Raw genomic sequence first — 110,488 nt, 5'->3', positions numbered from 1 at the left:
AGCTGGACTGGAAGAGGAGCAACCGGGACAGAATCTAGCGCCCCGACCAGGACTAGAACCCCGGGTGCTGGCACCACAGGCAGAGGATTAGCCTATTGAGCCACGGTGCCGGCCAATGTCATACATTTCTAATAATATCTAAGGAAACATGTTTGTGAGGGACCAAAGTTAATATCAAAAGTGAAGTTTGGATCCTAGTCTTCAGCAATTTTCAGCAAAATTAGTGACTAAAGAATGGAATGAATGAATGAAGAGTAAACTCCTAAGTCCCTTGTTCTCATTTGCTTCCCAGGGAGACCCTAAGAATGACTCCTGGATCTTTGCCCTGGCCGTGCTTCTGAGCAGCACCTTGGTCTACAACAGCCTGGGCACCATCAACAACCAGGCTCTGGAGCAGCTGCAGTATCCTTCCAGAAACTGCTTCCATGTTTCACTGAGTTTAGTGGAATGATAGCTGAGAACATTTTTTCTTCCTAGTGACACAATTGTCCCAGTTGAGGAAGTGGGACACAGGACAAAAATAAATGCTGATAATCTGGTTTGTAAGTGAGATGTGAAAATCATGCTACGGAGTAATTCTTTTTCCTTAGCTAAGATCTCAGCTATGTGGCTGAACTAACAGAGATAATTAGGACAAAATCCACTTTGAGAGCTGATGAAATAGACGACTCGGATGAATTTGTGAGTTTCTTCCCAGACTTTGTTTGGTGTGTGCGGGATTTCATACTGGAGCTGAAGTTAGATGGATGTCCCATCACAGAAGACGAGTACCTGGAGAATGCCTTGAAGCTGATTCCAGGTATCTCAACATGGCTTGGAGACTGGATGTTTCAGGAAGAGGTTGGATAAACCAAATCCTGGCATTTGTCCTCTGACACATGTATTTATTTGATATTGGATTGATGTCTATGCTAATGGTAACTGGTAATTATTGCAAGGTGATTGGTTTTCACTATAGCTTATAAATCCCAAGCTCCTCGTTCAGGAAAACAGCATCACAATATCAGGCCAAATAATTTTAGACCAATTAATACTGCAAAAATTATCCAGAGTAGAATATGTGCAATGATATCCTAAGTCCCACACATTGTGTTATATATTAAGTACTTCTCCTTTGCTGTATGGAAACAAACAGCTTAGCAAAATCAAAGTTGATTATCAAGGAATTGTATGAAATGAGGGGATCTATTTTTCAAAGTGTGTTTTACACACTATAATCCTCTAGTACTTGGCTAGTTATATCCTTCAGAGAAAGGAATCTTATACAGTCAATAGTTAAGAAAAAACTTTGACATATTTTTCCAGCATAACTGTCGCATCTTCCATTTTTCCTTTCTCGGGACATCACTCTCTTCATCTGCAGCCTTACACAATAAGTTGTCATTTTATTATTGTAAATTTGCTAAATGGATTACATATTGCAAAGTCACTAATTAGAGAGAATATAATTTTTTTATTTATTTGGTTATTTATTATATTAAAAAACACTTATTTAACACCTATTGTGTGCTATCAGATCATGCTATAAGTCTCTGTGAAGTCTGATGTATTAATAAGATAGGGAAGTGTTTTCACTTCACTTCTCTTTCAAAGCATGAGTTACCATGTCTCTTTAGTGTCATGTAAAAGATTCTCTGGCATCGTCTGTCCTTCAGACAATTTTTCAGCAACATCTTGTCTTTTACTGGAGTCACTTTAATGGGAGGCCACTTTGTGGTTTCTGACAGAGACACAGTAAGATCAGAAAACTGCTTCTCATCCTTTTGTTCCACTAACTGACCATTCAGTAAACATTTGGTGAGTCCATGGGAGTCTATGCAAGCATTAAGGAAAACAAATAGAACGTCTACCCCTCTCCACTCTTGCTCTCTAGAATCATACCCTTGCCTTTGACCTCTGAGTGGAAATGGAATTTTCTGTGCCTTAAAAAACTGGCACAAGGTTGAACTGCAATGTGGTATTAGACAATCAAATTTAAAAAGTACAGATAAAGGGCAAAGAGTATCAGCCCCTCCTGAAGATTGTAGACTCCATGAATGGTTTTTGTTTTTCACTTTTACAGGCAGGAATCCTAAAATCCAAAACTCCAACTTGGCTAGGGAGTGTATTAGACATTTCTTCCCAAAGCGGAAGTGTTTTACCTTTGACCGACCTACAAAAGAAAAAGAACTCTTGGTCCATATTGAGGATGTGGCAGAAGACCAGCTGGACCCTAACTTCCAGGTGCAATCTGAAAACTTCTGTTCCTATATCTTCACCTGTGCTAACCCCAAGATTCTGAAAGATGGAATCCATGTCACCGGCAAGCGTGAGTCATCTTTGCTCCAAAGCACTGCTCTGTTTTATTCATGCAGCTGTGAGGTGAAGATTTGATTATTCTCTGGGTTGGTCAGTAACATATTTTGCAGTTAATATGAATATTAGCAAATAATTGTTCATGCTATTTGTAAAAAATTATTTTCCTAACTGTTGTCTCTATACCTGAGGGTTTATTGAGACTGAATATAACTTAAGAAACTACCTCCACTTACCATATAAACACAAAGTATTGTTAAAAAGAGAGTATCTATGTTTGAGGTGAAGTCTTGTGGTATAAATCCTTCTCCAAATGCATAGAAAAGATTATTTTGTGAATTTATATTACTTGTAAAATAAATAGCAGGTGCAGAGTTCTTGAAAGGTAATTAAGACGTTGAGGTCAAAATTCAATAGTGTTTTAGGTACAGAGATGGTTTCATTATTTTCCCACACAGGTAGTATCCTGCTACTGTGAAGAGCTGCACATCTTGGTATCATGTTCTGGTCACTTTTTTGAAATTTTTTATTGTTTTTCTATATGGAAATTTTCGGAAATTTTACTTTGCTTTTCTATTCTACCCCTTTTTAAGTTTATACCAAAAGTTGCATATGAGAAATGCCTGAACATATTTGTGGTTATAAGTACTCAAACTGAATAATTAAAAGCACAGAACAAATAATGACTGTGAAAAATAATAATGTTACTAGAAGGGGCAGAAATTTTCTTAAAAGAACAGCAAATTTGATGTTGAATAGAGTTTTGATGATTTTCAGAGATCTCATTTATAAATCCTGGTAGCTTGGTATTTATTCTTGGTATTACTTGGCTCATTCAGGGTTGGGGACACTGGTGGAGACCTATGTGGATGCCATCAGTAGTGGAGCAGTTCCTTGTTTGGAAAATGCGGTAACAACTCTGGCCCAGCTTGAGAATTCTGCAGCCGTGCAGAAGGCAACTGACCACTACAGTGCACAGATGGCCCAGCGACTGGTGCTCCCCACAGACACGCTCCAGGAGCTGCTGGACCTGCACACAGCCTGTGAGAGGGAAGCCGTTGCAGTTTTCATGGAGCACTCCTTCAAGGATGTCAGTCGGGAATTCCAGAAGCAGCTTATGGTATTGTTTCTTAACCTTTTTTCTTCTGATTCCAGTCCTTCTGAAATGATGCTTAAAGCCTACTCTTTGACCCTCTATTTCATCTCCTGTTTGTAATACAAGTAGCCTAGATTTTTGTGAATGACAGAGTTCCACGGCTTGCTACTACAGCATTTATCTGAAAGATGACCACTGAATTAATTTTCTATTGCTGCAAAAGAAATTATAAATGTAGCAGTTTACAAAAGCCAGCACGCGTTAGCTCATGGTACTCTAGGTCAGAGGTCCAGAACCAGGAAGCTGGACATCATGAAGCTGAAAGCAAGAAGTCAGCCCAGCTGTGTTCTCATCTGCAGGCTCTGGGGACCCTCAGAACTCCATCAGGTTGTTGGCAGAATCCAGTCCCTACCATTGTCACTTACAAGTGCAATCAAACATTTCCTTTTCTATATCTTCATAATCTCAAATGATCATTGGAAGAACTAATGAGAGACCCCAAACACTACATGGAGAAGACATAAGTCATTATTGGGTGGTTTGCTTTTTCATGTGTATATTTTAATCCAACTCTACACAAATCTTCTGAGGAAATCCTACTCTTGGTCACAGTCAATTCTCTTGATGATTTGAATGTTGGATCACTGATAAGGAGAATACTACTGAAGAACCATAGAGGTCATGAATCTAACTCCATCATTTTACAGAGAGTGAGCCTGCCACATAAGAGAGTGAGAGGCTTCCCCAGGTTACCAGAACATTGGCCAGAAGTACATCTGAAACAAATCTCCTGACTTCTTGTTCTTTCTGTGTCCCAGTCCACTCTGAGGCCACTAGAGTGATTCTTCCAAGAGTGTCTAACGATGTCTTCCTTCTCTGTTTCTATGCTTTTCCTGGCAGGAAACCATAGAGAAGAAGAAGGGAGAATTCTTGCTTCAGAATGAAGAGGCATCTGATAAATACTGCCAGGCTGAGCTTAAGCAGCTCTCAGAGTCCCTGATGGAAAGTATTTCTAGAGGGGCTTTCTCTGTTTCTGGAGGACACAGTCTCTATCTAGAAGCAAAGAGAAAGCTTGAACAGAACTATAAGCTGGTGCCCAGGAAAGGTGTCAAGGTGAGCAATGAATGGAAGCAGAGGGTTACAGAGCATAGTAAAGTTATGGGGACTTTGCTGTCCTTCTAAATATCCAACCACAGTATTTTTGTGTGTATGTGTGAGAGTGTAGAGTAAGTGATCCCAGGGCTTTTTAAGCTTTTATATCGACCATTAGCTTCTTTAAAAAACAAGAAATATTTCTCCAAAAAAGAGCACAGAATCAGGAATCCCGCCTAGAGAACATTCTTTCATGGACCAAACACGGGATGTGTTAGAGCTAACTACAGTGGATTAAAAACTAAAGATACACCTTTGTTCTCAAAAGGTGCTGATGATTTTGCCCAAGATACAGACAAAATTGATAGTTGGATACAGAGCAATAAAATTATGACTCTAGCATAAGCAGACATTAAAAATAATGTGAACAATTATGATAATAACTGCAGTAATAAGTAATAATAAAAATAAATAATATAATAATAGCAATCATGATAATTGTCCTGACGTATATTCAGTAATATCTTTCTATGCCATGTATATGGTGAGTAACCTATAGTTAGATGCTTCTTTTGAAGTTACTATTTTATCCTAAGAGTATTATCCATGTTGTCCACATTTTAAAGTTGACACATTTCATGCACAGAGAAGCTCATGAGTTGACAAGATCACAGAGCCTGTAATTGGGAGAGTTGATAGGATAACTCGGTGTCCACGGAAGCCATTTCAAAGTCAGATGGCAACTCAGGAAAGCTTCCTACAAGAGGCAATTGTAGCTAACATGGATTATCAATGGCTGTAACCTGCCTTAACAAAGAGTAAACACAGCATCATGGCAGATGAAAAGAATGTGCAAATATATAAAGCAACAGCAGTTGTGGTTTTTGAGATGCACATAAATCTGGGGGCTGTAACCTAGAGAGGGTAGTGGAACAATTTTCTCAAAAGGGCACTGGAGACCCGGAAAGGAGGAGACTGTGCAAGGTTTGCACATCCCACAGAAGACTTTGGAATTTATACTGTGGTTGTAGAAGAAATGGAAGCATTGAGGACCTTAAAGAGAAGCTAAAAGAGCAGACTTCGTAGGGCCAGATTTGTGGCTTTATGCAACTGGGTCTTTGAGGCCATTATTTTTGTGCTCCCTCTTGTTTCCTCAGGCAAACGAGGTGCTTCAGAGCTTCCTGCAGTCGCAGGTGGTAGTGGAGAAGTCCATCCTGCAGGCAGACACAGCCCTTAGCACCGGGGAGAAGGCCTTAGCAGGTACGGGGACAGGGCTCAGCTCTCAGAAGTGGGGAGGGGCCTGCTAAGCCTTCCTACAGAGCTGGCAGGAAACCTTCCCAGAACCTGCAGCTCCTCTTCTTCAATCGATGGAAATTCTGTTAAATCTGACAACAGCAAAGGGAGGAGTGGATGTACATCGGGCACTCAGATGACCTTGTGAAAGGTGCTCTGAATGCTGTGATGACCAGGTGAACGCAGACACTGCCCACCGCTTCTCAAAACCAGTCTTGCTCTGAGCTCAGGAAGGAAGAAATCAGGAGTGACTTTTCTTTCTTCCCTCTCTGAAACCTTTGTGGAACAGCTGAGCAGGCCAAGAGGGAGGCAGCTGAGAAGGAACAGGAACTGCTAAGACAGAGGGCGAAGGAGCAGCAGCAAAAATTGGACGCTCAAGAGAGAAGCTTCCAGGAGAACATCACCCAGCTGAAGGAGAAGATGGAGCGGGAAAGGGAGGACCTCGTCAGAGAGCAGGAGAGGATGCTGGAGCACAAGCTGAAGGTGAGTCTGGGGGTGCCAGAGACATGTCCTGGGAACCATTCTCCAGCCTGGCTTCCCCGAGCACCAGCCACTCTCCTGAGATCACAGGAAGCTGTGAACCCTGTACACTCTCGCTCCCCACACTCAATACTTGTCCTCAATACTTCCTCCTCTAGATCCAAGAAGACCTGCTTAATGAAGGGTTTAAAAGGAAATCTGAGGAGTTGAACACAGAGATAACACAACTAAAAGAGAAGATAGCTACAACTAAAAGAGATGGAGATCGCTCGTGGGCTGCACGGCTCGTTGATGGCGTTGGCAATGTGTTAGTCTCTGAGGCGCCAGGTCCTGCTAAGCTCTTTGGTGTGTGGATGAAAACGTTGAGCACACAAATGAAATAGGCTGAGAATTCCTGTTAGGAAACTGGGAGTGAGTCTTCTTTTATTATTCTGTGACCCGGAAGTTGTTTTTTAAAGAAGTTCTCAAATAAGAGTGATTACCTGATATATCATGGTCTGCCATACAAAAGACAAACTTAACAATGACCAAATTAAGTGATGGGAAATGAGTTTAAATATATAATGAAATTAAAGACTGAATTTGTAATACAATTAAAACTTATAAATGTTGTCAATGAGGCTGGCGCCGTGGCTCACTAGGCTAATCCTCCGCCTTGCGGCGCCGGCACACCAGGTTCTAGTCCCGGTTGGGGCACCGGATTCTATCCCGGTTGCCCCTCTTCCAGGCCAGCTCTCTGCTGTGGCCCGGGAGTGCAGTGGAGGATGGCCCAAGTGCTTGGGCCCTGCACCCCATGGGAGACCAGGAGAAGCACCTGGCTCCTGCCATCAGAACAGCGCGGTGCGCCAGCCGCAGTGCGCCTACCGCGGTGGCCATTGGAGGGTGAACCAGCGGCAAAAAGGAAGACCTTTCTCTCTGTCTCTCTCTACTGTCCACTCTGCCTGTAAAAAAAAAAAATGTTGTCAATGAGAAGTATGAGTATGTAAAATGCAAAATCAAGTATGTAAAATTAAAATTTTAAATATTACTGTTGTTAAAAATATTTTTGTTGAAGAATTGCTACAATTTTTAATGGACAGAAATAAAAATGTTCATTCTCCTGAAATCAATATATACATTTAATGTATCTCAAATAAATATGTGAATGGTTAGAAGAAGATAGATTTACTCTGATGTTTTTATGGCAAAGCCACAGGAAAGTAGCCAGTGGAATTCTGAAAAAAAAAAAAAAAAAAAAAGATGATCACAGAGAGGAGACTGGCCCTAAGCAGATACTAAATCATCGTGGCATATACCATAGTGACACCTGAATATTGAAATGGCAATAATACAGACTTGGAAAGGTCGATGGTGATACAAAGTCATGAAGAAACTCCAAACATGATAAATTTCACATTTCACATTAGTACAGTAATTTGAACCATTCAGCAGGTATGAAAGAAACAAAGCTGGAGTCCTTCTTATACAGTGCACCAAAGAAATATCAGATGAATGAAAGTACACACATGAAAAATTACAATACAAAAATAATAATTTGGGAAGAGGCCCATTCTAACTGTCTCATAAAGGAAATGCATAGATGAATGTAATGATAAATTCAACCACTAGACATTCTCCATAGAAAAACATAAGCAAAAAGACGAATGGCAATGTAAGGAAGAGATTTTATGTCACAAAATCAAAGTAAACCATAACAATTCTTCAAGTCAGTGACACAAAGAAAGACTCCAGTGGGGCAGCTGTTGTGGTGCAGAGGTCGCCACATCCTTTATCAGAGTGCCTGAGATCAAATCCTGCCTCTGCTTCTGATTCAGCTTCTGTTAATACATCTGTGAGGCACCAGATGATGGCCCAGGTACATAGGTCCCTGCAGTCTTCATGAGGGACTGAGATGAAGTTGCTGGCTCTTGGCTTCAACCTGGGTCCAAGTGACTATTGTAGCCATTTGAGGCCTCTCTCTCTCTCTCTTTCTTTCTCCCACCCACCATCCCTATCTGCTTCTCAAATAAATTAATAGATGTTTAAGAAAAAAAGGAGGGCCAGTGCCGTGGCTCACTTGGTTAATCCTCCACCTGTGGTGCCAGCATCCCATATGGGTGCCAGGTTCCAGTCCTGGTTGCTCCTCTTCCAGGCCAGCTCTCTGCTGTGGTCCGGGACAGCAGTGGAGGATGGCCCAAGTGCTTGGGCCACTGCACCCGCATGGAAGACCAGGAAGAAGCACCTGGCTCCTTGCTTCAGATCGGTATAGTGCCGGCCGTGGCGGCCATTTGAGGAGTGAACCAATGGAAGGAAGACCTTTCTCTGTCTCTCTCTCTCTCACTGTCTATAACTCTACCTGTCAAATAAATAAAAATTTAAAAAAGGAAAATACCACTCAAAAGTTAGACAAATATGTATGAATTTAAAGGTGTTCAACTCCAATAATAGTAAGAGACACACAAAATAAAGCTGAGAGGTACTTTATTTACTGGAAATCATTAAGGAAGAAGATATTATGGTTGCTGGTGAGAGTTGTTTTTTTTTTATCCTAGGTTAGCATGAATTTGGGGCAACAAGAAATCTCTTATATTTGGTATTGAGAGTGAGACTTGGTACAATTATATATCAAAGTGTGAGACATATGTGTCTTTGACCCACTTGGAAGTTGTGTCATAGATTTAATTGCTCATGTGTCAAATAACACATCCATGAGGCTATATGTTACAACATTGTAAAGTGGCAGAAAATTGGAAACAGTTATCTATCCAGAAGGTATTGGCAATGTAAATCATGGGACATGCAGACAGAGGAATACTCTATAATCGCTAAAATGAAAGGAGAAACTTCATTTGCAGTAATATAAGAAAGTATCCTAGATTTTTTACAAAGGAAAAAAAGAGGAAAATATCCAGGCAATGAGTATTGTTGCTAATTTAGAAAATATAAATATATACAGATATTATTATGCAACTCAGGAAAGAAGCACAATAAATGAATAACTATGGTCAAAATGGAAGTTGGGCTTGGACAGTGAGGTGAGACAAGGTATGATGAAGGCCCCACATGTCACATGTTCTTATCACTTTCCACATTGGCTACAGGATACATTTATTACTGATTTAATAATAAGGCTGGGACTGTGGCATTGCAGGTTGAGCCGCCATCTGAAGTGCCAGCATCCCATATGGGTGCCAGTTTGAGTCCCTGCTGGTACACTTCATATTCAGATGCCTGCTAATGCACCTGGGAAAAGCAGTAAATGTTGGCCCAAGTTCTGGAGCCCCTATACCCATGTGGGAGACCCAGAGGAAGCTCCTGGCTACTGATTTCAGCCTGGCCTAGCCCCAGCCATTGTGGGCATTTGGGGAGTGAACTAGTAGATGGACAATTGCTCTGTGTCTTTCTCTCTCTCTCTGTAACTCTGCCTGTCAAATAAATAAAAAATAAACTCTAAAAATAAATAAATAAAAAATAATAAATACCATACTGAAACTGAAAATGATGCAGGAAATGAAACAGGTCCACTACAGGATGCGACGGTTTAATGCTGTCAGAGACATTGGAAGTTTTCACAGAGGAAGAGTGTGGTGGCTGTGACAGCTAGCTGTGAAGCATGAAACATGCATCTTCATTTGTTTCCATTGTGGTTTCTCAACAAGGTCCGGGGTGATGGCTGCAATGATGTATAAGTTGCAGCCTCACATTTATACTGTTTATGAAATAGAAGGAAAAGTTTTCTCCAGGAGGAACTCAGTATTTTCAGAATTCCTTTCCAGCTGACTATAAGCAAGGACTCTGTTGGGTGGCACAAGCTTCTTGCCCTTCTGCCACTTGGACGGGTTATCTCTTGACTTTGCACATGGTCCAGACGTCTTCGAACACCATCACTTCTACACTCTATTTGGGTTACTTGCTTGTCTCTGTTCCTCTTAAAGTTCTCCTGTGTTCCCACTTTGGTGACCTAATGTGGTGTTCTTTCTCTGTGCTGCCATTGTGCCATGTTGTCTCTCCTATCACAGAACATTTCATATAATTGTGAAAATTCAGATAATCTATTTGCACTATCACCCCTACAATCTCTGCGTTTCAGGGACTTGGATTTTCTCATTGTTTACGCTTGAGTGCCAGTGTAGTCTACCATGTGAACACCAGGTGCTCACAAAATGTATGCTGAATATATTCTTGGGTCATCATTCAATAATGCTCCAGTTTAGCATATCTGCACGACATTAGCTGTGATAAGGGGTTCTTAAAATAAAGGATGGAATTCTAGGAACTCGTGAAGAAGGTACTCACAGAGGCAGAAAGGACAAGCACATGTAACCGAACGTGCTGCCTTGTCCTGTCTGAAAAACGGGATGCCCGTTGTGCTCTGTGTTCCTTGGACTTGACGTTCATGATGACTGCTCAGCAATGAGACGCTATCTTTGGCTCACAGCTCAGTTATTATGCTTATATTGCTTCCACTTATTATGCTTCCACTGTTGTTCTTATTTCAGTTCAGGTGTGCTCCTACTGAAATTAAAGCATGCTTTGTGGGAATGGGTATTTGCATAAGATTGGGGTGTCATCTGGCATATATGGATGACATAAAAGAGTGCCTGGGCTCAAATTCTGGGTCTGCTTCTAATTTCTGTCTTCCTGTTAATGTGTAACCTTAGAGGCATCAACTGATGGCTCAGTTATTTAGATCCCTGCCACCCAGTTATTTCTGCCTGGCCCAGCCCCAGCTGTTGCAGGTATTTGGGGAGTGAATCAGTGGATGGGAACTCTCTGCCTCTCTCTCTCCCCACCTCTCCCTTTCAAATTTGAAATTAAAAAGTGGGTGGCCATCCTTCCAGATTATTCTACCACATTATCATTGTTTTCAATAAGCAAAACAAGGCAGGGTTTTTATGTGAGCATCAATTTCTTACTGAAAATTGTTGGGGCTAAAAGGACAGTAGAATATATACATTGTGTACAGATACATCAAATAGCAATGCTGTTATTCCTTGTTATTTCTCCCTTTCCTCTACAGCCTTAAGGGCTCAGCCTTACTTGAGGGTTGTGAGCTAGTGCACAGTTGCCTTCCAAAAGCTCCTGGAATGACAAGTCCTACATCAGAGTTAGTTCTAGTCGCCCACTGGTTCCCCTCAGAGAACTGCACCTCAAACTACATACTAAGATGATCTGGTAAAAGGGGATGAATGCCCCTCCCCATCACACTTCCCCAACAAACATGACCAGCGCAGGCAGTATCTTGAACTCTGGTATAACAAATATCCAGGCGTAACACAGATATGCTCTTCTGGGACATGTTCACATCAAGTTACTACTGACATGTAATTAAGTGACAGTTATGGAGGTCAAAGAAATAAGAAATTGTTGGGAAAGAAGTGTTTACATGTTTAGAAATCAAGAAAAGTTTAAAAGTGAGGCACAGCGAGCTATAAGAAGAGTACAAGAGGGACTGCAGTATGATGTAGCAGGTAAAGCCACCGCCTGCAGTGCCAGCATCCCATATCGGCGCCAGTTCAAGTCCTGGTACTCCACTTCCAATTGAGCTCTCTGCTATGGTCTGGGAAAGCAGTAGAAGATGGCCTAAGTGCTTGGGCCCCTGCACCTGCATGGGAGACCCAGAAGAAGCTCCTGGATCCTGGCTTCAGATGGGCACAACTCCAGCTGATGCGGCCATCTGGGGAGTGAACCAGTGAATGGAAGACCTCTCTCTCTCTCTCTCTGTCTCTCTCTGTTTCTCTCTCTCTCTCTCTCTCTGCCTCTGCCTATCTGAAACTCTGCCTTTCAAATAAATAAATAAATCTTAAAAAAAGAAAGAAGAATACAAGAATGCTCACAGACTTTGAGGATCAGGTATCAATTGCCATCTGTTGTAAAAGCTTAGATACAACCCACTATTAGGTTCCTGGAAAGAGACCTCTCACATACATGAAAATTAAGAGATATTTGCTGAGTCATTGAAGTGGATAAAGATGTACTTCAAGTGCATTTTCTACCATTTGATAAGAAGGCGGACCTATGACCATGCATGCTTGTCATTTTGGTACAATAGTAAGCCAGCTGCTTGAACACTTGCACATTTGTTTCTTCATTTTATAGGACTTCATGTGGAGACTCCTCTCTGATGTGAATGTCTCACCTGTAGGTTGGGCATAAATACCCTCACAGGGTTCATTTCCTAAGGACACTTTGCTGTGCACTGGTGGACTAGGGCAGACACTTGTTACAAATCCAAATAGAGTAGACCTCTCTCCAAGAGAACTGGGAAGAGCTGAGGGAGGGAAGTTGGTAGGGAGATGCCACAGGGTTTTCTTTGTTCCTCCCCCATCTGTGCGGGAAGTAGCCAGGGGATAACAGAACCATTGAGGGAGCTTTTACTGCATTTGGCTGATGTCGAACAGCAGTCCCATCCAAGCCATGCAAGGATATTTGGTGCTCAAAACAGAATCCACAAAATCTCAGGACGTAAATGCTGCCTCCAGATTTCCGGTGTTGCTTATAAAAGCATGCCCCCATTTTTTCGATTTCACAAAGTCTTATTTTGTAGATATTTATTTTATTCCACAATGTATCCTCAAGAATCCCTCCTTGTATTCATAAACAGGGCAGTGGGCCAGGAGTAGAGTCTCAGGATCTATGCACATGAGCTGAACCTGTCAAGATAAACACTAGGAGACGGACCTGATTTGACTTATTTGTCCAATGCTTGCCTGAGTGCACAGCAGTGTGTCTCAGACTTCACCCTTGTTTCAGAATCCTTTTGAGGAAAGTTGTCTAACACTCCACATCCTTACAGGATTATAATCCGGACTTTTTCAAGGTGAATGTGGGTGAATCAGATGAAATCACCCTTGGGTTAAGCCCTGTTCACACTAACTGGGCTCTCTGATGCTGTGGGACCATTGAGGATTTCTTGTTTTACACTGTCTATGATATGCACAGGGTTTTCTCCAACTTCACCTTGGTCCTTGGCATCCACTTGAGTTCAATAAGCAACGTGACCATTGGCAGATGTCAGGTTCTTTTGGAAATGTTAGTAGCACTATGGTTTAAAAATAAGGAAGACTAAATTCTCACCTGAGTTTTTATAGTACATTGAAACAAAATTTCCATATTAAATTCTGTCATGTGTGTGCATTGACTAAAGCAAGGAGATAAGAACTTTCAAGCAAGCTCAGCCTGCTTCACTCAGCTATCATGAAATCCACGTCCTTTGGTGCATCCCTCCCCCTCTTTTCATTCTTGTCTCTTGTCATCCTCCTCTTCTCCTCTGTAGGCCTCCTATTCTACCTGAAACTGCACCACACTATGGTTTGGACATGTTTTGTACCCCAAGGCTGCTCAGTTCTCAGTGCGACCTGTAAAAGGTATGATCTAGAGGGAGATCCTTAGGTCACTGGGGCTGTGCCCTCTGAAGGGCTTAAGGCAGTTTTCATGCGACTCTCAGTTCTCAGGAAAGAGATGTTATAAAACAAACAGGCCTGACCCCTTCCAGTTCTTCCTTCCACTTGTAATCTCTCCATTGTTATTTTCTATGAAAGGATGCAGCTGAGAAAACCCTACCCACAGGGCTGAGCCAATGCAGATTCCACGCCCTTGAACTTCCAAAACTGTGAGCACCCAAACTGTGACCCTCCAAAACTGTCTGCTTCTGAAAATGTAAGCCAAATAGAACTCTTTTCTTCATTAATATCTTGCTCAGGTATTTTGTTATGGGGATGAAAAGCTGAATAATACAGGGTGTTTACAGAGTAGGTTGAACCAGAATTCTCCATGTATAACAAAGATTATTCTACATGCTATTTTGCTGATTTTTATATGTGCGTCATTTTCAGAAATTATATAGGCTAATTGTGAGTTGCTTGAATCATTAAAAATACAGTTTTTTCAGACAAGTAAAATTATTTCTCCTAAAATTACTTCTCTCTCGGATTCTATCACAAGTATGAAGGATTTAAAGTGCACTTTGTTTTGTCTTACCTACCAAGATGAACAAATCTACTTTTTAATATAGCCCTTTGATTCCGAAGAATCTCTGACCAAATGTATCTGTAGGCACATCCCAAACATCGTACATGCCTTAGCAGGAATGTACAAATTAGCTCCAAACTGCAAATAGTCCAAGTGACCATCCATTGTGAGTAGGGGAACAAGACAACATTGATAGCAATGAAAATTGCCAGCTTCTCTCGTTGTATCAAATACCACAGAAGACTATCACAGCCATAGACTGAGCAAAAGAACAGGACACACACAATGAACAGTGCCTGCCCCCTTTCATAGAAAGTTGCATACAGGCAACCTTCATGTCTGAAATTAAAAGGCAGAACAGTTCCCTCTTTTGTGGCATACTTGTCTAGAAGTGTCTGCTTTTTCTATGGACTCATTGGATAATTTTAAACCTGATGAAAATGAGACTGTTACACAGGTTACCATGGATACAGACTCAGATCCCCAAATTGCCAGGCAATGTGTCAATATAGTTTGGATTTGATTTAGCCCTAATCTGAGAAAACTGGACAAGGATTCACTTCTGTCAGACCTTTTTCTTGCCTTCCCTCATTTTCTCAGCCTGTCAGCTGAATATTTTTTAAATGCTAAGAACAATGTCATCTGCAGGTTTTCCACGAAAGTGAACTTTATCATCCATTTCAGGACACATATTTGAACATATTTCCTCTTACAAATGAGATTGAAAGTGGAAGTAAGGCAAAGTTTCTTTGAAATAGGATTAATTCTAAGAAATGAACTGTTTTCTTTTGATCCATAAAACAGAACATTGTTCCAGGGACAATTAAATGTTTCTGTGAATGTTTATGTAATAATGGAACTTCCTACCTGTCAACAAACTCTTTTCCAGATTAAATAAATCTGTTGTCTATAGATAGATTTGGAAACATCGATTAATATGGGTGTAATTTTAGGTATATTTAATATGATTCCATTTTGGAATATGTTTATAAATGTATTATATATATTCCAAAATTAATGGTATTGTTATTGAATGGTTTAATTTTTTTCATTACTTTCTGTGAAGCAGGAACTTCTGTTCAATGAATGTAAAATATTTTTATAATCATAAAACATACACAGATAACAGTGGTGAAATTTCTAATTTAAGAAGAAAAATATTTATTTCAATAAATAATTCCTAGTTAACTTATTTATTGGATGCTTCATCTTCATTTCAACGGGTAAATGCTTCATTGGCACCAGCTGTGGGCAAGTCACTGCCATATTAGGGTTCAATGGGCACAGAGGAATGATTCATACAGATGGTTCAAATTAAAAGGGCTTCCTGGAATGAGGGATCATACTAATCCTAGGCTTGGACAGAAACGAGGTGGTGACAATTGCAGGAGACAAAGTATTTTCTTTTTTCAAAATTGTTTATTTGAAAATCAGAATTACAGAGAGAGGGAGAGACAGAGAGAAATTGTCCATCTGCTTGTTCACTCCTCAAATGGCCAAAAAGGCTGGAGCTACTCTGGTCTGATGCCAGGAGCTAGGAGTTTTTTCTGGGTCTCTCACATGGGTGCAGGGGCCCAAGCACTTGGGCCAATTTCTGCTGTTTTCCCAGGTGAATTAGCAGGGAACTGGATAGGAAGTGAAACAGCTAGGACTTGAACTGGTACCTATATGGGATGTAGGTGGCGCAGGTGGTGGCTTTACCTATTATGCCATAGTGCTGGACCCCAACATAAGCACTTTCTCCTGCTAATGTATTAGAGGGACATAACTAAATGACAAGAGCAGACTAGAAGTGGGATAAATTATTATTGCATTTGTGCCTGATCTTCCAGGTGCTGATTTACTCTCCAAATAGCCACACATTCAGATCAGGGATAAAGCCGAAGCCATGAGCCAGGAACTCTATCCTGATCTCTTGCAAGATTACCAGGGGTGCAAGCACTTGGACCATCATCCCCTGCCCACTCAAGTGCATTAGTGGGGAACTGGATCAGAAATAGTGTAACTGGGACTCAACATAGCCACATCACAATGAGCATATCACAGTAGCAGCTTAACCTCCTGGTACCTTATGCAATATTTTAATAACTTCATGTATGAAACAAAGTTTCCTGATATGGAACATTCCACTTGTGGCATAATGAAGGTGTTCAAATAGCTTCAGTGTTCTAGCTCTTCAGATTTTCAGATTAGGGATTCTAAATCTGTATTGGTCAAATGATCAAAAAAGACAAAGAATGTTTCAGGCTCTTCCCCTCCTTTGGGGGCAGAGGTGAGCATCATGCCACGGTCCTATCAGCCTATGATGAGAAGGACATTTGCAGAGCTAACAGCTCAGTGGCCACATGCACATATTGTCCTCCAAAAGTTGGCTGCACTACAAATAGAGTTTTTCCTACATTTCTACCATTTTGATGATGATGGTCTAGGCTGAAGGAGCACAATAAGAGCCAATGTCAGTCGTGTCATTTGAAATAAAAGAAGACTTAAAAGAAAAGAGACTTAGAAAAAAATTAAAAGGTGCAGGATGTGAGAATTCAATATGAGGCAGCAAATCTGCGTGAGCTGATGTCAGGCGAGAGCTGTGCAGGTTTAAGTCTTTAACACACGGGTAAAAACAGGAAATAGAGAGAGGACAAGGGGATCCTCTTGGCAGACATCAGAGACATTTCCAATTGTTGGGACACATAGGCTGTGTTGTCATGACTAAGTGTAACAACCGCATAGCTCCATTTGTGCCCTGTTTATTGATTCCTGTGTTCTGAAGGGCAGTGAGGGTGAGCAAGAGGCAGACGCTGCTGATGTAGTGTCCAGATCAAGAGATTCAAAATAACCAGAGGCAGAGGGAGAAGATGCCTGGAATTTCCTTACAGTGTCAGCTCTTCCAGAGGACCCGTGGGCTCAGCCGGATGCTGAGGACGGATGCTGCCGTCCCCTGTGATGCAGCTTCTATGGACAGCTCCCCTCTGCCCATCTCAAACACCTGTCAGCTTTGCTTTTGTGAGCACGGTGGCATCCAAGGAATGGAAAGGAGGAATTCTCCAGCCAAAAATCGCTGACTGTCCTTTTCCATGGGAACTTAGAGGGTCTCGAGTGGGCACTCACAGTGACACCTGAGACACATTTGTTGTGTCCGGTATAGAGACCCTCCCCAAAACAACTCACAAAAGGCAGGCTGGATGCAACAGCAAGAGGATTTTATTACCCACTAGCTGGGGCTCTTACCTGCACCTACGACACAGCGCAGTGATCAGGCAAGAAGCCCTGTCCCTTCCCCTCCCAGCATTTTTATGCCCTCGAGTAAACAAGCACATACGCCATTACAACCATAGGCAAGTTTCTTATTCCTTATATGGTAATTACCTAAATGTATGCATTTTATTGGTGCATTTTTTTCTTTTTTTTATTAAACTTTTATTTTATGAATATAAATTTCCAAAGTACAGCTTATGGGTTACAATTGCTTCCCCCTCCCAAAACTTCCCTCCCACCCACAACCCTCCCCTTTCCCGCTTCCTTTCCCCTTCCAATCACATCATGATTCATTTTCATTTCTCTTTATATACAGAAGATCAGTTTAGTATTTATTGGTGCATTTGAGCAACTTAGGGGTTAGGTGTCACACAGGAAGACAGAAGAATCTAAATTCCAGGAATAGTTTCACTCCCGTACCCTTAGGCCTGTCTTTTCTGGCTTAAAATAAGGCCTGTCATGGAGGAACGGCGGTTCTCACAACAGGTCCTAAAAGCTCCCAAGACCAAAATTTAGCTTGACTTTAATATGTTGCCCCATAGTTCATATCACTTAATCTTAATATACTATATTAAATCTTAATTCCAAATGTACTTAATTTAAGCTAATTTAGGGATTGAATTAATTACTTATAACTGAACTCCACACGTTCTTCAGCTTACCGAGCCACCCACACAGGGGGTGCCGCAGGTGTGAAAGGGCCCTTTCTGAGCTCTGCCTGGAGCCCAGGGTGCTTGCCTGTGTCTCCTCACCAATCCCCAGCAGCCGCCAGAGCAGGCGCCTGCACGAGGGCTCCATGCCAGGTGCTTCCTGTTTGGATCTCGGGAGGATAAACTACTTTTCCTTGCCAGGCCCCTGTGCAAGCCCCTGACCTGCAGGGAGGTCAGCTCGCCCAGGAGTGTGCGTGTAACCCAGGCAGCTGTTACTTGATTGAAGTGAGGCTGAGTGGTACAGGGACAGGGGCTCCATCTGTGAGGAGAGGGGTGCAGCGGTTCAGAAACCGACTGGAAGCCAAAGACTTTGTGTCTTTTCCCAGAAACCTCCATTTCCTGTCAACCTGCAAACATCTCAACAGTTACCAAGAAATGCGTGTGGTTTAGATTTCGGTTGTGAGATCCGCTGTGGTTTTCAGCTTAACAGTATGTGTCAAAGGATTCGATTCAGGAGGGGAGAGCAAGAGGTGAACACAGGCGGCAGAGAACTTGGCCCTGACTGCGGCGCCCTGGCCAGGTGAGTGCGGAGCTGCGCTTAGTTGTCCTGGCACTTCCTTCCTTCACTGCGACCATCAGGGATTAGCTCAGCCTCGGCGTGGGCTGAGGACGTGGGAGCTTTCTCCAGGGAGCTCAGCGTCGCAGCGGGGTCCCTGGGCGGCCCCAAGCGCCCAGTGTACCCAGGATGTTTTGCTTCTCTCAGGGTTTGCACCTGGGGCTGAAACTCTGAGTTCTGCTGGGGACCGGGAGGGGCGCCTCCTACCTTCGTCCAAGCAAAGCGGCTGAATCTGTTCTGGGAGGGAGCTGCCCAAATCCAGCTCCTGGCAGAGGCGCTGCTGTGGGGTCACTTTTTCCTCTCTCTCTTGTCCTGTCCTCAGACCTTTCCTGGCTGTTCTTTGCAGGACATAAGAGAAACAGAGAAAAGATTTCTACCTTAGACAATTTAAATCCTCAAAGTTTGATTTGATTGCCTTTGGAGTAATTATTTAATATTCCAAAGGTGCCACAAAATTGCATTTCATGGAGTTTCAATCTCACTTTCACTAATCATGTTGGCAACAACTGTAAAGTCTAATCACATGTGTTTTCCGTGCACTTTCTGAGTGCATGGTCCTTGCATGAACCCTAACAGAATAACTGTTGGTGCGTGTGGGAAGCACCAGATGGGAGGCATGTGTAGCCCTCAGCCCACCTGACTGCTGCACGGGAGCCTTTGGAAGCCCCTGGTGGTCCACCCCCAGCTAATAGAGCTGTTTTCTCTACCAGTTTACTTGGTGTTGCAACTTTCCTGGTTTTGTGTCCCATTCAATGGATGTGCCAGATTTTCTTTACCCATCGATCAGTGGGTGAACTCAGGTTGTTTCTACATCTTGGTTGCAATAAAGCTACAAGTATACACAGGACTCCCCCAAGACTAACTTCATTTCCCTGGCATGTATACCCAACTGTAGAACTGCTGCCTCACCTGGAAGTTCTATTTTTAGTTTCTTGAGAAACTTAGAAAATTTTCCATAATGGATGTCCCAATTTACGTTCACATCAACAGTTTTTAAGGATTCCACATTCGTCACATCTTGGTCAGCATTTGTTATCTTTTGTCTTTTTGATAATTAGCCCCCATCTCATTGGTGTGAGGTGATGGCTCACCATTGTTTTGATTAGCATTTCACTGATTATTAGTGAGGTTGAACATTTCTTCATGAACCTGTCAGCACAAGGGACTACTATTCCTTCATTTTTTTTTTAAAAAAGGATGAAATATTGTCATTTGCAACAAAGTGGATGGAACTGGAGGACATTAAGTGAAACTGGAGGACTAAGTGAAATAAGCCAAGCACAGAAAAACAATTAGATCATGAGCTCACTGATATGAGGGATCTTAAAGAATTCATCTTATATAATTTAAGAGCTTTATGGTAATTTCCCGATGCTGAGAAGAGCAACTAGGAAGGCATGGGGAATGGTAATTTATATATTTTTATTTATTTATTTTTAAGATTTATTTTATTTATTTGAAAGACAGAGGTACAGAGAGAGGTAGAGACAGAGAGAAAGGTCTTCCATCCACTGGTTCACTCCCCAGTTGGCTGCAACAGCCAGAGCTCCACCAATCTAAAGCCAGGAACCAGGAGCTTCTTCAGGGTCTCCCACGTGGGTGCAGAGGCCCAAGGACTTGGGCCATCTTCTACTGCTTTCCCAGGCCACAGCAGAGAGCTGGATCAGAATAGGAGCTGCTGGGACTCGAACTGGTGCCCATATGGGATGCTGGTGCAGCAGGCCAGGGCTTTAACACACTGCATGCCACAGGGCTGGCCCTGGGGAATGCTAATTTAACAGGGAACAAGTTACAATTAGCTAGAAGTAAGAAATTCTAGTATTCCGTTGCACATAGGCTGACTACAGACAATGATAATTTACTAAATCTTTTTCTCTTAAAAATCTAGAAGGAAGGATCTTGAATATTTTCACCATACAGAAATGATGAATGTTTGAGTTGGTATATATGCTTAACGTGATTGGAAATTACACAATTCAAACATATATCAACACATTGCATGATATTCCAAAATATGTATAATTTTTAAAAGATATGTATTTATTTGAAAGGCAGAATGACGGAGAGGAAGAGAGAGAGAAAGAGACAGAGACAGAGACAGAGATTCCCAGTTTCTAGTTCATCCCCCAAGTACCTGCAACAGCCTGCTTAACTCATTGCACCACAATGTTTGTCCTAAATGTGTACAATATTTATATGTTAATTGAAAGTTTTTAAAAAGTAAAAGCAAACTCTTTGTTTATATGCCTCAGCATGCTTTGCATTAAAAAAACAAAACAATACATTAATCTAGTTAATCTATTCCTACCCAAACCTCAAAATACTTACTCTGAATAAAATATTTTACAGTTTCTCTTGTTTATTACGCAGCAATGAGCAGCTCATATTTCATTGACCTTGTTCTGCTCTCAATTACCTTTGCAAAAAACTGAGAAATTGTGCAGAGAAAATTATTTAATATCAACTGAAACTTTTTTCTATCAGAGATTCTGGATATTTATTATTTCTTAATTTTCATCTTAGAGAACATATAGATACATACTAATACATTTTCTAATTTGCTCATTTTAGGAAAAATACTTTAATTATAGAGATTTTAAAATTTTCACTGTTTTCCCCAGCCCCATTCTCCCTCTGTCAGCCCTTCCCACTGGTCAGCTCTTGCCTGCTCCTCCATGATATGGGGTGTGCCCTCTGCTTGCTTGCACCCTGGTAAGCAGTGTCACTTTACCTATCAGAAACCAATCCTTTACCTACCTCCCTTTAGGGTTTATCTCTCATCCTCTCTTTTTTATATAGGATTGACTATTTCCTAGATGTGATTTTAAGAGCATTGTAAATATTTTCAGATGTTGAATGACCACCAGATTTTTACTTATTACTGTTTCCATTTTATAGAAGAAGAAACCAAGGCTCAGAGAAGTTAATAATCTTTCTGGTGGTTAGTAATCTTTCTAGTACAATTAGATGAACATGTGAATGCTGCTTAGCATTTGGTATTTTTTTAGAAAAAAAAGTGACAGCCAAATCTCTTGGACTTCTGTCTGTCTCTGGTTTTCCTGACATGACCCACTTATTGCAGGGTAGCACTCAAAGGTGAACTTCACCCCGCTGTGGGATTCTGTCAGATCTGGGAGGATCCTAGATCCCCTGGATTCCAGATCTCTTCTGCGTCATCTGTAAATGTCACCTGTTTCTGGCAGTTGAGTAAGTTCCTGATGCCTATATGTGTCTAGTTACTCTAAGCCACTGTCATGTCCTGTTTTGAGAAGAGCTGCAGTCTTTGTCTGCCTTCTTTCTTTCTTGGTCCTCCTTCCGGTCTGCTCCAGCTCCCACCAGTTGCTCAGTCTTCCCTCATCAAGTTCCGTGATCCAGCTCATTCTGCCTCGTTCTCAGGGAGGTCTTCCCTACTACCCTTTCGATAAATTCAGTTCCCTAACCTCTCCGTTCCTGTTCTCTGCTTAGTTGCTTCTGAGAACTTATCACTATTTAACATACTTTCTTTTTTCTTACTTGCTCGCTTCTCTAATTGACCATGCAACAGGAATTTGAGTCCTTTTTTTTTTTTTTTCTGCTTAATACCAAGCACTTAGAACAAGGCCTGGAACATAGTAGGTGCTCATGAAACATTTGTTGAATTAATGAAAGACACAATTTTTCTGGAATGCCTAGATTCTTTTCTGACCACTCTTCATCTTTTTCATATCATATTCTACCTCTACTTACCTCAAAAGTTAGTGTTCTTAGTTTTCTGACATTAGTGGTTTATCTTTCACATTCTATTCTAAACAAGCCTGGATAAAACTTTTTTAGAGTTCTTGTAGAAATCATAAAGTAAGATAAATAAAGCATCTCTACTGGGCCTTGGCATACTAGATGAAGTGTTTTTCCTTTAAGACATACAAAATGCAGGAAATTGACACACACATTCCACAGGCAGAAAGTTCATACACATTTGCCCCAAATAACCACTAGAGATGACTTCAGGATCCTGTATTCTACTGAATTCTACTTCTCTGGGTTACAGGTTAGCATGGCAACCGACTTCATGACAACCCCCATCTGTCTAGTAGAAAATTGGGAAGGGCAGCTGACAGTGAATCCAAAAGCACTAGAGATTCTTCTCAACATCTCTCAGCCTGTGGTGGTGGTGGCCATTGTGGGATTGTATCGTACAGGAAAATCCTACCTCATGAATCGCCTGGCAGGACGGAGCAGTGGTGAGTGTGGGCCTGGGGCAGGGGTCATTAGAGTGGGACCCTTGACAGCATAGGCTGTATAGGCTGACCACTCCTTGTCTAAGGCCACCATAAAGAAGAGAACTTCAAAAGAAGAAAAACTTCCAAAGAAGAAAACTTCTCATTCCACCTCCAAATTTATAACATTAACCTCACATGTCCAGAAAATCTCACTTTACTCCATTGATATAGAGTTCCCTAAGTCTTTCAAAAGTTCTACTCCAATAGTCTTCCTTTTCTTTACATTGTAAAATTTTACATTTATTTACTTGAAAGACAGAGATAGAGAGATGACAGACAGAGCTCTTCTGTCTACTGGTTCACTTCCCACATGCCCATAACAGCCAGGATATAAGTGGGTCTATGATGTCGATTGTAGCATTTCCAGTACTTGGTTGACCATTTGCTGCATCTCACAGTGAGTACTAGCAGGAAGCTGGATTGGAAGAGAGTTGGAACTCAAACCCAGACAGTCTGATATGTGATGTAGGTGTCCCAGATGGCATCTTAACAATGCGTCAATCACCAGCTAGTATTGTTGGCCCATACACTCTCACATGCTTGAGAGCTGGGCTCCAGTGATTACTCCCTTTCTTCTTCCTACATCGGTTTTGCGCAGGCTACATATTCATTTCAAGTAGCGCATAGGTTTAATTTAATATGTCTTTTTTTCCACTACTTCTCATTGAACAAATGCCAAACTATTCAGAATTTCTAGTTTACAACACACCCTTCCACACTCTTCTTTTCCAAGCTGCTTCTATATTTCTCAGTCCAGAAGACAGGCCCTGGACATATCTGCACACGTCCAGAGCTTCCTGTTGGCAGTAAGGTCCTTTTTGTAAGCAGGATCATGAAACACTTACATCACGCTTCCTATATCAGTTTTGCCCCAGCTACATAGTCTTTCCAAATAGTACATAGTTTTAATTTAATATGCCTTTTTTTAAGAAATGGATACTCAGAAGCATGAAAAGTAGAATTCCTGTATATCTAATATCTAAATTGGGCTGCTATGTATTTTATGTTGCATCACTTCATATTAAATTTTTGATAAATTACATCCCTTTCTCTTTCTCTACTTATCATTTTTCAATATGCAAATTATAACATACACAGAAGAATACATAACATACATGTGAATGAAGTTAGTAGATATAAAGTGAATGCCTGTGTAATCAAGGTAAAAATTAAAACTTCAACAATACCAAAAAATCCATATCACAATCTCTAACACTCTCACTAGAGATCATCAATATATTGGTTTTCAGGGCACACGTCTTCCACTCTTGCTTTTTAAAAATTCTTCTAATGGGTTGGGAGTGTGAGTAGGAGAGGGGTTTGAGGGGGAAGAACCACTAAAGTTCTCCAGCACTTCTTGTGTATCATAATCCTTTCAATGGTGCTACAAAGCAGGTATTTTTAGCCCCAACTGGGAAGGAAACAGTGATTAAAATGATTTAAATAAATCATTTTATTTAAATACTCCTAAATATTATACTCCTAAAGTTGTACCTATGAAATTTGCATTCATTAAGTAAAAGCTTTAAAAAATTAAGGCCAGCGCCGCGGCTCACGAGGCTAATCCTCCGCCTTGCGGTGCTGGCACACTGGGTTCTAGTCCCGGTCAGGGCACCGATCCTGTCCCGGTTGCCCCTCTTCCAGGCCAGCTCTCTGCTGTGGCCAGGGAGTGCAGTGGAGGACGGCCCAAGTGCTTGGGCCCTGCACCCCATGGGAGACCAGGAGAAGCACCTGGCTCCTGCCATCGGATCAGCGCGGTGTGCCGGCCGCAGCGCGCCTACCGCGGCGGCCATTGGAGGGTGAACCAACGGCAAAAGGAAGACCTTTCTCTCTGTCTCTCTCTCACTGTCCACTCTGCCTGTCAAAAATTTAAAAAAAAAAATTAAAAAGAATTGTGACATTGGGAATTCAGCAAGCAAATATTTGCCAGAGGTCATAAGGTCAGGAAAATCCTGAGGATGCTTCCAGAGGCAGGTGGGGGACTGCTCAGACAGTAAACACTGATTCAATTTGGAAAGCTGAAAATGTTTAAACAAGATCTATGTGTTGTAAAAATCTTCCTTACCTACCTAAACTAAGATCTCCATCTCTTGTAAAAGTTTTACCATAAAGAAAATGACTGATTTGTCCATTTTCATATAGTGGTACAAAAACAAAAACGCAGGAATGTCTTAAAAGTTTAAAGTGAGATGACAAAGAATCAAAAGTAATAAAAAATATTTTTGAATGTCATGAACTGCATCTCTGTAGCATTCACTGTATGAATCTAAATACTTAGTAGTCATGAAGACATCTCTGAGTCTTTATATTCAACAGATCAATAAGGTAATTAAAAATAAATTTGTTCATAATTGCATAATATTTAAATACTCATTGCTGTGAACTGAAGGCTTATGTCACTTCACAGTTCATATGTTGAAATCCTAACTGCCAAAATGGTGACATTAGGAGGTGAGGGTTTGGGGAAGTGATTAGGTGTTGGGGCAGAGCCCTCACGACTGGGATCCACATCCTTTTAAGAGAGCTCCAAGGGAGCTCATTGGCCCCGACACCATATGAGGAAACAGGGAGAAGACACCTACTTCGGACTGGAAAGTGGGCACCGCCCAACACTGAACCTGCCTGCAGCCTGATCTTGGATTTCCAGCCTCCAGCATGTGAGAAACAATAAATCCCCAGCTGGTGGTAGTTTGCCGTTGCAGCCTGAATCAACCCAGACACAGACTCAGGTTTGCAAGACATGTTTTATCTCGGACAAATTGTTTAAATCATTTTAATCACTGTTTCCTTCCCAGATGGGGCTAAAAATACCTGCTTCATAACACCATTGAAAGGATTATATGATGTGCATAAAGTGCTGGGCATAGGCTCTCAGAATTCAATAAATCTTAATCATTTTAGAAGCTTAACAAGGGCAGGGGCATTTTGGTTTGCCAATAACAGCTGTCTGTACAACACACAGAAAATTATAATACATAGTTGGTGAGTAAATGAATCAATAGTGAATAACTATGGTTGCTATTGATAACTATTTTAATAACTTTTCATAAACTTAAATAACAGCCTAAATAGTATATAATTGATTCTTAATCTTTGCCATTGGTATATTGTATGAAGTTAGTTATGTTGTATAAATTAGTGAATACTGAGCCACTGCTCTTAGAAAAATAAGGAATTAAGCTCCTGTAAGCCTCTGGTGACATCATTTCTGCTTTGGTACCGTTCAAAGATATCTTATTTAATGTACATTGTTGGGGCAGGTGCTGGGGCACACAGGTAAAATCACCTCTTGGGACATGTGCATCCCATATCAGAGTGCCTAGTTTGAATTGTCGCTTCTCTGCACTTCCAATCTGGCTTTATGCTGTTGCACCTGGGATGCAACAGATGATGGCCCAAGGACTTACATTTTTTCTCTTCCCCTCACAATAGCTTAAAGTAGCAATAATAAAATTTCCTGTGATTGTTAACAGGGCCTCATAATACTCTCAGCATATAAGCTATTACTTCATTTCCATATCCTAGGAAAAGCAGAAAGAAAAAGATTCACTCCCTATCCAGGTTCATAAGCAAGATCAGATCACTGCTTTCTCTTTGGGACTGGCCCACTCACTTTGTTTCATGAGGAAACTTCAGAAAGTTTGCAAGACAGAAAACTAAAAGACAAGGCGATTTTTAAAAGGTCCATGAAAATACATCCTATGAAAAAATATGTATGAATTTCAAATAATTTTGTGCTGAAGTAAACTTACCATTTAATTTCATCTTCTGTGAACTTTTTGATGTACTCTCATGCCTCTGCAGACCTAGAGCGATCATGTCCAATCACAGCTTGTCCTTTCTCCAACTGGAAGCACTGAGCATTAAGTTGACTGCTTCTTTGTAGAAATGAAACTCTGTGAAATTTACTCATGTATAGATATTGACAATTATGTGTTCATCTATAAATTTTCAACATTTTTTCTTCTGTATGTGTTTATTGGTTCTTCATTATTTGAAACAGTTGTGCCATCTTGCTAGATTCTTAATTAGCTAAATTAAATCTTTGGCATATTAAAATAAGTGAACAGTAAGATATTACAATATAAAAAAGAGCAGAACATCTCGGGCTTTCTCTTCTCCTTGTGAGAACACACATGGAGTAGAAACGGAATGGTCTGAGCCACGCAGACCATGAACTTCTAGCTACTCAATCGCATCAATTTCTTTTCTCAGTGGAAGGAAGCATTGTCAAATGGAAGATGATCAAAATGTTGAACTGCTGAACAGGAAATATCATCCACTGGTTCCTGGACATCATCTACAAATTATCTGCCTGTGGCTTTTAGACTTTGGAAAGGAAGATCAACTGGTCTCATAGTCCTTTTCAGCTTTTCCTTCTCTTATATTTCCCTCCTGAGGCGAATAATGCTGGACTCATAATTAGCTTGAAAAATAGAAAGCAAAAGAATAAAATGGCAGGGAGGTGATGGGTAAAATTACAAATGCTAATATATTGGCTGAAGTCCTGGCCCGACACACATTGCTCACTCAAAGATAATTGAGGAGAGTTCAATAAAGGGACTACTTACAAGGGTATAGGTGAGGTACAGGGAACCAGTAAGAGAGACAAAGCACCCATACAAGGACAATACAATGGTCAAGTGGACATTACCATTCCTTTATCCAAGCAGACAAGTAACGAGTAGATGCCGGAATGTGGCCAAGACCAGAACTATACAATGGAACTACATAAAAGCACCGTGACCTGAGAGAGAGGAGCAAGCCACTGGCACACTGTGGTCCAGCAAGGTAGAAACTAAAGGAAAAAATACCTACCTTCCTGTCTCCAGCTGATTCCCCTGATTTAACTCTGAGAAGTTAATAGACAGGAGAGCTCTCTAGTGTCAGATAAAATGACATAGTCTTGACTTATATTAATTGTATCATGTGACATAATTTGGTTATCTGAAAGAATAAGGTGAATATGCAAAAAAAAGTATTTCTTGAGAAAACTATATATATAATTGGTTTTACTTCTGAAAATTTAAGTGGTCTATTTCCTGACTATCACTATTATCCCTGGCCATCTTGGTCAGTCTGCTATCAGGGTTTACTATTTCTCCTCTTCCCTTCAGGCTTCCCTCTGGGCTCCACTGTGCAATCTGAAACCAAGGGCATCTGGATGTGGTGTGTGCCCCACCCCTCCAAGCCAAACCACACCCTGGTCCTCCTGGACACTGAGGGCCTGGGCGATGTGGAAAAGGTAAGGCCCAGAATGTTCTCTATTCCCAATTTCCTCTTACATGTTAATTTGCCACATCACTTCACCTTCTCTAAACTGTAAATCATGAAACTAAATTCTGTTTCATCAAGATTCCTTTGTAACCCCAAATACTTTGATATAAAATGGAGAGATATTCTTCTTATTGTTAATGTTGGAGGGAATGATTTAAAAGAAATATGAATGAGCAAGTGGAATTCAGGGCTCTGCACTAAGTATGACAGATATAATTGTAAATAAGATAAAGGACATAGCCTAGTTGTTGTGTTTTTTTTTTTTTTTTTTTTTTTGACAGGCAGAGTGGATAGTGAGAGAGACAGAGAGAAAGGTCTTCCTTTTTGCCGTTGGTTCACCCTCCAATGGCCGCTGCAGACGGCGCATCTCGCTGATCCGAAGCCAGGAGCCAGGCGCTTCTCCTGGTCTCCCATGCAGGTGCAGGGCCCAAGGACTTGGGCCATCCTCCACTGCCTTCCCGGGGCACAGCAGAGAGCTGGCCTGGAAGAGGGGCAACCGGGATAGAATCCGGTGCCCCAACCGGGACTAGAACCCGGTGTGCCGGCGCCGCAAGGTGGAGGATTAGCTTGTTAAGCCACGGCGCCGGCTAGTTGTTGTTTTAAGAAATATGGAGTGTAATCAGTACAGGTTACCACACATACAAAATGTGGAAAAATTCCAATCATTTGAGCATTTAGGGAAATGGCAGCTGAGATTGCTGTTTCTTTCCTGAAACACAATTTTTCTGGCTGAAGAACAGTGAACACTGGGGAAAAGGGAGTGTTTTTTAAACTTGTTTGTAAATGAGATCTAGAATTTTTGCTGTAGTTTGAGCATATGGGCACTGGTGCTAGTCCTGGTTGCTCCTCTTCCAGTCCAGCTCTCTGCTGTGGTCCGGGAAGGCAGTGGAGGATGGCCCAAGTGCTTGGGCCCTGCACCCGTGTGGGAGACCAGGAGAAGCACCTGGCTCCTGGCTTCGGATTGGCGCAGCGCCGGCCGTGGCAGCCATTTGGGGAGTGAACCAATGGAAGGAAGACCTTTCTTTCTGTCTCTCTCTCTCTCCCCCTCTCACTGACTAACTATATCTGTCAAATAAAAAAAAAAAAAAGAAATTCTTAAATAAAAAGTTTGGTTTTAAAGCTCTTGATTATCAACTCATACTTGACATGGTATCAGCAATAAGGATTGATTTAATAAATTACAGTTTACATGAATCTTCTATCCCTCTAATTGCATTTCCCAAGGAATCAAAGCATACTAAAATACGCTGATCTTTTGACTTGTACTGTATTAGAGCCAAACCTTTCTTGTCATGACACAAATGTCATTTGCAGCCTCCTCTTCCACTTCAGCATGTTCACTCACTGCTTCCATCAAGGAGGATACCTCTTTAACACCTTTATACGACTGTGAACAAACAATTCTAACTTGAACTCTGTTGGTTCTTTGCCTACTTGATCTCTTCTTTTCCACAAGTTCATTTTCTATCAACTCTAAAGCTCAGCTATTTTCTACTTCCTGCCATCATGTGCCAGTTATAGAGAATCCCTTTTGCTCTGAATTCAGCGTAATTATTCACACACACAGGCCTCCACATCAACTCATTTTTCTGTTTCTCTGTTTGATTTCACTTTGTAATTTTGGGTTCCACTCTGGGCAGGCATTATCTATTGGTTATATATATGTATGTATATATATATATATATATATATATATATATATGTATATATATGTATATATATGATTTATTTTATGTATTTGAAAGACAGAGTTACAGAGAGAGGTAGAGACAGAGAGAGAGAGAGAGAGAGAGAGAGAGAGAGAGAGAGAGGTCTTCCACCCGCTGGTTTACCACAATGGTGACCACAATGGCCGGAGCTGAGCCAATCTGAAGCCAGGAGCCAGGAGCTTCTTCCAGGTCTCCCACACAGGTGCAGGGGCCCAAAGACTTGAGCCGTCTTCTACTGTTTTCCCAGGCTATAGCAGAGAGCTGGATTGGAAATGGAGCAGCCCATATGTGATGCTGGAGCTTCAGGCCAGGGCGTTAACCCACTGTGCCACAGCGCCGGCCCCTATTGGTTATATTTATATACTGACTTGTTTGTTGCTCTAAAAAACCATCTTCTTGAGGGTGAGGATTGTCATAAGGAAATTAATAAGCAGAAAACAAATGCAGGGCCCAGGGCAGTGAAGCATTGTTGAACTTCATTGCACAGCATTTGTGTCCTTAGTGTAGTCATGACTGAGAATAACTTTGCAGTAGGATTCTTGTGCACTTATTAGTGAATAGCTACATTCTAAGCATTTTATTAAATATTTTATGCACAATGACAGTGTCATTATTTGTTTCATAGCTAAACAAACTGATACCTTGAATGATATCAATATGCATATCAAAATAAGATTTCTTTTTCAAGACAATCTCCAAAGGTTAATATTTACCCTACTGTACAACTGAGACAGGGCCAAAAGAATGAATGGACATCCAAATGGATGAATGGGCTAATGAGTAGTAGATGTCCAATTCCCTTGTTCTAATGGACTTCCCAGGGAGACCCTGAGAATGACTCCTGGATCTTTGCCCTGGCCGTGCTTCTGAGCAGCACCTTTGTCTACAACAGCCTGGGCACCATCAACCACCAGGCCCTGGAGCAGCTGCAGTATCCTTCCAAAAACAGAGCCTCCGTGTTTCTCTGTTTAGGGGAATGGCAGCTGAGATTACTGTTTCTTTCCTGAAACACAATTTTTCTGGCTGAAGAACAGTGAACACAGGGGAAAAGGGAGTGTTTTTTAAACTTGTTTGTAAACGAGATCTAGAATTTTTGCTGTAGTTTGAATCTCCTTAACTAATGTCCTAGCTACGTGGCTGAGCTATCACAGTTCATCAGGGCAAAATCTTGCCTCATATCTGAAGAAGTAGAGGACTCCACAGAGTTTGTGAGTTTCTTTCCAGACTTTATTTGGGCTGTACGGGATTTCGCCCTGGAGCTGAAGTCACATGAATGCCCCATCACAGAAGATGATTACCTGGAGAATGCCTTGAAACTGAATCCAGGTATCGGAGTGTGGTCTGTGGTTTGTGGTTCAATAGCAATGTGCTATTAAGCAAGTTATGTACTATAGCACATGAAATAATTGTGTATTTGAGACTGGGTTGAGGCCCATGCTAATGGGGACTGGTGAATGCCAAGTGGCAATGATTTTAACAATTATTATTAAAAATTTTCAGTGAGGAAATTTAGAGCTTAAAGTTGAATCAAACAATTTTAGGCCTATCAGCACCATGAAAAAAAGTGAGGATCACAATCAATGTTATCAATCCCTAAGAAGTAGCATATATTTGTGTTACTTAATAAATTTAAGTGTTCCTATTACACTATTTTGAGAAAAATATCTCATCAGTTTAGAAGTTGATAAACAGTTGCAAGGTGTCCAGTGCATGACAAATCTCCCCAGTCAGATGAATCAATTAATTCACAAGCTTTTATTGGAATTCTGCTCCCAGGTGAGGTTCTCTGGTCCCAACAGAGGGGGGGCTGGGGAAGTCCCAAGTCAGAGGTTGGGAGGGCTCCTTTTATAGATACAGGGCATGGGGGTTAAAGGTTGAGGCAGGTCTGATTCTCATTGGTTGACCTTTAGGCACCTGTGGGGACCTTGACAAGGACTTTTCGTTCCCGGAGTGTGGGTAGGGACTCTCCATTCCCGGAAGTGTAGGCTTTCTCTCTTTGAGGATCCCAAAGCCACCATCCCGAACTTTTGATGATAGGAAAAGAGGTGATGATGAATCTCTGGCTACTTCCTGCTGACTGGGGACATCGTCTACAGGGGCCCACTGAGGGTATCTTGGGGCTCCGCAGGGACAGGCATATATAGGTGGAGAAGCATCTGGTTGACCACTACTCTGGAGGCTTCCTGGATTCGATCTTTTATGAGCCTGAGAGCACAAGGAGCGATCATTGCAATTGTCCCTACAGTTATTATGGGTCCTAGGGTTGGGAGTACCCAAGGGAGAAAACAGGAAAACAGATCCCATCCTTGTTGTCCCTGGTACTCCTGTTGTCGTTTGGCAATGCGTTCCTTAAGTTGTTGTGCCGTGTTTTTGACCACTCCAGATTTGTTAGTAAAAAAGCAGCACTGTCCCCCCAGAAATATGCATGTTCCCCCTTTTTCTGCTAGTAAGAGGTCTAATGCCCTTCTGTTTTGAAGGGCTACATCAGTCAGGGAGTCAATCTGGTCTTGCAGTTTTTTAATGGAGGCTGCAACATTTTGTAGCTCCGAATTTAAGGTGTTTGCCAGTTGCTATATCTGGGTAGTACCATACACCAGGCTAGCTATTCCTGTACCCACTCCTGTTAGAACACCTAGTGCTGCTAGAAAGGGAAGGATAATTATGTCCCTTTTAGCACGGGCATTTTGCAGCACTGGTATCAGGAGATACTGGTTTTGGGGCACCACAGAGACCTCTGGGAGGGCAATTACAGGATTACAGATATCAGCTGCATTAGGCGGTAGACAGTGGAATAGGGAGCTCCTGCACTGGAGGAAGTGACCTCCAGTTAAGCAATCTCCCGGCTTTAGGGGTCATGGAGTTACAGAGAGTGGAGTTGAAAAAAGGGTTGGGGGATAGTGGGTCAGGAGATAATGATGAGGTTAGGTTGAAGCACTGATGTAGGTTTTTTGGGTGAGGGAAATTAGTAAGTAAGGGAAAAGTTGTCTCATCAGTGGGTCTAGGAGTAGAATTTGTCGGGACTTTGATAGTTGTAAAGGAAGGCAACAGGTTAGAACAAATCCAGCTACCATCAGCCAGAGAGCTATCAGAAGAGTTGAGGAGCAGGTAGACAGAAGAGATATATGGAAGCCAGTCAGGGCGTGAGAGGCCAGGTGGGTTGGGTCTCCGTGGGAGAGGTGGCAAGGGTCGCCACTGAGTGGTTATTGGTGACAAGTTTTCTCCCAGGTCCTTGAGCACCTCCTTAACCCTAGCAACCTCCTGTCATCGATTAAAGTCCTGGTGCCCTCCCCCGTCACTATAGCCCCAGTGAGTGGTCGGTGTCATACAGACCTTTGTTCCGGGGGATTTGCCAAAGCAGTCACATCTGTGAACTCCACCACGGCGGACAGTTACCTGGATTGCTGGTAATCAGTGAAGGAACATCAGAATGATGTTGTGTCCCAGACCGCCCAGATAGAAAGAACCAGCAAGACTCACCGAAATGCAAAGAAACAAAGGGACTTTATTTGTAGATCCAGCATGCTGGGGCCTTGGCCTCCTGTGCATTGCAGTACTGGGATACCAAGACCCCCTTTCTTAGTTCCTGGGCAAACAAGTATTATGTCCGCATTCCTTCTTTCCTCATATGGCCATCAACTCCACCCCCCCCAACATTGGTTGCCCCCATCTGGCCCTGCTGGACCAAGAACTGCCCGGTGTCAGGTTTTGCCTTCTTATACCAGGCACATCCTGGGCCGAGCCAGTTCCTTTGTCTTGTGAGAAGCCTGTCATGGCATGGCTCTGGCCTCTCACAGTGATGTTCTCTCATAACACGTGGCTGGAAAGTAAGACAGGCAGGAGGAGCACGAACATGTGGGCAGGGACTGAGCCGAGACCAGTATCTTAGGAATCAGGGGTAGGACCAGGAGAACTAGGATTACAGACCAACTTAAGCTTGGTAGGCCCCAGAGCAGTGGCTGTCCAGGATGATGGCGGCCCTGGGGGAGGGGAAGGTGCCCTCTTGAGATGAGACATATGATACCAGTTTTCATGACCCAGTAGTTTGGCTGCAGTTGGAGTGGTAAGAATTATGACATGGGGTCCCGTCCAATGGGGATGGAGTGGCTGGTGCTAGGAGGATCAGAGTACGATGGAGTCCCCCGGCTGGAGAGGCAGGACCTCTGGACCGTCTGGGTGATGAGCAGAAGTGTGGGTAGGGACTCTCCATAGTGGTTTTGATGTAGGCAGGCATACAGGTTAAAATTAATTAGATTTGTTAGCTGGAAGACCATGCCTTCACCACACCCCTGCGTGACCTCATGACCATACCTGGCCACACCTGAGCACCCACTGGCCAATCAGGTTAATTAACCACTCCCCTTTGGAAATGGATTAAAAGCCTGGGACACAGTATGCTTGCCCTTCCTTTCTTTGGCCTTTTGTCAGTGTGAGCCTGTGTGGCCCTGCACCTCCGGGGCGCTTGGGCTTTGGGCCACCCACTCCATGCTTCCTGGCCTAGATGTTCCTCCACGTGGCTGGTTCCTAGTGCTCAGTATGAACCCAGATTTACCTCCTCCTGTAGATAGGGCCCTCACTCTCATATGCATTTCTCTCACTAAATAAAAGCTTAAAAATGTACCATGCTGCATCATTCATTTATGCTGATATTCAGAATTCTTCTATGAATATTAGGCAAGAACCCACACGGGCTTATTAATATTAAGCACATGGTAATATCATATGGTACCCCAAATGCTGATTTTAATTTTCCTGTGAGATATGCAATACCCATGAATAAAGCTATGTCCTCATTTTAACAAGCACGATGACCACCTCTATAAAATTTGATGTCAGTAGTAAAACTTTCTCTCCCTTCCTTTGCTCTGAAAGGGATATTTTGCCTGTTAACTGTGCTCATGGCAAAGTAAATCTAGCCATGAAATCATAATTTAAGCTCTCATTTTGGCTATGCTATTATTACAGAAGAATGTTAGCCATCGCTTTTATAAGGTTTAAAGTTCAAACTGTACATCCTGGAGAGTCCTTCAGAATAGAATCAGTTTCCTATCTTGAAGAGAATAGAGAAATGAGGGAACAAGTCAGGCTTCCCAGATCATTTACAATAATAATATCAAATGAAAAGTTAGCAGACAATTTTAACTGTTAAACAACAACTATGAAAACATTTACGAAAAGGTTCAATGCCTTCTATAAATTTCAAGAGTACATGTATTTGGAAACATCACTTAAATGTCTAATACAAATGTAACTCGTTTGACCAGCAAACCCAAGTACAAACATGCCAACAAATTTAAAACATCTGGTACAGAGATTTAGGTCATATGAATCAAAAAGGCATCTTTGATTGACTTAGCAGTTTAAATTGATGAGCAATATTTTATCTATAAGCCAATTAAAATGGAGCTCTTAATAAATAAATTTTCCCATATATGTGCAAATACAATATATGCACATGCAGACACTTATTTTGAACATGATATATGCCACAGAATAATCTGCAGGACAATGCCAAATCCAATATAATCTGATCTATAGAAGTAGGGAGGGTCTCATTGATATCAGAGATGACCCCCTAAAATCTATATAAGAATGTGGCCCCTTAAAGTTCCCCAGAAGTGCCATCTGGGGTGCCACATATACTACCGGAATTTGGGGTGCCATACAATATCACCGTATGCTTATTAATAAATCCCCAAAATGAATAAGCCTGAGAGGGTTCTTGCCTAATATTTAAAGAAGAATTCTAAATACCGGCATCCATAAACGAGGCAGCATGGTACATTTTAAGCTTTTATTTAGTGAGAGAAATCATGGGAGAGTGAGAGCTTTATCTAAGAGAGAGGTAAATCTGGGTTCATATCAAGCACCAGGAACCAGCCACATGGAGGAGCATCTAGGCCAGGAAGCCTAGGGCACATGGCCTGAAGGCCACGAGCCCTGGAAGTACAGGGCTACAGCCAGCCCCCTCCTGGCAAGAGGCCAGGGCAAAGAAGAGAGGCCCAGGGCACACCCTGTCCTAGGCTTCTAACCCACTTCTAAAGGGGAGTGGTTAATTAAACTGATTGGCTGGTGGGCACCCAGGTGTGGCCAGGTAGGGGCATGAGGTCACAAGGGGTGTGGCGAAGGTATAGGGTAGGACGTGAGGTCACACAGGGGCGTGGCAAAAGCATGATCTTCCAGCTCACAAACCTAATCAATTTTAACCTGTATGCCTGCCTACTTCACCATATTTCAGTTAGACTAACTTCACTTTGGAGATTTCCACTGAACTAACCTGTAAACATAATAATGGTGTGTGTGTATGTGTGTGTGTTTGACTTTGATTTTGATTCATTTTCTTTACTGTATCATCTGCTTAACTTTTGACATGGTACTGCAATATTAGAAATGTTTTTCTGCAAATACATAATTGATTGAATATTAAAAAACAATTAAAATAGTCAATTTACCTCCCATAAAACAAGGACCAAGGACCCATGATAAGTTTCTTCAGTTGTAATGGGTTCCTCCAGTTCCACTCAAGAGTACTTTCTTACTCTCAGCTCTGTACACAAATGGATTCCCTGTGCTTTGGGTAGATTACCCTAAGGCTGCTTTGTAGGATTGAATAAAGAAAAACTTACAGACACAAAGGTTGAAATAACACAAAGATTCCTTGAAAAGTCTTCAGCTCCTTTGCCTTCGAGCTGTCTCTTCAATGAATGTTCTTTTTTTTAATTCTACAGAAAAGAATTCCAGAATCAAAAAGTCCAACATGTCTAGAACCTGCATCAGGTATTTCTTTCCAAAGAGGAAGTGCTTTGTCTTTCACCGACCTACAAGTGACAAAAATTTACTCGTGCATTTAGACAAAGTGCCAGCAAACCAATTGGAAAGGGATTTCCAGGAGCAAACAGAAAAGTTCTGCTCCTATATTTTCACCCATGCAAAGACGAAGACCCTGAGAGAGGGAATCATTGTCACTGGAAATTGTGAGTTTCTTTTGCCTCAAAGCATGTCTTTCTGTGGTTTAATGTGTGTGATAAAGCTATGGTTTTTCTGTACATTTGCTAGTAATTTGTTTTTCATTTGTAAAGGAATATACAGAAGGAGATGCTCCTACCAAGCTAAGAAATGCATGTTTCTTAAAGTTTCCCTGTATGAGTGTTTATTGAGTCCTGATTTATCTCATGAAAAATTGATGCAAGCACAAAATGCTGTTAGAAGAATTTGCAAGTGGGAAATCTTATAGAAGTGTTTCTTATGGAGGATACATAAAACATTCTGTGAATTTGTCAGCCAAAACATAAACAGTAGGCCATAATCCAGTGCACACTCATGAGAGTGTGAGAAAAAAGGTTAAAACCAATCTTACATGTAGTGCTGGCTTCCTGGACATGTGAATATGTCAGTCACACAGTCCCTATGCAGAGATCAGCTCATGTTTGGTTCAATATGCTATCTGGCTAGCTTCAAACTCCTAAAGATATTTTTAACAAAGGGACTAGCACTTTATTTGTAACTAAGACTCAAAAATTATGTCATTTCCTTTCCTTGTCTAATAAACTTTTCGTTTATTTATTCATTTTTCTTATCAGTAATTTAATTTGATTATTTGGTGAATTTGAAAATCATAATAAGTATGACAAGAAAAGACAGTCATGTTATTATACAGAGATGGATTCACAGAAGATGGGAAATGAACAGAAGGAAAGGCAGGTCACATAGAGAGAAATAGTACAGCAGAGAAGGAGAAGGATGGGAGGAGCTGTAGGAGAAGAGAAGTTGGTGGAGAAGGAGGAAAAGAAACAGAAGAAGTGGAGGAAGAAGAGAGAGGTGGGTAGGAGAAAAACCAAAAGAGTAAGAATTTTTGGAATGCTGATTCTTAAAAGCTTGTGAAAACAATAAGCAAGAACTATCTACTCCCTAAACTATTGACTCCCTAAATATCTCCTGACATTCAGGGCTTGGAAGTCTGTTGGAGACCTACCTGGATGCCATCAACAGGGGCACAGTTCCTTGCTTGGAAAATGCAGTTACAGCTCTGGCTAAGCGTGAAAACGCAGCAGCTCTCCAGAAAGCAGCTGATCACTACAGCAGGCAGATGACCCAGCAAGTGAGGTTCCCCACAGCCACGCTCCAGGAGCTGCTGGACGTGCACGCAGCCTGTGAGAGGGAAGCCACTGCAATCTTCATGGAGCACTCCTTCAAGGATGAAAAGCTGGAATTCCGAAAGAAACTTTCCGTAGGCATCTTAGCATTTCTCCTTCCTGATTCCTGCCTTTCTGGAATGATGCCTCAAGTCCGCCTTTTGACCCCATAGCCATCTCCCTACCATTGTAGAAGGCATCTGGATTCTTGAGAATGAAAGGGCTCTCAGGGCTACCTTTCACCCTTTTTCTAAATGATGGGCACTTTATTTTTAAGGACTGCAAAATAAATTCCCATGAGTTTAGCACCTTAAACAACACATGTTACTATCACACAGTTCTGTAGGTCAGTCTTCCATATGAAGGTGTCTGGGTCCTCTGCTAGTGGAGATGGACTGAAGGGTGTTGAATGGGTTTGGTCTACAAATGAAGGCTTGTTGGGGGGAACCCCTTCATCTTTAAACTAGGAATGTTACATCTTTCGTTACAAGTTTCTTTGGCTTCCTTTTTTGACACTAGCTAGGGAAGCTACTTTTTAAGTGCTCAGGTGATTGGGTATTGACTGATAGGGTATTCTCCATTGTAAAGTCAACTTGTACAGATGAACATGACCTAATTACAGTAATACACATCATATTCACTAGCCCCGTTACTGTGCAGTGTATGGACACCAAGAAGAAAGAAGTCTTAGGAGAAATCTGAATTTTGCCCCCTCCAGGCACCTACATTGAAAGTTTGTCTTTCAGTCTGTCTAGATGTAATTTAAATAAACCTCAAAAATCTCTCAATTTGTATTGAGGAAACCCAGCTGGGTAGTACCTTTCATGTACAAACAAAAAGCTCTGTTCATATATGTTCACAAATTCAAGCCACCATCAAAAGAATTCATGAAGAGTTCAAAAATCTGTTCAAAATACATTTAACCAATTCCTGGAGATTTATGTGCCTCTTCTATGCTAATATTTCTGTCCATAGCACCCCATATGCTCTTAGGAAATTTTGATTCTAGCCAAAATACAAGTTTATATTATTTGATCTTGGTGGCTGGGTCCTTGTTAATCATACTGTATTTTCAAGAGCCACAGAACTCAAATCTTTCAACCCATCCTTTTACAGATATTGATTGATCCTGTTCCCAGGAGAATTAAGGGGCTTTGCAAAGCTTAAAGAGATAATTGATCACAAGTGAGACTAAAACAAGTTTCCTGACTCCTGGTCCATGCTAGGTTCTGGTCCACTCTGAGGCCATCCATGTGCTTCTCCCAAGTGCATCACAGGCGGGCCTTCCCTTCTAATAGCTATCATCTAATGTGTGTCTCTATGTTTCCCTGGCAGGACACCATAGAGAAGAAGAAGAAAGATTTCCTGCTGCAGAATGAAGAGGCCTCTGTCGAATACTGCCAGGCTGAGCTTAGGCGGCTTTCAGAGTCCCTGATGGAAAGTATTTCAAGAGGAACTTTCTCTGTTCCTGGAGGACATCATTCTTACTTGGAAGCAAGGAAAAGGGTTGAACAGAACTATGAGCTGGTGCCCAATAAAGGAGTTAAGGTGAGGAATATGGTGATATGCAGTGACACGCTGCTCCTTCTGAAAGTGAGGACCACAAATTCATTTGAGGACAGAGAGCGGAGAATGTCGGTAGCCGTGGTTTGGATGTGCTTTGTCCCTTAGTGGTTCTCGGTGTGACCATGTGAGTGGTGACGAGGCCTTTGGGAGATGGGGTCTAGTGGGAGGTTCTTAGGTCATTGGGAGCTGTCTTCAGAGGAGATTAGTTAAGGAAGTACTTAATTGGAATTAGTTAGTAGTTATTGGAATCCTGAATTAGTTCTTGTGAGCTCAAGGTCTTATAAGTCCTGTGCTGACCCTGGAATCACCCTGTAGCTTCCTGTCTGGTAATATGATCTCTCTGTTCTACATGCTCCATTGCAATTCCACCCTCTGTGAAAGCCTGAGCCATCCTGGCCAGAGCCATGCTCAAGCAGGTGCTGGGCCCTTGAACCTCCGGACTATGAGCGAAATAAACCTCTTCTAAAACAGCCTGCCTCACAAATTTATTTTCAATTATTGAAAATTGCCTCAATATTTTGACATTTCTAGGTTTTTAAAAAATTCATATTTAGTGAGATACTGCTAAATAAACCACACATATTTTTTTTTTCCCAGAAAGGATCTGGAATCAGGAATCCAGGTTTAACAACCATTTATTTTATTTATCAAGTGGAGGGATAGTTTTTGTGCTAAGAGCAGAAGACTAGTTTCCAGATGCTTCTCTTATCTGAACTGCACAAATTTGTAGTGCATTGTGTATGGTGTGGATGTGGTTACCCTACTGGCATGCACTCATACTAATGATGATGATGATGGTCTTCATGCCTAATACCCACTGCACATTCACTCCCTATCCTATGTACAGTTTTAGAATATTTTTATTGAATTATCTATTTCATTCTCAGAATGCGATAAATTAGGTACTAACTTCATTCCCATGATGCAGGTAAGGGATGTGGTGCACAGAGAATTTAATACATTGCCTATAACCACAGAGCCAGCATGTACAGAGCTGATGAGATTTTTCCATATGCTTGAGGCCATTAGAAACTCAATTTTCTTTTCTTTGAGCTTTATCCTGTTTTCCATAATGCTTGTACCAATTTACATTCTACCCATAGCTACACAAGGGTTCTCTTCTCTCCACATCCTCCTCAGCATTTGCTGTATCTTGAGTCATTGATAATAGTCATTCTAACTTTTGTGAACTGGTATCTCATTATGATTTGATTTGATATCCTAGGTGATTAGTGATATTCAACATGGTTTTATATACTAGTTACTCATTTGAATGTCTTCTTTTAAGAAATGTCTATAAAAATATTTTGCCTATTTTAAAGGCAGATCCTTTATTTCTTGCTATTGATTTTGTATGAGTTACTCACGTGTGTTTAAAGCTAACTCTTTATGAGTTATGTCATTTGCCAACATTTTCTCCCTTCTTTATGTCACCTTTTCATTTTGTTCATTGTTTTCTTTAGCTGTGGTAACTTTTTAGTTAGATGCACTTCTGTTGTTCATTTTTGTTTTTGTTATCTGTGCTTTTGATGTCAAAGCTAAAAAAAAAAAAAAAAAAGCAAAAGCCAATGTCAAAGACTCTTTCCCTTATTTTTCCTTCTAGGATTTTACAGTTTCAAGTCTTATGCTGAAATCTTTAAATTTTAAAATAAGGGGCCAATCTCATTCTTTTGTATATCTAGACTTGAAGAGACTGTTGTTTCCCTGACGTGTATGTCTGATACCTCCTTTCAGATTAGTTGACCAAATATGCATGAGCTTATTTCCAGGCTTTCTGTTCTGTCCATTGTTCTATTATCTGCCTTTATGCTACTACCAGGTTTAGAAATCTGATAACGTGATGCCTAATGTTTTGTTTTGTAATTCAAGAGTGTTTTGGCAGCTCAATGTCTTTTGTGCTTCCATGTAAATTGTGGGATTACTTTTATTATTTCTTTAAAAATGTTAAAAATGTATAGGACTGGCATTGTATCACATTGGGTTAAGCTACTTCCTGTGACACTACATCCCATATCAGAGTGCCGGTTCAAGTACTGGCTACCCTGCTTCTGATCCAGCTTCCAGCTAATGCACATGGCAAGACAGAAGATGATGGTACAAGTCATTGGGTTCCTACCAGTTCTGGATGAAATGAAAATCCAAAATTCTTTCTTCGGCCTAGCCCAGCCCAAGCTGTTGTGGCCATTTGAGGCGTGAATCAGCAGATGGAAGATGTATATCTCTCTTTTCCTCCCTCCCTCCCTCCCCCCCCCTCAGTCTCTCTGTAACTCTGTCTTTTGAATAAATAAGTAAATCTCAGAAAAGAAAAGTAAATAGATATCTTCCCCCCTCTCTGTTGTTCCATCTTTCAAATAAATACATAAGTTAAGTCTGCAAAGAAATTGATTAGGATGTTATTGGAATTTTGGGAATTGTTTTGAACTTCATATCACTTAGAATAGTGTGGATATTTTAACAATACTAAGTCTTCTAACCAATTAACATGAGGTATCACTTTATGTGTTTTATCTATTCTTCAATTTCTTTCAGCATTTTTCTATACAGATCTTTCACTTCCTTGGTAAATTTATTCCTAACTATTTTATTATTTTAATATAGTTATGAAATGGATTTGTTTCCTCACTTTTTCAGATTATTAGTTGTTAGTGCAGTGGATTACTTTACATTGATTTTATGTCTTTTGACTTTATCAAGTACGTATAATAATTTTAATAGTTTTCAGTGGGCTTCCAGGTATATGTACAAATGAAATATAAATCAGTGTCTTGAAGAGATATTTCTAGTCCCATGTTCATTATAGGATTATTTGTTGTAACCACTATATAGAGACAACCTAAGTGCTCATCAACAGATGAACTATTATGTGTGTGTGTGTGAGTGTACACATGTATATGTGAATATTATTCAGACTTTTAAAAAATGTATTTATTTGAAAGTCAGTGACAGAGAGAAAGGGAGATTAGAGAAAGATGTAGGGAGAGATTGATCGATATTCAATCCATTGGTTCACTGGTTCACTCCCCAAATGCCCATAACACCAATATTGAGTCAGGTCAGAACCAGGAGCCAAAAACTCCATGCAGGTCTGCTAGTAGGGTGTCAGAGACCCAAGTACTGAGCTCATCATCCAATTCCTGCCCAGGCACATTAGCAGGAAGCTGGACGGGAAGTAGAGTTGCTAGGAGTCGAGCTGATGCTCTGGTATGAGCTGCAGGTTCTCCAAGGTGGCTTAACCTGCTGTTCCACAATGCCTTCACTATTACAATGTTAAAAAGAAGAAAATCCTCCCATTTTTGACAAGGAGAATGAATATAGAGAACATTACACTAAATGAAACAAGCAGACAGAGAAAAACAAACACTACATGATTTACTTTTTATGTGAAAGACAAAGGAAAATGAAACTCATATTAACAGAGAGTAAAATGATAGTCACCAGGGCCTGGAAAATGACAGAAATGAGAATTAATTGGTCAATAATTACAAACATTCAAGATCATGAGATGAATACATTCTGGACATCTAGTGTACATCAGGGTGAGTACAGTTCAAAGAGTGTACACCTGTAATTTATAAGAGAGATCTCAAGTGTCCTCACTGCAAAAAATACAATATATATAAGGTTGTAGGCATGTTAATTAGCTTTATAATTAACTCGCTACAATACATTCATATATACATCAAAATGTCATTCGTATAATTCCATCATACTTCAATAAAACTAGGGAAGAAAAACTCAGAAGGCAGTTTAGAAAAGCTTCCTGCTGGTGGAGATAAGAACTGCATGTGGATGCATCCATGGATATATCCTAATTACGACAGAGTAGAAAGACCATCCATGAAGAAGAGAACCAATGTGCAAATCTTATAAGCAGTCTGTGTCTATAAAACTGCAGATAAATCTCCTTGGTTCTGACCTGGGATGGGGACAGCATTGCTGTGGAGAGGAGACTGGATAGCTAAGCAATCTGCTCTGCAGAGAGTTTAGTCCTCACCAAACAGCTTGAATTTCTGTTGTGGTCTGAGAAGGTTGGAAAATTTACAGGGTCAGATTGGTGCTTTTATTGAACAATAGTGTCCACATCAGAAAACTAGTTTTTGATACCTAAAATGCTTTTTACTGCCGGTTGGTTTCCCAGGCAAATGAAGTGCTCCAGAGCTTCCTGCAGTCACAGGCAGCAACAGAGAACTCCATCCTGCAGGCAGACAACGCCCTCACTGATGGGGAGAAGGCCTTAGCAGGTACAGGGCCAGGGCTCAGCTCATGGTGGGTGGGTAGATTCCTGCAGTCCCCTCTTATGGATTGGACAGGGTGGTTTACCTGGAGCATGAGGCTTCATCCAACTGTGGAGCCCATGCTTAGCTAAATCTGAAAATAGCAAGAGTAGTAGGTTGCACATCTGCCCAATCAGTGCCTTTCTGGAACATTCTGAAACGTGCTCTTGCAGCGTCACTAGCAGAATTCAGAGCTTCCCCTTCCAGCGTTACTTTCCAAGCTGCTTGGTCTTGAACTCAGAGCTGTTCTTTCTTCCCTTGTTAAAAACTCTGTGGAACAGCTGAGCAGGCCAAGAGGGAAGCGGCTGAGAAGGAGCAGGAGCTGCTAAGACAGACGGAGAAGGAGCAGCAGCAGATGATGGAGGCTCAGGAGAGGAGCCTCCTGGAAAACATGAGCCAACTGAAGGAGAAGATGGAGAAGGAGACGGAAAACCTCCTGAGAGAGCAGGAAGGCATGCTGGAGCACAAGCTCAAGGTGAGTCTGCAGGGGCTGGGCGGTGCTGCGGTCAGTGCCCCAGAGCGCAGCAAGGGACGGACCAAATCTGGAGCACAGGTGTGATCCCAGAGGGAACCTAAAACTTAACATTCCCCTGCAAACGCAACTACATCTGGATCCTACCGGAGTACAGAAATCTAGAAGCTTCCACCCTTTCCGTAGTGTTGGATGTTGGAGGGCACAAAGGACATCCCCAGGGTTGGGGCTATTAGTTGTTGCTGTTGTGGGATGGTCTCACTGAGCCCCAATTCCACGAGATGCTGGTTGCTACTACTCAAGAGTTCCTGGCACAACTTTCAAAGAGACCCCACAGAGACCCAGCTGGTCTGAAAGGATTAAATTTGACTTGAGAGAAAGTGGCGAACCCTGAAAGCTCTGAGTCTGCTCCATGTGCTTCCAGATCTGCCCGATTCTTCCTTTCCGACTAAAGTCACATGCATTATTTGCCCCAGCACGACGCTCAATAAGCAGTGTCCTGTGCTGCACCAGCACTTCCACTCACTATTTATAGATAAACTCAGCTGGGCCACCTCAGTGGAACTGAGAATTAATTAGAATTTAACCCACATTCCTTCCCAATGGGCTTTGTTGGTGCTGGAACTCCCCGCCCCCAGGGAAATGGTGCTAAGGAAATCTCACAAAAATATAAACCATGGGTTTTCCCACTATTTAAGTTAAGATCTCTGAACATACTGGATAAATTTCTCAAAGATCACCCTGAAATGGTAGAAAAATAGACACATGTGCTTAACTGCTGACTTTGTTAAATGCTAAACATTGTCTCTTAATAATTGGGGATTTAAAGCATGGAGTTTTTCCATTTTATAGCTCCAAGAAGAAATGCTCACGGAAGGATTTAACAAGAATGCTGAGGCATTAAATAAAGAGATAAATCGGCTAAAGCAAGAGATTGAAGCAACTAAGAATCAGGGATCCTCATGGTTTTCATGGTTTCTTGATACTGTGGGCACTGTATTCACCATCGTATTACCTGGCCCCGCTAAGCTGCTTGGTTTGGCGATGCGATTTATCAGTTCACAAATTAAATAGGCTGAGAATTCCTGGTAAGGAAATTATAAAATATGGCTTCTTTTGATTTAATAGCATTACACTGTGGCTCATTGTAAAATATTTGCATTATTCTTAACAATTTGTTTAACAGAAGTATAAAAGAAATTTAGAATTGTAATGAGCTATGGCTATTATTATATTAGGATATATCTTCCTTATCTAAGGAAGTTATCATTATCATACTAAGAATGAACCTTCCTCTTTCATTTCATTTTTATGATTTTGTAAATGTTTTAAAGATTGGGGCTGGTGCTGTGGCGCAACGGGTTAATGCCCTGGGCTGAAGCACCCTAAGATGAAAAGAGAAATATTTTTATAAAAAAAGAATGGGCATTTGGCCTAGCTGTGAAATAATGACAAAGTTTGCAGTTCATTTTTTATTTTTTTTAAAGATTTTATTTATTTATTAGAGAGAGTTACAGAGAGAGGGAGAGACAGAGAGAAAGTTCTTCTACCCACTGGTTTATTCCCCAAATGGCCATAATGGCCAAAACTGAACCCATCTGAAGCCAGGAGCCAGGAGTATCTTCCAGGTCTCCCACATGGGTGCAGGGTCCCAAACACTTGGACCATCTTCCACTGCTTTTACAGGCCATAAGTAGAGAGCTGGATCAGAAGAGAAGTAGCTGGGACACGAGCCAGTGCCCATATTGGATGCTGACACCACAGATGAAGGCTTAGTCTAACACACCACAGTGCTGGCCCTGCAGTTTATTTTTAAATAGTTTATGGAAATACTGAATATATACCAACAATGAATATTAGGTTACAAATAAATGAGTTTTTTGTCATGTGAACACACTGATAATCATCACCCGAGTTAAGAACGAAACATTACTAGTATTCCTAGTCCAAGTGTCCTCACTATTCACCTCCACATCATTTCTATCTTTTCAAAGTGTGAAATAAGAGTGAATTGTCATTTACATAGTATGATTCAGTGAAGTACTATAACTATGTAATGGATGATATGACATCCACCAACTTTATACTCTCTTTGTATAATAATAATCACAAATAAGAAAAAATGTCCTACTTGTCTTTCAGGGTATGGCATATTTCACTTAGCATAATGTTCTCTGCTACTATCTTGTTGCAAATATCAGGATTCCATTCTTTTTTATGGCCACATAATATTCCATTGTATTATATGTGTGTGTATGTTTATATCTCAGATTTTTCTTTATCTAGTCATCAGTTGATGGACATCTAGATTGATTCTGTATCTTAGCTTTTGTGAATTGAGCTGCTATAGACATGGACGTAAAGGTAACTCTTTTGTGTGCAGCTTTCATTTTATGGGGGATATATTCCCATGAGTTGGATAGCTGGTAATATGGCAGATGTATTTTTAATTGTGAAGAATCTCCATACTGTCTTCCATAATGGTTTTACCAGTTAACATTCTTGGCAGCAGTATATTAGGATACTTTTTCCTCCAAACCTCATCATTCTAACAGAATGAGGTTCCATTGTTAGTTTTATTTGCATTTCCATTATGGCTAGTTATCCTGAGCATCTTTTCATGTATCTGTTCACCGTTTATGTTTCATCCTTTGAAATATGCCTGTTCATATCTTTTCCCTATTTTTTAACTGGATTGTTTTTATTTACTATTGTCGAATTGTTTTATTGGATATATAGTTTGCAAATATTTCACTGTCCCTTCTCCAGTGAATGATTATAGCTTCCTGTTAAACATTAGTTGGTTTTAGATGTGCAGATTAATTTCTGGGATTTCAATTCTGTTCCATGTCTACATGTCTAGTTTTCTACCATTTCCAGGCTTTATCAATTGTAACAGCCCTGCAGTGTATCTTGAAATCTGCGATTGTGATGCCTCCAGCCTTATTTTTATTGTTTTTAAGATTGCTTTAGCTATTAGGGGGTCTTTTGTGACTCCATATAAAATTCAGGGTTGTTTTTTCTAGATCTGAAAAGAAAGTCTCTGGTATTTTTATTAGGATCTCACTGAATCTGTAAATTTCTTTGAATAGTATGGACATTTCAATGATATTAATTCTTCCAATCCATGAATGTGGAAGATTTTTCCATATTTTTGTGTCTTGTATTTCTTTCCTTAAGGTTTTGTAAATTTCGCTGTAGAGATCTTTCATATCATTGGTTAAATTTATCCCCAAAATATTTAAATTTTTGCAGCCATTATGAATGGGACTTATTTTATATGTTTTTTCTCAACCAGAACACTATTGGCTTATATGAATGCTATTGATTTTGAAGTGTTGATTTTATATCCTGCAATCTTGCCAACTTCCCTTATGAGTTCTTCTAGTCTCTTAATGGAATCTGCTATATAAAGGAACATGTCATGTACAAACAGGGATAATTTGACTTCTTCAATTTATAGATTGTATCTTTTTGATTTCTTTCTTAATGGCACTAAAATTTTCAGAACTATATTGAGGAATAATGGTGAGAGTGGGCATCCTTGTCTGGTTTAATTTTGTTTTCATAGGAGCTTTTCAGTAAGGATTTAAGAAACTCATAAACTGCACTAATTGAATGTTTATGCTGTTATCTATTGTTTCTAATGCTTTAAGTCTGTCCTCTTCAATTAGGGTATAACAAGTATTTTTTTAATTAAATGGATGTGGCATTCTATTGATAGCAGCTTCATCTTCAATGTTATCTTGTTCTTTTTAAAAATGAGTAAACTGGGTGAGCTCAAGGCCCTGAGTTGAGATACCTGTATCCCATATAGGAGTGCCCAGGTTCAAGTTCCAGTTTCATTATCAATTACAGCTTCCTATTAAAAACACGTGGTGGAGGGCCAGCACCGTGGCTCACTTGGTTAATCCTCCGCCTGCGGCACTGACATCCCATAAGGGCTCCAGGTTCTAGCCCCAGTTGCTCCTCTTCCAGTCCAGCTCTCTTCTGTGGCCCAGGAAGGCAGTGGAGGATGGCCCAACTGCTTGGGCTCCTGCACCCTCATGGGAGACCAGGAAGAAGCACCTGGCTCCTGGCTTCAGATCGGTGCAGCGCCACCTGTAGCGACCATTTGAGGAGTGAACCAACGGAAGGAAGACCTTTCTCTCTGTTTCTCTCTTTCACTGTCTATAACTCTACCTGTCAAATAAAAAAATTAAAATAAAACACACACACAGTGAAAAGCAACAGTTTATAACCCAATTAATTGGGTTCCTGTCATCCACATGGATGACATGGATTGGGTTTCTAAACTTTACCTCCAGCTTGACCCATCCCCGAATTGTTGTTGGCATTTGGTATCCTGTTTCTCAAATAAATTAATGAAGAATTTTAAAGATTGTAAATAATACAATACTTTCACAGAAAATAAATAAACTACTGAAATTTTGGCAGCATTGTATGTACAAAGTTTTAAAAGTATCAGTGATTCCCCATTCTTCCACCCAAGATTCACTGTAAATAAGATGTTTATGTTTGCTCCCATTTTGGCAAAATTTATGTTGCTCTTATTGGGGATCTTTTCAAACTGTCGTATTATCCTTGTTAGTGTGTTATCCATAAACTAGATCTGTCTCAGACACATTATAACAAGTTAATATGGCTTTATTTGTGTGCAAAAAATGAGATCATGAACATTTTGAAGATCTATCATACATATCATAATTTCAAGAAACATAGGCTTCCTCATGTAATTTTTTGTGTCAAATGGGATATGTTCACTGACATATTCCAACATATTCTGCTTTTCTACAAAGTTAAGAATCCCAAACTTGATAAACTTCAATTCAGATCCAAGATGGCTGAATAGAGCACAGACACATTGAAGCTGGGCTGACGTCAGCTGATCTGGAATACGAGTAGAATAAAGGACCACATTTCCAGGGATCTCACTGATGGGAATTTTTGACAGAAAAGTGACAATACAATGAAGACTACAACAAGAAGAAAGAAGACAGATACACTACAGTGGCCTGCCTTGTTGTAAGTGAGTCATCATCTAACCAAGTCAACTTGGAAGAAAATGCTCTGTGCTTTTCTCTTTATTTTGTCTGATGGAGTTATTTCAGATGTCTTGTCCTCAAGGTCAGAAATACTCTTCTCCATTTGATCCATTCTGCTCTTAAAGCTCTCAATCATATTTTTATTTCATTGATTGAAAATGTCATACCCAAAGAAATTCTATCTGAAATATGGAATACTATTATACAAACAATATTCATATTTCAGGTATTCCTGAGGGAGAAGAAAGGAAAAAGGTTTTGAGAACCCGCTAAACAAAATAATATTTGAAAATGTTCGAGATCTTGAAAGAGATATAGAAATCCAGATACAAGAAGGTCAATTGTCCCAAGCAAACTTGACCAAAAAAAATATCTTTTCTAAGGGATATAGTAGTACAATTGTCAAAAGTTAAGGTCAAGTAGAGAATCTTAAAGACATTAAGAGGAAAAGCATCAAGTTACATATATAAACAAAAACCAATTTGATAAACATCAGACTTCTCGGGGAAGCCCCTATAGGCAGAGGAGAGTGGGACAATATATTCAAGGTCTTAAAAGAAAAAACGTTCCAACCAAGATTATTATATACAGCAAAGCTATCCTTTAAAAGTGGAGGATAAATAAGGAATTTCCAGATAAGCAAAAACTGAGAGAATTCACTCTTACCACTCCTTTATAAGAAATTCTGAAGCAGGTCCTGAACTAAACATCATGGAAACACATGACATCACCCAATTCACTAACAAGCAGGTATCATCAGCATCTGATCATCAAAATGACAGCTGTTAGGCCTTATCTAGTAATACTAACCTTGAATGTAAATGAACTAAACATTCTAACTGGAAGACTAAGATTGGCTGAGTTGATTAAAAAAAACAGTATCCCACTTATGCTGCCTACAAGAAACTCCACAAATAGAGGCATATAGACATAAAGTGAATAACTGGAAAAATATAAAGCAGACAAATAGAAATAAAAAACAAGCAGGAATAGCTGTTCTGATATCAGATAAAAGACTTTAAAACAAAAACTGTAAAAAGAGTTAAAGAAGGATATTACACTTAGATAGGTTTGATTCAGCAAGAAGACAAAACAATCAATATATATGCACTCAACACAAGACCATACAGATATATAAATAAATACTTCTAGACCTAAATAGAGAGATAGACTCCAATACAACAATGTGAATGACTTCAGCATCCCACTGTCATCAACAGACAGATCATCCAGACATAAAATCCATGAAGATACATCAGAGTTAAAGCATACTATTGAGCAAATGGACCTTAAGGACATTTCACCCGAAAGCTACAAAATATACATTCTTCTCATTAGCACATGGAACATTTTATAGGCTAGATGACATATTAGGCCATGAAATAAGTCTCAGTTCTTTAAAAATTGAAATCATACTATATGTCTTTTCAGAACACAAAGGAATAAAACTAGAAATCAACAATAAAAATAACAATAGAGCACTCATAAATACCTGGAAATTAAGCAACATGATACTGATGAGTGATCATTGAGTCAGTGATGAAATTAAAAATGAAAATCAAAAACTTTCTCAAAATAAATGCAAATGAATACACAACTTAGCAAAACCTAAGAGATGCAGCAAAAGCAATATTAAGAGAGAAGTTTATAGCATTATGTGCTTACATTAAAAAAAGAAATGTCTTAAATAAGATCTAATGATGCATCTCAAAGACTTTGCAAAACAAGAATAAACAAACTCTAAGTCAGCAGGTGACCAGAAATAATAAGGATTAGAGCAGAAACAAATGAAATTGAAACAAACAACAAATCTAAAAGCTCAACATAACAATAAGCTAGGCTAGCAAAGAAAAAAGAGAAAAACTCAAATAAATAAAATTAGAATAATAAAGAAGACATTTGATCAACACCACTGAAATACAAATTATCATAAGAAACAACTTTGAAACACTATATGCTAATAAACTGAAAAACCTCAAAGAAATGGATACATGTGACTGACCAAGATTAAATCAAGAAGATATAGACAATCTAAATAGACCCATAGGAAGCAATGAAATTGAAGCACTAATCAAAAGTCTTCCATTGAGGAAAAGTAAGGAAAGTAAGGTTTTACTACTGAATTATACAAAACATTCAAAGAGGAAAAAACTGATATTTTTCAAACTATTCCAAAATATTGAATAGGATGGAACTCTTGCCAAACTCTTTTTATGAGGCCAGCATCACTTTGATACCAAAATTGAACCAAGACATAACACAAAAAGAAAAGTACAGACCTTTATTCTTTATGAAGATATATGCAAACATTCTCAACAAAATACTAGCAAATTGTATCAACAACCACATCAAAAAGATCATGCATCATGATCATGTGGGATTTATACCACAAATGCAAGTGTGACTCAACATTCATAAATCAATAAACATCATAAATCACATCAACAGAATGAAAAACAAAAAGAATATGGTCATTTCAGTAGAAGCAGAAAAAATAATTGATAAGATTCAATGACTTTCATGATAAAAAAAAAAAACTCCAAAAACTAGGTAGATAAGTAACATACCTCAAAATTATAAAGGCTATATATGACAAACCAACAGCCAATATCATAGTGAATAGAGAAAAGTTGAAAGCATTTCCTCTCAGACCTGGAACAGGGCAAGGATATCCAATTTAACTGCTGTCATTCAATTAGTACTGGAAGTTTTAGCAAGAGCAATTAGGGAAGAGACAGAAATGAAGGGCATCAAAACTGGAGAAGAGGAAGTCGGAGTATCCATACTTGCAGATGACAAAGTTGTACGTGGAAAAACCTACAGTTTAAATAGAATTTATAAGCCAATTCAGTAAAATTGTAGGTTATAGAAGAGACACACAAAAAACAGTTGCTTTTTATATGCTAATGATGAACTCACTGAAAGAAAGATCAAGAAGTTCCATTCACAATAGCCACAAAAAATCAAATATTTAGGAATAAATTTAACCAAGAAGTGTACAATTAAATTTTTTTTTTAAAAAAAGATTTATTTATTTGAAAGTCAGAGTTACACAGAGAGAGAAGGGGGGAGAGAGAGAGAGAGAGAGAGAGAGAGAATGTCTTCCATCTGCTGGTTTACTCTCCAATTGACCACAACAGCCGGAGCTGCGCCAATCCGAAGCCAGGAGCCAGGAGCTTCTTCTGGGTTTCCCACGTGGGTGTAGGGCCCCAAGGACTTGGGCATCTTCTACTGCTTTGCCAGCACCCATATGGGATGCCAGAACTGCGGGCAGCGGCTTAACCTGCTGTACCACAGTGCTGGCCCCTTTGTTTATTTATATTTTTAAATATTTATTTATTTATTTGGAAGTCAGAGTTACACAGAGAGAGGAGAGCCAGATGAAATTATCAAACATCGATGAAAGACATCATCAAGGCCCCAAAAAAAGGAGACATCCCTTGTTAATAGATTGGAGAAATCAGTATCATTATTAGGTGTATACTACCTAAGGCAATCTACCAAGTCAATGAAATCCCTATAACAATACTAATGACATTCTATAGTTAAGCCATGATTGAGTTGGACTCTCTGATGCTCTTGGATCACTGGGCACTCTGTGTTTTACACTGTCCTTGACATTCTCAGGGGCTCTCTTGAACTTTACCTTGGTCCTTTGCATACACATGTGTAGAAGAAGATATGTGGTCATTGGCAGGTATCAGATTATTTGGGTAATAAGAGTATCCTTGGTGGTTGTGTAGGGAAAGAGGGCTCTTGAGTTAGGGTTAAAAAAAAGAGTGGACTTGGGGTGAATTCCAGGATTTTAAACCTCTCCCTTGAAAAACAAAACTGAAGGAAACACACAATTTAAACAGACCAAAAAGAGAAAGAGTAGTGGTATGATATATAAGATATGGAAAACACTAACCAATTATCAGTCTCTTCTGTGCTCCTAAACAGAGGCAGGGGAGTAAATCCAAACAGGACCCCTACTGCAGGCACTAGTGAGGGGCCAGTACATCACAGATAATGGGGAGGGAGAAGAAACATAGAAGAGAACAGCCCCCCTGGGCAAGGGACTCCCAGCCATGGGGGGCCCCTTCTCTGTGCTGGGAGCTTTTGTTGCTTATCGAAGATGAGTTCAGTCACTGCTTTGCTTTTGTATTCTCTCTGTAGGACTTTTCTCTTTATTTCTATATTGAGCAACAAGTCCACAGACAAGGGGAAGCAACTCCTCAGCCAGGACAGGACAGTTGGAAATCAGGAAGCCAAACTTCCCACAGCCACAAATTTGAACTGAGGTTTTGCAGTACAATGAAAAATCCCTATATCAGATTCCATGCTGTGTGTTCATTGACTGTAGCAAGGAGACAAGAACTTTTAAAAGCCTGCCTGCCCCTGGGGAGGTCTGCTGGGTGAAATGGGAGTCACAGTGGGGTTCTGTCGGGAATGCTGGTCTGGGTGTTAAAGAAGGCAGGAGTCTCTGCACTGGGCATACGGAGAATAGCAGGTTCTACCCTGGCACTCAGCACAGCTGGCAGAGGCTACTGGGGCAGCAGTTGCCTATGCCTTGTTCCTTTAAGGAGTTCTATCCTCTTCATATCTTCTTACCCTTCCCATATTGTTAACCCCACTGACTTCATTATTTATACCATCTCTTAACACAACTAACAAATGCTTTGTTATCAATTCAGAGGATGCTATTCTGCAAACTCTCCAGGTGATTATTCTAGTTAGGAGCAAATTAGTGTTCACTAATCACCCCATGATTGAAAATTGGGATCACTATCTACATACACACAGCACACTGCTGAGATGTTCTGAAATATGTTAAGCAAATTATCACACAAATACATTAATAATAGCCCCAATTCCAGTCTGCTCATGTCATTCAGTTATTTCCCTCTGATATATCTGCAAGAGAGAGTATTTCTTTTTTAAAATTTATTTATTTATTTTAGAGGCAGATTTACAGACAAAGAGAGGGAAAGACAGAGATAGAGGTCTTCCATCTGCTGCTTCATTCCTCAATTGGCCGCCAAAAGCCTGAGCTAGGCTGATCCTAAATCAAGAGCCAGGAGGTTCATCCTTGTCTCCCACATGGGTGCAGGGGCTCAAGCACTTGGGCCATCTTCCACTGCCTTTCCCAGCCATTAGCAGGGAGCTGGAATGGAAGTGGAGCAGGCAGAACTCAAACCAGAGCATGTGTGGGATGTTGGCACCACAAGTAGAGGCTTAACCTACTATGCCACAGCACCAGCCTGAAAGTGTTTCTTCTGACTTTTGCAGCTCTGTCATAATCTAGCTTTTATCCAAGCCTATAGACAAAACCATCCCTCATTCCAAAAGGCCCTTCCATCTAAACTTTCCTTATATGAATAGTTCTTCTGTGCCCAGTGAACCCTAATACAACAGTGCCTTGCCTATAGCAGGTGCTTACGAAACATATGTGTAACAATAAATGGCCAGTTGAAAATAAACACCCAATAAATAAGTTATCTAGAAATGATTTCTTTAAATTTTTTCTTAAAATGGAAAACTCTCCACAGTCATGTATGTGCACTTCTATAGTTATAAAAATACTTTATATTCATGGACTGACATTCATGACTCACAGAAAATAAGGAAAAAAATCATTAATCCACTCAATGAGAGACCAACACCTTTAATTTTGAAGTATCATGGTATATACAAATTGCAGATTTATAAACATAGCCCTCAAAACTGATCTGCTCAATGTTAAATCACTCAGCCAATGTTTCCAGTTATATACAGGAACAGATTTGCTTACTCTGGAAAGGGGTTTGATGGTAAGCAGGAAGTTCTGTTATTCCATAAACACTCACCAAAGTGTTCAGTTTTTCCTGGCCCATGTTTTGGTGACCGAAGTAAACAATAGATTTGATTGGTCAGAAGAACAGGCACCTGATTTCTGAGCATTCGTTCCTTTTCAAAGAAACCATTGCTTGCTTTCACTATCATTTTCATTTGTGAAAGGATATAAAGTTTCAATATGTGTCCTGAAACAGATACTAGAGTTCAGCTTCCTGGAAAAGCTGCAGATGAATTTACTTCTTGTGATTTAAAAACACTGACAGTCTGTTCATCAAAGCCTCTGAAAGAACTGTGTTTTTTGAAATCCAGTCATTTACAGCTAAATGGATGAATCTGGGAAATATCACACTTAATGAAATAAGCCAGTCCCAAAGGGATAAATATAATATGTTCTCCCTGATCTGTGACAACTAAAGAGCACCCAAAAGGAAAGCTGTAGAAGTGAAACAGACACTATGAGAAGCAATTGCTTGAACAGCCATTGTCCTGACTGTCGAGGAACCCTTTATTATTTCACTTTATCTATATTTTACTCTTTTTTTCCTCTACTTATTACCATTGGCTGAACTCCTTACTTAACATAGAATTAATCATAGATATATTAAGTCAATTGAAAATAGATCCCAGTTAAAAATAAGAGTGGGAATGAGAGAGGGAGGAGCTATACAGATCAGCACACATTCCCACAGACCTACCCCTAAGAGTGAAGCTAAAAATTTGTCATGGAACTCCAAATCCCATTTAGCTTGGTGGCACTAATCCCATCTTATGTGATAAAGTGATTGATCATATTAAGTATGGAATTGATCATATACATAGGACCATCAATCAAAGGGATCACATAAATAAGACCAAGTGCCTGGTAATCACAACAGATACCATTACAAAGGAGAGAAAGTTCCAACATGGGAAGCATTCCTCACAGCAGACTCATAGAATGGCAAACACCCTAAACAGCACTCTGACCTCAGAATCAGCCCAAAAGGCCTGACTGAAAACACCATGAGAGCATTACAGGCATGAAAAGCCAAAAGACATATTGGTAAAAACAGTTCTGCATGGAGGATCTCTGTGAGTGAGACCCCAGTGGAAAGAAGGGGTATCAAAGAAGGATGTGCTTTCCTCTGAAGGGAGGAGAGAACTTCCACTTTGCATATGGCCCTGTCTAAAAACCGAAGGAGTTTGTGAACTCAAAAGGCTTCCATAGCCTTGGCAGGTCATGTCAAGAGCCTTGAGTGGTCACTGACATAAAAAATAAGAATGTTAATTGTTAAATCAACAAGAGGAGTCACTCTGCACTTACTCCCCCTGTTGGACCTCTGTCCTTAATGAGGTATACTATGAGAATTATTGGTAAAACATGCCTTCAAACTGTACTTTATACTTTGTTTGTTTGTGTGGGTGCAAATAGTTGAAATCTCTTCTTAGTAAAGAGCTGGTCCTCTGTTTATAAAGTCAATTAAAAATGAATCCTAACGGAAAAATGGAACTGGAGAGGGAAAGGGAGGTGGGATGGGAGTGTGGGTGGAAGGAGGAATTGAGGGAAGAAACACTAGATTCCTAAAAGCTGTACATATGAAAATTTGTATTCATTATTAAAAACCTTCAAAAGAAAACTGTGTTTTTGCCTCATGCTTAAAGTAGTCCATAGGGTCCAAATGCTACCAGACAACCGGGATATAAAAGAGCCAACCATTCTGCTTTTGACCTCAGACCTGAGGTTTGAAGGCTGTTGGCAACACAACAGGGACCAACATCAGCAGAGTCATTTGAAGAAAAAGGGAGATTGAAAAGCAAACAGAGTTAGAACAGAGGGAAAAGATCCAGGACAAGAGGATTCAGTATAAGGCACCAAATAACAATACATCACTTCAGGCCAGAGCTGCACAAGTTTCCCATCTTTAATATCCAAATAAATCCTGCAAGGTAAGGGAAGACAGGTCCTCGAGGCAGATGTCTGCTGTCTTTCCTATGGCTGTGCTATGAGGTGTACGTGTAGCACCCTAATGCTCCGTTTCTACCGTGTCTATTGGGGACCTGCTTTCTGAAGAGCAGTGCAGGGGAGTGAGAGGGAGACACTGCTGATGTAGTGCCCAGATCCCAGAGGCTTGAACTAACCAGCAGCAGGGAGGGACCATACCTGCAGGAATTTTCTTACTCCCTCAGCTCTTCCACAGGCCCCGTGTGCAAACAGCCCAGTGCTCACTCCTGGGTTGGGTGCTGCTGTCCCCTCTGGCACAGTATTGATGGACAGCTCCCCTCTGCCCACCTCATACACTGAAGTCTGTCACCTTTGATTATGTGAACGCTGTGACATCTAAGGAATGGAAAGGATTGTCCTTTTCAGTGGGAACCTAGAGGGTCCGGAGTGGGCGCTCCCAGGGAAAACTGAGACACGTTCTTCAGCTTACCTGAGCCACCCTCGCAGGGGCTGGGAGGTGTGAAGGGGCCCTTTCTGAGGCCTGCCTGGAACACAGGGTGCTTGCTTGTGTCTCCTCAGCAGCTCCCAGCAGCAGCCAGGGTGGGCGCCCCCTCCAGCGGCCCCTTGCCAAGCATTTCCGGATTGCATCTCTGACACAGCGCTTGTCCCTGCCAGGCCCTGGGCAAGCCCCTGGACCTGTTCTCCAGGGCAGTCGGCTTGTCCAGCAGTGTGCGTGTAACCCAGGCGGTGCCTGCTGTGGCCACCAGAGATGTGGCAAGGATGCTGTTGTCTGAGTGAAGTAGGCCATTTGGACACAGGCACAGCGGCTCCAGCTGAGAGAAGCAGGGGCAGAGGTTCAGAAACTGCCAGGCAGCCTGGACCTCCCTGGAGCCGCATCCCACAACCAGGAAAAACTTAGCAAGTGTGGTTTCGATTTAGATTCTCCTACTGACTCTTAGTTGAAAGGTGAGGAGGTGTGGCTTATTTTCCTCTCTTCAAGAGTGTTTACCAGGAGCCAGACCAGAAGCAGAGCCCTAGAGGTGAGCCTGGGCAGCAGAGAACTTGGCCTTGACTGTGGCGCCCTGGCCGGTGAGTGCGCGGCGGTGCTTGGTCGTCCGGACCCCTTCCCTTCTCTGACAGCGACCACCACGGATTCCAGCTTAGGCTCTGCGCGGGCGGCGGGAGGACAGAGTCCAGGACCTTAGCATGTGGCCCGCGGAGGCTTTCTCCCGGAGGCTCGGCGTCTCTGCCTGGTCCAAAGGTGGCGGCATCTTGCCCCGTCTCCCAGGTATGCGCTGAACCTGCTGGGGCTTCCACCTGGGGCTGCAGCAAAAGTTCCAGAGCGGGACTTGGAAGAACAGATCTCACCCCCCTCTACATAAAGGGCCAGAGAGATCCACCTTCAGCCCCCTGCGGAGGCGCTGCTCTGGTTCACTTCCAGCGACCCCTGCTTCTCTGCTCACTCCTTTCCTAGCTGCCTGCCCCCTTCTGTGCATTTGCAGAAACTCAAAGCTCCCACCTTAGACAATTCTAATCTCACAGTTTGACCTTTCTATATCAGTGACAATTCTGGAAAAAAACAGAGAACCTAATTCTTGCTTTTGGCATTCTCAGAATACTTTGCATTAAAGAAACTAAGAAAAATTTAGAAACTAAAAAAAAAAAAATTCTTTCCCCAAACTATTATTTACTTTGAGTTTAAAAAAAAAAAAAATCCTGTAGTTCATTTTGTTTCGTGCACAGCAATGAATAGCTCTTGTTTCACTTCCCAAATTCTGTTCCCATCTACTTACAAAAAATAAGAGAAATTGTACAGTTAAAGGTTCTTAAAAAACAACTTGCTTGTTTTTTTAATAGATACCCATGATGTTTATGATTTCTTGGTAATTTTCATCTTAAATCACAAATTGGAATGTATTAATGCGTTTTTTATAGATTTATTTATTTATTTGACAGGTAGAGTTTACAGACAGCGAGAAGGAGAGACAGAGAGAAAGGGCTTCCTTCTGTTGGTTCACCCCACAAATGGCCACTAGGGCCAGCGCTGTGCAGATCCAAAGCCAGGAGCCAGGAGCCTCCTCCTGGTCTCCCATGCAGGTGCAGGGGCCCAAGCACCTGCTATCCCAAGCCACAGCAGAGAGCTGGACTGGAAGAGGAGCAACCGGGACTAGAACCCGACGCCGCAGGCTGAGGATTAACCAAGTGCGCCATGGCACCGGCCCATATATTAATACATTTTAACTTGCTTGTTGTAGGAAGAAAATATTATCCCTGAAAATTTTAAAATATTTTCACCGAGGTTCTGTTTTTCTCAGCATCACACGAATGAATCAGGCAGTCATTATTGCTTTCCTGTAACACTGATAAGAAAGTGTATGCTTACAAAGGTGAAGTCCATTTCCAGGCAATGGGTGTTTGAACCCTAGGGTTGCACCCTGGCAGTCCAAGAACAGCATCTGTGCTGTGACATCCTGGGACAGCTCTGGATTCCTGTTGCCTGACCCATTCTCTCTCTTCACCAGGATGAGGGATTCTGTCATAGCTGGGCAGATCCCAGACACCTGGCTCCTGCATCTCTTTCCCCATCACTGACAGCCAGGTAATCTGTTTATCCCAATTACAGAAATTCCTGGTCCCGGTATTTATCCAGTTACTCCAACCCTTCATCTTTCCTGCTCATGCCACACGAGTCACTGAACCGGACCTCATCGAGGTCTGGGATCCAATTCACTGGGAGACTCTCTCAGGGATTTCTTCCCTGACTATCCAAAATATAAACTCAATCCCCAACCCTCCCCATTCCTACTCTCTGCATATTTTCTTCTGAGAACTTATCATACTTAATCTGCTTTCTTTTCCTTATTTTCTCTGTGTATTATCTGTCTCCCCTCACTAGGGGAGAGCTCCAAGATACAGGAATTGATATCAATTCAGTTCACTGCCTAACACTGAGCACTTAGAACAAGGCCCAGTAAATAGCAAGTACTCATGAAATATTTGGGAAATTAATGAGAGACACAACTTTTCTGAGATGTCTACAATCTTTTTCTGAGCACTCTTCTTTTCCTTCATGTCATAATCTGTTTCTACTTACCCCCAAAATATTATATTAGTGGTCTTAAGGTACTGACATTAGCAGTTTGCCTTTCTTCTTCTATTCTTATAGAACCAAGGCAGAGTTTTTAGAGTTCTTGTAGAAACCATAAGACATTGTTCATGAGGCATGTGTCCTAGGCCTTGACACGCTGGAGGAAAGATTTTTCCTTTAGAGATACAGAACATAGCAAATTGACATACATATTCCACAAGCAGAAACCCCACATGCATTTTGTCAAATAAATACTAGCTATGACTTCAGGATATTATTTTCTAATAAATGAATTTTCTGGGTTATAGGTTACCATGGCAACTGAATTCACCATGAAGGCCCCCATGTGTCTGGTCGAAAATCGGAAAGAGCAAATGATAGTGAATCCCAAAGCATTGGAGATTCTTAACCAGATATCTCAACCTGTAGTAGTAGTGGCCATCGTGGGATTGTATCGTACAGGAAAATCCTACCTCATGAATCGCCTTGCTGGACAGAAACATGGTGAGTGTGGGCCTGGGACAAGGGTCATTTACTTGACACCAGTGACAACACATGCCCATAACACCTTGTCTAGTGTCACTTTAAAGAAGAGCGTGACTCCTTCCTCTCCCCCAAAAAAAACCCATCTAATTCTCACCTCCAAAGTTTTACCTCAATCACGTGTCCAGTAAATCTCATTCTTTAGTCCATTAATGAAGAGTTCTCCAACCTTTTCAAGAGATCCACTCCACTTCATTTTCTTTGCATTTTTACTATTTATTTATATTTATTCGAAGAGCAGAGAGACAGAGAGACAGACAGAGATCTTTCATCTTCTGGTTCACTTCCAAATGCCTCAACAACTAGGGCTGAGGGAGGCCAGAAGCACTTAGAAGCCTATCCAGGATTCACAGGTGTCTGGCGTTCCACAGTATGTGCTAGTAAAGAATTTATCAGAAGCAGAGGTAGAACTTGAACCTAGCCACTTTGATATGTATTAAATTTGTCCCAAGTAGCATCTTACCCATTGTTCCAACCACCTGATGGTCATCTGAATCCCTTCTACTGTAATCTGCCTAGGAGGTGAGGTACAGTAATTACTTCCTTTTTCCTCTTATATCTGTTTTTCATAAGCTATATATTTAGTTCAACTTGCACATAAAATTTTAAAAGTTTTTAAAAAGTAAATATTCAGGAGCATGCATAGTAGAGTTACTGTATATCCAATACTACAATTGAGCTACAATGCCTTCTATTTTGCTTCATGCCTTCATAATTTATTTCCCCTTCTCTTTCCATTTTAAACATATTGCAATATGTAAACTAATACATATAGAAGAATATATAACATACATGTGTACATAAAGTTAATAAAGATAAAGTGAATGGTGCATAATCAGGATCAAGAAATAAAACTTTATCAACATCAAATGGGCCAAAATACCTCCTTACACTCTCACTAGAGTTCATCAATATTTTGGTATCTCAGGCCAGAGTGTTGTTTAGGACATCTGCCATTCTATGAGTCTGCTGTGTATCTCAGGGATTTTTAATTGTCCTCTTCCCTTCAGGCTTCCCTCTGGGCTCCACGGTGGAATCTGAAACCAAGGGCATCTGGATGTGGTGCGTGCCCCACCCCTCCAAGCCAAACCACACCCTGGTCCTCCTGGACACTGAGGGCCTGGGCGATGTGGAAAAGGTAAAGCACCCAGAATGTTCTCTGCCCTCAACTGTGCTCTTACAGTTTAATTGGCACATCATTTCACTTTCTCTGACACATTTCTCTAAACTGCAAATCTAACAATGAGCCAGGAAGTTAAAATCCTGTTTCTTCAGACTATCTTAGTAGCCTCAAGCACTTTGATATATGATGAAGAGAGATATGGAAAAGGTAAGGTCCAGAATGTTCTCTACTCTCAACTGTGCTCTTACATTTTAATTTGCCATATCACTTCACTTTTTCTGACACATTTCTCTTAATTGCAAATCCAATAATGAGCAAGGAGGTGAAATTCTGTTTCTTCAAACTTCCTTAGTAACCTCAACCACTTTGATATAGGATGAAGAGAGATTCTTCTTACTCTTAATGCTGGAGTAATTATTTAATTTAATGAATACGAATGAGCAAGTCAGTTCTAGGACTCTGCACTAAGTACCAAAGGTAAAACTGTAATAAGGTAATGGGTCGAGCCTAGTTGTAGAGACTACAACACAATCTGCCCAGAGTAGCACCAGTGCAAAAGCGGGAAACCAATCTGATCATTTGAGTTAGCAAGAGCTTCCTGAGAAAGCTCTATTGCATTAGATCAATAGAATCTACAAAAAATGGAAGGTTGATTGAGTTGGAGGTAGCGACTATGAAAATATGGTTTCTGTGAAGAAATCTGTTTAAATCATCTTTAGAAAAACTTCCGTTTATTATTACATTTTTAATCCAAGTCTCTGAACTTTGGTGATCAATTCTTAACTGATTCCTTTGAAACCATGAACTGTACCCTCCCCCAACCAAAAATCATGTATTGGGTGATTTTAAGCATTTTGTCTTCATAGTATTAGGTGCAATCATTATTTTCATTTATTTATGAATCTCAGTCTAAATTACAAGAAGCAGCAATAGATGTTTGACTTCTCTTATGTTGGGAGAAATGCACCAACTTAGAAATCAATTTTAAAAATTCAGTTTTAAACTATTCATCTTTATGTAATTATAACCAATATGGACTATTGATTTTTAATAAATAATATTTTCCATGAATCTATACATGTAATTAAATTTGTTAAGGGATCAAAGCAAAACAAAATATAAAGTGGTGCAAGAGATACTACTGGCTGACCTTGTGACTCATACTGTGACAGGGTAATGCTTTCTACATCTTGACAGGAATCTCATTTCCAGCCTCCCCTCCCACTCCAGCCTGTGTACTCAGCACTTCCATCAAGTGGGATAATTTTGTAATGCCTTTATGTGACTGTGAGCCGAAAGTTCCAACTTAGCCTCCCTTAGTTCTTTGCCTGCTGGATCCCTTCATCTTCACAAACCCTTTTTCTATCTATCGACTCTTCAAATCTCAGCTATTTTCTATTTACTGCCATCATATTCCAGCCACACAGAATCCCTATTTATTCTGAATTCAGGGTAATTATTCACATCCTTAAGCCTCCATATCTTCACCTTTCTTTTGTTGGTTTAGTCTCGTCCAACTTTGGATTCCACTCATAGGGAGGATTATCATTTTGGTTATATTTGTATAGTGATATGTTTGTTGCTCCTCTTGAGGTAAAAAATTGTCATATGGAACTTCATAAGAATTAAACAAATGCAGAGTCTCTGCTGGTGAAGAGTTGTGAACTTATTGTGTAGGATTTGTGTCCATGTTATAGTCATCATCAAGAAAAAAGTTTACAGTGGGATACTTCTTTTTTTTTTAACTTTTATTTAATGAATATAAATTTCCAGTGTACAGCTTATGGATTACAATGGCTTCCCTCTCCCATAACTTCCCTCCCATCCGCAACCCCATTTGCATCAAGATTCATTTTCAATTCTCTTTATATACAGAAGATCAATTTAGTATAAAGATTTCAACAGTTTGCACCCACATAGAAACACAAAGTGAAACATACTGTTTGAGTACTAGTTATAGCATTAAATCAAAATGTACAGCACATTAAGGACAGAGATCCCACTTGAGGAGCAAGTGCACAGTGGTTCCTGTTGTTGACCCAACAAATTGACACTCTAGTTTATGGCGCCAGTAACCATCCTAGGCTGTTGTCATGAGTTGCCAAGGCTATGGAAGCCTTCCAAGTTTGCTGACTCTGCTCATATTTAGACAAGGTCATAAAAGACAGAGTGAGGATAGTAACCAATGATCCTAAGAGTGGCATTTACCAGGTTTGAACAATTATATACAGCATTAAGTGGGGAAGAGGACCATCAGCACACACAGGTTGGGAGTAGAGCCATTGGAGGTAGAGTAGAGGTTATAATTACAAAGGAATGAGGCCCAAGTGCACTAGACAGGGCCTAGAACAAAGGACAGAGTCATTATTAGAGGAGCTAAGAAAGGTGCTGTCTAAGCTACAAGTAATTTTTCTGATTGAGAGGCAAATAGAACCTGATAGAAGGGGCTTGATAATAATCTGGTGGGCTTTAGGCCTTGTAAATTCAGAGGCCCAGACCTATCTATCTCTTCACATGGGGTATATCCTAAGGGAGGTGTGAACCTCCTAGGGGAAGGCACTCTGTTGACTTTCATTACTTGGCTGGCCTGGGAGGAGAGCTGGCCAGGTAAAGGCAGGGGGCATCTCTAACAGGAAATTGACAGTTCTGCCTGCAATGTTGCTGACCCTATTTGACCATCCCCTCAGCTGCAGTGGTCACTTTGGAAGTTGGGCTGAGTGAAGGGCTTTTCAGCTTAGAGCCAATAAGATCTGTGGCTCTGACCTGGGCATCCTTCGACTCCAGGGCAGGTCCATTTCCAGTGATCCAACTCTTGGCAGAGCTGCCAGGGCTCTTCCCAAGCTGACTTCTGCTGAAGCCCAGGCTTACCACATTGAAAGCCACTGCAGTGGACTGGCCTGTTGGGTCTCCTTGAGGGCAGATCAGTGTACAGATCAGCCAGTAATAGGCCTGCCACCCATTGCTTCTGATGCCTAGCTTTCTTTTCCTCCTGGTTTTTGTTAAAGCAGACCAGAGGATGCAAGTCAAGGGAGTGCCCGTGTCCCATCTCTAATCTTCGGTGGCCTGAACTACAAGTCTATAGTCACAGGCATGTTCTGTAGTAGTTTTTCTAAGGTAGACAATGCCCATGAGGAAAATTATATTCTCACTTTAAAACTTTCTTTCCCTTTGGTCTGAAAGGGAGGTTTTTTCTACTTACTGTATACTTCGCTGATGGCGAAGTGAATCTAGCTATGAGATTATTATTTAAGTTCTTATTTTGGCTATGCTATTACAGAAAAATGTTAGCCATCTCTTTTATAAGGTCTAAAGATTAAATTGTGCGTCCTACAGATTCCTTTATAATAGAATTAGTTTCCTACCTTGAAGAGAATAGAGAAATGAAAGAACAAGTTGGGCTTAGAATAGAGAAATGAGGGAGCAAGTCCTAGATCGCTTGCTGACAATAGCAATATCACATGAATACTTAGCAAACCGTTTAAACCATTAGATAACAATTTATTAAAACATTTACCAGAAGGTCCAATGCCTTCTATAAATTTTAAGAATCATGTATTTGAAAACACCGCTTAAATATCTAACATGGTGTAGTTTGTTTAACCAGTAAACTTAAGCACAACCATATAAAATGTTTTTAGTTTCTTTCTACCAACAAGTATAAAACATATGATGCAGAGATTCAGGTCACACGAATTAAAATGTATCTTTGATTGATTTTAGCAGCTTAAATTTATGGACAATCTTATCTATAAGCCATTTAATATAAAACTCTTAATAAAATTTCCCCATGTGGACATACAATATGTACACACATATAACATAGCATAATAGACCAATATAACAATTTTAATAATAGCTTTTAAAATCTTTAACTCTTTTTGTAGATTGCCAATTGATTTGAATTGCTTTTTGTTTTTAGTAACCTCAGTTAAGCATACTTTCTCTCAGTTGGTACTGGAAATACATTATTGGCTTCATCTGTTTACAGAGCCATCCCAAAGTACTGAATACAATAAAAGTGGCTGGAAAAAGTCCATAGGAACCTATAGGCGGACAGCTAAACACAGAACCAACAACGCTTTAATTTTATGAGCAGCACATCATATATGACTGTGGATGACAAAAGACTTTAAGTCGCCATGTTTAAAATTATAAACTCATCAACCAACAAGAGGCACTTGCTTACTTCACAGTTTTTTGAAAGCACCTGTAGGATTTTACAAGTATTTAACCCTTTAGGCCTCTGGGGCTTTCTCATTAAGATAACTATCATGTCTAGTAACACAAGATCATTAGACTTTTTAATTCTCAAACATTGGTATTAATAGCATTTTCCATTATAGAAACTTAAAGTCTGGTACCACATCACATCTTGACAGTACTTCTAATATAATCCAAATAGCCTGATTAGTTGGTGTCTCTATAAGATGAGAGACATAGGTCCTTCGATTTTTTCAGTTGGGCCCAAACTGGAAAAACCAAAGTCCAGGATTTAATGGAAATTTTAGAGACCAGATTGTTTGAAACTTTGATTTTTTGAATGTCTGTCAAGAATGCCAAGAAGGCTCAAAATCCAAAATATCTGGTTGAAATAAGATTCGTTAAAATCATGACATAACATAGACCAAATTTGATCATTGTTACAAGGTGATTATTCAAATCTTTGAAAATAAACACATATTTAAATAACCCATAGCTCTTAATAAAAATTTAGCTGTTTTTGAACAATTAGAATTTAACAGACATCAAGAGAACATAATAGATTACTTTAACACATTGCTTTAACAGAGCATCAGAGTTTAATTCTATGTCAAAGAGAAATTGAGCTTCCTGTGATCTTTTGCTGTGAGGTTTCCTTCCTTTACCTTCTTTCATATTGGTGACCATGTTTCTGTGTTTCTGTGTGTAATACATCTTTAAGCATCTTTTGCAGGGCAGGAGGAGTGGCAACAAATTCTTTCACTTTCTGTTCGCTATGAAAAGTCTTAATTTCACCTTCATTCACAAATGAGAGCTTTGCAGGATATAGTATTCTGGGCTGGCAGTTTTTCTCTCTTAGTACCTGGGCTATGTCTCGCCATTCCCTTCTAGCTTGTAGGGTTTCTGATGAGAAGTCTGCTGTGAGTCTAATTGGAGATCCTCTAAGAGTGATCTGACGTTTCTCTCTTGCACCTTTTAGGATCTTTTCTTTATGTTTCACTGTGGTGAGTTTGATTACAACATGTCGTGGTGAGGATCTCTTTTGGTCATGTTTATTAGGGGTTCTATAAGCTTCCTGTACTAAGATGCCTCTGTCCTTCTCCAAACCTGGGAAATTTTCTGCTAGTATCTCACTGAAAATGCCTTCTAATCCTTTCTCCCTCTCCATGCCTTCAGGAACTCCTAGAACCCGAATGTTGGGTTTTTTAATAGTATCCTGTAGATTCCCAACAATATTTTTTAGATCCTAATTTCTTCTTCTTTTCTTTGGTTTGCCTGTTTCCTTTCCTGTTCTCTGTCTTCTAAGTCTGATATTCTCTCTTCTGCTTCGCGCATTCTGTTTTTAAGGCTCTCTAATGTGTTTGTCATTTGATCTATTGAATTCTTCATTTCATTATGATTTCTCGTCACTATCCCAGTTTCTCGTTCCACTAGTTGTTTCATTTCATTTTGATTCCTCCTTAATATTTCATTTTCACGAGAGAGATTTTCTATCTTGTCCATTAAGGATTTCTGTAGTTCAAGAATTTGTTTTTGAGAACTTCTTAATATTCTTATCAATTTTTTGAGATCCACTTCTTGCATTTCTTCGATCTCATCATCTTCATAATCTTGAATTGGGGTGTCTTTTTCATTTGGGGGCGTCATAGTGTCTTCCTTGTTCTTGTTAGCTTGGTTTTTGCGTTTGTTGTTTGGCATGTTGGAGATATTTGGTTTCTTCACTGTGGTGTTTTTTCTTGTTACACTATGGCTCTATATTAAGTGTACTGTCTGCTTTCAGTGGAGCCTTAGAGGCTTGAGATGAGTGTGGACTGCGAGCTGTGTTTGGTTCCTCTGGGTTGAGGGTGTGTCAAAGATGACACTCCCAGGTTAGGTGTGGTAAATCTCTCTTTCTTTTTTTGATTTAAAAGGGAAGTAATTCTGCACAGCTGAACGTAATTGGAGGTAGTTAGCAGGCAAATGATATACCCACAGGAGCCAGAGATCTGAAGCTCTTTCCCAAGGACCACACAGGAAATCTCTGCTGCCCTCAGTGTGGGCTCCAATTCTCCTGCAGTCTCCCACTGGGTTGCCAAGTTAGATCCTAATCTCCTGTTATTTCACCCCTCCCCCCAGAGTCAGGTGTTTCTGCTAGGCTCAGGGCTGGTGCAGACCTGAGGTCGCCCTGCTTATGATGTATGTCCAAAATGGCGCCTGCTCTGTCTTGCTTGCCTTTGAGTTACTTCTATACTTACTAGTAGACACTGTGTTTAAGCACTTTATTAAATACTTGGACAGTAACAGTGTCCTTCATTTATTTGAATTATCTACACAACTGAGTGTGGTCATAGTATATCAAGACTGCATTTCATTTTTGAATTATATTTGAAATTTGCTATTTGTCTTAATATTCAGTTATAATATAGCCAAAGTGTGAACAAGCAGCCAAATGAATGACAGATGAGTAAATGAAGAGTAGATGTGTAAGTCTCTTGTTCTCATTTGCTTCCCAGGGAGACCCTAAGAATGACTCCTGGATCTTTGCCCTGGCCGTGCTTCTGAGCAGCACCTTGGTCTACAACAGCCTGGGCACCATCAACCACCAGGCTCTGGAGCAGCTGCAGTATCCTTCCAGAAATGGAACTTCCATATTTCATTGACGTTAGGAGAATGGCAGTTGAGACTATTTCTTCTTTATGTAACTAAGTTTTCCTGAATCATTAAGAGTGGACACAGGGAAAAGGGGAGTGCTTTCCAACTTGTTTCTAAGTGAGATGTAGAGTGTGTGGTGTAGTTTTTTTTTTTCCTTAACTGAGATTTCAGCTTTGTTACTGAACTCACAGAGTTAATCAGGGCAAGATCTTCTCCCCCATCTGATGAGGTAGAGGACTCCGCAGAGTTTGTGAGTTTCTTTCCGGACTTTGTTTGGGCTGTACGGGATTTCACCCTGGAACTGAACGTGAAAGGACAGCCCATCACAGAAGACGAGTACCTTGAGAATGCCTTGAAGCTGATTCCAGGTATCAGAGTGTGCTCTGGGGATGGCTGATTTAGTTACAAGGTGGGGTCAAGCAGGACTGTCCAATAGTACTTGAAATAGATGTTTTTTTCTGAGACTGGATTGAAGCCCAAGCTAATGATGACTGGTGATTGATGGATGGGCATGATTTTAAAAATTATTATTGAAAAATTTTAGAGGATGAGATTTAAACTCAATGAGGAAATTTAAAGTTCAATGTTGGATCAGCAATTTTTGTCCAATCAGCAAAATTAAAAAAATGAGAACTGCAATAAATGCTTTTACTTCTAAGACTCATATATTTGTGATACTTAACAAGTTCAAGCATTTCTCTTACTCTATTCTGAGAAATATAGATCAACCTGGAAGTTATTAAACACAGAATCACTAGGTAATCAAATGAATCTAATGACCTATTTGTTGAAAAGAAGTTTCACTACCTATGTTTTACTACCGTTGCATGCTGGATCATTTATAGATGCATAGTTTTATCTTCAATAGTACAGGGAAGAAATATTGCTATGTACCTGCACTGATACAGTCATTTTGTCTTATTTATGACACCAACTTCTTCATCCTTAGGCAATGTTTGTTCAGTTTAGTATTATCAATTTATTACACAGATTGTATTTAGAAGAGTAGAGAAGTAATAGCATTTAGAGGGACTATACCCTTATTTCCTTCTTATTGATTCTTTTAATAGCTATTTATTTTGAACAAAATACATGCCACAGAATCCCTCTTAAGTGTCTGTCTATTCTAATACAAGCTGACATTGAGAATTAGTGTGGTCTTCAAATTTTATTGAGATTAGCTTTACATTGAAGGTTACTGCTAAAGTAGGCTATAAAATAATAAATGGTGCATATATTTTTTGGTCATGTTTATGAATCATATTTCACTATTGACCTGAATGTTTTCTGTTTTCATGCAGTTTTGAAATCATCACATTCTTATTTCCAGCATTACCTTAAAATTCTTGTTTCTTTTCTGACATGGAACTGCATGTAGAAATGTGTCTGAAATATGTGTCTGAAAATATTTGTTAATTGATTCTTCAAAATCAATCTTTGAAAATAGTCTCTCTACCCAACACAACGCAAGAAAAAAAGGATCTATGCTAAGTTTTCTCTGTTGAAGTGGGTACCCTCCATTCCACTACAGAGTAATTCCCTGAGTCTCAGCTCTGTGTAAAAAAGGATTCCCCATGCTTTGTGTATATTAGCATGACTACTTTGCACATTTGGATAAAGGAAAATTTACAGACATGGGAGCTGCCATATCACAGAGATTCCTGGAAGTCCTTAGCCCTTTGTTTGCTGTCTCTTCAATGAATGCTCTTTTTTATAATTCCACAGAAACGAATGCCAGAATCCAAAATTCTAACAAGCCTAGAAAATGTATCAGGTATTTCTTTCCAGAACGGAAGTGCTTTGTCTTTGAATGGCCCACAAATGATAAAAATCTCTTAGTCCATATGGACAAAGTGCCAGAAGACAAACTAGAATTGAATTTCAAGGTGCAGTCAGAAAAATTCTGCTCCTATATCTTCACACATGGGAAGACCAAGACCCTGAGACAGGGAATCATTGTCACTGGAAATCGTGAGTTTCTTTTGTCTCAAAATATGTCTCCCTGTGGTTCAGTGTGTGTGATGAAGTTGTGATTCTTCTGTGGGCTTGTCAATCAGTTTGTTTGCTTCTGTAGGAATATAGAGAAGGAGATGTTCCTTCCACACCTACAAATGATGTTTCTTAGTTAAGTTTTCCCTATAGGGGGAATTACTGAGGCCTCAATTATCTCATGAAGTGAATCTAAATATGATACAAACACCAAATTTTATTAATGGGGCAAATCTGCATGTGAGAAGGCCTAAAGAAAATCAGTTTTTCAGTGAGGAAGCCTAAAATACTGTCGAAATTAATACCAGTCAGAACATAAACAATAGTCCATGAATCCAATGCAACCTCATCAAGATTTTGGGAATAAAAATTAAACCTATGCCTACAGACAGGGCCAGTTTCATGGACATATAACCACAGTCTCCTGCTAATATGAGCTCATGCTTAGTTCAACATGTTGTGTATCTGGTCCCAAACACCAGAGGATGTATTTAATAAGTGGACTACCATTTTATTTGGAATGAAGACACATAAGTACATGATTTTCATAGTTTAATAAAATTTTACTTAATTTAAATGGAAAAGAATTTTTCTAGGAAGCTCTGAATCATATTCCTTAAAATCAATGATCTAATTTTAAATTTTGATGATTTTGAGAACCATAATAGAAAGGGTGAATAGAAACAAGAACCATGTTGTAATACAGAGAAGGATTCACAGAGTAAGGTGGGAAAGGAAGAATAGAAGGAAAAGCCAGAGGGGGGAGAGAGAAGAAAAGGAGGAGGAAGGGAAGGAGGAGGAGCAGGAAAAGAACACTTCAATATAAGCAGAACGGTTTTGAAGTTTGGGATGCTGATTCATAAATCCTGTGAAAACAATGAATGTGAACTGTGTATTTATTCCCTCAACCTTATTTGTTATTCAGGGCTGGGCAGTCTGGTGCAGATGTACGTAGACGCCATCAACAGCGGCGCCGTCCCTTGCTTGGAGAACGCAGTGACAACTCTGGCCCAGCGTGAGAATGCTGCAGCCGTGCGGAAGGCAGCCGAGCTCTACAGCAGGCAGATGGCCCAGCGACTGGTGCTCCCCACAGCCACGCTCCAGGAGCTGCTGGACCTGCACGCAGCCTGGGAGAGGGAAGCCGTTGCAGTCTTCATGGCGCACTCCTTCAAGGACGACAATGGGGAATTCCAGAAGAACCTTTTGGTAAACATCTGAACATCTACCCTTGCCAGCGACAGCCTTTCTGGATGACACCTAACGTCTGTCTTTTCACCCTGGGATCATCCCCCTACCACAGTAGAAGGCATCCTGATTCTTGAGAATGAAAGAGCTCTATGGGCTACAGGTCACCCTTTTTCTAAAGGACAGACACTTAATTATTCGGTACAGCAAAATGAATTATCATGAGTTAACAGCTTAAACAGCACACATTATATCATGCAGTTCTGTTTGCAGACATGCATGTCGGGGTGTCTGGGTCCTCTGCTCAGTGTAGACAAACGGAAAGAAGGTGTCACATGGGATTGGGCCTCAAGTCTCCAGGGAACCCCTCCATCTTTAAACTAGTCATACTGCATCAAGCAATTCTCTTGCTTCTAATTTTCTGGTTTCCTTTTCTGACACCAACTAGAGAAAAATACTTTTAAGGCATCATGTGATTGGATAATGCCAGATAAGTTCCTTCGATTGTAAAGTCAACTTTTGCTATATATCATGATCCAATCATAAGAGTAACAGATATTGTATTCTCAACCCAGTGAATATGAGGAATGTGGACACCAAGAGTAGAGAACTCTTATGGAAAACCTTAATTCTATTGACTGCAGGCACCTTCATCAAAAATTTATCTTTCTATCCATCTAGGCCTAACAGAAAAATGCAAAAGAGTCTCTCAATTTGTATTGAGGAAACCCAGTTGGATTGTAACTTTCAAATACAAACAAAAAACTCTTTTCTTATATATTCATGAATTCAAGCCATCATCGAAAGCATTTATAAAGGGTTCAAAAGTTGGTTCAAAATACACCTAACCAATTAGTGAGACATTATTGCATATATTCCTATAAATTCCTATAAATTTCTGTCTATAGCAATCCACATGCTCTGAGGAAATTTTAATTGCAGTCAAAATTTACCTTTCTATTGTTAGTCTTGGTGGCCAGGCCGCTGTTAATCTTATTATTTATTAAAGAACCACAGAGCTCAGGGCCTCTGACCCTCATTTACAGATATTGAGCCTGAGCCTATCCCCCACGAGAAATACATGGCTTTGCAAAGATTAAACAGGCAATGACCAGAAGTAACAGTGAAGTAAGTCTCCTGACTGCAGGTCCATTCTTTGTTCTGGTCCACTCTGAGGCCGTCCAGATCCTCCTGCGAAGTGTATCACAGGTGGACCTTCCCTGCTACTCATTCCTTTCTAATGTGTGAACCGACATTTCCCTGGCAGGAAACCACAGAGCAGAAAAAGAAAGAGTTCCTGCTGCAGAATGAAGAGGCCTCTGTCAAATACTGCCAGGCTGAGCTTAAACGGCTCTCAGAGTTCCTGATGGAAAGTATTTCAAGAGGAGTTTTCTTTGCGCCTGGAGGCCACAATCTCTACTTAGAAGCAAGAAAGAAGGTTGAAGAGGAGTATGAACTGGTGCCCAGGAAGGGAGTGAAGGTGAGGAATGGGGGGGGAGTTGGTCAACAGAGTGGAGTTGTGGGATCTTTGGTGCTTGTTTTGAAAATGAAGACCACAGCATCACGGCAGAGGGAAACATTTGCTATGGTCTGGATATTAGTCCTCCAGGGTTGATGTTTCTGAGACATCGTCCTCACCCTCATTGTGGCCATGTGAGAGGTGATGAGAACTTTGGGAGATGGAGCCAAATGGGGCCAAATGGGAGGTTCTTAGTTCATTAGGGGCTGCCTTCAGAGGATATAAGGTCATAGATCCCATGGGACCCTGAGTTGCTTCTGAGATGGATATGTTATGGATCCCTGAATGACTCTCTGGCAACCTAATATCTTCATTCTACACATTCCAGTGTGATGCTATCCTCTGTGAGAGTCCGAGCCATGCTCAGGCAGGTGCTGTGTCCTTGAATCTTCAGACTGTGAGCTAAATACACCTCTGTAAATCAACCCATTTCAAGGATTCTTTTAGAATCATGGAAAACAGGCTAATTCTTCCATTTTGTAAAAAACACTATTTTAAGATCCATATATAGTTATATATTCCTAGGTAACCTATGAATATTTTTTTTCCCAGAGAGAAGCTCGAATCAGAAATCCAGGTGTGAGAACCATTTCTTTGCTTAGTTTTCTTTCTCTTTTTTCTCAAACAAAGGATAGTCTTTGTGTTGAGTGAAGAAAACTATTTTCAAAATGATTATGATCTCATCTGGGGTAGATAAATTCATACTGAGTTGGACATGCCATGGATCTGGTTACGCTAGTGGTGTGCACTGATAGTAATAATGACGATGATGATGACCTTCGTGACATTCACTCCCTGTACCAAGTACAGTTTTATGTTATTTTATTGGATCATCAGTTTAATTGCCAGAATACTATAAATCAGGTACTAACATCGTCTCTATGATATAGGTATTGAACAAGAGTCACAGAAAAGCTAACAATTTGCCTTCTGTTAACCCACTTAGCAAGTAGCCCAGTTGACCAGGCTGGTCTATCAACTTGGTCACTAGAAACTCAATTATTTACTTCTTTGAACCAGTGAATAGAAGACCTCGCTCTCTCTCTCTCTCTCTGTGTGTGTGTAACTCTGACTTTCAAATAAATAAATAAATCTTTAAAAAAAAAGCTGTTATTGCTTTGTGGTAGACTTGGAATTCAAGTTGGAGGATGCCTGAAGTTTTGCTTTTTGTGGGCAGTTGGGGAGTTAACCAGCAGATGAAAGATCTCTTCCTCTCAAACTCTCCCTTCTCTCTGTTATTCTTTCAAATAAATAAAACTAAATCTACACTTTTTTAAGAATGGCTATGATTTATGATTCAAAATTTAGGAAATATTGATAATGTAGACAAAGGGGGACCCTTACACAGCTGTTGGGGGAACAGAAACTGGTACAATCATTATAGAAACAGAATGAAGAGCCCAAAAAAGATAACACAAATGGAGCATTACCTAATATTCATTGGTTAGAGGAATGAGTATTGTTAAAATGTCCATAGTACCCAAAATAGCATAAAGCTTCGTGTAATCCCTATCAAAACTCCAATGACACATTTTACAGAAAATTACAAGAACTATCCCAAATTTCATATGCAAGTGCAAAATACTGAGTATGCAAAAACAGTCTTGCTCCATTTGTGTTATCTTCTGTTTCTTTTCATCACTGGACTAATATTTACAGAATATAGATCTATACCTTGAAAATGTATTATTAAGTGTTTTCTTTTTTCTTGCTTTTGTAAATGGATTTACTTCTTTAATTTCCTTTTCAAACAGCTAGTTAGTGCTATGGATTATTTTATGCTGATTTTATATCCCACATTTTTATCAAATTTGTTTTTTTAGTTTAATAGCTTTCAGTGGCCTTCTGAATGTATTTCCAAAGGAAATAGAATCAAGAGATATTTATACTCTTATGTTCAATACAGCAACATTTGCAACAGCCAAGATAAGGAAATGGCCTCAGTATCCATCAGTGGATGAAGTATGGAGAAAGTATTCTATATGATTACACACACACACACACAGGAACATCATTAAGTTTTTAAAAGAAAGAAATTGTTTCATTTATGACAATATGAACAAACATGGAGAATATTTTGGTAAGTGAAATGAAACAGACCCAGAAAGACAAATACTACATGATTTACTTTTATATGAAAGAAAAAGAAATGCCAAGCTCATGTTAACAGGGAGTAAAATGAAGATTACCAGGCCTGGGAAAAGATGGAAAAGGAATATAGTGGTCAGAAATTATAGACATTCAATTATGGGATGCATAAGTTCTATACTTCACAATACATCAGGGTGTTTACAATGAAGTTGACATATCATACACTTATATTCTGGTAAGAGAGATCACAAATGTCCTCACTGCAAAAAAGCAAAAGCTTTACGTTGGCTGTGCTTGGGGGTTGTGGACGGTGGTGGGCAGCATCCCGGGAAAGGATGCTGCTGGGATGCTCCACAGGGTGTCTGTGCCTCACAAAAACCTTGGAGCTTCAGCCGTGGCCTAAGAATGCTGCAGAAAATACATAGTCAGATTTGTACTTTTAACAGGCAGTAATTTCCACATCATAAGTACTTTTCCTCCTTGCTGGTTTCCCAGGCAACCGAGGTGCTCCAGATCTTCCTGCAGTCTCAGGCAGCAGCAGAGAACTCCATCCTGCAGGCAGACAAAGCTCTCACTGATGGAGAGAAGGCCTTAGCAGGTACAGGGGCAGGGCTCAGCTCACAGGACGGAGGGGAGGTTCCTGACATGAACTCCTGAGAGTTGAAGGAGAAGTTTTTCCTGTTTCATTTCTTCCACTGCACTTCCTCTGTCTATTGAGCACATGGTCTGCTCAACCTGAAAATAACAAGGGCAGTTGGGTTGCACATCGAGCCAATCAGTGCCTCTCTGGCACATTCTGAAACATCCTCTTGCTGTTTAGGGGAAGAGCTTCCCCTCCCACTTGCAGCGTTGCTGTCAAAGCTGCCTGGTCTTGAACTTAACAGTTTTTCTTTTCTTGTTAATGCATTGTGAAACAGCTGAGGAGGCCAAGAGGGAGGCAGCTGAGAAAGAACGGGAAGTGCTAAGACAGAGGGAGCAGGAGATGCAGCAAAAGATGGAGGCTCAAGAGAGAAGCTTCCAGGAGAACATCGCTCAACTGAAGGAGAAGATGGAGCGGGAAAAGGAGGACCTCCTCAGAGAGAAGGAGAGGAAGCTGAAGCACAAGCAGAAGGTGAGTCTGGGGGCTGGGCGGTGCCCGGGGGATAATGTTCTGGATCCTGGGGAAGAGCGGGACCCGATGTCAGGCACAGGTGTCATCCCAGAGGGAACCTAAAAGACAATTGTCCCACTGCAACCTCAGATACACCTGGATCCCCCTGAAGCACGGAAATCTAGGAGGGTCCAGCCCTTTCTGGAGTGTTGGACTTTGGAGGCACAAATGACATTCTCCTGGGTTTGGGGCTGCAGTTGTTGCTCCAATTGTGAAATGGTCTCACTAAGCCCCTATGCAATGGGACCTAAGTCTACTGGTGCTTGAGATTTCTGGAACAACGCTCAAAGAGACTGAAATAGGTTTATCTGGTCTGAAAATATCAAATTTGACCTGATAGAAAATGGAGATCTGAATCTGGTGCATTGTTTCCAGATCTGCCTGATCATGCTTTATGACTAAAGTAACACATCCTTTGTCCCAGCGTGGGTTTGATAAGCTGTGTCCTGTGTGGTGTCAGCACTGCTCACGAGTTGCTAGAGGAGCTCAGCTGTGCCTCCTCATGGAATGAGAGCCAGTTAGAATTTAATCCACATTCTTTCCCAATGAGCTTTCTTTGTGCCTATACAAAACTCCCCACTTTCTCCTGGGGAAATGGTGCTAAGGAAATCTCACAAAAGTTAAACCATGGATTTTCTCCTATTCAAGTCAAAACTCCTGGCTATGTTGGAGGACAAATTCCACAAAAAAAAACCTCTAAAATGGTAGAAAAATAGACATGTATGCCTAAATACTGACATAGTTAAATGTAAAACTCTTTTGCTTAATGAAAATGTTTTTGAAAAGTGGACTTTCCATTTCATAGGCTCAAAAAGACATGCTTACAGAAGGATTTAAAAAGGAAGCTGATATGCTAAATAAAGAGATCAACCGGCTAACAGAAGAGATTAAAGCAATTAAAAATCAAGAACAAGGGCAGTATTCAGCGCTTCTTTTAACCGCGGGTGCTTTGTTTGGTACTGTAATGAATACGCTGCCAAATGCAGATATTTTAAGGCCATTAAGAGTGACTCTAAGAAAGGTATAGGCTGAGATTTCCTGGGCAGGAAAATATAAAATGGGCTTTCTTCTTCATTTTAATAGCATAACAGTATTGCTCATTGTAAAAAGTATGTATGTCATCGCAGTTTCATTAAAATATTTTAAAATGAAATATAATTATTAAAGGATATCAGAGCTTTGTATCCTAAAAAGACAACCTCCATTTTTATTGAATTATTATGATGAATTAGGATGTCAATTGAAATATAATGAAATTATTCATAAAAACAATTTGAATGAAGCTGAAATGCATGGCAAGATGAAGAAAAAAAAGCACAATGGAGATATTTAAGTTGTGATGAGCCTTGTATATCAATGAGTTTAGAACAGCAACCACATTTTCTAACTAGCCAAAATAAAGAGTGAAATGCTTAACTTTAATGATAATAAAAGATATGCAAAGTAAAATTATGTAGTTTGTTTTTCAATTTTATAAAAGGCAAGGAAAAATAGCTTTGATAGCACACTGAGAAAGTAAGGAATTTTGGATATTGGGAGTTGCTTACAATTGCTAGGGTGAGTGTCACTCTTACAATTATGTATAAAATATTAAAATGTAGGTGACTTTTATACACCAATTGCACTTTTTGAAATTGCTTTCATAGATCTATATACCCAAGTTGAAGTGGTGTGTATGTACTAGTCTGTTGGTTGCAGCATCATTGGAATGCCAAGGCTTGACAGCTCTTTAATGTAAATAATAAATATTGAATGTACTTTCAGAGGAGTACTCTATAATCAGTAAAGTGAAAGGGGGACAAAGCTAAAATTAAAAGAAAAAACAGGCCGGCGCCGCGGCTCAACAGGCTAATCCTCCACCTTGCGGCGCCGGCACACCGGGTTCTAGTCCCGGTCGGGGCACCGATCCTGTCCCGGTTGCCCCTCTTCCAGGCCAGCTCTCTGCTGTGGCCAGGGAGTGCAGTGGAGGATGGCCCAAGTGCTTGGGCCCTGCACCCCCTGGGAGACCAGGAGAAGCACCTGGCTCCTGGCTTCGGATCAGCACGGTGCACTGGCCGCAGTGCACCGGCCGCGGCGGCCATTGGAGGGTGAAGCAACGGCAAAAGGAAGACCTTTCTCTCTGTCTCTCTCTCTCACTGTCCACTCTGCCTGTCAAAAAAAAAAAAAAAGAAAAGAAAAAAGAAAAAACAGGACGGACATTTGGTCTGGAGTTAAGACACCACGTGGACGTCCCAATGCTGTGTTTTAGTGACTGGGATTGAGTCCCTTTTCTGCTCCTGATTCCAGCTTCATGCTGCTGTGCACTCTGGTAACAGGTGAGGGCTCACATTATGGGGTCCTCATCATTTAAGGGAGTTCTGATCGACTGCCTGGCACATGGTTGCCAGTGATTGCAGGTATTTGGGAAGAGAATCAGAAGGTGAATGGTGTTTCCTTCTCTCTCTGCTTTCAAATAAATAAATGAATAATTTTAAAAAATGAAATAAGAATAAAAATAAAATGAAAATTGAATGGAATTTAGTCTGGAGTATAAAGTTACTATCTCTTTGCAGGGCTTCCAAATTTTCTCCCTCTGGCTTGCCTCTTCACAGGATCTTACAGGAGCCTCTTGTAGGTCACTGCCCTTTGTTCTGTCACCTATCAGATTCTCCTCCTCAGGCATTTCTCTGGAAGGTGCCCATCTGCTCTGATGGATGTCCTCTCCCATTAAACCTAACATAACAGTGAACAATCTCCAGTGCACTTCTTGTCCCTGGCACCTTGGCCCTTAGCCCACAGTCACCCATGGGACCTGTCTTGCAGCTGCCTGAAATTTTTGCTTCAGAGGCAGTCCTAAGAAGCAGACTGTCAACTAAGCATCATTGTCCAAGGGGTTGTTTGGGTAAATAGAAAACAAGACTAAAATTCAACTTAAATCTAAATAGATGTCTTTTATAAATAACAATCTCACATACAAAAATTGGTTTCAGCTACAGTGGGACATTAGGTTTAAGATCACTGCCTACAAATTTTGCATTTTATCTTGCTAAGCTTGTTTTATACTTGATTTAACAGCAATGGATAATCAGCTCTTGTCAGGCCCCTAAAGTGGATTTTGTAGTCCCTGGTTTATGTCACTGATTTCTACCTGGAGTTTGATAAAAAGGAGTAGAATTCCAAATAAATGTAATTTTGGCCTTAATTTGGATAGAGGTATAATATCATATCAGCATCTTAGGTCATCTAGGTATAATTGCTAAATGTAAATTGGGTAAATGTAAATGAGATAAATGTGTCTAAATGTAAACTTTAGTACTCTTAGCAGCTCATCTTCTGTGGAAAAACTATTTGGGTTTGTTAACAAATATGCTTTTATAAACTGTCTGACAAATAGTTCAACATTGCTTGAAAGTAACTAAGGTTGAAATTCATTGTGTTATCTTATTTATAAAATGCTGTCTTAATTTGGAGATCTTTAAAGAGCTATTTCAAAATTTAAATCAAGAAATAAGCAGATGGAAAAAGATCACAAATAAAATGTGTGCCTGGTATGGAAAGTTAAGAAGGAAAGAGACTTTTCTTTAAAGACAATGTTTAGAGTACCTAAGGACATGGTTTAAAGTGAAGTAAGAATTGCTTTATCCTAAGGGCTCATTTACTCTAGATTGGAATGGAAAAGATAGAAAGGTTTATGTAAGTTGCAGAAGACATCAGGAAATTACAGAAGGTTATGAAAGAAAGAAATTTTTGGATACAAAAGCTATTAATCTACTTTTCTTTGACATAGGGTTGGAATTTGATCCTATGCTAAAACATTTAATTGTTGCAATACATATATTAGTAATACATATGTATGTAATATATTAGTAATACATACATGTGCAATACATATGTTAGTTTGAAATAAACTTAAAAATCTGTTTAAAAACTGAAGCATCTCCTTTTAATAGTTTTTGTTGAATTGGTGACTCTTCGTCAGTTTTCTAGCCAGCTCCAGTTAAGCTATTTTCTCTTCCCTAGTTTTGACACTATTAAAATTGGTGCAAGTTATGGGATGATACCATGGGCTAACTCTTATATTTAAGGTTTTATATCTGATTTTTGGGATGACCAGAGACAGATTTTGTGTTTTGTTGAAGTAATCTATTGTGCTCTCTGTCTCTCCTTAAGCTCTATTTGTTTAAAAACAGCTGAGTTTTCCTTATTGAAAGAGTTATGGTTTGTTTGAATATATAGACTCATTCTGAAATCTTTGAATAATCATTTTGTAATGATGCTCAAATCTGGTCTATATTGTGTCATGATGTTAAAGGATTCTGTTTATACCAGGTATTTTAAACCTTCTTGGCATCTTTGACAGGCATTCAAAAAAAACCAAAATTCCAAAATTCTTTGGACTTTGATATGTCAAGTTGGGCTCCTGGACATATCAAAGGATATATCTCTCATCTTGTAGAGATACTAACAAGGCCATTTGGATTACATTAAAGGTACTGTCAAGATGTGAACTGGTGCCAAATTTTAAGTTATGATAGTGCAAAATGCTTCTGATACAAATGTCCAAAAGTTAGAAAAGTCTAATGATCTTGTTGTTATCAGAAATGATGGTTATCTTAATGAGAAAGTCCCAGAGGCCTAAAAGGAATAAGTCAGATGGGTGCTCCTGGTGGGAGTTTAGTGTGTAAATGCTTGCTTTCCATAAAAGAGTTACCTTTAGTAAGGTCAAAAGTGCCTGCATACCCACTCCCTGGAAGTTTCCAATTTTACCAAGAGAATAGCAAAAGAATGCTGATTCTATTCTTCTGTGTTCATAGTTTACTGTAAAAGCAAGTTATTTATTCCATCCCTTGGCAAATAAAATTACAGATCATGTCTTTTTGTGGGTTTTGTCCCTGCCTTGTAACCGAATGTCAACTTGATTGTCAAGGTATTTTCTTCACCCAAATTGTGCTAAACACCCCATTACCACCAGTCCCTTCAGGTTTTTCTCCTCTTAAAGCACCCCCTTCAGGCCATTCTGGCTGGAGATGTCTGACTTAAATAAATCTTGCTTTTCTCTTGAGAAATTCTTTTTCCATGTGAGACAAAAAACCAAGGTAATCTTTTCTCCACTGCTGTTTCACCTGTAACACATTTCACCCAATTGAGCTGAGCTTGAAGAACTATCACAGAATTAATTTATTTATATATTCATTTATTTTTATATTTATATTTTATATATAAATATATATAAATATATATTTATATATTTTTATATATTTATATATTTATTTATTACTGGTGGTAATGGGGTGTTTAGCACAATTTGGGTGAAGAAAATACCTTGACAATCAAGTTGAAACTCGGTTACAAGGCAGGGACAAAACCCACAAAAAGACATGATCTGTAATTTTATTTACCAAGGGATGGAATAAATAACTTGCTTTTACAGTAAACTATGAACACAGAAGAATAGAATCAGTTTATGGCTTACAATGGCTTTTCCCCCCTGTAACTTTCCTCCCACCGGCACCCCTCCCATCTCGCGCTCCCTCTCCCATTCCATTCACATCAAGGTTCATTTTCAATTCTCTTTATATACAGAAGATCGATTCAGTATATACTAAGTAAAGATTTCATCAGTTTGCACCCACACAGAACCTAAAGTGTAAAATAGTATTTGAGGAGAGTGGCAAGATGGCAGAATAGGAAAGGAGCACACTGATAGTCCGGGAAGAGACAGTTTAATAAAAGTGGAGATACTGCTGGTTCAAGGAAGAGTAAGGGAAGAAACAGCAGAGAAAACTCTTCCGGAACTAGTGATTCACAGTGGACCTGTGTGGAGAGCGTGGGAACCCAAGTTCGGGACACCAGCAGCAGACTGAACACACCAGCGCTGGAACGCGAGGTAAGCCAAACCTCAATAGCCCGAGACACCAGCAGGAAAGAGGAAAGAGGAGACTAGAGGGAACGAGGCTTGAAACTCTGTGGGAAAAAGTTCACCAGGCTAACTAGAAGAGAGAGAGGAAAAAAAAAATGACCAATACAGACACGAGTTTCTCTCTCCGCTCACCTCTCAAAGGCGAACAAGACAAAGAGCAGGCACCATTTTGGACATACGTCATAAGCAGGGCGACCACAGGTATGCATCGGCCCTGAGCCTAGCAGAAAAACTTAACTCTGGGGGGTGGGGGGATGAAATAACAGGAGATTAGGATCTAACTTGGCAACCCAGCGGGAGACTGCAGGAGAATTGGAGCCAACTCTGAGGGCAGCACAGATTCCCTGTGTGGTCCTTGGGAAAGAGCTTCCAAACTCTGGCTCCTGTGGGAATATCATTCACCTGCTAATTACCTCCAATTACGTTCAGCTGTGCGGAATTAGTTCCCTTTGGAATAATAATTTTAAAAAAAATGAAAGAAAGAGAGATTTACCACGTCTAACCTGGGAGTGTCATCTTTGACACACCCTCAACCCTGAGGAACCAAACAGCTCTCAGGCCACACCCATCTCAAGCCTCTAAGGATCCATCGAAAGCAGACAGTACACTTAATATAGAACGATAGTATAACAAGAAAAAACACCACAGTGAAGAAACCAAATATCTCCAACATGCCAAAAAACAAATGCAAAAGCCGAGGTAACAAGAACAAGGAAGACACTATGACGCCCCCAAATGAAAAAGACACCCCAATTCAAGATGATGAAGATGATGAGATAGAAGAAATGCAAGAAGCAGATCTCAAAAAATTGATAAGAACATTAAGAAGTTCTCAAAAACAAATTATTGAAATATAGAAATCCTTAATGGACAAGATAGAAAATATCTCTCATGAAAATGAAATATTAAGGAGGAATCAAAATGAAATGAAACAACTAGTAGAACAAGAAACTGTGATACTGACGAGAAATCATAATGAAATGAGGAATTCAATAGATCAAATGACAAACACATTAGAGAGCCTTAAAAACAGAATGGATGAAGCAGAAGAGAGAATATCAGACTTAGAAGACAGAGAACAGGAAAGGAAACAGGCAAACCAATGAAAAGAAGAAGAAATTAGAAATCTAAAAAATATTGTCGGGAATCTACAAGACACTATTAAAAAAACTAACATTCGGGTCCTAGGAGTTCCTGAAGGCATGGAGAGGGAGAAAGGATTAGAAGGCATTTTCAGTGAGATACTAGCAGAAAATTTCCCAGGTTTGGAGAAGGACAGAGGCATCTTAGTACAGGAAGCTTATAGAACCCCTAATAAACATGACCAAAAGAGATCCTCACCACGACACATCGTAATCAAACTCACCACAGTGAAACATAAAGAAAAGATCCTAAAAGGTGCAAGAGAGAAACGTCAGATTACTCTCAGAGGATCTCCAATTAGACTCACAGCAGACTTCTCATCAGAAACCCTACAAGCTAGAAGGGAATGGCGAGACATAGCCCAGGTACTAAGAGAGAAAAACTGCCAGCCCAGAATACTATATCCTGCAAAGCTCTCATTTGTGAATGAAGGTGAAATAAAGACTTTTCCTAGCAAACAGAAATGGAAAGAATTTGTTGCCACTCGTCCTGCCCTGCAAAAGATGCTTAAAGATGTGTTACACACAGAAACACAGAAACATGGTCATCAATATGAAAGAAGGTAAAGGAAGGAAACCTCACAGCAAAAGATCACAGGAAGCTCAATTTCTCTTTGACATAGAAATAAAATCTGATGCTCTGTTAAAGCAATGTGTTAAAGTAATCTATTATGTTCTCTTGATGTCTGTTAAATTCTAATTGTTCAAAAACAGCTAAATTTTTATTAAGAGCTATGGGTTATTTAAATATGTGCTTATTTTCAAAGATTTGAATAATCACCTTGTAACAACGATCAAATTTGGTCTATATTATGTCATGATTTTAAGGAGTCTTATTTCAACCAGATATTTTGGATTTTGAGCCTTCTTGGCATTCTTGACAGACATTCAAAAAATCAAAGTTTCAAACAATCTGGACTCTAAAATTTCCAGTAAATCTTGGACTTTGGTTTTTCCAATTTGGGCCCAACTGAAAAAATCGAAGGACCTGTGTCTCTCATCTTATAGAGACACCAACTAATCAGGCTATTTGGATTATATTAGAAGTACTGTCAAGATGTGACATGGTACTAAATTTTAAGTTTCTATAATGGAAAATGCTATTAATACCAATGTTTGAGAATTAAAAAGTCTAATGATCTTGTGTTACTAGACATGATAGTTATCTTAATGAGAAAGCCCCAGAGGCCTAAAGGGTTAAATACTTGTAAAATCCTACAGGTGCTTTCAAAAATACTGTGAAGTAAGCAAGTGCCTCTTGTTGGCTGATGAGTTTATAATTTTAAACATGGCGACTTAAAGTCTTTTGTCATCCACAGTCATATATGATGTGCTGCTCATAAAATTAAAGCGTTGTTGGTTCTGTGTTTAGCTGTCTTCCTATAGGTTCCTATGGACTTTTTCCAGCCACTTTTATTGTATTCAGTACTTTGGGATGGCTCTGTAAACAGATGAAGCCAATAATGTATTTCCAGTACCAACTGAGAGAAAGTATGCTTAACTGAGGTTACTAAAAACAGAAAGCAATTCGAATCAATTGGCAATCTACAAAAAGAGTTAAAGATTTTAAAAGCTATTATTAAAATTGCTATATTGGTCTATTATGTTATGTTATATGTGTGTACATATTGTATGTCCACATGGGAAAATTTTATTAAGAATTTTATTTTAAATGGCTTATAGATAAGATTGTCCATAAATTTAAACTGCTAAAATCAATCAAAGATACATTTTAATTCGTGTGACCTGAATCTCTGCATCATATGTTTTATACTTGTTGGTAGAAAGAAACTAAAACATTTTATATGGTTGTGCTTAAGTTTACTGGTTAAACAAACTACACCATGTTAGATATTTAAGCGGTGTTTCCAAATATATGATTCTTAAAATTTATAGAAGGCATTGGACCTTCTGGTAAATGTTTTAATAAATTGTTATCTAATGGTTGAAACGGTTTGCTAAGTATTCATGTAATATTGCTATTGTCAGCAAGCGATCTAGGACTTGCTCCCTCATTTCTCTATTCTAAGCCCAACTTGTTCTTTCATTTCTCTATTCTCCTCATGGTAGGAAACTAATTCTATTATGAAGGAATCTGTAGGATGCACAATTTAATCTTTAGACCTTATAAAAGAGATGGCTAACATTTTTCTGTAATAGCATAGCCAAAATAAGAGCTTAAATTATAATCTCATAGCTAGATTTACTTCGCCATCAGCAAAGTAAACAGTAAATAGAAATAACCTCACTTTCAGACCAAAGGGAAAGAAAGTTTTAAAGTGAGAATATAATTTTCCTCATGGGCATTATCTACCTTAGAAAAACTACTACAGAACATGCCTGTGACTATAGACTTGTAGTTCAGGCCATCAAAGATTAGAGATAGGACTTGGGCACTCCCTTGACTTGCATCCTCTGGTCTGCTTTAACACAAACCAGGAGGAAAAGAAAGCTCGGCATCAGAAGCAATGGGTGGCAGGCCTATTAATGGCTGATCTGTACAGTGATCTGCCCTCAAAGAGACCCAACAGGCCAGTCCACTGCAGTGGCTTTCAATGTGGTAAGCCTGGGCTTCAGCAGAAGTCAGCTTGGGAAGAGCCCTGGCAGCTCTGCCAAGAGTTGGATCACCGGAAATGGACCTGCCCTGGAGTCGAAGGATGCCCAGGTCAGAGCCACAGAACTTACTGGCCCTAAGCTGAAAAGCCCTTCACTCAGCCCAACTTCCAAAGTGACCACTGCAGCTGAGGGTATGGCCAAGTAGGGTCAGCAACATTGCAGGCAGAACTGTAAATTTCTTGTTAGAGATGCCCCCTGCCTTTACCTGGCCAGCTCTCCTCCCAGGCCAGCCAAGTCATGAAAGTCAACAGAGTGCCTTCCCCTAGGAGGTTCACACCTCCCTTAAGATATACCGCATGTGAAGAGATAGATAGGTCTGGGCCTCTTAACTTACAAGGCCTAAAGCCCACCAGATTATTATCAAGCCCCTTCTATCAGGTTCTATTTGCCTCTCAATCAGAAAACTTAATTGTAGCTTATACAGCACCTTTCTTAGCTCCTCTAATAATGACTCTGTCCTTTGTTCTAGACTCTGTCTAGCGCACTTGGGCCTCATTCCTTTGTAATCATAACCTCTACTCTACCTCCAATGGCTCTACTCCCAACCTGTGTGTACTGATGGTCTTCTTCCCCACTTAATGCTTTATAATTGTTCAGACCTGGTAAATGCCACTCTTAGGATCATTGGTTACTATCCTCACCCTGTCTTTTATGACCTTGTCTAAATATGAGCAGAGTCAGCAAACTTGGAAGGCTTCCATAGCCTTGGCAACTCATGACGAGAGCCTAGGGTGGTTACTGGCACCATAAACTAGAGTGTCAATTTGTTGGGTCAACAACAGGAGCCACTGTGCACTTGCTCCTCAAGTGGGATCTCTGTCCTTAATGTGCTGTACATTGAGATTTAATGCTATAACTAGTACTCAAACAGTATGTTTCACTTTGTGTTTCTATGTGGGTGCAAACTGTTGAAATCTTTACTTAATGTATACTAAATTGATCTGTATATAAAGAAAATTGAAAATGAATTTTGATGTGAATGGAAGGTGAGAGGGAGCGGGAGAGGGGAGGGTTGCGGGTGGGAGGGAAGTTATGGGAGGGGGAAGCCATTGTAATCCATAAGCTGTACATTGGAAATTTATATTAATTAAATAAAAGTTTAAAAAATACTATTTGAGAACTAGTTATAGCATTAATTCACATTGGACAACACATTAAGGACAGAGATCCCACATAAGTAGTAAGTACACCATGACTCCTGTTGTTGACTTAACAATTTGGCACTCTTGTTTATGGCATCAGAAATCTCCCTAGGCTCTAGTCATGAGTTTCCAAGGCTATGGAAGCATCTTGAGTTTGCTGACTTTGATCTTATTCTTGACAGGGTCTTAGTCAAAGTGGAAGTTCTCTCCTCCCTTCAGAGAAAGGTACCTCCTTCTGTGATGGCCTGTTCTTTCTACTGGAATCTCACTCACAGAGACCTTTCATTTAGGTTCTCTTTTTTTTTTTCCAGAGTGTCTTGACTTTCCATGCATAAAATACTCTCATAGGCTCTTCAGCCTATCCAACTGCCTTAAGGGCTGATGCTGAGGCCAGAGTGCTATTTAGGACATCTGCCATTCTATGAATCTGCTGTGTATCCCACATCCCATGTTGGATCGTTCTCTCCCTTTTTTAGTCTATCAGTTAGTATTTGCAGACACTAGTCTTGTTTGTGTGATCCCTGATTTAAATATTTATTTTTTTGAAAGAGTTGGGCCGGCGCCGCGGCTCTATAGGCTAATCCTCCGCCTTGCGGGGCCAGCACACCGGGTTCTAGTCCCGGTCGGAGCACCAATCCTGTCCTGATTGCCCCTCTTCCAGGCCAGCTCTCTGCTGTGGCCAGAAAGTGCAGTGGAGGATGGCCCAAGTGCTTGGGCCCTGCACCCCCTGGGAGACCAGGATAAGCACCTGGCTCCTGCCATCGGAACAGTGAGGTGCACCAGCCGCAGCACGCCTACCGCGGCGGCCATTGGAGTGTGAACCAACGGCAAAAAGGAAGACCTTTCTCTCTGTCTCTCTCTCTACTATCCACTCTGCCTGTCAAAAAAGAAAGAAAGAAAGAAAGAAAGTTATAGAAGCAGAATGGAAAGACAGGAAAAAACATCCTCCTTTTGATCATCAGCTACACATAAAGCACAATACTCAGGGTTGGGCCAGGCAAAAGCCAGGAGCCCAGAACTTCATCCAGGTCTTCCATGTTGGGGGCAGGGGCCCAAGCACTTGAGCCATCTGTGCTGCTTTTTCCAGGCCTTTAGCACGGAGCTGGTTAAGAAGTACAGAGGCCAGGATCCAAACTAGCACCCCTATGAGATGCCAGTGTTGGAAGCAGTTGATTTATCATTCCTTGGAAGAATGCATGTTCAAGTCTAGGGGCCCCCACTTCAATCCACCTCCTTGCTGATGCATGTGCCTGGGAAAGCAGCAGAAAACGGTCCAAGTACTTAAGCCAATGCCATCCACCTGGGAGGCCCCCGTGGATTTCCAGACTCCTGGTTTCAGCCTGGTCCAGACACCTCCCTCCCTTTCAAATAAATGAAATAAATCATAAAAAAGGTAGTGCATAGCTCTTTCAGAGGTTGCAAGAAATACTTTCAAGAAATGCACAACCCAGGAAACAGAATCCCCTGATTCATTCTGCTCTTCAGTCGGATTAAATCATGCCCAGATGCAGACTTTAATGGAAGCAGAAAGCAGGGACTTGGAACCAATCTGTGTGCATGCTGGCCTGATATCCCTTCTGTGAAGCAAAGACTGTTCCTCTGTGGACACAGTGAGTTTCTGTGCAGATTCTCTGTCCTTGGTGTTAGATCAGGGGCAGAATCCTCTCTGGAGGCAGCAATGCAATCCCTGGAACACAGCACCGCTGCCATGAGCTCTTGGGCTTGTCATACATGACATATTCATAAAGGGGATCTGGGATTTATTATAAGCTATCACACACTTCAGGTTCCACTGACTTCACTGTATCGGAAGGTCCTTAGCCAACCGTTTGTTGTCAATATAGCAATGAGTGCTTCTTTAGCTGAATCACTAACATGTAAGGTGATCAGTAAATGTTAGCACAATTCACATGTTTATGAACCATGCACTGGGTTTAAATCTGACTCCGTTATTAAGCATCCATAGCAAATAGTTCATTCTGTACAATAAATTGAAAGTTTATGTACCCTCAAAGTTCATGTGCTGGAACACACCCTCCAATCTGATGTTTTCTGAAGCTGAACCTTCAGTAAGTGATTAAGTCATGAGGAGGAGCCCTCATAAGATTAGTGTTCTTAAGAGACTAAGAGAGGCCAGCACCGCGGCTCACTAGGCTAATCCTCCGCCTGCGGCGCCGGCACTCAGGGTTCTAGTCCCGGTTGGGGCACCGGATTCTGTCCCTGCTGCTCCTCTTCCAGTCCAGCTCTCTGCTGTGGTCTGGGAGAGCAGTGGAGGATGGCCCAAGTCTTTGGGCCCTGCACCCATATGGGAAACCAGGAGGAAGCACCTGGCTCCTGGCTTCACATCTGCGCAGCGCACCAGCTGGTACGCGCCGGCTGTAGCGGCCACTTGGGGGGGTGAACCAACGGAAAAGGAAGACCTTTCTCTCTGTCTCTCTCTCACTGTCCACTCTGCCTGTCAAAAAAAAAAAAAAGTGCTCAGAGTATCAAAGAACTAGAGTAGGCATACAATTTTCATGACCCCAACATTCACTGTCTGAACCTTCCTGAGATATTTTACATACTACACATTGTGGAAGGAAGAGTCAGATTAGTTGTTGAGTGACAAAAGGTCCGTTATACCAGACTCTCATTCCTAGTAATGGTCCTATTAAACAGTTGTGTCTCATTTCATAAGGAGGTATTTTAAGTGTGCCTGCTACTTGCTTATATCTGCTTTGTAATAATGACACAATGGAGAAGGAAATTTGGTTATTTCTTTAGCATACTACAACTTAACATAAAAACCAAACATTAGGGGCGGAGCCAAGATGGCGGATAGTGAGGACGTGTGCCTTAGTTTGGGAAAATAAACTTTCAGAAAAGTGGAATTACTGTAGCCTCAGGAAAAGACTCAAGAAAAAAAACTGCAGAGGAAACGCTTCCGGATCTTGTGGATGAGACACAGAGGACTTACAGGGAACCCACCGCGTGGAAAACCAACCGAGACGAGCCGAGCGGCAGCGGCGGGAGAGGAGCCAGAGCCACAGAATCTCACCAGCGCTGGAACGGAGGATGGTAAGACAAAGACCTGAGAAGTCCGAGACATTGGGGGGAGGGGGAACAGAGGCCTCTCCCTTCACTCACCAAGCAAAACAAAGAGCACCGCGATTTTACATATGTAAAGCTCAGCCAAACTCAGTATCTTTAGCGAAACTGGAGAACACATTGAGGGCTGCATAAACTCTGTGTATGGTCCCAGGGGTAGATCAAACGAATACTCACAGAGGCTAGATTTCAACTACCCTCAACTCCACTCCCAACTGAGTCAAAAGAAAAAAAAAAGAGAGAGAGAGAGAGAGAGAGAGAGATAGAGCGTCCCAGCAAGGAGCAAGTAATCTGGGAGAGTCGCTCTTTACACAGCCTTAAACCTCAAGAAACAAGCATAGCTCTCTGGCCACACCCATCACAGCACCTAAGGCTACAACAAAACAGACAGCTCACTTAGAGGCATAGTATAACGAGAGAAAAAAAAAAAAAAACAAAAACAAAAACACCACAAATTATCTCTAACATGCCAAGCAAGAAACACAAAAGCAGAGGTACCAAGAACAAGGAAGGCACTATGACGCCCCCAAGTGAACAAGACACGCCAATGCAAGATTATGAAGATGAAGAGATAGAGCAAATGCAAGAAGCAGATTTCAAAAAATTCATAAGAACAGTAAGAAGTTCTCAAAAACAAATTCTTGAACTACAGAAATCCTTAATGGACAAGATAGAAAATCTCTCCCGTGAAAATGAAATATTAAGGAGGAATCAAAATGAAATGAAAAAATTAGTGGAACAGGAAACTGCGATACTGACAAAAAACCTCAATGAGCCGGCGCCGTGGCTCAACAGGCTAATCCTCCGCCTTGCGGCGCCGGCACACCGGGTTCTAGTCCCGGTCGGGGCACCGATCCTGTCCCGGTTGCCCCTCTTCCAGGCCAGCTCTCTGCTGTGGCCAGGGAGTGCAGTGGAGGATGGCCCAAGTGTTTGGGCTATGCACCCCATGGGAGACCAGGAGAAGCACCTGGCTCCTGCCATCGGAACAGCGCGGTGCGCCGGCCGCAGCGTGCCAACCGCGGCGGCCATTAGAGGGTGAACCAACGGCAAAGGAAGACCTTTCTCTCTGTCTCTCTCTCTCACTGTCCACTCTGCCTGTCAAAAAATTAAAAAAAAAAATAAAAATAAAAAAAAATAAAAAAAAAAAATCAAAAAAAAAAAAAAAAAAAACCTCAATGAAATGAAGAACTCAATAGATCAAATGGCAAACACATTAGAGAGCCTTAAAAACAGAATGGATGAAGCAGAAGAGAGAATATCGGAATTAGAAGACAGAGAACAGGAAAGGAAACAGTCAAATCAAAGAAAAGAAGAAGAAATCAGAAATCTAAAAAATACTGTCAGGAATCTACAGGATACTATTAAAAAACCCAACATTCGGGTTCTAGGAGTTCCTGAAGGCATGGAAAGGGAGAAAGGATTAGAAGGCCTTTTTAGTGAGATACTAGCAGAAAATTTCCCAGGTTTGGAGAAGGACAGAGACATCCTAGTACAGGAAGCTCAGAGAACCCCTAATAAACATGATCAAAAGAGATCCTCACCACGACACGTCGTAATCAAACTCACCACAGTGAAACACAAAGAAAAGATCCTAAAATGTGCAAGAGAGAAATGCCAGATTACTCTCAGAGGATCTCCAATTAGACTTACAGCTGATTTCTCATCAGAAACCCTACAAGCCAGGAGAGAATGGCAAGATATAGCCCAGGTACTAAGAGAGAAAAACTGCCAGCCCAGAATATTATATCCTGCAAAGCTCTCATTTGTGAATGGAGGTGAAATTAAGACCTTTCACAGCAAACAGAAATTGAAAGAATTTGTCGCCACTCGTCCAGCCCTGCAAAAGATGCTTAAAGATGTGTTACATACAGAAACACAGAAACACGGTCACCAATATGAAAGAAGGTAAAGGAAGGAAACCTCAGAGCAAAAGATCACAGGAATCTCAAACCAGATATTAGAAAATATCTTTGGCAAATGGCAGGGCAAAGTTACTCCTTCTCAATAGTCACATTGAATGTTAATGGCTTGAACTGTCCAGTTAAAAGACACCGATTGGCCGATTGGGTTAAGGAACAAAACCCATCCTTTTGCTGCTTACAAGAAACCCATCTATCCAACAATGATCCATACAAGCTGAGAGTGAAAGGCTGGAAAAAGATATACCACGCCAACAGAAATGAAAAGAGAGCGGGCGTAGCCATCTTAATATCGGACAACATAAACTTTACCACAAAAACTGTTAGGAGAGACAAAGAGGGGCACTATATAATGATTAAGGGATCCATTCAACAGGAAGATATAACGATTATCAACGTATATGCACCTAATTACAGGGCACCAGCTTATTTAAAAGACTTGTTAAGGGACTTAAAGGGAGACTTAGACCCCAATACAATAGTACTGGGGGACTTCAATACTCCACTCTCAGAGATAGACAGATCAACAGGACAGAAGATCAACAAGGAGACAGTAGATTTAAATGACACTATAGCCCAAATGGATCTAACAGACATCTACAGAACATTTCATCCTACATCTAAGGACTTCACATTCTTCTCAGCAGTACATGGAACCCTCTCTAGGATTGACCACATACTAGCCAATAAAGCAAGTCTCAGCAAATTCAAAAGAATTAGAATCATACCATGCAGCTTCTCAGATCACAAAGGAATGAAATTGGAAATTGGCAACTCAGGAATCCCTAGAGCATGTGCAAACACATGGAGATTGAACAACATGCTCCTGAATGAACAATGGGTCATAGAAGAAATTAAAAGAGAAATCAAAAATTTTCTGGAAGTAAATGAGGATAACAGCACAACATACCAAAACCTATGGGATACAACAAAAGCAGTGTTAAGAGGAAAGTTTATATCAATAGGTGCCTACATCAAGAAATTGGAAAGGCACCAAATAGATAAGCTTTCAAGTCATCTCAAGGATCTAGAAAATCTGCAGCAAACCAAACCCAAACCCAGTAGGAGAAGAGAAATAATTAAAATCAGAGAAGAAATAAACAGGATTGAATCCAAAAAAAATTACAAAAAATCAGCCAAACGAGGAGCTGGTTTTTTGAAAAAATAAACAAAATTGACACCCCATTGGCCCAACTAACTAAAAAAAGAAGAGAAAAGACCCAAATCAATAGGATCAGAGATGAAATGGGAAACGTAACAACAGACGCCACAGAAATAAAAAGAATCATCAGAAATTACTACAAGGACTTGTATGCCAGCAAACAGGGAAATCTATCAGAAATGGACAGATTCTTGGACACATACAACCTCCCTAAATTGAGCCAGGAAGACATAGAAAACCTAAACAGACCAATAACTGACACAGAAATTGAAACAGAAATAAAGGCCCTCCCAACAAGGAAAAGCCCAGGGCCAGATGGATTCACTGCTGAGTTCTACCAGACATTTAGAGAAGAACTAACTCCAATTCTTCTCAAACTATTCAGAGCAATCGAAAAAGATGGAATCCTCCCAAATTCTTTCTATGAAGCCACCATCACCTTAATTCCTAAGCCAGAAAGAGACGCAACATTGAAAGAGAATTACAGACCAATATCCCTGATGAACATAGATGCAAAAATTCTCAATAAAATTCTGGCCAATAGAATGCAACAACACATCAGAAAGATCATCCACCCAGACCAAGTGGGATTCATCCCCGGTATGCAGGGATGGTTCAACATTCACAAAACAATCAACGTAATACACTACATTAACAGACTGCAGAAGAAAAACCATATGATTCTCTCAATAGACGCAGAGAAAGCATTTGATAAAATACAACACCCTTTCATGATGAAAACTCTAAGCAAACTGGGTATGGAAGGAACATTCCTTAATACAATCAAAGCAATATATGAAAAACCCACGGCCAACATCCTATTGAATGGGGAAAAGTTGGAAGCATTTCCACTGAAATCTGGTACCAGACAGGGGTGCCCTCTCTCACCACTGCTATTCAATATAGTTCTGGAAGTTTTGGCCAGAGCTATTAGGCAAGAAAAAGAAATTAAAGGGATACAAATCGGGAAGGACGAACTCAAACTATCCCTCTTTGCAGATGATATGATTCTTTATTTAGGGGACCCAAAGAACTCTACTAAGAGACTGCTGGAACTCATCGAAGAGTTTGGCAAAGTAGCAGGATATAAAATCAATGCACAAAAATCAACAGCCTTTGTATACACAGGCAATGCCACGGCTGAGGAAGAACTTCTAAAATCAATCCCATTCACAATAGCTACAAAAACAATCAAATACCTTGGAATAAACTTAACCAAAGACGTTAAAGATCTCTACGATGAAAACTACAAAACCTTACAGAAAGAAATAGAAGAGGATACCAAAAAATGGAGAAATCTTCCATGCTCATGGATTGGAAGAATCAATATCATCAAAATGTCTATCCTCCCAAAAGCAATTTATACATTCAATGCAATACCCATCAAGATCCTGAAGACCTTCTCAGATCTAGAAAAAATGATGCTGAAATTCATATGGAGACACAGAAGACCTCGAATAGCCAAAGCAATCCTGTACAACAAAAACAAAGCCGGAGGCATCACAATACCTGATTTTAGGACATACTACAGGGCAGTTGTTATCAAAACAGCATGGTACTGGTACAGAAACAGATGGATAGACCAATGGAACAGAATAGAAACACCAGAAATCAATCCAAACATCTACAGCCAACTTATATTTGACCAAAGATCCAAATCTAATCCCTGGAATAAGGACAGTCTATTCAATAAATGGTGCTGGGAAAATTGGATTTCCACATGCAGAAGCTTGAAGCAAGACCCATACCTATCACCTTACACAAAAATTCACTCAACATGGATTAAAGACTTAAATCTACGACCCGAAACCATCAAATTATTAGAGAGCATTGGAGAAACCCTGCAAGATATAGGCACAGGCAAAGACTTCCTGGAAAATACTCCAACAGCACAGGCAGTCAAAACCAAAATTAACATTTGGGATTGCATCAAATTGAGAAGTTTCTGTACTTCGAAAGAAACAGTCAGGAAAGTGAAGAGGCAACCAACAGAATGGGAAAAAATATTCGCAAACTATACTACAGATAAAGGATTGATAACCAGAATCTACAAAGAAATCAAGAAAATCCACAACAACAAAACAAACAACCCACTTAAGAGATGGGCCAAGGACCTCAATAGACATTTTTCGAAAGAGGAAATCCAAATGGCCAACAGACACATGAAAAAATGTTCAAGATCACTAGCAATCAGAGAAATGCAAATCAAAACCACAATGAGGTTCCATCTCACCCCGGTGAGAATAGCTCACATTCAGAAATCTACCAACAACAGATGCTGGAGAGGATGTGGGGGAAAAGGGACACTAACCCACTGTTGGTGGGAATGCAAACTGGTTAAGCCACTATGGAAGTCTGTCTGGAGATTCCTCAGAAACCTGAACATAACCCTACCATACAACCCAGCCATCCCACTCCTTGGAATTTACCCAAAGGAATTTAATTTGGCAAATAAAAAAGCCATCTGCACATTAATGTTTATTGCAGCTCAATTCACAATAGCTAAGACCTGGAACCAACCCAAATGCCCATCAACAGTAGACTGGATAAAGAAATTATGGGACATGTACTCCATAGAATACTATACAGCAGTAAGAAACAATGAAACCCAGTCATTTGCAACAAGATGGAGCAATCTGGAAAACATCATGCTGAGTGAATTAAGCCAGTCCCAAAGAGACAAATATCATTTGTTTTCCCTGATCGGTGACAACTGAGCGCCAAAGAGAAAACCTGTTAAGTGAAATGGACACTATAAGCAACAATGAACTGATCAGCTCCTGTCCTGACTTTAGATGTACAATGTAATACTCTATCCTTTTTAGTATTTGTTGTTGTTGTTGTTGTTCTAGTACTATTGGTTGAACTCAGTAATTAACACACAATTATTCTCAGGTGTTTAAATTTTAACTGAAAAGTGATCCCTGTTAAATCTAAGAGTGGAAAAAGAGAGGGAGGAGATGAACAATTAGGAACATGCTCAATCGGACTGGCCGCAAATGGTGGAGTTAGAAATGTGCAGGGGATTCCAACACAATTCCATCAAGATGGCATGTACCAATGCCATCGCACTAGTCCAAGTGATCAATTTCAGCTCACAATTGATAGCTCTGATAGGTCTAAGAGTCAAAGAGATCACACAAACAAGACAAGTATCTGCTAATACTAACTGATAGAATCAAAAAGGGAGAGAAAGATCCAACATGGGAAGTGGGATACACAGCAGACTCATAGGATGGCAGATGTCCAAACCAACACTCCGGCCTCAGAATCAGCCCTCAAGGCATTCGGATCTGGCTGAAGAGCCCATGAGAGTATTGTAGGCATGGAAAGCCAAGATACCATGGGAAAAAAAAAAAAGACCTAAATGAATGATCTCTGCGAGTGAGATCCCAGTGGAAAGAACGGGGCCATCAAAGAAGGAGGTACCCTTATCCGAAGGGAGGAGAGAACCTCCACTTTGACTATGACCCTATCAGAATAAGATCAAAGTCAGCGAACTCTAAAGGCTTCCATAGCCCTGGCAACTCATGACTAGAGCCTAGGGAGATTACTGACGCCATGAACAGGAGTGTCAAATTGTTAAGTCAGCAACAGGAGTCACTGTGTACTTACACCCCATGCGGGATCTGTCCCTAATGTGTCATCTAAAGCCAAGTGATGCTATGACTGGTACTGAAACAGTATTTTTATACTTTGCGTTTCTGTGTGGGCGCAGACTGATGAGGTCTTTGCTAATTATATACTGAAGTGATCTTCTGTATATAAAGAGAATTGGAAATGAAAAAAAAAAAAACAAAAACAACCTGGTGTTAAAATGGAAATGGCATAGAAAATTAATTATTTTGAAAAAAAAAATTATGTAGGATCTCTGTCTTTAATGTGCTGTACATTGCTATTTAATGCTATAATTAGTAATCCAATGGTAGTTTTTTCACTTGATGTTGCTATATGGGCAAAATGTTGAAATCTTTACCTAATATATACTAAACTGATCTTCTGTATACAAAGAGAATTGAAAATGAATCTTTACATGAATGGAAGGGGAAAGGGAGCGGGAGGGGGGAGGGTTGCGGGCGGGAGGGAAGTTATGGGAGGGGGGAAGCCATTGTAACCCATAAGCTATACTTTGGAAATTTATATTCATTAAATAAAAGTTTAATAAAAAAAAAATTCCAAAACACAGAAACAAATGTGATCCAGCCCCCTTCCTTGCGAGAGGTTGCACTCTAAGGCAGGACTAAGGGCAGTGGTTCTCAAACTGCAAGGCATACAATTGACCTGGAGGGTTTGTTAAAGCAGAATGCTGGGCCACAGCACCAAGATCGTTAGGTTCTTTGTGTTGGGGATGAGACCTGAGAATTTGCATTTCTAACAGACTTCCAGGTGATGCTGCTGTTGCTGATGATTTGAGCTCATTAAACTTTTATCATCTGTAAAAATGCAGCTCATAGCTAGATTCACTTTGCCATCAGCGAAGTATACAGTAAGTAGAAAAAACCTCCCTTTCAGACCAAAGGGAAAGAAAGTTTTTAAGTGAGAATATAGTTTTCCTCATGGGCATTGTCTACCTTAGAAAAACTACTACAGAACATGCCTGTGACTATAGACTTGTAGTTCAGGCCACCGAAGATTAGAGATGGGACTTGGGCACTCCCTTGACTTGCATCCTCTGGTCTGCTTTAACACAAACCAGGAGGAAAAGAAAGCTAGGCATCAGAAGCAATGGGTGGCAGGCCTATTACTGGCTGATCTGTACAGTGATCTGCCCTCAAGGAGACCCAACAGGCCAGTCCACTGCAGTGGCTTTCAATGTGGTAAGCCTGGGCTTCAGCAGAAGTCAGCTGCTGAAGAGCCCTGGCAGCTCTGCCAAGAGTTGGATCACTGGAAATGGACCTGCCCTGGAGTCGAAGGATGCCCAGGTCAGAGCCACAGATCTTATTGGCTCTAAGCTGAAAAGCCCTTCACTCAGCCCAACTTCCAAAGTGACCACTGCAGCTGAGGGGACAGCCAAGTAGGGTCAGCAACATTGCAGGCAGAACTGTCAATTTCCTGTTAGAGATGCCCCCTGCCTTTACCTGGCCAGCTCTCCTCCCAGGCCAGCCAAGTAATGAAAGTCAACAGAGTGCCTTCCCCTAGGAGGTTCACACCTCCCTTAGGATATACCCCATGTGAAGAGATAGATAGGCCTGGGCCTCTGAATTTACAAGGCCTAAAGCCCACCAGATTATTATCAAGCCCCTTCTATCAGGTTCTATTTGCCTCTCAATCAGAAAAATTACTTGTAGCTTAGACAGCACCTTTCTTAGCTCCTCTAATAATGACTCTGTCCTTTGTTCTAGGCCCTGTCTAGCGCACTTGGGCCTCATTCCTTTGTAATCATAACCTCTACTCTACCACCAATGGCTCTACTCCCAACATGTGTGTACTGATGGTCCTCTTCCCCACTTAATGCTGTATAATTGTTCAAACCTGGTAAATGCCACTCTTAGGATCATTGGTTACTATCCTCACTCTGTCTTTTATGACCTTGTCTAAATATGATCAGAGTCGGCAAACTTGGAAGGCTTCCATAGCCTTGGCAACTCATGACGAGAGCCTAGGGTGGTTACTGGCGCCATAAACTAGAGTGTCAATTTGTTGGGTCAACAACAGGAGCCACTGTGCACTTGCTCCTCAAGTGGGATCTCTGTCCTTAATGTGCTGTACATTGAGATTTAATGCTATAACTAGTACTCAAACAGTATGTTTCACTTTGTGTTTCTATGTGGGTGCAAACTGTTGAAATCTTTATACTAAACTGATCTTCTGTATTTAAAGAGAATTGAAAATGAATCTTGATGGAAATGGAAGGTGAGAGGGAGCGGGAGAGGGGAGGGTTGTGGGTGGGAGGGAAGTTATGGGAGGGGGAAGCCATTGTAATCCATAAGCTGTACACTGGAAATTTATATTCATTAAATAAAAGTTAAAAAAAAAAAACCAAACATTATTCTTAATAACATAATAGACTTCACAGAATGTCATATTATTTTGTTATACTTATATTAGTAACATATATGCAAACACAACTAAAGATTAACTATTATTAATTATTTTAACAATGTTTACTGAACAATTTAATGTATTGAAGAAGCCTATTTTTTTCATCTCTCTCTTTGAGATGCTGCATCACACTCAGGTATATCCGAAGTCAGTTTGAGGTCATAAAAATTTAAATTAGAATTTCATATTGGGAAGTTTGTCTAAAATTAAGATCTAAAACACTTGATAAAGGTAGGATCACAAGTTACTGTATATATGTTTGCGTGTGTGAGTATTTGTAAACTCATTCTTTTAACCAGCATGAAAATCAAATTACTTCAGGGGCCAGTGTTGTGGCATAGCAAGTGGGGCCGCACCAGCAGTGCCAGCAATCGATGTGGGCGCTGATTCAGGTCCTGTCTGATCTACTTCTGATCCAGCTCTCTGCCATGGCCTGGGAAAGCAGTGAATGATGGCCCAAGTCCTTGGGCCCCTGCACACACGAGGGAGACCCAGAAGAAGGACTTGGCTCCTGGCGTTGGATCGATACAGATGAGGCCATTGTGGCCAATTAGGGAGTGAGTCAGCAGATGGAAGACTTGTCTCTTCCTCTCCTTCTCTCTCTGTGTAACACATTTGAATAAAATTTTAGACAAACAAACAAAAAAAAACCAAATTACTTCAACAGCAAATAGAGAAAATACATAGTTCTAGAAAAATCTTAAGAGTTTGTCTCAGTTTTCATAAATAAATTTTTATTCCCTAAATTCGTCCCTTTTTATTTACATATTTTACTAATATAGAGAGAACAGATTTAATGTAATTCATAGATACAATTCTAAGGATATAATGATACTTCCTTTCCTCCCTCCTTGGTTCCCTCTCTCCCTCTGCCTCTTTCTTTCTTTCTTCTTCTTTAATTTTTGCAATAACATATTTTTAGCTTACTTTATAATCAAAGGCTTCATGTTCCACTAAATAAAAGTTCCACAAATACAAATAAAATGTAGAGAAGCCACTGTTCAGCAGAAACAAAGACAAGGGCTATAAATAATAATCAAATTCAAAGACATCAATTTCATTCATATACAATTTTTTATACTTTCTCTATATAGCAACTACCACAAATCAGAAAAAGTATGTGATATTGGTCTTTTTGGGTCTGCCATATTTCACTAAGCATTTCTTCAATTATATGCATTTTGATGCGAATGTCAGATTTCATTTCTTATGGAAGAATAATATTTCATAGTGTATATATGCCACATTATTTTAACCCATTCATCAGCTGATGGACATCTAAGTTGAGACCATATCTTAACTATTGTGAATTAAGCTGCAATAAGTATGGGAGTACAGAAAACTCTTTCATATGCTGACTACATTTGCTTTGGTTGTATTTCCAGGAGTGAGATAAGTGGTTCATATTTTTTATCTATATTTATCTATTTTTAATTTTCTAAGGAATCTCCATACTGTGTTTCATATGGTAGTAACAGTTTACATTCCCACCAACAGTGTATTAGGGTATGTTTTTCTTCATAGCTTTGTGAACATTTCTTATTTTTGTATATTTAGTTGATAGTCATTCTAACTGGGGTGGGGTAATACATCATGCTGGTTTTTATTTGCATTTCCCAGAAGGCTAATGATTCTGAACATATTTTTCATGTGTTGGCCATTTGTATTTCACCTTTGAAAAGTGCCTGTTCATGTCCTCTGCTCATTTCTTTCCTTTTTTTTTTTTTTTTTTTTTTTTTACAGGCAGAGTTAGGCGTTGAGAGAGAGAGAGAGAGAGAGACAGAGAGACAGAGAGAATGGTCTTCCTTCTGTTGATTCACCCCCCCAAATGGCTGCTACGGCCAGCGCGCTGTCTGCCCATTTCTTAACTGGATTGTTTTTGGTTTCTTGTGGTTGAATTTCTTGAACTCATATTCTTATATTAATATTTATCAGATACATAGTTTGCAAATATTTTCACCCACTCTGTTAGTTGTCCTTTCATTTTGTTGAGTGTTTTCTTTGTTGTACAGAAGCTTAGAGTTATGTAATCCTATTTGTCTAATTTTGCTTTCATTGTCTCTGCTTTTTGGGTCTTACACTGAAGTCTCTGCCTATGCTGATGTCTTCCAGTATTTCCCCCTATGTTTTTTCTAGTAATGTGATGACTTAAGGTCTTAGATTGAGATCTTTCATCCATTGTGAGTTCATTTTTGTATAGGGTGTAAGGTAGGGGCCTTCATTCATACCTATGCATGTGGAGATCCAGTTTTCCAACTCCATTTATTGAAGAGATTGTCCTTTCTCTGGGGAATGATTATAGCTCATTGGTTAAAGAATAGTTGGTTGTAGATCATTGGGTTCATTGCCTGGATTTCTATTCTGATCCATTGATCCACAAGTCAATTTTTGTGCCACTACAGGCTGATTTTATTATAATAGCCCTGTAGTATGTCTGGTATTGTGATGCCTCTGACTTTGTTTTTTTATAGATTAAGATATCTTTGAGTATTTGATGTCTCTTGTGACTCCTTATGAATTTCAGGATCATTTTTAATGTATCTGAGAAAAATGTCCTTCATATTTTGATTGGGATAGCACAGATATTTTTTTGAAATTAAGTCATCTAATCCATGAACATAGAAGATTTTTGCATTTTTTTGGTGCCACCTTCTATTTCTTCCATTTATGTTTTATAATTTTATAGTAGACATCTCTTACATACTTGGTTAAATTTATTCTACGGTGTTTAACTTTTTTGTAGCTTTTGTGTACATGACTGATCTTTCAAGTTCTTTATCAGCTAGAGCATTGTTGGTCTATATAAATGCTGTTGATTTTTCCGCACTGATTTTATGTCCAGCAATGTTTTCAAATTCTCTTGTAAGTATTCACTCTTAATGGAGTCTTTTATTCCCCCGTATATAAAGGATCATGTCATCTGCAAACAGGGAGAGTTTGTCTTCATTATTTCCAATTTATACCCTTTGATTTCTTTTTCTTGCCTAATGTCTCTGCCTAAATCTCCAAGAACTATATTGAATGGTAATGGTGAGAGTAGGCATCCTTGCCTGCTTTTGAATTTTAGCATAAATGTTTTTGCCATTCCCCCATTCAGTATGATGCTGGCTGTGAGTCTATCTTATAATGTTTTAATTGTGTTGAGGTATGTTCCTTCTACACCCAATATTTTGGGGTTCTTATCATGAAAGGAAGTTGTATTTTTTTAATGTGATGTATCACATTTATTGAGTTGCATACACTGAGCCATCCCTTCATTCCTGACATGTTGTTAGATTCCATTTGCTAGTATTTTGTTGAGGAATTTTGCTTGTATTTTTTCAGGTATATTGGCCTATATTTCTTTTTGTTTGTTTTCTATTTTTTCTTTTTTCCTGCTGGTTTTGGAGTTAATGCAATGTTAGACTCATAGAAAGAACTTGGGAGGATACCCTCCCTTTTTATTAGTTTAGTAGTTTAAGAAGAAATGGTAGGGGCCAGCACTATGGCGCAGCAGGTTAAAGCCCAGGCCTGAACCGCCAGAATCCCATATGGGCACCAGTTCAAGAACCGGCGGCTCCTCATCCGATCCAGCTCTCTGCTATGGCCTGGGAAAGCAGTAGAAGATGGCCCAAGTCCTTGAGCCCCTGCACCTGCGTGGGAGACCTGGAAGAAGCTCCTGGCTCCTGGCTTCACATGGGCGCAGCTCCGGTTGCTGAGGCTAATTGGGGAGTGAACCAGCAGATGGAAATCCTCTCTCTCTCTCTCTCTTCTGCCCCTCCTCTCTCTCTGTGGAACTCTTTCAAGTAAATAAATAAATCTTTAAAAAAAAAAAAGAAGAAGAAGAAATGGGATAACTTCTTTTCTAAAAGTTTGGTAAAATTCAACAGTGAATCCAAATCCATCTGGTCCTGGACTTTTCTTTCTCGGGAGGCTCTATATTACTGATTCAATCTCAGCCTTCTGTATTGGTTCATTCAGTTTGCTATGTCTTTGTGACTCAATTTTGGTAAATTACATGTGTCCATAAATCTATATACTTTCCCTAGGTTTCCCAATTTATTGGTACCTATCTGTAATAATTCCCAATGATTCTTTTAATTTCTGTGGTATCAATTGTAACAACTTTTTCAATTCTGATTTTACTCATTTTGGTCTTCCCCCTTTTTTTGGTTAGTTGGGACAATGGTTAATCTATTAGTTTTTTTTTTTTTTTCAATGAAGCAGCTCTTCATTTAACCGATCTTTGTGTATCATATTTAAATTTTAATGTTTTTAGTTCTCCCATAATTTTTATTTCTTATTTACTCCTACTAGATTTGGGATTAGTTTGGTCTGGTTTCTCCAAGTCCTTGGAATACATTGTTAGACAATTTTTTTGATTCATTTCCAATTTTTGATGTAGACACTAATTGCTATAACTTTTCCTCTTAACACTGATTTTGTGTATTTCCTAAGTTATTTTATGTTATGTTGTCATTTTCATTCATTTTTTGTTTTCTCTTTTTCTTTTCTTTTTTTTTTTTTTTTTTTGACAGGCAGAGTGGATAGTGAGAGAGAGAGAGACAGAGAGAAAGGTCTTCCTTTGCTGTTGGTTCACCCTCCCGTGGCTGCCGCGGCCGGCACGCTGCGGCCAGCGCACCGCACTGATCCGATGGCAGGAGCCAGGTGCTTATCCTGGTCTCCCAGGTGGTGCAGGGCCCAAGCACTTGGGCCGTCCTCCACTGTACTCCCTGGCCACAGCAGAGAGCTGGCCTGGAAGAGGGGCAACCGGGACAGAATCCAGTGCCCCGACCGGGACTAGAACCCAGTTTGCCGGCGCCGCAAGGCGGAGGATTAGCCTAGTGAGCCTTGGCGCCGGCTGTTTTCTTTTTTGATTTCTTCTATGACCCATGAAGGAATCAGCACGTTATGTCCCAAGTGCCTAGGCCCCTGTCACCCTTGTGTGTAGCCTTGTTTGAGTTCCTAACTTTCAGCTCCAGTTTGGTACCAGCACTGTTGTAGGCTTTTGGAAAGTGAACTAATAGAGGGGCCTTTCTCTCTCTTCCTTTCTCTCTCCTCTTTCTTATTCTCTTTGTCTCTCTCTGTCTTTGTTTCTGAAATAAATTTATGAAGGATTTATAAAATATTAAACAGTGAGAATAATCCTCCCATAGAAAATGAATAATCTGCTGATTTCTTTGGGGCATTGTCCTTATAATCTTTTAATAAAGATTCGCTATTTTTCCACCCATTCCTCATGACAAATCGCTTGTTTTTTCTTGCTTACATTTTGGTCGAATTCATGGTGCTCCTATTGGAGCCCTTTGCAAACTCATGTCACATCCATCTTAGTGCCTCAAATTAGATGCTCCTCAGACATGGTACAACATTTTAAAATGAGTTCATTTTTCTGCAAAAATTTGAGTTCTTTCAACCTTTTTTTCCACAGTACAATTTTCATGAACTTTTTCCAATTCTATCACACACATCCTATTTCTAGAAACATAGCCTTCCCCACATTTTTTTTTCAGTGTGGAATAGGACATGTTGACTAGCAGAGCCAAACATATAGAGGTTTTCTATCAAATTAAGAATCCTAAAGTTAGCCAACTTCAATTTATGTTCAATAATTAATGTTCAATATTTCATCAATTTGTCAATGACCAAATATTGAATGCATATTCATCATTTGATTAAACATTAGAAGAAAATGCTATGAGTGAGTTACCAAATAGGTTTTGGAAAGTTTACTAGTCTGGAACAAGAAGCAGCATCCGAGCAGCATCCTTGCCCTACAGCCGTGGTTTGGGCTCTGCAGTCTTAGCTTTCCCACTGATGAGATGACGTTTGTGAAGAGTGGACGGCTGCTGCGACAGAAAACCATTTGAAAGCATTGGAAGAAGAATTGGTTTGACCTATGGTCAAATGGCCACCTGGTCTATTACGATGACCAGACTGGGCAGAGTGTTGAGGATAAGGTCCACATGCCAGTGGACGGCATCAACATTTGTATGGGACACGAACGTCGGGACATCCAGCCTCCAGACGGGAATGCAAGTCTGCCTGGTGCAGATCGTTTGCCGAGATGGAAAAACGATGTCATTGTGCAGAAAGCTCAGATGATTGCTTGGCCTGGACATTTACACTGCAGGATTCTAGGACAAACACAGCTTACGTGGGCTCTGCAATCCTGTCTGATGAGACAGCTGTGGCTTCCTCCCCACCTCCCTACACGGCCTATGCTGCGGCAATCCTAGAGCAGGCTTACGGCTCCAGTCCCTATAGCGGCACCTACCCGGTAGGAACTCAAGTTGTCTGTGCTGCGAATGGGCAGGTGTACGCTGTGCGTACCCGTATGCTGGACGTTACAGAGAGCAGCCCACCAACCAAGTCATCATTCGTGAGTGGGATCGAGACAACGACAGTGATCTGGCACTGGGCATGCCCTAGGGTCCCTGTTCTAGGTCTTCTAGAGCCCTCGAGCCTTGAGACCTTGGTGTGCATAGCTTCTGATAACCCTGTGTGCAATAATATGATTTGCAGGGATTTTTCTGTTTGAGACAGATTTTTTAAATAATGGGATTAATAGTCCTTTTGAAAGTAGCGGCCTGATAATTCTAACTAATCTACATAAATACCAGAAAGAAGAGGGGTAGGCAGTAGGTGGAGGAGGCCCGTCCTGTCCACGGAGTGCCGGGATGGCTGGTGGCCAGGAGAGGCTCAGGTTGTAGATAGGAAGCGGGGTCTGGCCAAGTGAGCGGCCTGCTCCAATTCCCACCCTGCCCTGCCTGGCCTGGCCTTGTGTTTTTGCACCTGAGCTACGTGTGGTAAGGGAAGTGTGAGACATTGGATTTTGAGCTCCCCGGTGTGTGCAGCCTTGGCAAGTCCACCGTCATCCTCCCTCTCTAATACTCATTTTCCAGTACCATGGAACATGCGCTTCAGCCACTCCTGTTGCGTTTGTTTTGCATTGTGAAGCTCCCGGTCCCGTGGTTTTCCGTCCTGCCTAGTTTGGGCAGTTACTTTCACAGAGGCGGTCAGCACAGTCAGAGCTGGCTGCCCCACACTCCACGTAGTTCTGTTTTCCTAAAGGACACTCCAGCTGGGACAGTTACCTACAGGCGCTCCTGCTTACTGCTCAGCCAGCTCCGTCCTGAGGCAGACTTGAATAGGTTTCCACATGAAAGCAGACGCCAGGCCCGCCTAGTGGTCACCACAGCTCTGTTTTTCTAGCCAATCCAGGAGATTGTTGACAAGGGAGCATGTTTCCAGCTGAAAGCAAGTCGAATACATGTATCTGCCAATTCTGGATGGATGGAACTTGGGACCATATGGTGTTCCGTGTTTCCCATGCTGCTTTGACCTGTAACGTTGACCTTACGTCCTGTGTCGTAAGAATGGCTTTATTCAGATTGTAATCATTAAAGCTGCATGTTTTACTTCCAAAGTATTAGAAACAGTTTTTAATGTTGCAAAAAAAATGTTTGTTAGTCAGTTCTTCATTACTGTAACTAAAACACCCGAGAGGAGCCACTCAGACAGGTTTTGTATGGCTTACACCTTGGAGGGTCACAGTCTAGGGCTGGGATCACTATCCCAGGTACCTGAGGCTGGAGGACTTTGTGGGATGATCACATGGGGAGTCAGCAAACCAGAGTGTGAAGCCAGGCTGAATTCACCTTACAGAATCAAACCTCTCCTGAGAGCTGAAGTCCAAGGACAAGCTTGTCCTAAAATGACCTAAAAGCTTCTGCTAAGCCCACCTCCCAGAAACCAAATAATGATCAAGTCTCCACCCTTATCCATTCAACAATTATCATTAATCCATCCCTTGTTAACATAAAACTTTGGAATTTAAGTATCTGAATGATGTTGGAGAGCCAAATCCTTAAAAGGTTAACAAAAACTTTCTTTTAGATTTATTTATTTATTCAAAAGGCAGAGTTACAGAGAGGCAGAGGCAGAGAGAGAGAGAGAGAGAAATCTTCCACCTGCTGGTTCATCCCCCAAATGGCTCCAATAGCAAGATCTAGGCCCATCCAAAGTCAGGGGCCAGGAGCCTCCTCGGTGTCTCCCAAAGCATACAGGGGCCCAAGGAGTTGAGCCATCATCCATCGATTTTCCAGGCCATATCAGAGAGCTGGATCGGAAGTGGAGCAGCTGGGTCTGGAACTGGTGACATATGGGATGCCGGTGCTGCAGACTGTGGTTTTACTCACTACGCCACAGTGCCAGCCCCAACAGAAACATTTTTAAGTTAGCATCTCTTCAAACGTAATTATTGTTTAGTAGTACATTTGTGAACTTTTACCCCACCCATATCTATTTCGCTCAATCATTTCTCAATTATGTTTGGAAAGTTTCATGCGATATTAGACAAAGTCATCTTCTCAAGCTATTTTTCTGTTAACCATATTAGAGACCGTGCATATCTGTTGGTCACCAAGTAAGGTCTGAAGCTCAATAGGTGAGTTTTTCTTTCACTGCTGCTCCTGATATACACGAAAGAATGGACATTGTGCTGCATTCTCATGCAAATGTTTTCTTGGGTCAACCCCATACTTTTTTGATCTTCAGTGCCTTATAGGGATAAAAGCTGTGTGTCTCCATTACACGTCATGCTGACAGACATGTCTGATTTAATTAAACCAATGCTATTCTTGTATATCAGAGATTACTAAAATCGGTAAGATTGGAAAAGATTTGCCTCACTTTCCCATCATTTCGCAAAGGCTGAAGCATCATGCCTCAGACTCACTCTTTTTCAGAATCCCAATCAGGGAAGCTGTCAAGTACCCTATGTCATTCCAACTATAATCCTGACTTCTTGAAGGTGGTGGGGGCCAAGTCACCCTTGAGTTAAGCCCTGACCTCAAGATTCAGCTTTATACTGTGCCTGGCACCTGTGGGGACTCTCTTGAACTTCACCTTGGTTCTTTGCACCCACTTGTGTTGAGGAAGCCACATAGCCATTGGCAGATGTCAGCTTCTTTTGGTAATGTTAGTAGCCCTGGTGGTTAGAAATTGGCAAGCCTAAATTCCCACAGGATACATTTGACCTGCTCTTCAGAGTACAGGGGGAAATCCCCATATTACATTCTGTAATATGCATGTACACTGACAACAACAAGGTGATAAGATTTTTTAAGATTGATTTATTTGTTTTATATTGTTTGTATATTTATTTATTTTTTTAACATTGATTTATTTATTTGTAAGGCAAAGTCTCACACACACACACACACAGACACACACAGGAAGAGAGAGAGAGAGAGATTTTCCATCAGTTGGTTCAATCCCTAAATGGCTGAAATGACCAGGGCTAGTCTAGGCTGGGGCCAAGAGCCAGGAGCCTCTTCTGGGACTCCCATATGGGAGAAGTTGGATGGAATGTGGAGCAGCTGGACTTGAAGCGATGCCCATATGAGATGCTGTCAGTGTAGGCAGTGGCTTTAACCCATTGCGTCAGCCCAAGGATATCAGATCTTTTAAAGCAATTGTCTGTACCTGGAGAGAACCATTCTGTGAAACAGGAGGCACAGTGAGGTTTCTTAGCAGAAATGCTGGTGCTGGAGGCAGATCAGGGCAGGATTCTCTCTGCACTGGGAAGAAGGAAATCAGCAGGTACTGCCAGAGACACAGCACAACTAGGAGCAGCTGCTCAGTCTACTGTTCTTGTGCCTTGTTCATTTAGGGATCCAGATTCTATTCATTCCTCTGACCCATCCACACTTGCAACCTCACAGCTTTATTACTTCTACCAACTCTAAACCCTTTTAGCAAATGCTTTGCTATCCACTCCAAGAAGGATATTCCTCCAGGTGATTGCGTATTCCTGGTGAGGGCAACTCCCCTGTTCACTGACCAGCCATGGCTGTAAATGGATCTGCATCTACATGCACACAGCACACTGCAGAAATCTGGAAAGCAAATTACCACACAAATACAATAATAATTTGCCCCAGTTGCAGTCTGCTCTTGCTATTGAGCTATGTCCCTCTGATGTACTGGCAGGATGAAGTATCTCTTTTTTTAAAATTTTTTTGTTTATTTGAAAGTCAGGGTTACACAGAGAGAGCAGAAGCAGAGAGAGAGAGAGAACGAGAGAGAGAAGTCCTCCATCCGATGGTTCACTCCCCAGTTGGCCGCAATGGACAGAGGTGCACCGATCTGAAGTCAGGAGCCAGAGTTTCCTCCAGGTCTCCCATGTAGGTGCAGGAACCTAAGGACTTGGGCCATCTTCCACTGCTTTCTTAGGCCATAATAGAGAGCTGGATAGGAAGTGGAGCAGCTGGGTCTTGAACTGGCACCCATATGGGATGTTGGATCTTCGGGTCACAGCGTTAACCTGCTGAGCCACTGCACTGGCCCCTGACTATCTCCTTTGTCCTCTGCAACTCTCCCATAACCTGTTTTCTGTGTAAACCTGGAGTCAGTATAATCTCTTATTCCAAGACGCCCTTTCATCTGATCTGTATGTCACTAATTCCTCGGTACCCAGTGAACCCTAACACAACAGTGCCATGCCCAGTGCTGGTGCTTGTGAAACATCTATCTAACACTAAATGACCAGTTGAAAAGAATCTCCCAATAGATAAGAGTAATCTAGAAATTATTTATTGAAATCAATGATTTTTACTTAAAATGGAAATCTCCCCAATGTTATGTATACTTTTGTGGCTATAAAATAATTTATATTTGTGAACAGAAATTCATAATTCATAGAAACTGATGAAAAAACAATGACTCATTAATGAGGTAGCACTGCCATTAAATCTGGAGTATCTTCATATACACCTGTTATAG

The 110,488-nt window shown here is 40.6% G+C and overlaps 3 protein-coding genes and 1 pseudogene across 3 annotated transcripts in view; all 4 read left to right on the top strand.

Annotated features, from left to right (window-relative positions):
* The window catches only part of LOC133759928 (guanylate-binding protein 4-like), a 15,795-nt gene extending 8,436 nt beyond the window's left edge, over positions 1 to 7,359 (top strand). The window contains exons 4-11 of the mRNA XM_062191691.1: positions 293 to 402; positions 603 to 799; positions 2,063 to 2,308; positions 3,135 to 3,415; positions 4,292 to 4,504; positions 5,641 to 5,743; positions 6,066 to 6,259; positions 6,415 to 7,359. Coding sequence (XP_062047675.1) covers positions 293 to 402; positions 603 to 799; positions 2,063 to 2,308; positions 3,135 to 3,415; positions 4,292 to 4,504; positions 5,641 to 5,743; positions 6,066 to 6,259; positions 6,415 to 6,639 — 1,569 coding nt within the window. The 3' untranslated portion in view covers positions 6,640 to 7,359. The remainder of the gene's footprint in view (positions 1 to 292; positions 403 to 602; positions 800 to 2,062; positions 2,309 to 3,134; positions 3,416 to 4,291; positions 4,505 to 5,640; positions 5,744 to 6,065; positions 6,260 to 6,414) is intronic.
* Positions 7,360 to 22,757: 15,398 nt separating this feature from the next.
* LOC133760841 (guanylate-binding protein 7-like) lies at positions 22,758 to 45,484 on the top strand. Its single transcript, XM_062193432.1, has 10 exons — positions 22,758 to 22,944; positions 28,101 to 28,228; positions 30,791 to 30,900; positions 31,099 to 31,295; positions 36,695 to 36,940; positions 37,913 to 38,193; positions 39,434 to 39,646; positions 43,803 to 43,905; positions 44,220 to 44,413; positions 45,263 to 45,484. The coding sequence occupies exons 1-10, from the start codon at positions 22,758 to 22,760 to the stop codon at positions 45,482 to 45,484; spliced, it is 1,881 nt and encodes a 626-aa protein (XP_062049416.1).
* A 12,725-nt stretch (positions 45,485 to 58,209) lies between these two features.
* LOC133759137 (guanylate-binding protein 7-like) lies at positions 58,210 to 77,739 on the top strand. The gene is made up of 11 exons (XM_062190105.1): positions 58,210 to 58,282; positions 60,590 to 60,785; positions 61,835 to 61,962; positions 68,640 to 68,749; positions 68,950 to 69,146; positions 70,504 to 70,749; positions 71,693 to 71,973; positions 73,220 to 73,432; positions 76,058 to 76,160; positions 76,480 to 76,673; positions 77,518 to 77,739. Exons 2-11 carry the CDS (start codon positions 60,596 to 60,598, stop codon positions 77,737 to 77,739), a joined length of 1,884 nt encoding a protein of 627 aa, XP_062046089.1. The 5' UTR covers positions 58,210 to 58,282; positions 60,590 to 60,595.
* Positions 77,740 to 105,522: 27,783 nt separating this feature from the next.
* On the top strand, positions 105,523 to 106,132 carry LOC133759136 (pleckstrin homology domain-containing family B member 2-like; annotated as a pseudogene).
* The last annotated feature ends 4,356 nt before the right edge of the window (positions 106,133 to 110,488 follow it).

Source organism: Lepus europaeus, chromosome 5 (genome assembly GCF_033115175.1).
Source record: "Lepus europaeus isolate LE1 chromosome 5, mLepTim1.pri, whole genome shotgun sequence".
Taxonomy (NCBI): Eukaryota; Metazoa; Chordata; class Mammalia; order Lagomorpha; family Leporidae; genus Lepus; species Lepus europaeus.
This window is presented reverse-complemented; position numbering and strand designations above follow the sequence as displayed.

What these genes read in the sequence shown, in the direction of transcription:
- LOC133760841 (XM_062193432.1), top strand. Translation starts at nt 22,758, where the DNA reads ATGGCAACCGACTTCATGACAACCCCCATCTGTCTAGTAGAAAATTGG. An exon ending in AATTCCGAAAGAAACTTTCC is followed by an intron (nt 38,194 to 39,433) that starts GTAGGCATCTTA and finishes TTTCCCTGGCAG; the next exon opens with GACACCATAGAGAAGAAGAA. An exon ending in TGGGGAGAAGGCCTTAGCAG is followed by an intron (nt 43,906 to 44,219) that starts GTACAGGGCCAG and finishes TCTGTGGAACAG; the next exon opens with CTGAGCAGGCCAAGAGGGAA.
- LOC133759137 (XM_062190105.1), top strand. Translation starts at nt 60,596, where the DNA reads ATGGCAACTGAATTCACCATGAAGGCCCCCATGTGTCTGGTCGAAAAT. An exon ending in AATTCCAGAAGAACCTTTTG is followed by an intron (nt 71,974 to 73,219) that starts GTAAACATCTGA and finishes TTTCCCTGGCAG; the next exon opens with GAAACCACAGAGCAGAAAAA. An exon ending in AGCTGAAGCACAAGCAGAAG is followed by an intron (nt 76,674 to 77,517) that starts GTGAGTCTGGGG and finishes TCCATTTCATAG; the next exon opens with GCTCAAAAAGACATGCTTAC.